The sequence below is a fragment of the Bufo gargarizans genome, chromosome 1 (genome assembly GCF_014858855.1).
Source record: "Bufo gargarizans isolate SCDJY-AF-19 chromosome 1, ASM1485885v1, whole genome shotgun sequence".
NCBI classification, from domain to species: domain Eukaryota; kingdom Metazoa; phylum Chordata; class Amphibia; order Anura; family Bufonidae; genus Bufo; species Bufo gargarizans.
This window is the reverse complement of record NC_058080.1, coordinates 350698954-350843132: the sequence shown is the minus strand read 5'-3', so window position 1 is coordinate 350843132 and position 144179 is coordinate 350698954. Positions and strand designations below refer to the sequence as shown.

General features: G+C 45.1%; 1 protein-coding gene across 1 annotated transcript; it reads left to right on the top strand.

Annotated features, from left to right (window-relative positions):
- The first annotated feature begins 23074 nt into the window (after window positions 1–23074).
- Window positions 23075–143620, top strand: ATCAY (ATCAY kinesin light chain interacting caytaxin). Its single transcript, XM_044282749.1, has 12 exons — window positions 23075–23378; window positions 25357–25491; window positions 70735–70796; window positions 70880–71101; window positions 71743–71928; window positions 72063–72165; window positions 80948–81079; window positions 94966–95052; window positions 106143–106241; window positions 126337–126372; window positions 142552–142587; window positions 142794–143620. Exons 2-12 carry the CDS (start codon window positions 25409–25411, stop codon window positions 142825–142827), a joined length of 1080 nt encoding a protein of 359 aa, XP_044138684.1. The 5' UTR covers window positions 23075–23378; window positions 25357–25408; the 3' UTR covers window positions 142828–143620.
- Window positions 143621–144179: the final 559 nt, after the last annotated feature.

The window sequence follows — 144179 nt, the reverse complement described above, 5'->3', positions numbered from 1 at the left end:
AGACATCCGCATGATTTTTTACGGATCCATGGATACATGTATCGGATCCACAGAACGCATGCAGGACGTCTGAATAGAGCCTTACAGGGGGGTTATCAATGACAGGGGGTGATCAGGGTAATCAGGGTGATCACCCCCCTGTAAGGCTCCATTCAGACATCCGCATGATTTTTTACGGATCCATGGATACATGTATCGGATCCACAAAACGCATGCGGACGTCTGAATGGAGCCTTACAGGGGGGTTATCAATGACAGGGGGTGGTCAGGGTAATCAGGGTGATCACCCCCCTGTCACTGATCACCCCCCCTGTAAGGCTCCATTCAGACATCCGCATGATTTTTTACGGATCCATGGATACATGTATCGGATCCACAAAACGCATGCGGACGTCTGAATGGAGCCTTACAGGGGGGTTATCAATGACAGGGGGTGATCAGGGTAATCAGGGTGATCACCCCCCTGTCACTGATCACCCCCCCTGTAAGGCTCCATTCAGACATCCGCATGATTTTTTACGGATCCATGGATACATGGATCGGATCCACAAAACGCATGTGGACGTCTGAATGGAGCCTTACAGGGGGGTTATCAATGACAGGGGGTGATCAGGGTAATCAGGGTGATCACCCCCCTGTCACTGATCACCCCCCCTGTAAGGCTCCATTCAGACATCCGCATGATTTTTTACGGATCCATGGATACATGGATCGGATCCACAAAACGCATGCGGACGTCTGAATGGAGCCTTACAGGGGGGTTATCAATGACAGGGGTGATCAGGGTAATCAGGGTGATCACCCCCCTGTCACTGATCACCCCCCCTGTAAGGCTCCATTCAGACATCCGCATGATTTTTTACGGATCCATGGATACATGGATCGGATCCACAAAACGCATGTGGACGTCTGAATGGAGCCTTACAGGGGGGTTATCAATGACAGGGGGTGATCAGGGTAATCAGGGTGATCACCCCCCTGTCACTGATCACCCCCCCTGTAAGTGTCATGGAACCATGAACCAGACGTACAACAAGAGATAAGTGGAAATAAGAAGGCTTTATTGAAAATCAAGCTGAAAGCATCAGTCCAAACGGATGGCTAAACCGAAGCAGGGTCTTGCGTAGCCAGAGGTCAGGAACCAGAAGGGTAGTCAGACGAAGCCTGGATCAGGAACCAGCAGGGTAGTCAGACGAAGCCAGGATCAGGAACCAGCAGGATAGTCAGACGAAGCCAGGATCAGGAACCAGCGGGGTAGTCAGACGAGGCCAGGATCAGGAACCAGAAGCAGCAGCAGTCTTAGAAGCATGTGAACACAGGAGGACCAAGCAAGGAACTGAAGCCACAGACCTCCTATATGTATGAGCTAGGCATCCAGCTCCTCCCAGTGGGAAGGAGAAGCCGCAGGGTGGGAGGCTACAAGAAACCCAGAAACCAAGATGGCCGCCAGCACATGTCAAACGAAGGAGAACGGCAAGAAGGTAAGACCATGACAGTACCTCCCCCTCAAGGGCCCCTCCTCCGCGGAGTAAGGAACGGTTTCTGGGGGAAGCGTGCGTGGAAGGCTCGGAGCAAAGCAGGAGCATGGACATCTGCGGAGGGAACCCAGGAACGCTCCTCTGGACCATAACCACGCCAATGGACCAAAAACTGCAACCGACCGCGGACCAGGCGTGAGTCCAGGATATTGCTCACCTCATACTCCTCACGATTGCCCACTTGGACCGGACGAGGCCGAGGAACCGAGGAAGTGAAACGATTACACACCAATGGCTTCAACAGGGAGACATGAAACACGTTGGAGATCCGCATGCCAGGAGGAAGCGCAAGGGCATAGGCTACCGGGTTTACCCTGCGAAGCACTCGGAAGGGACCAACAAAGCGAGGCGCCAGCTTGGGAGTGGGCACTCGAAGGTTGAGGTTGCGGGTGGACAACCATACACGGTCTCCGACCTGGTAGGAAGGAGCGGGCGCTCGTCTGCGATCAGCCTGGAGTCTCTGGCGCTGCGCAGAGACCTCAAGGGACCTCTGGATCTGTACCCAAGAAGCACGTAGGACGGAAAGGTGATCCTCCACAGCCGGAATATCCTGGGGAGAGAATACCTCCGGTAACACGGCAGGTTGGAACCCATAATTGGCCATGAAGGGAGACGTCTCAGAGGAAGAGTTCACCGCCGTGTTCCTGGCAAACTCAGCCCAAGGCAGGAGGTCAACCCAATTGTCTTGGTGATCGGAGACATAGCAACGAAGGAATTGCTCCAAGGCCTGATTGGATCGTTCTGCGGCCCCATTGGACTGAGGGTGGTAGGCCGAGGAGAAAGAGAGATGAATCCCCAACTGGGAACAAAAGGCGCGCCTGAACCTGGACACAAACTGACTCCCTCGATCCGACACAATCTCCTTGGGCAAACCGTGCAACCGGAAGACCTCCCTGGCGAAAATCGTGGCCAACTCTTGTGCAGAGGGTAACTTCTTGAGAGGAACACAGTGGCACATCGAATACCTTCCGAAGAGAAGCAACAAAACCGGAAAACTCGGCAACCACCGGATTGTTGTTCTCCCATAAAGGGCTGGCCCAGGCCAAGGCCTTGTCCGAGAGCAGCGAGATCAAGAAGCCCACCTTTGATCTCTCAGTAGGAAAGGCATGTGGCAGCAACTCGAAATAAATGCCCACCTGGTTAAGGAAACCTCGGCACTGAGTTGGCTCTCCCCCAAAGCGCTGTGGAAGGGGGGCAGAACCGGTCATACCCCGAGACACCGCAGGCGCAGCAACAGGTGTCAGGGTAGACTCTGGCGCAACAACCGGAGCGGCAGTAGGAGCGGGCCCAGGAGCAACAACCGACCCATCGGCAACGGAAGCGAAATGAGCCGTGCGTTCAAGCAGGGTTTGCAACGCCACAGCGAACCGACCCAACAGGTGATCCTGCTGATCAAGTCTGGCAACCAGCGTAGGTAGCGAGGATGGCCCTGTACCGTCAGAATTCATGGCTTGGTCCTAATGTCATGGAACCATGAACCAGACGTACAACAAGAGATAAGTGGAAATAAGAAGGCTTTATTGAAAATCAAGCTGAAAGCATCAGTCCAAACGGATGGCTAAACCGAAGCAGGGTCTTGCGTAGCCAGAGGTCAGGAACCAGAAGGGTAGTCAGACGAAGCCTGGATCAGGAACCAGCAGGGTAGTCAGACGAAGCCAGGATCAGGAACCAGCAGGGTAGTCAGACGAAGCCAGGATCAGGAACCAGCGGGGTAGTCAGACGAGGCCAGGATCAGGAACCAGAAGCAGCAGCAGTCTTAGAAGCATGTGAACACAGGAGGACCAAGCAAGGAACTGAAGCCACAGACCTCCTATATGTATGAGCTAGGCATCCAGCTCCTCCCAGTGGGAAGGAGAAGCCGCAGGGTGGGAGGCTACAAGAAACCCAGAAACCAAGATGGCCGCCAGCACATGTCAAACGAAGGAGAACGGCAAGAAGGTAAGACCATGACAGTAAGGCTCCATTCAGACATCCGCATGATTTTTTACGGATCCATGGATACATGTATCGGATCCACAAAACGCATGCGGACGTCTGAATGGAGCCTTACAGGGGGGTTATTAATGACAGGGGGTGATCAGGGTAATCAGGGTGATCACCCCCCTGTCACTGATCACCCCCCCTGTAAGGCTCCATTCAGACATCCGCATGATTTTTTACGGATCCATGGATCGGATCCACAAAACGCATGCGGATGTCTGAATGGAGCCTTACAGGGGGGTTATCAATGACAGGGGTGATCAGGGTAATCAGGGTGATCACCCCCCTGTCACTGATCACCCCCCCTGTAAGGCTCCATTCAGACATCCGCATGATTTTTTACGGATCCATGGATACATGGATCGGATCCACAAAACGCATGCGGACGTCTGAATGGAGCCTTACAGGGGGGTTATCAATGACAGGGGGGTGATCAGGGAGTGTATATGGGTGATCACCCGCCAGTCATTGATCACCCCCTGTAAGGCTCCATTCAGACGTCCGCATGTGTTTTGCGGATCCGATCCATGTATCCATGGATCCGTAAAAATCATGCGGACGTCTGAATGGAGCCTTACAGGGGAGTGATCAATGACAGGGGGGTGATCAATGACAGGGGGTGATCAGGGAGTGTATATGGGTGATCACCCGCCTGTCATTGATCACCCCCCTGTAAGGCTCCATTCAGACGTCCGTATGCTTTTTGCGGATCCGATCCATGTATCCGTGGATCCGTAAAAATCATACGGACGTCTGAACGGAGCCTGACAGGGGGGTGATCAATGACAGGGCGGTGATCAATGACAGGGGGGTGATCAGGGAGTTTATATGGGGTGATCATGGGTGATCAGGGGTTTATAAGGGGTTAATAAGTGACGGGGGGGGGGTGTAGTGTAGTGGAGTGTGGTGTTTGGTGCGACTGTACTGACCTACCTGAGTCCTCTGGTGGTCGATCCTAACAAAAGGGACCACCAGAGGACCAGGTAGGAGGTATATTAGACGCTGTTATGAATACAGCGTCTAATATACCTGTTAGGGGTTAAAAAATTCGGATCTCCAGCCTACCAGCGAACGATCGCCGCTGGCATGCTGGAGATCCACTCGCTTACCTTCCGTTCCTGTGAGCGCGCGCGCCTGTGTGCGCGCGTTCACAGGAAATCTCGCGTCTCGCGAGATGACGCATATATGCGTGACTGTGCGCCAGCCTGCCACCTCCGGAATGCACATGTGCGTTAGGCGGTCCGGAGGTGGTTAAATCCCAGGAGGGGACACGGGAGGCGATTGTTGGACGAAGTCTGGTAGCTGCTCTAATGAACCTTCTGACCCAACGATGACTAGCTATATCTTGGGTCGATAAAACAACTTAGGGCTGAGATTTGGACCTTCGGGGTAGAGGGTCTAAGCCCCCAGGTCGAGACCCTGTTGCAGGGAATCCAGGATTCTTTGAATGTTGGGTCTATGCAGGTGTGGAGATTTTTCGCCACTCCAGGAGGAGAAGCACTTCCAGATTTTAAGGTAGATTGTGGATGTTACTTTTTTCCTGGAGGCTTTCAAGGTAGTTATAACCTTATCTGATAAGCCCTGTTGTTTTAGAGTCTGGGTCTCAGGATCCATGCTGCTATTTTCAGAAGCTGTGGGTTTGGGTGTAGAACCGGACCCTGATGGAGTAGATCCCCAGTATAGGAAGGGGCTAGGGATCCTGGAGGGAGTATCTCTGGAGACATGCGAACCAGCTCCTCTTAGGCTATAGGGAAGCGATCACGATTACTATGGCCTTGTCCTGGCGAATTTTCTGGTCTACCTTCGGAATTAAAGGAAGCGGAGGGAAGGCATAGCATAGCTTCCAATGCCAACGGATGGTGAAGGCGTCCAAGGCGTGAGGTCTGTCCCTGGGGTTTAAGGAACAGAATGTCTCCACCTTTGAGTTTACCCTGGTGGCGAATAGGTCCATATCGGGCATCCCCCACTTGTCTACCACCAACCTGAATGTCTCTGAGCTTAGGGACCATTCCGTATGATGGATCCTGTGGCGGCTGAGGAAATCCAGGTTCAGCGTTCCCTTCAGATGAATTACAGAGATGGAGGCCACTTTCTGCTCTGCCCATGATTTTTTTTTTTTATTGTCAGCGTTTGAAAAGTAGCTGATCACGTTCCCCCTTGATGGGAGAGGTAAGCGATGGCAGTAGTGTTGTCTGATAGCACTCTTATATGGTGAAGACGTAGTATTCCCTCTGCTGCTTTCAATGCCTCCCAGACTGCTCTCAGTTCCCTGAAGTTTGACGACTGGGATTTGATCGATTGTGGCCAGGTGCCCTGAAAAAAATGATCCCCTACCTTTGCGCCCCAGCTGGACAGACTTGCGTCGGTTACTACTTGTATTAGGGGAGTTTTCTGACAGGGAGTCCCCTTGGATAAGTTCTTGTGGTTCTTCCACCAGTTTAGGGACTGAAGTACCCGAATTGGTAGGATTACTCGATGATCCAGGGAGGATTGACGCCTGTTCCAGATGCCCAGGATCCCCAGACTGAAGAGGTCTGAAGTGAATCTGGCATCAGGGAGCTGCCGGGGAAAAAGGATGTTAACAGCCCTAGCAGACTCATTGCTTCTCTGATTGAGCATGACCTTTTCTTCTGAAAGGATTTGATTTTTGCTGAAGAGTCGAGATCTTGTCTTGAGATAGGAATATCGCTTTTCTTCGGGAGTCCAGGGTCATGTCTAGAAAACTGACTTTTCTTGAGGGGGTGAGGACGGACTTGTTTTTGTTTATAATCCACCCGAGGTTGTTTAGGAAGGAGACAAAATATTTCAGATCCGAGTTGATCTGATAGAGATCTTTGCTGATCAAGAGAAAGTCGTCCAAGTAGGGTACCACCATAAGTCCCTTTCTCCTGACGAAAGCAACCATCTCTACCACCACTTTGGTAAAGATCCTCGGGGCCGATGAGATCCCAAAGGGGAGGGCTTTGAACTGATAATAATGAATTTTTCCCGTTACATCCTGGATTGCGAACCGGAGAAAACTCTGGGAGTGAATAGGAATATGGTAGTAGGCGTCTCGCAGGTCTATTGTACGCATGAAGACGTCTTTGTTTAGGAGTGGTATCCTGAATTTCCGGTAAAGAATAAATTTGTTTAAAGGTTTCAGGTTTATGATCATTCGAAATGTCAAATGTGCCTTCTTTTTTCCTGACTAGGAATAATGTTGAATAGTATCCCCGGACCCTTTCTGGAAGTGGAACTGGAGTGATTACATTAATCAGAAGAAGATTTTGGACTCCCTGCCAAAGGTTGGGTTGAAAACGTGTTAGTGAACATTTGTTTGGGGGTTTTGAAGACCACTCTATTTGATAACCTGTTCCGATTATTCTGGAGACCCAGGGATTTTGGGAAATAGATTCCCACTCCTCCAGGAAACTTGCGAGTCTCCCCCCCCACTCCGGCGTCATTGCTTGTCGGAAGGTTTCTGGTGGGAAGAGGATTGACCTTTCCCTCTTCCCCCTTTGGTGTAACTCCAGTGCCCCGACTTCCCTTTCCCCCTGTAACTTTTCTCTTGATCGGAGGAAGAGCGAAAGGGAAATCGGTGCCTGAAGGGACGATCCTCCGAAAACCCTTTCTTTTTGTCAGCGGCTTTTTCTAAAAAAAATTTCCAGGACTGGGCTGAAAACGTACTCCCCGGAAAAGGGTATTGAGCAAAGTTTTAATTTTAAAGTCTTGTCCCCGGACCAGCACTTCATCCAAAGTGCCCGTCTGGCCGAATTAGAAAGCGCCGCATCTCTTGCGGAGAATCGGACCGACTTAGCCAGGAAGGCAGTAGCAGATTTTCATTCCTGAGGAGGCTGTCGGCTTTACGATCCATGGAATCCTTGAGCTAGGAGGCATTCTCAAATGGGAGGGATGTCTTTTTGTTCACCTTAGCAACCTGAACATCTATTTTGGGAATCTCATTGAAGATCTTGGATTCTTCGGGATCAAATAGTAACCTGTAACCAATGTTCTCGTTTATGGGAAACACATGGCTTTTTAACTCTTAACCCTCCAAACATTTCTTCCTGTATGGAGTGGGTGCATTGTACTTCCTCCACACCTATTGTGGATCTGACCGATCTGAGAGAAATAGAATCTGCGGCCACTGTCCACAGAGTCCCACAACATTATATCCAGTGATAAGCAGTTAAAGACCAACAGTAAGTCTTATACAGGAGGATCAAATATTCTCCCCCCCCCCCTTTTGCCGCAGGAGAGGGGGACCAGCAGACTCCCTGACCATGCAAAAACACCCTGTGAGGGGACTCACGGATGGCGGCAGTGGTGGTTCGGTCTCCTTTGAGGAGCGGGCGTCCATCCCAGACATCGCGGCAGGATACTTTGCCCTCTCAGTTCCCCGATGGGTCAGCAGGAGAGGCAGGTGAGGGGCCCCAGACTACTCAGGCCAGGAGCATCCATTGAATGTCAGGGCCTCGGCTCTAAGCCAGGCCGGACGCCGCCTACGTCACTCCAGAGCGCCGGACGTGACATTACCACATATGCGCCACAGGCGCTGGGCGCGCAACCCTGCTGAAGCCTCGGTAGGCCAGGAGGGAGCCGTCGCCCTGGAAGCATTGCCCCAGATATGACCGGAGCGAGTATTCCCATAACATTTCTGCCCAGCGTTAGTACTGGGACCGTGGGAGGGCAGGGGGACGCCATGGCAGGATGCCAGGGATTTTGTCAGGTAATAAAGAAATCATTGTAGTTCCTAGCTTCATCTCCCTGCATACAGGGAGACCTTTCTCTGCCCTGTCCTCTGTAGGGACAGGAAACACTGGTGTTGGTGGTGGGAGGGGGGTATTTAACCTTTCTCTGTTCCTGTCCCTACAGAGGTCAATCTCCTTGTATGCCATCATGATGATGCTATGGAAATAATGTTTTAATGTGTCCATGTTCTGAGAGCTATAGTTTTTTATTTTTTAAATGATTTTCTTATGTAGGGGCTCATTTTTTGCGGGATGAGGTGACGGTTTTATTGGTACTATTTTGTGTTTTTTGGTGTTGCACTTTTTGTCATGTAAAGTGACAAAAATAGCTTTTTTTGGGCATAGTTTTAATTTTTTTATGGTGTTCACCCGAAGGGTTAGGTCATGTAATATTTGTATAGAGCTGGTTGTTACGGATGCGGCGATACCTAATATATATACTTTTTTATTTATTTATTTCACTTTAACACAATAATCGCATTTTTGAAACAAAAAAAATGATGTTTTAATGTGTCCATGTTTTTTTTTAGCGATTTTCTTATGTTAAGGGCTCATTTTTTGTGGAATATGGTGACGGTTTTATTGGTACCATTTTGTGGGACATACGCCTTTTTGATCACTTGGTGTTGCACTTTTTCTGATGTTAGTTCACAAAAATTGCTTAGTATTTTTTTATGGTGTTTATCGGACTGGGTGGATCATGTGATATATTTAGAGAGCTGACCGTTACGGACGCAGCAATACCAAATATGTCTAATTTTTTTTTTTTTATATTTAACATTTATTTTTTATTCCTTACTTACTTACTTCTTTTTTTTACATGTGAAAACTTTTTTTATTTTTTTATTTTAACACTTTATTTTTATTTATTTTTTTATTTACACTTTGCATCCCCCATAAGGTCATACAAGACCTTTGGGGGACATTTAACTTCACTTTTTTTTTTTTCACTATTGATTTTGCGATATGCCAGACCTTGTAGGTGAATTATGTGTGAGGTCGCGGTGTGAGCAATAGGTGGGCCGAGGTAAATACAGTTCTGGTTACTCACGGTTACGTCGTCCCTGGGCAGGCTCGCATAAGTGAAAAGGAGAATGGCACAAGGATTCTCTGGGGCACACTCTGGTGTAAGGGACACTGGCCAGATGGTGGTTTGAGGTGCCCTTGGTGGTCTGTATTAATGTGCCAGTGGCAAGGTCCCTTGTAGTCGTGACGCCAGTACCTTTTGTATGGAGGTACAACCATTTACTGTTGTATTAATAGAGGAACTGAGTCTGAGGCAAGCAGGATGGAACTCAAAATAGCACTTTACTGAAGATGACTCTTGGTATCAATACATCCAGTGCATTAAACAGTCTCAGTACAGAGATTTTACTGCTGAAAGTCCTCTGCTGACAGGTGTAACTGTCCCTCACTAGATATTAGATAAGGAGATTGTAGCCTTACTGGTAGTGGAGTTCAGGAATGGTCCAGGTTCATGTGAACGATGTACAGTGATGTCACTGGCCCATGAAAAGGCTGCGGAGCTCAAGGTGTCTTCTAACAGCTGATAGGCAGTGGTCCTGGGTGTCAAACCCCCACATATCTGATACTGATTACCTTGACACTGTACCACATAAAAGGTTAGTATATAAAATGAGAATGCTTGGACTGGAAAAAAATGTCTGTATGTGGGTAAGTAAGGCTACTTTCACACCTGCGTTAGGTACGGATCCGTCTGGTATCTGCACAGACGGATTCGCACCTATAATGCAAACGCTTGTATCCTTTTAGAACGGATCAGTTTGCATTATTCTTTTTAAAAAAAGTCTAAGTCAAAACGGATCTGTCCTGACTTACATTGAAAGTCAATGGGGGACAGATCCATTTTCAATTGCACCATATTGTGTCAGTGAAAACTGATCCGTCCCCATTGACATACATTGTAACTCAGGACGGATACGTTTGTCTCCGCATCGTCATGCGGACACCAAAACGCTGCAAGCAGCGTTTTGGTGTTCGCATCCAAAGCAGAATGGAGGCGGAATGGAGCCAAACTGATGCATTCTGAACGGATCCTTATCCATTCAGAATGCATTGGGGCTGAAGTGATTCGTTTTGAACCGTTTGTGAGATCCCTGAAACGGATCTCATAAACCGAATTCAAAACGCCAGTGTGAAAGTATCCTAACTGGCTCAGTAATAACCACCCTCTGTTTTCTATTAACGGTACACACTCAGATTGGGTCACTGTCACTAGCGGAGTACCTCAGGGGTCAGTATTCAGCTTCAATATATTTATTAATGATCTTGTAGAAGGCTTGCACAGAAAAATATACATTTTTGCAGATGACAGTAAAGTAATTAACACTGAAGAGGACAGTATACTGCTACAGATGGATCTGGATAGATTGGAGGCTTGGGCAGAAAAGTGGCAGATGAGGTTTAACACTGACAAATGTAAGGTTATGCACATGGGAAGGAACAATGCAAGTCACTAGTACATACCAAATAGTAAAATACTGGGTAGCATTGACATGGAAAAGGACCTAGGAATTTTAGTGAACAGCAAACTAAGCTTTAAAAAACAGCTGCTGCCAAGGCCAATAAGATAATGGGTTGCATCAAAAAGGGGCATAGATGCCCGTGATGAGAACAAGGCTCCTGTGAACGAGGCAGACATACCAGAACTAGAGAGGGTTCAGAGGGGGGCAACTAAAGTAATAACTGGAATGGGTGGCCTATGGTACTACCCAGAAACATTATGAATATTAGGTTTTTTTTGAGAAAAGACTGATGGTTGATCTAAAAACCATGTATAAATATAGCAGTAGGCAGTACAGAGATCTCTTCAATCATCTATTTATCCCCAGGACTGTGACTCTGACGAGGGCACATCTTCTGCGTCTGGAGGAAAGAAGCTTTGTACACAAACATAGAAGAGGATTCTTTACGGTAAGAGAAGTGAGACTATGGAACTCTCTGCCTGAGGAGGTGGTGATGGTGAGTACAATAAAGGAATTCAAGAGGGGCCTGGATGAATTTCTGGGGTGTAATAATAGGTTCTAAATACTAAGGGGGTCATTTACTAATCTGAAATACTCCTAAATGAACTAATCTGAAATTGGATGTAATTATAGAGCCTAATAATATTACACATTATAGTTACTAGATTTCTGGAGAGGTTGTTGCTCCAGAAAATTGTTCTGATTACTTGATTGGAGTCGGGAAATAATTTTTTCCCCCAAAAAATTTGGAAAATTTGCTTTTACCTCACTGGATCAACTTTCAGGATAACAGGCTGAACTGGATGGACAGATGTCTTTTTTTCAGCCTGACAAACTATGTTAATATGTTGCAAACTATCCATATGACAATAATAATAAATATATTTTCCTGGTTAACCCCTTTAATAGGAAAATCTTAGAAAACCCGGCGGCCCAGCCTAAGGCCCTTTAGTGACCGCCGTAAAAAGGCGTATGACTGGCCACTAAGGGGTTTTCTAAGATTTTCCTATTAAAGGGGTTATCCAGGAAAAGATATTTATGACTTTTCATATGGATAGTTGCAACATAGTAACATAGTTTGTCAGTCTAAGTGTTGCACGCGTCCCCTGTGCTGCAGGGAGTGGGGACCTGGGTCTCACATGAGAGCCGCGGTCCTGCTCTAACAGCCCCGAACGGCAGGATTAAAGCCGCAGGTAAAGCACTGAAAAAGGGAGCGGGGTTTCACATTGGCACCCCGCAATTGCGATCACGGGTTGTCGATGTGTGTAAAGGCAGGCTGGCGTCTTATTAAGGCCCCAAGCCTGCCTTGAATGTTTTCCAGCAGGCTGAATATTATCTGTTATAGTCCCCTTGTGGGACTATTAAGTGGTATAAAAAGTAAAAATAAAAAAAATGCGCTTTTTTCATAAAAAAAAAACATTTTGCAATGAAAAAAATTGATTAAAAAAAATCACCCCCACATGTTTGGTATTGTTGCTTCCGTAATGACCTGGACTACATAAATATCATGTAAATTATCCCCTACGATGAACACTGTAAAAAAAAAAAAAACACAATGACAGAATTGCTAATTTATTCTTAATTGCCAACAAATTTTTATTTACTCGAAAATGATACCAATGAAAAATACAAGTCGTCTCACAAAAATCAAGCCCTCACACAACTCTATAGAAAGAAAAATAAAAAAGTTATGGGTCTTAGGAAGCGGCAATGAAAAAAACTTTTTTTCCTTTTAAAAAAAAGGGGGTTTTATTGCAAAAAAGTTGTAAAACGTAAAAAAAAAAATATGTATGTATTTGGTATCACTGTAAAAGTACTGACCTAGAGAATAAAGATATTATGTTATTTTAACCAACAAAATGAACGCCGTGAAATGTATAACGTAAAAAATGCAGTGGCAGTATTGCTGTTTTTCTCCACCCAAGTTAAGCAGAAAGTTATGTGTACCCCAAAATAGCGCCATTAAAAATGACAACTTTTCCCATTAACCGCCTCCGGACCGCCTAACGCAGATGTGCGGTCCGGAGGCGGCAGCGCTGCGCACAACGACGCATATACGCGTCATCTCGCGAGACGCGAGATGACGCGATATGCGGCCCGCGCATGCGCAGTTCGCGCCGGCATTTTGAAGAGGACCATTTCGTCATCAGCTTGCCAGCCAATGATCGCGGCTGGCAAGCTGATGATTTTCAAAAAAGCCAATCACAGAGCCATATATCAGATCATATTTGTAAATATGATCTGTTATATGGCTGCCTGCTCCTCTGCTGGTTCTTTTCGTCGGTTGGATCCAGCAGAGGAGCAGGCTTCACAGTGAGTACACCAAACACTACACTTTAGCCCCAGATCACCCCCCTGAACCCCAATTAACCCTTTGATCACCCCTTTGTCAATCACTAGTGAAAGGAAAAAAGTGATCAGTTTAAACTGTCACTTTTTTTTTTCACTGGTATTGACCGTTAGGTTTTAGGTATAGTTTAGGTCCCTTGGTTAGGTAGTTAGCGATCAGTTAGCGCCCAGCCCACCGCACCGCAGTCCGTTATTCGCTGATTAGCGTATCGCTAATCAGCATTTGTACTTTTATAGTATCTGGAAGTGATCAAAACTGATCACGGTCAGATCTATAATAGTACTAGTGTCACTTTAGTTCGCCCTCCACCCAAAACGCAGTGTTTGCCCGATCAGGCCTGATCGGTCGCCCACACGTGCGTTCGCCCACACCTGCCCCACCACAGTGACAAAAAAAAATATTTTTTTGATCACTGCACAATCACTTTACACGCACTGCGGCGATAAAAAAATCAGTTTTGATATTTTTTATCAACCGCAGCGGCCTCCGGTACTTCGCTAGCCTCCCCTTTGTAAGACAGGCTTGCTTTTTTTTTCTTGGGTAATCTCAGGGAATACCCCTAAATTTAGTTGCCCAAAATGTCAAACAGGGGGTATTCCTCTGAAGAGGCCTACAGGCTTCTGACCCAGTCGGATGAGGAGTGGGAACCCTCATCTGATGAATCCAGCGGGTCAGAATACGAACCTGTAGAAAGCAGTGGCTCTCTGACCCAAAGTTCGGACGAGGAGGCTGAGGTCCCTGATACCACCAGGCGTACCCGGCCCCGTGTCGCTAGACCACAGGTTGCGCAGGATCCGCTTCAAGAGCAGCAGAGTGGGGCTGGTGCTGTCGGATTACGTGGTGAGGCATACACCAGCAGCCCAGCCCTCCCTGGACCTAGTACCAGCACTGCCGTACAACCTGGTGAAGTAGCGAGCACCAGAAGGGCAGTTGAAGCTGGTACGGTGGCACGTGCAGTAGTGACCCCGTCGCAGCCACCGCAAAGACGTGCCCGTAGAGCCCCTAGAATCCCAGAGGTGCTGGCAAACCCTGATTGGCAGTCCCCAACTTCAGCCGCACCTGTAGTTTTCCCTTTCACTGCCCAGTCTGGAGTTCGGGTTGAGACAGCTCAGATCGGTTCGGCCCTGGGATTTTGTGAGCTGTTCTTGACTGCGGAGCTTTTAGACATAGTTGTGGCCGAAACAAACAGGTATGCCACACAATTTATCACCGCTAACCCGGGAAGATTTTATGCCCAGCCTTTCCGGTGGAAACCAGTCCAAGTTTCCGAAATTAAAACTTTTCTCGGCCTCCTCCTCAACATGGGCCTGACAAAAAAGCATGAATTGCGGTCATATTGGTCCACGAACCCGATTCATCACATGCCCATGTTCTCTGCTGCTATGTCCAGGGCACGTTTTGAGGCCATCCTGCGTTTCCTGCACTTTAGTGACAACACCGCCTCCCGTCCCAGGGGCCACCCTGCTTTTGACCGGCTCCACAAAATTCGGCCCCTCATAGACCATTTCAACCAGAAATTTGCAGATATTTATACCCCAGAGCAAAACATCTGCGTAGACGAGTCCCTGATACATTTTACCGGGCGCCTTGGCTTCAAACAATACATCCCAAGCAAGCGCGCCCGGTATGGGGTCAAATTGTATAAGCTCTGTGAAAGGGCCACAGGCTATACCCACAAATTTCGGATCTATGAGGGAAAAGATCAGACCCTGGAGCCGGTCGGTTGCCCTGACTACCTGGGGAGCAGTGGGAAGACAGTTTGGGACTTGGTGTCACCCTTATTCGGCAAGGGGTACCATCTTTATGTGGACAATTTTTACACAAGAGTGGCCCTCTTTAGGCATTTGTTTCTAGAACGGATTGGCGCCTGTGGTACCACGCGAACTAGTCGCGCGGGCTTCCCCCAACGGCTCGTTACCACCCGTCTTGCAAGGGGGCAGAGGGCCGCACTGTGTAACGAAGAACTGCTCGCGGTGAAATGGAGAGACAAGCGTGACGTTTACATGCTCTCCTCCATTCACGCAGACACGACAATACAAATTGAGCGAGCAACCCGTGTCCACGACTATAATTTGCTCATGGGAGGGGTGGACTTCAATGACCAGATGTTGTCTCCGTATTTAGTTTCCCGCAGAACCAGACGCTGGTATAAGAAGGTGTCTGTATATTTAATTCAATTGGCTCTGTACAATAGTTTTGTTCTCTACAGTAAGGCTGGGAGAACTGGATCCTTCCTCAAATTTCAGGAAGAGATCATCGAGAACCTCCTGTACCCAGGAGGTTCCGTGGCCCCATCCACCAGTGTAGTTAGCCGTCTACACGAGCGACATTTCCCCAATGTCGTTCCTGGTACCTCAACCCAACCGTCACCCCGAAAAAGATGTCGTGTCTGTAGCAGGAGTGGAATAAGGCGTGACACCCGCTATTTCTGTCCTGACTGTCCTGACCACCCTGCCCTATGCTTTGGAGAGTGTTTCCGGAAGTACCACTCACAGGTACACTATTAGCATAGGGATCATCTCACCAGGACAGGCACACAGGGCTATTAGGGCCCATTCACTCACTGCTGCTGCAAACGTCTCCTTTCACATGGGACAAAGTGCATAACGCACTTCGCCGCCACATCTTTGGGCGATTTGCGCTTTGCACATTGACCCATGGGGAAGGAGAGGTTTGTTCTATAAAGGTAAAAAAAAAAAAAAAAAAAAAAAAAACACCAGTAACCAAAAGGTTAATGTTCAGTTAAAAAAGTTAAAGTTTATATGTTCTGTTGCAAAGTTAATAAAATTATTGCGTTGCGGCCTGGTTTTTTCTTTTTTTTGTTTTTTTACCTTCCAGGTGGACCAACCGATCGACCAGCTGCAGCACCGATGTGCATTCTGACAGAAGCATTGCGCTGCTGTCAAATTACACGCAAGTCGGTGTATGCGGCGCTGCAAGACGGGATTTTCTCCTCTGAAGTAACAGATATGTTTGCCGAGGCATACGAGCTGAGGAGGAGGCGGCGTTCCTATGCTTTGGCAAACACTTTGTATAAAAAAATAAAAAATAAATCCCGGCAATGATTTATTAATCCACATCGATTGATGTGAATGGAGAAATCTGGTTTGCCAGGGCATACGAGCTAAGTGGGTATGGATGTAGGGCGGAGCTCCTATGTCCTGGCAGACGCCTTTCCCCTCCATTTTTTTTTTTTGGCAGAGATTTTTTCATCTACATTGATCGATGCGAATGAAGAAATCTGTGCCGTTCATTTTTTTCTTTCAGCCCAGAGGCTGAACGGAAAAAAAAATCTCATTACCTGTATGCTCAATATAAGGAGAATAGCAGAAACTCCTAATGCTGGCCATACATGTAATGATTGCGGAGACCCTCAAATGCCAGGGCAGTACAAACACCCCACAACTGACCCCATTTTGGAAAGAAGACACCCCAAGGTATTTGCTGAGGGGCATATTGAGTCCATGAAAGATTTAAATTTTTGTCCTAAGTTAGCGGAAAGTGAGACTTTGTGAGAAAAAAAAAAAAAAAAAATCAATTTCCGCTAACTTATGCGAAAAAAATTTTTTTCTATGAACTTGCCAGGCCCCTCATTGGATACCTTGGGGTGTCTTCTTTCCAAAGTGGGGTCACATGTGGGGTATTTATACTGCCCTGGCTTTTTAGGGGCCCTAAAGCGTGAGAAGAAGCCTGGATCCAAATGTCTAAAAATGCCCTCCTAAAAGGAATTTGGGCACCTTTGCGCATCTAGGCTGCAAAAAAGTGTCACACATCTGGTATCGCCGTACTCAGGAGAAGTTGGGGAATGTGTTTTGGGGTGTCATTTTACATATACCCATGCTGGGTGAGATAAACATCTTGATCAAATGCCAACTTTGTATAAAAAAAATTGAAAAGTTGTCTTTTGCCAGGATATTTCTCTCACCCAGCATGGGTATATGTAAAATGACACCCCAAAACACATTCCTCAACTTCTCCTGAGTACGGCGATACCAGATGTGTGACACTTTTTTGCTGCCAAGGTGGGCAAAGGGGCACATATTCCAAAGTGCACCTTTCGGATGTCACCAGTCATTTTTTACACATTTTGATTGCAAAGTTCTTCTCACACATTTGGGCCCCTAAATTGCCAGGGCAGTATAACTACCCCACAAGTGACCCCATTTTGGAAAGAAGACACCCCAAGGTATTCTGTGAGGGGCATGGTGAGTTCCTAGAATTTTTTATTTTTTGTCGTAAGTTAGTGGAATATGAGACTTTGTAAGAAAAAATAAAAAATAAAAATCATCATCATTTTCCGCTAACTTGTGACAAAAAATAAAAAGTTCTATGAACTCACTATGCCCATCAGCGAATACCTTAGGGTGTCTACTTTCCGAAATGGGGTCATTTGTGGGGGTTTTCTACTGTTTGGGCATTGTAGAACCTCAGGAATCATGACAGGTGCTCAGAAAGTCAGAGCTGTTTCAAAAAGCGGAAATTCACATTTTTGTACCATAGTTTGTAAATGCTATAACTTTTACCCAAACCATTTTTTTTTTTTGCCCAAACATTTTTTTTTAATCAAAGACATGTAGAACAATAAATTTGGCGAAAAATTTATATATGGATGTCGTTTTTTTTGCAAAATTTTACAGCTGAAAGTGAAAAATGTCATTTTTTTGCAAAGAAATCATTACATTTTGATTAATAACAAAAAAAGTTAAAACGTCAGCAGCAATAAAATACCACCAAATGAAAGCTCCATTAGTGAGAAGAAAAGGAGGTAAAATTCATTTGGGTGGTAAGTTGCAAGACCGAGCGATAAACGGTGAAAGGAGTGTAGTGCCGAAGTGTAAAAAGTGCTCTGGTCATGAAGGGGGTTTTCAGCTAGCGGGGCTGAAGTGGTTAAAAAACAAGCCCTCATACAGCTATATAGATGGAGAAATAAAATGCTCTTGGAAGGCAAAAATAAAAAAAAGGAAGAAAAACTCTTGGTCAGTAAGGCCCACAGCAGGCTGGTCACTAAGGGGTTAAAATGACTGTTCACTCTATCTAGCTTTTCTTGCAGAATAAATATCATGCAAAAGTTTCTATCTGCCTTGTCCTTATTTGACTTTATACCCTCCTTTAAAAGCAGGTGCTGTGACCCTTGTGCAGATATTTTTCAGCAGGGTGTATTTCCTGCAGTGGAGTTTTGGGCAGCGGACTTGTCATGGATATTTCCTAAAGATTTGCTGCATATATCATCTTGTACATTGTAAAGGGGGAAATCCGCAGCATGAATCGACATGCTGCAGACTAAGGCCTCATGCACATGACCGTGTGCCAGCCGTCCCCGTATTGTGGCCTGCAAACAGCGGGTTCGTAATATACTGAAATCGGCCGCGTGCTGTTGTAAAACCACAACTCCCACCATGCCCTGCTATAGGCTAATAGCTGTAGGCAGACTGAGCATGCTGGGACTTGCAGTTTTGCAACAGCTGAAGAGCCGCAGTGGCCATGCCTGCACTACGGAGTATGCTATTAACTGTCTATGCATGGCCCTACACTCCCCACTCCACACGTGGCTCAGTTTCTAGAAAAGTGACGTGTGGGATGCAAAACCTCCACAAAGTCTCAAAAGTTTGTGCAAGGTTTATGCAAATGGCATTTTTCCTCATGCAAGATCACTCTGTGTGAACAAAAATGCTGCATGTTTTATATTTAATGTTTTTCCCATAGAAAGACACAATATAAATAAATGGGTCTGTATTAAAAACACAATGAAACATAGGGCATGAATTGTTACATTTTTCACACAGGACTTGCCTATTTATGTCAATGGATCGGTGAAAAAATAATATTATTATAATATTTATTTACATCACGCCAACATATTTCACAGCACTTTACAATCAGGGGGTTCAAGTACAAGCAGAGTCACAAATAACATAGCAGCAAACAATTCAACAATTAAAACAAGAGGAATGAGGGCCCTGCTCGCAAGAGCTTACAATCTGTGAGGAGAATACTGCAAGGGTGAGACAAAAGGTAAAAGTGCTTGCTTTGTACACTGGTCCAGCCATCTTAACACAATAGAGGAGTAGATATAAGGCCTTGTTCACATTTCTGTGTCAGGTCCGTAAAAAAAGCGTACGTGTTTCATCCGTGAAGATGTCAGTGAAGGATCCGTGGTTGGTCAGTGTGTCCGTTTTTACCATCCGTGTGTCATCCATAATTCACTGACATTGCTCAGCTGAAAATTAAAACTCCAAAAGACTCTCCTATTAGTCATCAGTGAAAAACGGATGCAACACGGACACATGAATGTGTGTCAGTGATTTTCATGGACCCATATGCAACACGCCAGACCTGCAGGGTATAGCGAAGTGAGGTCACGGTTATGGGCAATCGAGGGTTGCTCACTGTATTGGAGAACCCTGGGCAGGCATGTGGCAGTGAAGGAGAGGTAGACACGGTTCCTCTGGGGCACGATCTGTATATAGGGACCAGGCCTGATGGTGGATGAGGTGCCCAGGATGTTACGGGTATTTTGAGTGCCTGGGGCAAGGTCCCTTTAAGGTTTATGACACCAGTGCCTTTGACGGTGGCACACCGGTTGATAGTTGGAATAAGTGAGGTACACAGGTGGTATAGTGAACCAAACGTTTCTTTACTTAACAGTCCAACTTTGTACATACAGGTGGTAACACAGTCCTTTAGATCCCAAGCTTCACAAGCAGGCTTTTTCCACAAGATGGCAGGTATTGATTATGCAAGATACTCAGAGGGTAAATCCACAATGCACTCAGAATCAGGTTGTACCTTTCCTCAGAAATAGCGTACACTGTTCTTTCTAGAACTCCTGTCTGGCTTTCTATCCCAAGGCCCGGATGCCTCAATGGTGGCTTAAATCCTTGGTAAAATATATATCTTCCCCTGGTATTAGATCCTTGCTTTACTTTCTAATGCATCTGCCCATCAGGGTTACTTATCTTTGCCTGTGATATCCTTACTTGTCTGGAGTATGACTGTGGGTTTCTCCCAGGAGGTTCTGTCCTGCTACTGGGGTGACTTCAGAGCTAACTAAGGCTCTCTTGGCTTCAGGCAGGCTAGGTCTCCTCACTAGCCTCCTGGTCATAGCTAGCAGCCAGGGCTATCAAGCTGCATGTCAGGAGGAGGCCCTCAGCATATCCTGGGCTGGTGCCTTCTCACTTCTGTCTTCTCAGACTCCTGACTCTGCACTAACTCTCCCTGTCTAGGCCTGGACATTTATACTAGGTGCTCCCTATCTCCCTCTAGTGTCTGGGATGTCTAACTACACCCAACTAGGCCTGCTATTGCATCATACAGGGGTACATTGCATATAAAAACACATTAGAAAATACATTAAATGCACAATTAAATATAACATTTCTGTTCCTTGTGAGTAGGAGTAACGGGCACACCAATTGACACTTGTGTAGTGCCCACCCCTACCTAGTGGGACACTACACATAGACTTCAATAGGCATGCTTGGGCCGCATCACAGATCAAAGTAGTGCATGTCCGTGTGTTTTTTTTTACTGACCCACTGTCAGGAAAAAAATACTGAAATGTGAACAGACACATTTAAATCAATGGGCGAGTGAAAAACGGAAATGTGAACGAGGCCTACAGCCGAATGCACACGGCCGTGTTTCATGGCTGTGAGCTGTCCGTGGTAACCAGGCCTGGGTTCCTGCTGAGAGCAGGAGCGCACCCGCATCATTGGTTGCTATGACGCTGTGCGCTTTATGCCGCCGCTGCACTAATACACTCGAATAGATTATACAAGTGTATTACTGTAGTGCAGCGGCGGCATGAAGCGCACGGCGTCATAGCAACCAATGAGGCCGTGTGCTCCTGCTCTCAGCAGGAATCCAGGCCGGGTTACCACGGACCGCTCACAGCCGTGAAACATGCCCGTGTGCATTCGGCTTAAGGCTTCATGAGCCAGCCACCGGCCGATATCTGTAGTAGTTCTGAGTGCATGGGGTGTGGTAGATACTGGTGGATCAGGTTCAGAAGAATGATTCTGAAAGGTGTCGTTCAGGGACAGTTGGCTAACCTAAAAAGGTGTGTTTTTAGGGAGCACTTAAAACTGTGGATGTTATGAATTGACATAATTGCTTGGGGACAGGGTGGAATTCCAGAGAACTAGTGCAGCTCGAGAGAAGACTTGGAGACAGGAGTGAGAGGTATTGATTTGGGTGGATGAAACACTGAAGGCCTGTCCATTTTTCATTTGCTAGGATGTCGCCTCGTCATAAGATAGGCGCAGCCTCTGGTAGTCCATGCTCCCAAACAGAAAACGACGCCAGCCCCTAGCTGGCGTAAATTTCAGTCTTCTCAGAAAAATGGCCCTAACCCTTCCCTCATCTTGCCATTTTTCTGGAAAGTGGCAAGGGTGGTAGAGAAACACCACTTGCAACAAAATTTGTCACAAGTAGCATAAAAAAAATTTAAATATTGCAAACAGTGTTTGCGACTTTTTTACGCCAGAAACTAGTGTAGACAGAACAATACATTTCCCCCCAGTGAATTTATGTGTATAGGCACTGTCACTGACGCAAGGTCACTCTGCATGAAAAAAATGCAGAATGTACAATGTAAATGGGCCCGTGTGAAAACCAAATGCAGGACATACTGATTCAAGTCAATGGGTCAGTAATAGAAAACTGGACCACTGTGGGACACTCTGTTTTCACTGATAGTCGTTAGGACATGCTGTGTGTTATTCCTCTTTTTTTTTTTTTCATACGCATGAAAAACATCTAAAAACGAAATGCTTCGGTACAGAAAAAAACCAAGAACTTAAGGTTACTTTCGTACTAGCGTTTTTGTTGGATCCGGCAGGGTTCAGCAAAAATGCTTCAGTTACTGATAATACAACCGTCTGCATCTGTTATGAATGGATCCGGTTGTATTATCTTTAACATAGCCAAGATTAATCCGTCATGAACTCCATTGAAAGTCAATGGGGGACCGATCCGTTTTCTATTATGTCAGATTGTCCCCATTGACTTGCATTGTGGGTCATGACGGATCCGTCTTGCTCCGCATCCCAGGACGGAAAGCAAACCGCAGCATGCTGCGGCTTGTTCTCCGGTATGAGAACAGAACGGAATGCATTTTGGAGCATTCAGTCCTGTTCAGTCACGTTTTGTCCCCGTTGACAATGAATGGGGACAAAACGGAAGCGTTTTTTCCGGTATTGAGACCCTATGATGGATCTCAATACCGGAAAATATTAACGCTATTGTGAAGGTAGCCCAACTTTCACTGACCGAACTCACGCGAGTTTAATGCCACTCGTGTGCATGAGCCCTAAAACACAGACAGCACTGCGTGTGAAACCTGCCTGTGTGCATGAGCCCTAAACGCACCACACTTATTAAGAGCCATACTTCTTTTAATAAAATAGGAGGAATCCTCATGAACTACCCAGTCAAAATATGCCGTTAATATATGTGGGACATTGGTGCCAATTTTATTCTGTAAAGAAAGTCCTACATATCTAGCAAAAATAGAAGGAATATTTTTAAAGACTAAGACATAGATAGCCCGATCTTCATGGTGATGAAATACTGTACATGTAATGTAAGTGGTAAGAAACTCATATTATGACTATGTTGTACAGGCCACTCTCAGTGTATACAACATCTAAAGTCATTCAATAAAATGAAACGCTGATTATGTTCTGATCTAAAAATCCTATATGCTTGTCACTCAAGATATAGAAGATTTGTACCATCTAGACAGCAGTTATTCACTGCCCATCAGTACCTTCAGCAATGTAGGAGTTAAACCATCTGTATGCCACTAAAAGCTTGCCTTTGCTCTATCTGCCTGATAGGCGCTTTCTAGTTTACAAGGATGCTGGCCAGCATTATCCAATCAAGACCTGCCTTCCTTTCAAAAGGGAGGAGTGGTAGGCAGCTAATGGAGAATCAATCACCCTCCTCCTCCTCGTCTTCCTGTCTCCTCCATTGCACATTCACAATAGCTGGTGCATCAGCTGCTAAACCTGTACCAGCTGTGAGCTGATGACCCAGAGTCCTGCACGGAGATTCTCTAGGCATGACCACTGCGCCGAGGACTAATTCGCCTAACACATCCCAAAGATGAGGGATTGCAGCATCTTCAAGGGCCTTTCAGCACACAACAAAAGTGCTGTATTCTCTATGATGTAAATGAATCGTTTCAGAGATGTTCTCCTGGCAGATGAGGGCTAAGATGGAAGACGTTTCTACTAACAATTTTCCATGATTATTTACTTTGCAATCAACTGAATCTCTGGGAAGACAGGTAGGTCTCTAATAATCACAATGCTATAGCTGTAGCTGCCCTCATTTTTCTGAGGCATGCTCCCCATCGTATGAGTAAACTATAAGGCCCAGTGTATTACATGACAGTCCTACCAGGATATTGATGCTGAGGATACTTATGTTATGTTAAGTAAACCTGCCATGTGGAAAATTCGATACTGTATGCATTCAGTGCTAAGTTTCTAATTAGACCACAGATATGTGTAATGACTGACATGTTTAGATCATATTAGACAATATAAATTAAAAAAAGACTCTTCCCATAAATTGAGCAGTGGTAGTGTCAGTAGATGAGCACTGCTCAAGATAATACATAATGCAAATACAAGTCAGCCATGTGCATGGTGATGAGGGCCTTAGCAAGTTTAGTAGTATTGCAGGGCCTTGCGAGTTTATTGAGACCTGAAGTAACCAAAAGTGCATCCTTAGGCCTCATGTACACGACAGTGTTTTTTCACTGTCAGTGATTTGGCTTCAGTGGTCCGTGTCCGATTTTGCTTCAGTTGTGTTTCCTTGTGTCTTCCTTTTTTTTTTTTTTTTTTTTGTCTGACAGGGGAAAAAAAGGAAGGTTAATGAAAAGTGTAATTTTATTGCACCAAGGTCTTGTAGAAAAAAATGGACACGAATGACATACCAGTTGTGCATACTTTTTTCTTTTTTTACGGACCCATTGACTTGAATGGGTCCGTCCTACGTTTTCCACTGACAAGAATAGGACAGGTAATATTTTTTTGACGGACTGGAATCACGGATCACGGACGCAGAGAAAAAACGGAGGACTATCAGTTTTTTTTCACAGCTCCATAGAAATGAATGGGACCTCTGCTAAACTGTGAAAAGTGACGGAACGGACGCGGATGCACACAACGGTCGTGTGCATGAGGCCTTAAACTTGACCTAATGAATGGACAGTACAGAGATCTCTCCAATGATCTATTTGTAGCCAAGACTGTAGCTGTAACAAAGGGACATCCAGTATGTCTTCTACAAAGATTTCTACATGCACATAGAAAGGGATTCTTTATGATAAGAGCAGTGAAATTATGGAACTGTCTGCCAGAGGTGGTTGTGATGATGAACTGGTGAACTCACTAAAATAGTTTAATGGGGTCCTGGATATATAAGTACAAATTTTCAGGTACTAGATTTTTGGACATGGGGTACTGATTTATTTGGTGCTAGACTTATATATTAAGGAAAATCTATCAAAGATGGTGCAATTGAAAACTGCCTTAGTTTAGCAGCCACTCAGATTCCACCTTACATTTTTCAGAACTCATTTGGAAAATGAAAGGTGGAATCTGATTGGTTACTATGGGCAACTAAGCCAGTTTTCTGTCACCACCAGACATCTGAGAAGCTCTGACAGACGTTCTTCAGAACCTCCTCCTAAAGGTTCCTTTTGTTTTGCTTTCGTTTTCTCATCTCGTTAGCCTCTCTCAGCTGTCATGTACTTGCACTGATTGCATCCCTTTAAATCCCTTCCCATACTGCATCACTTTGCGGTTTATACAACTTCCTGGAGTGTGTGCATGCTGGATGCTACTACTGAGTCTTCTACAGATAAGTTTGTTCATTCATTTCTGTTTTCCTGTTTGCTGGATCCTAGGTGACCCTGACTCCCTCCGTATTAAGTGTAGGGAGCCGGTGGTCGTGTCCCCTCACTATTATAGGGTGTTCAGGTGTCATACAGTCGAGGAACGAGGATATGCAATCTTCTATCATAGAGATTTTTGCATAGGCTGAGCAGTAAGGGAGAGAGCCAGGTCTGTTACAGGGCTTACCCTCTGGTTCCTTAGTTTTGGATCCAGTCAGTCGGATCTTCATTTTGTATCTTCTAGTTTCTGTACACCTTCCGTGACATTTTCTTTACAACAGTTTTGATAAATCTACCCCATTGGTACTAATTTTACTTTTGACAAATGATATGAAAGCTGCCTTTGTTATCCTTTGTTTAGGGCTATAATCTGCTTTTATATTCCTGCAATACCCGCTGAACAGTACGAAGAGATGGGGACCACAGAGGCCACATTGCGTATGGAAAATGTTGATGTGGAAGTTAAAGAAGAATGGCAGGATGAGGACTTTCCAAAGTGAGTTCCTTACGTGTAAGCCTTTATGTGATGTTGTATAACAGAGGAGAAATGTATTGTGGGTTAATCTAAACAGAATATAAACTATAAATAAAATAAAGCTTAGCACAAACATAATACTCTAGATACAAAATTATTATAAGCATTATTATTTTTGGGTGGAATATCACTAAGAACCCCTGAAGACATTACTGAAGTCTTCAGAGACTCTGAAAGATCCCAGTGTATATCAAATACCAATAGACCATATGAAGGAATCTCAAGACTTTTAGGCCTCTTTCACACGGGCGTCAGTTTTTTTGCCCGGATAAGAGGCGGGTGCGTTGCGGGAAAATGCACGATTTTTCCGCGCGAGTGCAAAACATTGTCATGCGTTGCACTCGCGTGAGAAAAATTGCGCATGTTTGGTACCCAGAATTTGGTTCACAGAAGTTCGGGCTTGGGATTGATGTTCTGAAGATTGTATTATTTTCCCTTATAACATGGTTATAAGGGAAAATAATAGCATTCTGAATACAGAATGCATAGTAAAACAGCGCTAGAGGGGTTAAAAAAAAAAAAAAAAAAAAAAAAAAAAAAAATTTTTAAGTCACCTTAGTCCACTTGATCGCGAGGCCCGGCATCTGCTTGTGTCTCCTCTGCTGAACAGGACCTGGGGTGAGCTGCTGCATTAAATAGAGGTTAAGGACCTTTGATGACGTCACTCCGGTCATCACATGGTACGTCACATGATCTTTTACCATGGTGATTCACCATGGTAAAAGACCATGTGATGACCGGAGTGACGTCATCAAAGGTCCTTAACCTCTATTTAATGCAGAAGCTCACCGCAGGTCCTGTTCAGCAGAGGAGACACAAGGAGATGCCGGCTTCGCGATCAAGTGGACTAAGGAGAGTTAAATTTTTTTATTTTATATTTTTTTAACCCCTCTAGCGCTGTTTTACTATGCATTCTGTATTCAGAATGCTATTATTTTCCCTTATAACCATGTTATAAGGGAAAATAATAATGATCGGGTCTCCATCCCGATCGTCTCCTAGCAACCGTGCGTGCAAATCGCACCGCATGCGTACTTGCTTGCGGATGCTATGCGATTTTCACGCTTCCCATTCACTTCTATGAGGCCTGCGTTGCGTGAAAATTGGACAATATAGAGCATGCTGCGATTTTCACTCAACGCACAAGTGATTTGTGAAAATCACTGCTCATGTGCACAGCCCCATAGAAATGAATGGGTCAGGATTCAGTGCGGGTGTAATACGTTCACCGCACGCATCGCACCCGCACGGAAAACTCGCCCGTGTGAAAGGGGCCTTAGTCATACATTGGAAGTTCACTGCATCTTTTTATTGCTGGCTAAGTTAGAACATCCATTTGGTGAACAAAGAGCACTCTTCCTAGGGATAGGTTAACAAGCAACAGATTTGATGCAGAAATATTTGCAACTGTCCTGTTTATCTAAATGTGGCATGCATAAATCAATGCACATGCTCCAGAAACAATAATATTCACATATATAGAATAGATTTTCAGTAGCAAATGTTTCTGCAACAAAGTCAACATTCTTGTCCATGGACTCATTGGATGTTAACCTTAAACAGTCCCAACACTTTTTTTATTGAAGATTTTTAATGTGTCTGCAGTAAATCTTGTTCGTGAACAACTCAGGGGACATTGCATTTTTAACTAGTGTCGAGCAAACTTGTGTTTAAAGTTTGGCGTCTAAAGTTCGGGTTATCGAAGTATTCCGTTGTGGATTCCGCTACCACGGACCATAACGGAATTTATAATCCATAATGGGATACTTCGATAACCCGAACTTTAGACAACTTAAAACACAAGTTCGCTCAACACTATTTTTAATATCTTAGTGACATAATTTTTGCCTTCAGGACTAATAATATTTTTCCCCTTTGTGTTCTAGCAGTCATAACTTTTTAATTTTTTCTTTAATTTTTTTTTATTTTGTGGGATTAGTTGTAGGTTTTTTAGGAACTATTTTGGGGTATAAGATAAATGAACTTTCAGAAAAGCTACACCAGCATTCTACTGGAGCCCAGCCTGTCAGATACCAGCTTAACAAAAATGTAATCAAATACTCAATTAGGCTGGCTCAGGGTATCTTTGCATCCATATAAATTTATTAAACAGATAAAAGAATTAATTTAAAAACATTGATGCATAACTACGTACCTTATTAACATACAAAAATGCGGAGCTCACGCATATATCAAATAAAACTGGAGTACTCCTATTAAAATGACCACTTTGCGCTAAAAAAATTGTCTTATATGGCAATAACTTCTCTGGTATATGTAACATTCAGCCAGTTGGTTGAATCAGGCTGACTCTATTAATGTCACGTAACTTAAAAGTAACGTTACCAGATGTTGGAACCTTCCTGTTTTGGAGGTTTGTGTCTTTGTACGATCGCTGAAGTTTTCAGATGTTCAAAGTTGCGCGCTCAAACAGCGCTTCTTTCCTGCCTCGATTCCAAATGAACAAACTGCGAGTCACCGTGGAGTCCACGTGACCACCCGAGGGAGCGGGTACAGCGATCCGGATTGGTGCGGCACACTGCAGGCCGCAGTGATGTAAGATGTAGCCAGTATAGCAGAGTTCTGTTAGTATAACAAACTTCAGTAGATATAAATGTAGTAAAACCGGCACTCTTCACTTGATTGACCACACTGAGAGCGATATAGGTATATATAATTTATTTATTTGTTTGTTCAGACTATGGTTATTGAAGTATGTTGGTAAAATGTCCCTTTAAGAGGGGGGGGGGGAGGGGGAGGGAATAAGTGTTGCTCTCCAAGTACGAACTTAAGGTGTAAATAAAAAAGCATGAATTTGCAAAGATGATAAAAAATATATAAAGTATATAAAAAATATATACAGTCAGGTCCATAAATATTAGGACATCGACACAATTCTAACATTTATGGCTCTATACACCACCACAATGGATTTAAAATGAAACGAACAAGATGTGCATTAACTGCAGACTGTCAGCTTTAATTTGAGGATATTTACTTCCAAATCAGGTGAACGGTGTAGGAATTACAACAGTTTGCATATGTGCCTCCCACTTGTTAAGGAACCAAATGTAATAGGACAGTCGGCTTCTCAGCTATTCCATGGCCAGGTGTGTGTTATTCCCCCATTATACCAATTACAATGAGCAGATAAAAGGTCCAAAAGGTCTGCAGTTAAAGCACATCTTGTTCGTTTCATTTCAAATCCATTGTGGTGGTGTATAGAGCCCAAAATGTTAGAATTGTGTTGATGTCCCAATATTTATGGACCTGACTGTATATATTCCAGATTTTAAAAAAATCCATAAAAAAGGAGTAAATTAGTTAGTTAAGAAAAAGGTTAATTAAGAGTTAGAAAAAATATATATGCATGAGATGCATATCTTGTTTTCACCCTTTTAGGGGAAGGGGAGATTCCTTGTATTTGCAGTCCTGTGTCAGGAATCTAGATATCTTCACTGTTCGTCTGTAGTCAGGCGTATATTTAATATGGGTGGTTGCAGGTATGGGGATATATAGATGTATAGGTGGCAGATTGATCAACCAGTGACCACTTTTACCATATAATTCTATACACTAATCACCCAATGGGAAATATCATTCTGGGATCTCTAGTTCAAGAGTCTCTAAATATATCCATGCAGTGTTCAGTCCATATAATGTGCAGTAGGAGGATGACAGTTAGTAATATATTTAGCTTTTCTCCTTGTTCGTATGCCAATCACTGTGGACCATGGGATGTATAGAGGTGCAAAAAAATGGATGAAAAAATTGATGTATTAATCAGTTTGTTATGCCTAGTGCGTCGTCCCGCACGTTGTTAGGCTCACACCCTGACTGTAGGTACCTTTCGCCGTTAATGCCGCTCGTTACAGCCGCCGATGCTCCTTGCAGGATTGTCTCCTTCGGCGCCCCATGTGTCTGTGACGTCACTGGCGTCCCATGTGTCTCTGGTCTGTTCGGCGTTCACTGAGTTTGCGGTCTTTGGGGAAGGTCTTAGAATTGAAGCGCTTTCCAGGGTCTCCACGGAGTGTGTCCAGTTAGAACTTTTGTTGTGGGTCTGTCTGTTTCTCTACCATATGCGTTTCAGGGGTCTTAACTGCCTCCATTATCAGGTGCCCGCAGTTGAGCTAATGTCCCCATAATGTATGCCAGTATAAAATACCCCTATATAGTGCCCCAGTAAATGCCCTCATAGTGCTCCACTACCCCATAGTGCCCCCAAATAATGCCCCATAGTGCCGCTCTCCCCTATAGTTCCTCCCATAATGTGCCAGTAAAAAATGCCCCCTTAGTGCCATCAGATGCCATAGTGCCCCCCATCATGTGCAAATAAAAAAGGCCCCTTTAGAGCCCCCAGATTCCCCCATAGTACTCCTCTCCCCCATGGTGCCCCCACAATGTGTCAGTAAGAAATGCCCCCATAGTGCCCCCTCTCCAAAATGGGCAAGAAATAAATACCGTGAACTCAGCAAATTTATTTTAGATAGGAATTTTGGGGTTTCATGAGCTGTATGCCAAAATCATCAATATTAAAACAATAAAATGCTTGAACTACTTCAGTTGGTGTGTAATGAATCTAAAATATATGAAAGTCTAATGTTTATCAGCACATTACAGAAAATAATGAACTTTATCACAATATGCTAATTTTTTTAGAAGGACGTGTGTGTGTGTGTGTGTGTGTGTGTGTGTGTGTGTATATATATATATATATATATATATATATATATATTATACTTTATATATTTTTTTATCATCTTTGCAAATTCATGCATTTTTATTTACACCTTAAAGAGGACCTTTCACTAGTATACAAACTAAAAACTAACTCTATCTGTGGGCAGAGTAGTATGCCTGGGCGCCGCTCCGTTCGCCCGGTGTAAGCTCCGGTGTCTCAGCTCCGTCTGTTGTACTAGACTGATTTTTTTTTTTTGGTAGGAGGCGTGTCCCTTGCTGCAGTGCTGGCCAATCGCAGCGCACAGCTCATAGCCTGGCTGTGATTGGCCAGCACTGCAGCAAGGGACACGCCTCCTACAAAAAAAATCAGTCCAGTACAACAGACGGAGCTGAGACACCGGAGCCTATACCGGGCGAACGGAGCGGCGCCCAGGCATACTAGTAAGTGCAGGGGGACCCCTGGGCGCCGCTCTGCCCACAGATAGAGTTAGTTTTTAGTTTGTATACGAGTAAAAGGTCCTCTTTAAGTTCGAACTTGGAGGGCAACACTTATTCCCTCCCCCTCCCCCCCTCTTAAAGGGACATTTTTACAACATACTTCTATAACCATAGTCTAAACAAATAAACAAATAAATATATTATATATACAGTCGTGGCAAAAGTTTTGAGAATTACATAAATATTGGAAAAGTTGCTGCTTAAGTTTTTATAATATCAATTTGCATATACTCCAGAATTTTATGAAGAGTGATCAGATGAATTGCATAGTCCTTCTTTGCCATGAAAATTAACTTAATCCCCCCAAAAAACTTTCCACTGCATTTCATTGCTGTCATTAAAGGACCTGCTGAGATCATTTCAGTAATCGTCTTGTTAACTCAGGTGAGAATGTTGACGAGCACAAGGCTGGAGATCATTATGTCAGGCTGATTGGGTTAAAATGGCAGACTTGACCTGTTAAAAGGAGGGTGATGCTTGAAATCATTGTTCTTCCATTGTTAAACCGAGGTGACCTGCAAAGAAACGCATGCAGCCATCATTGCGTTGCATAAAAATGGCTTCACAGGCAAGAATATTGTGGCTACTAAGATTGCACCTCAATCAACAATTTATAGGATCATGAAGAACTTCAAGGAAAGAGGTTCAATTCTTGTTAAGAAGGCTTCAGGGCATCCAAGAAAGTCCAGCAAGCGCCAGGATCGTCTCCTAAAGAGGATTCAGCTGCGGGATCGGAGTGCCAGCAGTGCAGAGCTTGCTCAGGAATGGCAGCAGGCAGGTGTGAGCACACAGGGAGGCGAAGACTTTTGGAAGATGCCTGGTGTCAAGAAGGGCAGCAAAGAAGCCACTTCTCTCCAAAAAAAACATCAGGGACAGATTGATCTTCTGCAGAAAATATGGTGAATGGACTGCTGAGGACTGGGGCAAAGTCATATTCTCTGATGAAGCCTCTTTCCGATTGTTTGGGGCATCAGGAAAAAGGCTTGTCCGGAGAAGAAAAGGTGAGCGCTACCATCAGTCCTGTGTCATGCCAACAGTAAAGCATCCTGAGACCATTCATGTGTGGGGTTGCTTCTCATCCAAGGGAGTGGGCTCACTCACAATTTTGCCCAAAAACACAGCCATGAATAAAGAATGGTACCAAAACACCCTCCAACAGCAACTTCTTCCAACAATCCAACAACAGTTTGGTGAAGAACAATGCATTTTCCAGCACGATGGAGCACCATGTCATAAGGCAAAAGTGATAACTAAGTGGCTCGGGGACCAAAACGTTGACATTTTGGGTCCATGGCTTGGAAACTCCCCAGATCTTAATCCCATTGAGAACTTGTGGTCAATCCTCAAGAGGCGGGTGGACAAACAAAAACCCACTAATTCTGACAAACTCCAAGAAGTGATTATGAAAGAATGGGCTACTATCAGTCAGAAATTGGCTCAGAAGTTGATTGAGAGCATGCCCAGTCGAATTGCAGAGGTCCTGAAAAAGAAGGGCCAACACTGCAAATATTGACTCTCTGCATAAATGTCATGTAATTTTCGATAAAAGCCTTTGAAACGTATGAAGTGCGTGTAATTATATTTCACTACATCACAGAAACAACTGAAACAAAGATCTAAAAGCAGTTTAGCAGCAAACTTTGTGAAAACTAATATTTGTGTCATTCTCAAAACTTTTGGCCACGACTGTACCTATATCGCTCTGTGTGGGCAATCAAGTGAAGAGTGCTGGTTTTACTACATTTATTTCTATATTCCATTTTTTCTGATTGGGTGAATCAGCTAAACCTGAGCACCTACACAAGGTATTGGTTGGGTGAGCCACCCGTTATCCACAATTGTCTAAACTTCAGTAGATGTAGCAGAGTTGAATTGGTATAATAGATACACTGGTCCGTCTCAATGTCATTTGGCCGTGCTATGGACTCAATGCATACAGGTCCGAAACAGAGTGTCGGTGTGAATTCTCAGTAACAGCCAACAGGAAAACGTTCAGAGAGCTGGGTCGCATACAGGGGAGCACCCAGGAACTTTGTCTGGGGGGGGTGGTGTCTGAAAGGTAAAAAATGTGGCACGTGTAGCACGCTGTGCCAATTCTTTTGCCAGCCCATTTCTCAAAGCCCCCTTCATATTTAAAAATGCGGCGCGCGTAGTGTGCCACGCTGATTCTTTTTGCCTGGCCATTTCTAAAAGCCCTGTAGGAGTGAAAAAATGGGGCGTGCGCAGCGTGCCGCGCACATTTTTAGCCCTGCCCATTATTAAAAGCCCATCCTACATATAATAGGCCACCCCCAACAAACACTGTACAGCTGAAATTCTATTGCTGAGGCCTGTCTCTACACATCATACGGAGAGGGGAGGCCTGTCCTGGCTGCACTGCCTGCTTCACATTATACAATAAACAGCAGGCTACAGCCAGGAAGCTCCTCCGCTCTCCTCCCTCCCCAAATCCTGCTAAAGACCTGTGGTTCCGCCCACCATCTGCCACCCGCCCATGGCCTGCTGCCCATCTTGGCCGTCCTCACCCAGCTCTGAATCCTCCTTTTGCAAATGGCAGGGGGAGGAGCCAGAGCATCTCCTCTCCTACATAGCGCCCCATACCTCTTACATCCAGTGATGTCACATTTTGTTGTAGACGTTCTCTTTCCTCATCTTCTCCATTCAGACCAGACCGCCATGATGATTTTTCAGCCATCTCCTGTCACTGCAGAGATTAACAAACAGACATTAGTTTCCCACATTTCCATCATCTTCACATCTTCTTCTGAACACCCTTTCATGCCACCCCCAATACTATACTACAGAAACAGTCCCCCAGAAATACTACTACCACACAGATAGTTCCCCCTTCAACAATTATTGGCACACAGTGCTCTAAAAAACAACTGCACCCAGACACTAAAAGTATAAAGATAATGTCCCCCAAAAAATATTGTGCTAAGCTGATACTGTGCCAGGGTGCCCCCAATGTAACAGTCCTCCCCAAAATCCCACTAATAGAAATCATTCTCTGCCAGAGCACACTTAGTAGTAATAAAGCCCCTATAGTGCCCATACTAGTAATCATGTTCCTCGCTTCCCATAATACCCCCTAGTAGTAATAATTATTCTTATAATATGGCAATACATGAAATACCCCTGCTTAGTGCCAGCAGTTGAGCTAATGTCCCCATAATGTATGCCAGTATAAAATACCCCTATATAGTGCCCCAGTAAATGCCCTCATAGTGCTCCACTACCCCATAGTGCCCCCAAATAATGCCTCATAGTGCCACTCTCCCCTATAGTGCCTCCCAAAAAATGCCCCCTTAGTGCCATCAGTTGCCATAGTGCCCCCCCATCATGTGCGATTAAAAAAGGCCACTTTAGAGCCCCCAGAGTGCTCCTCTCCCCCATGGTGCCCCCCACAATGTGCCAGTAAGAAATGCCCCCATTGTCTCCCCCCCCCAAAATGGGCAAGAAATAAATACCCCCAGAGTGCCACCCCCAAAAATATGGGGCTGTAAGAAATGCCAGATGCCCCCATAGTGCCAGCTCTCCCCCCCCCCCCCCCCCCCAAAAGAAAAATAATTACCTTTATCAGCAGTGATGCGATGCAGGCCTCTTCCGGCTTGTATCCCCCGCTGTGTGCTGCCTGGCATGTCTACACTTTTTGGGGGGTGGAAGTGCTTCTTAGAAGGCGAAAAATACGGTAAATAGCATATTTATCCCAAACGCGTCTAGTGTGTATGCGACCCAGCTCTCTGAACATTTTCCTGTTGGCTGTTACTGAGAATTCACACCGACACTCTCTGTTTCAGGCCTGTATGCATTGAGTCCAGAGCATGGCCAAACAAACGGACCAGTGTATCTATTATACCGATTTAATTCTGCTACACCTACTGAAGTTTGTTATACTAACAGAACTCTATTATACCGGCATACGTCTTACATCACTGCGGCCAGAAGTGTGCCACACCAATCCTGATCGCTGTATCCGCTCCCTCGGGTGGTCACGTGGACTCCACGGTGAATCGCAGTTTGTTCATTGGGAAGCGAGGCAGGAAAGAAGCGCTGCTTGCGCGTGCAACTTTGAAGATCTGAAAACAGCGATCGTACAAAGACGCAAACCTCCGAACCAGGAAGGTTCCAACATCTGGTAACGTTACTTTTAAGTTACATGACATTAATAGAGTCAGCCTGATTCACCCAACTGGCTGAATGTTCCATATACCAGAGAAATTATTGTCATATAAGACAATTTTTTGAGAGCAAAGTGGTCATTTTAATAGGAGTACTCCAGTTTTATTTGATATATGCGTGAGCTCCGCATTTTTTCTATGTTCAGGCAGAACAGTTAAAGGGGTTATCCAATCCTAATAAAAGCGTTCCCCATATGCCAGGCCTCCCACACTGAATAAACTTAACCAGTCCCTGCTCCCTGCGCTGCTCCTGGTCCCTGCACCACTGCTGCTGCTTCTCCAGTGTCGGGGGTGAGAAGAAATGGCAGGTGGGGACGAGCCTCCCTAGTATCAAACACGATGCTAGGGAGGCTCGTCCTTGTCCCCGTCTGCCATTGGCTGCCCCCGTGCATGTTTTCATCTGTGCACAGCAAGAAGCAGCAGCGGAGGTGCAGGGACCAGGAGCAGTGCAGGGAGCGGGGACCTGGGTAAGTATATTCAGTGTGAGGGGCCCAGGATATGGGGGGGGGGTTAGGATTGGATAACCCCTTTAAGCACTTTTCCCGACTGCTCAAGCTGAGCTCGGGCAGAACAATTAGGTGGTTAAACAATGCTGTTCCAGTTGCTGTGGTGCCCAAGATCTGTTTTCATGGTTTGAATTACTGTATGGTGCCTTTCAATACTTTATAAAAACCTAAGTCATGGTGATGATTCTGTGTAAATGTTTGGCTAACCAGAATGTATGGGCAGTATACTGTATGTTGTATGCATCAAGAGAATTTTCCAGCATATAAACCCAAATGTGGTGTGAACCTAGTGCTCCAGAATGGTCTTCGTTAGGCCCTCTTTTGGGCAGCTGACAACATGCAGTTCTTGATGCAACTTGGTAATGATGGTGCTAATTTACCATCATTTTTCAGTGTTTCTATTTTGGAAACAAATGTCTATGGTTAGAACAGGGTGACTTGATTTGTTGCAGCTTATCTCGGGAAACAATGTAGTCGGACTGATTGAGTTTCAGCCTGTCCCATCTCTGTATCTCCCAATGGCTTCCCTAGTGAGGACACCCCCTCTATTAGTCAGAGTGGAGAGCCACTGCAACAAGAAGCTCTCACTCCGGAACAGCTTTACTGTGATTTCAATAACTGCCAAAACAGGATTCCCATTATAAACTAATGGCTTGGGGACCTAATAGAAGCAGAGGGGTTGTCCACACTAGACAATTCCTTTAATATGGTGGTGGTGTTTGTGGAAAGAGGAGGCTCTGTGTAAGTTCAAGCATCCCATAGAAAAGGACATAGGTGCCACCTACCAGTGGGCATCATAGACGTAGTAGTTGGTTCCTTTATGAGATGCATGTCCTCTAAACAATAAACAACTCATCCCGGCTTTTTTTTTTTTTTTTTTATATAAAGTATTTCCTACTAAAGCAGGAAGGAAGAAGTAAATAAATAACTCGCATGTACTATGCTGGCCAATAAAATAAGTAGTTTATCTACATATTTTAAAATGCACAACTCAAAGTTCAGTTTAATGGTCTTTTTGATCAGGTCCTGCTAGCTGCAGCTGCAATGTAAGCCGTGGTCTTTTAGCACATAATGGCTTAGTGTCTACAACAGGAAGCACTTTGTCTAATGTCCATTCATTCACGTCTAAGCAGATGCAGTCTTACAGATGCAAACTAGTGTAAATAAAATAACTATAGAATGATGAATTATCACCACTGGTCATCTGGTGAAATGAAAAAGAATGATATGCCTGGTTACTGTTAACCAATGTGTATGCAAGATCATTACATGGCACTTACTAGTATAGCCTTTGTTTAACTTGTGTGCCATTTCTATATTCCATAAGTTATACTCCCTTGCCAAGTCATTTGTGCTGTCCACACAGAGATCCTGTCCATAAAATGGCTGCTGATGAAGGGTCATGTGATCAGGCAAATCGCCTTCATTTCATGTCTCCTCTATTCAAATATACTCTACCTGCTTTTGAACTGGTGGGAGTTTAGTGTAGGTGCAGTGTAACCTTCCATCAGTGGCCATCTTATGGACAGGACCTTTGTGTGGAAGCACAGAAGATTTACCAAAAAAGGGGACAAGGTTTATGAAATATAGCAAATGGTAAGATTACCAACAAAGGCTATATGAGTAAGTGCCATAATTTTACATACACTTTGGTCACAAGTAGTCACAAAGTGGCCAACCCCTTTAATACTAGGGATGTTTGTTGTACATGGATTCTGTTCTGAGAAAAGTGTGCCAGGATTTTTTTTTCATAATGATGGCTGGCTGATTTTAGATGGCCATAAGGTGGCTGCAATACCCAGTTTTATGTGGTTCTGCTCAACAGGACTTAAAGGCAGGCTCATTATAATGACGTCATCACGCCACCTGAGCACGATGATAATGACGTCATCGCACCGCCTGAGCATTAGTGCCTGCGGCCTATCAGAAGAACAGGGAAGGGAGACGCCTCGCCCTCCCCTGCCCCGCTGCAGCACAGCCATCTGTATCACTGTCCTGAGGACGGCGATACAGATGACTATGGAGAGGAGCGCTTCCACAACGGAACCGCTCATCTCCTACTGCCTCCCACGGCCCCGGCAACTAGAACCAGGGCTGCGCTGCTTGTGGTGATCGGCGGTGCGGCCCTGAGGGATAAAAATAAATAAAAATATTTGCTGGTTGTTCTAGGGGGGTCCAGACCCGCTGGACCATCCCTGTCGGTGCGCCACTGGTCGCATTTCAGAGCAATGTAAATTGTGTAATGGTTAAATAAGGACCTATTGGTTATGCTATTTATACTCTCTTGTTCTAGATGTTACAGGGAGGGGGGGAAGGTGCAGGAAGGTGCCCCCCCCCCCTGTAACATCTAGAACAAGAGAATATAAATAGCATAACCAATAGGTCCTTATTTAACCATTACACAATTTACATTGCTATGTTTTTTTATATGGATATACATTTTTTATTGATTATATTTTTGTCTCCATAATGTGTCTACATTTTAACGTGTTGAATTTTCAGCAGACACACATTAAAAATCTACAATAAAAAAAGTGACATTTTTGGGAGAGTTTTTCCAATGTTAAAGGGACTGTTAGGAGGTTAAGGGACTGGTGGAAAGGGAAAGGAGACGTTAATGAAAGCTGTTGTTATAAAGTAATTAAAGATCTTTTGACAGACTAAGGGATGGTTCACACTAGCGTTAGGAATTCAGTTATGGCTTTCCGTTATAACATGGTTAATAAGGCATTCCGTCCTAATAGAGGTCTATGGGAAAGCATAACGGATCCATCTGGGTCTTGTTATTCAAGACGGAAAACAAAGTCCTGTTGACAGGACTTTGTTTTCTGTCTTGCATAACAGGACCCAGATGGATCCATTTTGATTCCCATAGACTTCTGATAGGACGGAAAGCAAACGGAATGCCTTTTAAAGACTTCCATTTTGCATTCCATCATAATGCAAGTCTATAGGCAGAGGATCGGATCCGTCCTTCCGACTTATGGGTTCCGTTATTATCCATTATATAACAGAAAGCCATAACAGAATCCCTAACACTAGTGTGAACCCACCCTAACTGGGGTATATATGCCTAGCTCTAATAAACTAGCAATAAAAAAATAAAAATTACAGTTACACTTTAAATGAATGCACTACATGTTTATTGTGACTTTTCCTATATCATTATATATCAATCTGCTTAGTTCCTTTTGCTCTATAATGTGCTTTCTGCAGATTGCACTACATTTCATGGTGACCCGGTAAAGGGTACCCAACCTTTCAACAAACTTTTCATTAATCAATAGTACAATCTGTGTACATGAGGACACTTGCTGGCCACTATATGACTTGTATCTGGATTGTTTTGTATCTTTTTTTTTTTTTTTTGCAGTTTTTCTTTGTGCACGCTGAATGTTTGTTTAGTTCTCAGTTCTCCTAGATCTGGTCGGTAGAGACTAGTTGCCATCCACTGCACACCAAAAGTAGTGGAAGACTTGCTTTCTAACCTTCTCACACTCACTTAGAAGTAGATTCGGGATCATGGAGGACATTAGAGTGGTACTGACCTGTATGGTTGTGAATAAACCACTTGGGCTGAGATATAAACTTCCTTTGTAGCTACAGCAGTCTCTTTTGAAATCCTGTCTCTCTCAGTACTTTCTCACTCCTCCTGCCTCCCCTCGTCATGGACGTCTATTGACACATCTGTAATATGATACTGCAATGGAGCAGATCTGTTGTGGATGGGTTTAGGACATTTTTCAAATAGAAAAGCCATTAGCAAGTGGGGAGAGTAAACAGCTGATAATAGGAGAACTAGATATTTTTTACTGGTAAGTCATATTACAAAGTTCCTTATGGTCGCTTGTACTATTGATTTATGCAAAGTTATGTGAAAAGTTGGTGACTGTTTAGGTCATATTATAACTAAACACGTTTTTCAATCTTCTACTCTGCTTACATCATGAAGTTTAACTGCAACTACTTGTATATTGGGCTTTATATGTAGAAAAGAAATGGTCTTCATACTCTGTACCAGGCCTCTTTTGGCTGTAATGCCAGTACAGCCTTGAAAAAAATGTATTTCTATTATTTATACTGCCTACATTTACACGTCCCAGTATTTCCATGATGGCACTTCTTAACCTCTGATAATTCATAAGGATCCATATATCTGTCCTGTTGACTGCAAAATCAAATAATCCTGTCATATGTAAAATCTGCATAAATGCTCAAGATTCAGATTCTGTTAAACTGTAGTATCTAATCCACAAAGAGGATTACATGGCAGTTCACAAACTGTGGTTATTGGCATAGGACAGGCAGCTGCCATACAGTGTTTCTGCTCCAGTGGAATATAAATACATCTGCTGCAATGTCTAGTCCAAAGAAACGTGAAAATAGGAGGGGTAGCTGCTGAGTATCTGCTGCTCGCCTACATGTTTTATATAATAACGTTTAAGGATGATAGAAGCACAGTTTGCATTCTTTTAGTAAATTAAAAAAGGACACTATAAGTGTGTGTGGGGGGGGGGTGAGGCAAAATCTCCTTATGGATAATGCCTAGTAGGCATAAGGAGACTTATAGGCCATACAATGCTCCTCCGGGAAAAAGATATGCAAATTAGCCATTTTCCTGTGTCAGGAAGCTACTCTATTAGTCAATGTCTAATGTTTAAATAGAATACAACTGTCCAGAAAGTGTAAAAAATAAAGTAAAAAAAATAAAAACAAAAGTAAAAGTAAAAAATTCCTATATCCACACATATAATTGGTTAAAAAAAAAATAATGTAATACACTACACATGGTTAGTATCACTGCGACCGTAACAATCTGATCTATAAAAAGATCATGTTACTTTTACCACACTGAGAACACCATTAAAAAAAAGACGGAATTGCAATTTTGCCCATCTCGCTTCCCCAAAAATGGTATAAAAAGTGATCAAAAAGTCATATGTGAATAAATTAATTTAGTGGCTCACCTGTCTATAGTTATGGATATGGCGTTCTGTCAAATGGATTGACCCCGTCAATACTTTGTAGGAAAACAGTTATGGCAGAGACAGGCTCTCCTCATCTGAAAAACATGCTTTCTATACAAACCTTTATTGTGCAAACATTGCATACATTTTCATATTCATTAAAAACTAAAACTAAACCTGACATGATTGTAAAATACAACAAATATTAAAATAAAATATAAAATGCAAATATATAAAAATATTTTGAATTGAAATATTGAAATTGAATTGGGTCCACAAATAAACCACTTATATATAAACCTTATGTGATACTCCAACTTTAATAGGTGAATTTGGGCTGTATATATATTGGATGTCCATATAGTACTGATGTTGATGCAAAAAACTGGATACTGATAATTTATGTATATATACAGCCCAAAATCACAACTATATTCAGTACGTTAGTTTCTCCAGGGATATTCAGTAACTGGGATAAAAAGCTGATTAGTTCAACAAGTCTTCTATTAGTAGTTCCACTCGTCATCCATACAGTTTGATGCGATTAGTAGGTGGATATGTCCTACTAGTTCTGGTATGGCATATATTCAACTTACAGTATCTACCTCTTGATGGTTGTCTTCATGAGAATGTCCACCATGTCTATATGCCACACTCTTTTGATGGATATATTATGTCCACTTTTGGGACATGAAATGGTTGGTGCATATATGATTTGTAGCATACAGTAGTGGGTATATGTCCCCAGATAATGATTATACATCACTTCCCATCAGGTAAATACATCCGCCGTTAGGTATCACTGCAGTCGTTTTGATGTTGATTATAGTGGTTAATACCACTTACTTACAGTTGGTAGATTCTTCCATAAAACGTGGCGTCCCAAGTAATTAAGTGTTCTTGCATAGCAAGACCACTTAATGTTATCTCACATATATATTATTCTTATTCTTATTATAGCCAAATTTGCCACCCTAACTCCTCCCACAGTTTTTACACTACATAGACAAAAATTTACCAAAATGTGCAGATTGTTCCCGATCGGATTGCTATTACTTTGTGGAACGTTTTGCCGAATGGTTCACGGAATATCGTGGTTCTTGTGGCGAAAGTTGTCCCATAGGAATGAATGGCAAAGCTAGGAGTGGGAGCTGGCAAAAGCTGAAAAATCAGGACATGATTTCTAAACTGCCACCACTCCCTCATTTTCAGGCCCACCTACACAAATCTTATATCAAAACGTTCAGCTATCCCTGCTGCCACTAAAAATGTCCACAGCTAAGCAATCCACGTTTTTCCCATTGAGTTTGACAGGGAAAATTTTCAAATCGCTCCCAGTCGCACAGATTTGAAACTAAAGTCACCAAACTTGGGTCACTTAGTCATGGGGTCAACGCGCAATTTGTGAGAACATTTCGGAGACCCTAAAATGTGGGCGGGGCCACACAGAACCAATCAAATTCTCCCCATTGACTACAATGAGACGTTCAAATTGCTACTCCTCCCACAGATTTAGGAGTATCAATACTGAACTTTGCACTCTTGGTCGGCACATACCCGAGGATCTTGCTTATGCTTTGTTAACCGATCCCACCCTCCGGGCCCCCGAAAACCTCTTTTTCTCCCATAGAGTTTTATTGGAAAAATGCAAACGTTTGTCACTCATACAGCTTCGGAGTGAAACTGACCAAACTTGGGTCACTTAGTCATGGGGTCAACCTGAAAATTTCTGTCACATTTTGGGGACATTAAAAAGTGGGCGGAGCTACAAACAACCAATCAGATTTTCCCCATTGACTTCAATGAGAAAATTTTAAATTGCTGCCATTTCAACATTGTTAATGGCAGCGTTGTTAAACTTAATATATTCGGTTAATAGGGGACTAGAATTCAAATGTTTAAAAGTGGGAGGAGTCTACATCGGCCAATCAAATTTCAGCTATATGTTTTAATGGGAAAATGTAAAACTGCCGCTGCTCTTAGACTGTTAATGGCAGGATCCCCAAACTTGGTACAGTTGGACAATTTAGGATTAGGATTAAAATTTAGAAAAGTGGGCGGGGCCAAAAACAACCAATCAGATTTCTTGGATTTCAATGGGAAAATTGAAAAATGCAGAAAATTGAAAAATGCTGCCATTATTGATGTCAGGGGCTTCAAATCTCAGAAATCAGGTCATAGATTACTTTGGCTTCAAAAAATTTAAAAGTGGGCGGAGCCAACAACGACAAATCAGATTTTTCCTATTGACTTCAATGAGAAACCTTTAAATTGCTGTCATTCTCACAATATTAAAGCCAGAATACCCAAACTTGGCACCGTAGGTCATTGGGTGACTGGGGTCAAAAATGTATAAAAAGTGGGCGGGGTCTACAACGACCAATCAAATTTCAGCCATTTGTTTAAATGGGAAAATCTCAAACTGCCGCTGCTCTTAGACTGTTAATGGCAGGGTTCTGAAACTTGGCACAGTTGGTCACTGGAGGACTGTGCCAATGTATATCTCATTTTGGGAGCGGAGCCACAAACAACCAATCAGATTTTCCCTATTGACTTCAATAAGAAACCTTTAAACAGCTGTCATTCTCACAGTATTTAAGCCACAGCACCCAAACTCAGCAGGGTGGGTCAGTGTGAGACAAAGGTTAAAATTTATAAAAATTGGGCGGAGTCTACAACGGCCAATCAATTTCAGCCATGTGTTTAAATGGGAAAAATTCAAACTGCCGCTGCTCGTAGAGTTTGATTGGCACAGTCTTCAAACTTGGCGCAGTTGGTCATTGGAGGAATGGGATTAAAATTCAAAAAAGTGGGTGGAGCCACCAACAGCCAATCAGATTTCAAGCCAACATCTTGTGGTTTCTTCAGAAACGACACATTCTAGTTCTTATTCTTATTCTTATTATAGCTAAATTTGCCACCCTAACTCCTCCCACAGATTTTACACTACATAGACAAAAATTTACCAAAACGTGCAGATTGTTCCCGATCGGATTGCTATTACTTTGTGGAACGTTTCGCCGAATGGTTCACAGAATATCGTGGTTCTTGTGGCGAAAGTTGTCCCATAGGAATGAATGGCAAAGCTAGAGTGGGAGCTGGCAAAAGCTGAAAAATCAGGACATGATTTCTAAACTGCCACCACTCCCTCATTTTCAGGCCCAACTACACAAATCTTATATAAAAACGTTCAGCTATCCCTGCTGCCACTAAAAATGTCCACAGCTAAGCAATCCACGTTTTTCCCATTGAGTTTGACAGGGAAAATTTTCAAATTGCTCCCAGTCGCACAGATTTGAAACTAAAGTCGCCAAACTTGGGTCACTTAGTCATGGGGTCCGACCCTTAGGTGCAACCACCCCGACTTTTAGGTTCAACCACCCCGACCCTTAGGTGCACCCACTCCAACCCTTAGGTGCACCCACCCCAACGATTAGGTGCACCCACACTGACCCTTAGGTGCAACCACCCCAACGATTAGGTGCACCCACCCCGACCCTTAGGTGCAACCACCCCAACTTTTAGGTGCAACCTTTCCACAGTTACTCCAGCCAATCCACCCAGTTACTCCGCCCACTCCAGTTGTAAGCTACTTGTGGAGGCAAGAACACTTTACACAATTTCCCCAGAAATTGTAGCTTTTCTAGTTAATATTGAAATAGAAGCGCTGCTCGTTGGTGATAGAGCGGGTACTGATACCGATCTGAGAGTCTCGTCCGCGCAGTTTGATCTCTGCGTCTCACATGTTTCTAGCGTGTCAAGTGGTGAGACGCACAGATTTTAATCCATCTGAGTCTTCATACAATGCAGGTGGGAGAAGGAATGCCCACAGAGAAAAGCTGATGTCTCCTCCGTGGTGTTCCGATGCTGTTACTTAGCATACAGCGCAGGAGCATGTAACGGCGGCCACAGCGGCGCCCAGAAATAATAGTAAGTGCAGGGACATCCCCCATGTATGCCCTACATGTCCTGCTACTTACTTAGTTAATTAATTATGGACCCATGAGAGGTCCTCCAGTGGCCAGCGGGGCTCGAGGCCCTTTTGCCTCGCGTTTAAGACAGCCCTGCCTATCGTCCGGGGACAAAAAAATACCAAAACTGATGCGTTATCCTGAAGTTTTCCTGGAGGGGGTGATGTGGTTGATCAGGTGCCGTTTTTACAAAAGGGGATGGTGGTCTCTGAGTTACACTCAGACCTGGAGGGGAGGGAGGACGTCCCGGTTTCCTTCCCCCCAGGAAAGTTGTTTGTGCCTTTGAACTTGCGCCTTGAAATATTAAGAGAACATCATATCTCTGCACTTGCGAGGTACCAGGGTAGTAGGGCAACCTCGGAGCTATTGTCTCGTCTTTTTTGGTGGCCGAGGTTGCATCAAGATGTCATTGATTTTGTGTCCACCTGTACTACCTGTGCACGCGCTAAAGTCTCTCATACTCGTCCGGCAGGGTCCCTGTTACCACTGGTCATTCCCAACCGGCCGTGGGCACACCTATCGATGGACTTTATCACTGACCTACCTGTATCTGCGGGTAAAACTATTATCCTGGTAGTTGTAGACAGGTTCAGTAAAATAGTGCATTTCTTTGCTAAGACCCTGGTTTTTATCTGTGAAATTGTGAAGCTTCACGGGGTCCCTTCTGATGTTGTTTCGGATCGAGAAACCCAGTTTATTTCTAAATAATAGAAAGCTTTTTGTTCTCGTCTAGGGGTACATTTGTCTTTTTCCTCAGCCTTCCATCGGCAGTCGAACGGCCAGACTGAATGCACCAAACAAAACCTAGAGACTTAACTTGTTCTGTGTCTGAAAATCAGAAGGAATGGTCATCTTACTTACCTTTTAGCAGAGTTTGCTATAAACAATCGCCGTCAAGGATCAACTGGTAAGTCACCATTTTTTGGTGCATATAATTTTCATCCTCAGTTTTGTACTTTCAGTGAGGGGGAGCCGTCTGGGATTCCTGAAAAAGAACGGTTTACGCCATCACTCTCCTTTGTCTGGCAGAAGGTTCAAAGCAATTTGAAAAATGTAGAAGGCAGATATAAACATATGGCTGATAAGAAATGTTCGCCAGGTCCGAACCTAGGGGTAAATGACTATGTGTGGTTATCGACTAGAAATATTAAGTTAAAAGTTCCCTCTTGGAAACTAGGTACTAGGTTTATTGGTCCTTATAAAATAGTCGCCTTCATTAACCCTGTGGCTTTTCACCTGGCACTACCTCAAACAGTGAAAATTCATAACGTATTTCATATATTATTGCTCAAAAAGTATGTCGCACCTCCGGAACCATCACCGTTACCGCTCCCTCCAGTTATTGTCAATGGCAATTTGGAGTTTCAGGTGGCAAAAATTGTTGATTCTCATTTTGTCCATCGCTCCCTTCAATATCTGGTGCATTGGAAGGGGTATGGTCCGGAAGAAAAAATGTGGGTGCGAGGGTCGAAAGTAAACGCCAGCAGATTAATCCGTTCTTTTCACATCTGTCATCCGGAAAAACCTGGTTCTGAGTGTCCAGTGGCCCCTCGTAGAAAGGGGGGTATTGTGACGAGGGTGTCACGACCTATCGCTGACCCTGTGGTGTCTGGGGTCAGAAGGTCGCAGCGGGTGGCTACTCGCCCGATTTCAAAGGAACGCTCCATGACCTAGTTGTGGTAATGGATTCCAGTCCAGGTTTTCCTGTTTTGGTTTGCTATTCTTTTTTTTTTTTATATCTAGGTATCAGTAGTTTTCCTTTCAGCTGTTCTTTGCCTGCCTCTCCCAGCCACTACACATTCTCTCTTCCTACTTACCTTGTAGCCAGATATAGACCTTCCTTTCAAGTCATCTATTCTTAGGTGGGTTGCTGTGGAGCCTGCTGATGCTGTTGCAACCAGTGCGGTTGGATCTCTGGTTCTCTCCAGTTTGTTTCCTACTGGTTGTCGTCTCCCTTCTGGATTATATGTGGCATTTGTATTGTTTGTCCACTCCCTGTTGTTACCCTAGTGAGGACTAGTGCTCCCACTGCCCTACTAACTACCTAGGGCTTATTTCAGGGTAAACCAGGGACGAGGCACGTGATCGGCTGTCATGGCTGAGGATGGGGAAAACCCTCAGCCGTGCGGTATCAGCAGATGGATGGTCAGAGCATGGCCAGGACAGGAATCGGGGAGCAGGTCACCTCCTAACAATCCCTAATTCTGACCCTGTCTCCTAGCCTGTATGAGCCGACCCTGATGGTAGGAGGGCTCATACTCCAGAACCTGATATTCCTGCTAGCCCTCAGGGTGGCCCTGGACTAGGAGCTGGGTAAGACTACCTGTTCCTTCTAGATACGGACGAACAGGAGTCTCACTGGCCAAGCTATAAAGACAGGGGAAACAGAAACAGACATATGGCAATGGCAGCTAAGTGAGACTAGTACCACACCTACCTGCCACCGACACAGAGCCTGGAACCCATGTATAAGTGCTGCTGTCCACAACAACACAAGAGACACAGCACACAACACGCATCACACGGGAAACCAGGAAACCATATGCTGCAATAAATAAAGACCAAAGAAACATCTACTTAACACCATACATAAAGCTTATGACCACAAGGGTGGCCCCCACTGGCAGATGCTGTAACAGGAGGATGTCTCCAGCAACCATGGCTGAAGAACCCCTCAGCTAACTGAAAACAGCAGAGGCTTTATAGCCCAAAGTAGCCTCACCCACACTCAGAAACACCAGGTGATCACACACACAGAAGGGAGTTAACCCTTCCAACACAAAGCAAGGGAAGACGGCCACTTAAAGGGGAAGTACACACATACCCACACTTCACTTGTTGCCGCGGGCAACGGCATGCGTGGCAACCATGTCCTGGGGATCAGCCATAGGGCCGAGACACTGCCACCACATGCACACAACACCACACGTTGCCACGGGCAACCAAGTGAAGGAAAGTGTCACAAAACACACCATAGGCCGTGACATCGGCGTACGGGTGAGCAACCCGTCTAGGGACGTCAGGGTAGCCAGGTGCCAGTGCTAGGTGAGTCAGGGGGTCACCACTCCTCCCTCTCCCTTGTGTTAGGGCACCCGGTCTCCCTTCCCTCTGCGCCACACGTCTGGTACCTGCCTTACCAGACATGATGATTTCAATATTCATTACATGGGACGCCACGTTTTATGGAAGAATCTACTAACTGTAAGTAAGTGGTATTAACCACTATAATCAACATCAAAACGACTGCAGTGATACCTAACGGCGGATGTATTTACCTGATGGGAAGTGATGTATAATCATTATATGGGGACATATACCCACTACTGTATGCTACAAAAAATATATGCACCAACCATTTAATGTCCCAAAAGCAGACATAATATATCCATCAAAAGAGTGTGGCATATAGACATGGTGGACATTCTCATGTAGACAGATAATCAACCTCTTGATAGTTATCACGAGGCAAACAAGGCATTTGCCTAGGAAGGCACTTGCCAATGGGGCTGCAAAATGCCTTGTTTGCTTAGTGATAGTTACACAATATGCTAAAAAAAATATTAGCCCCTTGTCCGATCCAATCCTTCACTATGCGAGCGGCATCGCGGGATCCAGTGCGTGATCCAGTGCGTCCAAGTAATGCGGTATCCAGTGCATCCAAGTAAATTCTTGCCCAGGGTCCAATCAATATTAAAGACTGCCCTGCCCCTCGCATTGCAGCTCTCTCTCTGCTCTGTCCCTGCTTCCTGATTAATGCCTGACTGTTGCCATGGAGAGCAGACAGCAAGCCGACTTCCCACGAGAATTAGCATGCTCCTTCAGAGCCTCCTTCCATTATAGCCGGGCAGCACGTGCTACGTCTGTTGATTTTTACTGACGCTATGCCTGTTGATTTTTCACTGACGCTATGCCTGTTGATTTTTCACTGACGCTATGCCTGTTGATTTTTCACTGACGCTATGCCTGTTGATTTTTCACTGACGCTATGCCTGTTGATTTTTCACTGACTCTATGCCTGTTGATTTTTCACTGACGCTATGCCTGTTGATTTTTCACTGACGCTATGTCTGTTGATTTTCACTGATGCTCTTTCGGTTGATTTTCACAGCATTGATACTATTCTTAGCAGCCATGAGTGACGGGCGAAAAAGGCTAAGTGGAGCAGGTTACCGAAAAAAATACAAAAATTAGGCGTGAAAAACAAGCCAGGGAGCTTGAACAGACAGGAAAAATTGAAGTATTTTTTTGCGAAACCTGTGGCTTCTTCTAATACTGAGCAGGGTGAGGAGGTAGTTGAAGATTTAACTGCTGACATCTGTGAAACTGATGTTACTACATGCAGTTATGATACTTCAATAGCTACTAGTAGTGCTAGTATTACCAGAGAAACTGAGACTTCTGAATCAGGTCCTTCGAGTTCAGTAGAATTTGATGATCCTGTTGTACAAATAGGAGTGAGCTCTGACCCTGCTGAATGGGTTTTAATGATTGCACCAGAGACCATGTGGCTAAACATGGAAACATTCAAAATGAGAATTTGGACTTTACACAGTCGACAAGGCTGTATGCTGACCATTCTAGGTTGCTAACTAAACACTTTTTTGAAAAAGAAAACTTTAATGGAGAGAAACAAAAAAGGAGCTATTTGGTTTACTCCAAAAGCAAAGGAGTAGTGTTTTGTTCTCCATGTCGTTTGTTTGGTGGCAAATCCCAGTTGGCAGAAAGTGGCTTCCATGACTGGAAAAATGGTGCGGCTTGATTAAATGAACACGAGCCTTCAGCTGAACACAAATCCTGCGTGCTATCTTTAAAATCGATATACACTGGGGAGAATTGATGAAAGTCTTACCAAGCAGCGTTCTGATGAAATTCAATATTGGAGAAATGTTTTAAAAACAGTTGTTGCTGCAGTTAAGGCACTTGGCACTCGAGGACTTGCTTTCAGGGGGAAAGATGACCGTTTTGGTTCCACGCACAATGGAAACTACATGATGATGTTCGAATTTCTGTCAGAATTTGACCCATTTATAGCAGAACACATTGCCCATTACGGCAATGCAGGAAAAGGAGTCACATCTTACCTCTCATTCACTACCTGTGAGCAGTTTATTCAGCTTATGGCAGATTCTGTTACAAAGCAGATAGTTAAGGTGGCAAAGGCTGCTAAATATTACTCTATCAGTGTTAATTCAACACCTGATAGCTCCCACACGGATCAGCTGGCCTTCATCTTAAGGTATGTCAAGGAAGATGGCTTACTGGTTGAGCGCTTTCTAAGTTTTTTTTTTTTTTTTAATCAATAATTTTTTTTATTGAAAGGTATATTGTAAATGGTACAATTTACAAATTATGCATATTGGACAAAAATAATAATACATACAAAATAAATAATAATACATACAAAATTAATAATAATAACACAAGTAGGTACCGACAATGTCTACATCAGAAAATACAGACAGAACATGCATCATGTGCGGTGAGGTTAAACACTGAGCACAACTCCCCCTACACAGCCTAGCAAGGATTTACGTCCCAATTACATATGCATATTATATTTTATACCACATATCTAGAGCAAGTGGTGAGGAAGTGGCACCGCATAAGCGCTGGATAACCAAAGTAACCATGTGTTATGTGTTGCAATTCTATTTTTCATAGAGGAGGCAAAGGTGAATTTGCACTGCACATGATGGTTAACCAGCCCAATGACTTCACTAGTTAATAGGGACTGTAGACCTTTCCATTGGCGAGCAATCACTGTTTTTGCAGCTGAAAGGATCTTAGCTACTATGTTCCTGCTATCGTTAGGTAAATCCCCTAGGCCGATGCTAAGAATCACCAACTCTGAGGTCAGAATTCCCTTGATCCCCGTGACCTCTTCTAGTATTTTTGAAAACTGAGTCCCAGAAATGAGTTAAGGCTGTCAGGAAGATCATTAAATGTCAGGAATTCCTGCATGGTGTCTGTAATCCCTTTCACCCTATCCGAACATTTGAGTAGGTAGGAATTCATTCTCCATTGCGGTCTGGGCAGGCCCCGAACACCGTCATCTATAACAATGCTGACTGGGGCATGGTCTGACCAGGTCGCTCCCCCAACGTCGGACCGTACGACCCTATGCAGGAGGTTTTTAGAGACTAGAATGTAATCAATGCGGGACTGAGATAAGTGCGCAGTAGATATATACGTATAATCACACTCATTATTGTGCTGGTAGCGCCAAACATCATGAAATGCAGACTCGTACAGTGTAGATTGGCGCTCCGCTCTACGACACCCTTGTGCTGATTTAAAATCCAGTGCTGCATTAACCGGAATGTTAAAGTCCCCTCCCATTATTACCTCTCCCTCCGCCATTTTCTCCACCTTATTGAACAACCTCCTACAGAAGGCCACCTGTCAGACATTGGGGGCATAAAGATGATATACCTCCCCGCCGAGTCTGTTATACATTTCTTAAAGGAGAAATTGATTGTAGCCTTCACCCCAATAAGTACCCCTGCTGCCTTCTTTTTCCTAGTATGCGAGTGGAATAGAACTGGAAAATTTTTGTGCTTACATCTAAATGCATCTTTAACCAACAAGTGCGTTTCTTGCAGCAGTATGACATCACTTTTAGTTTTAGATGCCTCTGACCAAAGTTGCGAGCGTCTGAACGGGGAGTTCAGGCCACGCACATTGAGGGATAATATTTTCAGCCCCATTGCTGGTATATTGGGACTCTTAGTGACTCACAACTCCATCTATTCATGTGAGGACCCACTGCGTTAAGCACAAACTTAGCACAGGTTGCATACATAATATACATCGGTACCGGTACAAAAACAAAACATAACAAATTAAAAATTTAATTAAACGTTAACTGTACCGTGGTCATTAAGGCCTAATTAGCCTGACCAGATAAATGTAGGTCAAGGGACCTATAGAACAAGTCCAGTAGGGGCAAAAAAGAAGACGAACTTCAGCTCCTTACTACGGACTAACATTGGAAAATATGATCAATCGACTACCCCTTGTCAGGGAAAACTCACGTATCAAGCAACGTCCCAATCTGGAGGAATCCTATCTGGACGCGAGGCGGTCTCCTTTGCTTCACGCCGATCATCGCACTGGATACCCCATTCGCTGAGCTGCTTAACCGCCCCTTGCGGTGAATTAAAGATCTGCAAGCCGCCATTGTAAGTGACCAGTAGCTTTACTGGGAAGCCCCAACGGTACTTTATTTGATGTTCCCGTAGAGTTGCTGTTATCAGGGCAAACTCCCTTCTTTTTGCGAGGGTGGCTGCAGAGAGGTCTGCATAGACCGCAATACCCTTAAAGTCCTCCGTTGGTGTTGCATTCTGCCTCAGGACTCTCAGGAACGCATCTTTAATGGTGTAGAAGTGGATCCTGGCAATGGTGTCACGCGGAAGGGAAGGATCGAGGCCCTTAGGTTTAGGCACTCTATGGATGCGGTCTATAATCAGGTCTCTTTCAGTAGTTTCTGGCAGTGTGGCTTTAATAAGTTGTTGCAGAAAGTGCTCTAACTCATTCGCTTCCACAGATTCTGGAATTCCACGGATTCTGACGTTATTCCGTCTGTGTCTGTCCTCCAAATCTTGAAGTTTAGCCGTTAATTTGGTTATATCTTCCTCCATAGCCTCATGGGCATCTATTAGAGAGTTGTGAGATGTGGCGAATCCAGCCATCTTGGCCTCCATGTGGGAGGTGCGCTCCCCTATACTCTGTATATCTGCTTTGAGGTCTTTTAGCAGCTCCAGCATGTCCTCCTTCATGGAAGCACGTAAGCTCTCCAGCATGGAGCGCATAATGTCTGCTGTTAGTAGCGGAGGATCCAGGGCTTCCCTCTCAGACCCGCGCTTATCCGCGGAGTAGCACGCAGGTGGTAATGGCGTTCCCGCCTGAGAGGCCGGTGTACAAACCGGAGATGGCGTCCCTCTCTGTCCAGGTTCTGCCGGCGCCACTTTACCAAAGAATTCCGTCAATTTGGCTGGGGCAGGACGCCTCCTAACTTTCCCCATGGCAGGAGCAGTAGTTTATGCTTCTAGGAGATGCGATATAGCACAGGAGTAGTAGCTGTGAGCCGCTTGAGGAATGTTAAGTCCGGAGCAGACGCGCTATGCGACTGGCGCCATCAGCGTGCAGGCCACGCCCCCCAGCGCTTTCTACGTTTTATTCCAAATCCTGGACATAAATCGGAACAACTGGCTGAAGTGGTCCTCACCCCTCTTAAGTCATATGATCTTGATATTGCCAACTGTCGTGGTCAATCATATGATAATGCAAGCAATATGTCTGGCCATTATAGAGGATTGCAAGCTAGAATTCTGGAAAGAAACCCACTTGCTGTGTATATTCCATGCTCTGCACACTCTTTAAATCTAGTAGTGAAGCATGCTGCTGAAAGTTGTCCTGAAGCCTGTTCATTCTTTGGTCTCCTACAATACCTTTCCATTTTTTTCACTGCTTCCACTCACAGATGGGAGATTTTACAAGAACATTTATCATCTGTGCCAAACACTCTAGCGGTAAAGAGATTATGTGACACACGGTGGTCAGCCAGGGAAGATGTCTGTCGAAGCTTAAATCGAAACTGGACTCAAGTAATCGAAGCCTTAACAAAAATGATGTTGATGTTGGAATTGTAGGGGAGCTGTATGAGTCACTGATGATCCAGTTTGTTCGAGAAACCAGAGGCATATTCCCGACTTTCGAAGCTGCTGCTGCTGTTACTGCTCATGTGGACTGACCACGTGCTAATTAAAACAATTTGAGTGTCTGTGCTCAATATAGTATAGTTGACCTGGATGACTGATCTTTGTAAAGTGGTTGAATTTACACTTTATATTATTATATGTAAAGATTCTCTTAAAATAATAGATGCAACATTTGGTACAGAAAACACAAAATATTGGGCTTCGTTATTCACTTTTAAATACAGAAAGGAAGATGTGAAGCTCTAACCGGAAAGGGTGGAGCCTAAAGAGGAAGGGGTGGGGTTTACAGAGGAAGGGGTTTGGCCTCGACAGGAAGGGGTGGGTCAAATATATATTAGGGGGGGTGCCCGAGTTTAGTCTCGCCTAGGGCAGCACAAAACCAAGATGCACCACTGGGTAGATACTGTAGGTTAGATATATACGCCATACCACAACTAGTAGTATATATCAACCTACTGATCGCATCATAAACTGTATGGATGACTAGTGGAACTACTAATATAAGACTTGTTAAACTAATCAGCTTTTTATTCCAGTTACTGATTATCCCTGCAGAAACTAACGTACTGAATATAGTTGTGATTTTGGGCTGTATATATACAGCCCAAATTCACCTACTGAAGTTGGAGTATCACATAAGGTTTATATATAAGTGGTTTATTTGTGGACCCAATTTGGTCCGTATTGGCATTGAAGGTATCCCCTTTTTCCGGCGTCATTAGGGGAAATTTCAATAAAAAATATTTTTATATATTTGTATTTTATTTTAATATTTTTTGTATTTTACAATTATGTCATGTTTAGTTTTTGTTTTTAATTAATATGAAAATGTATGCAATAGTTGCACAATAAATGTTTGTATGGAAAGCATGTTGGTTCTGAGTGTTTTCAGATGAGGAGTGCCTGTCTCTGCCATAATTGTTTTGCTAAAAAGTCATATGTACCCAAAATTAGTACCAGTCAAACAGTCAGCTCATACCACAAAAAATGAGCCCCTACATAAGGCAATCGCCCCAAAAAATAATATATATATATATATATATATATACACACACACACTCACCAAAAGAATTATTAGGAACACCTGTTCTATTTCTCATTAATGCGATTATCTAGTCAACCAATCACATGGCAGTTGCTTCAATGCATGTAGGGTTGTGGTCCTGGTCAAGACAATCTCCTGAACTCCAAACTGAATGTCAGAATAGGAAAGAAAGGTGATTTAAGAAATTTTGAGCGTGGCATGGTTGTTGGTGCCAGACGGGCCGGTCTGAGTATTTCACAATCTGCTCAGTTACTGAGATTTTCACGCACAACCATTTCTAGGGTTTACAAAGAATGGTGTGAAAAGGGAAAAACATCCAGTATGCAGCAGTCCTGTGGGCGAAAATGCCCTGTTGATTGCTAGAGGTCAGAGGAGAATGGGCCGACTAATTCAAGCTGATAGAAGAGCAACGTTGACTGAAATAAACACTCGTTACAACCGAGGTATGCAGCAAAGCATTTGTGAAGCCACAACACGTACAACCTTGAGGTGGATGGGCTACAACAGCAGAAGACCCCACCGGGTACCACTCATCTCCACTACAAATAGGAAAAAGAGGCTACAATTTGCACGAGCTCACCAAAATTGGACTGTTAAAGACTGGAAAAATGTTGCCTGGTGTGATGAGTCTCGGTTTCTGTTGAGACATTCAAATGGTAGAGTCCGAATTTGGCGTAAACAGAATGAGAACATGTATCCATCATGCCTTGTTACCACTGTGCAGGCTGGTGGTGGTGGTGTAATGGTGTGGGGGATGTTTTCTGGGCACACTTTAGGCCCCTTAGTGCCAATTGGCCATCGTTTAAATGCCACGGGCTACCTGAGCATTGTTTCTGACCATGTCCATCCCTTCATGACCACCATGTACCCATCCTCTGATGGCTACTTCCAGCAGGATAATGCACCATGTCACAAAGCTCGAATCATTTCAAATTGGTTTCTTGAACATGACAATGAGTTCACTGTACTAAAATGGCCCCCACAGTCACCAGATCTCAACCCAATAGAGCATCTTTTGGATGTGGTGGAACAGGAGCTTCGTGCCCTGGATTTGCATCCCTCAAATCTCCATCAACTGCAAGATGCTATGCTATCAATATGGGCCAACATTTCTAAAGAATGCTAACAGCACCTTTGTTGAATCAATGCCACGTAGAATTAAGGCAGTTCTGAAGGCAAAAGGGGGTCCAACACCGTATTAGTATGGTGTTCCTAATAATTCTTTAGGTGAGTGTGTGTGTGTGTGTGTGTGTGTGTGTGTGTGTATATATACCAAAGCATGGTACCGTTATGTGGTTTCTGTGGGGAAATATATATATCTCCCCTCCCTGGCATCCCACCGCCAGACTATGACCACGGGCCTTTTCATCGTGGCCACAGGGACACAAATATGTATCCGGTTTGTGTCTGTTATGGCCGGGTGATTAATAATTCCTTATGAATAGCCGATTCTGTTTGATAAATTTTGATTGAACTGGGGAATGGCCTAGACCCTTGCAGAGAGTTTTTTTCTGTTCCATTAGCTGGATTCCTGACTGGCTGAATGGAGGTGAGAAATTGTAAACAATGGTGGCCTGCTAGAGGTTCTCTGCCATATGGCTGGGGTTTGAAGCAGGGCCCTCCTGTAGAGTTCACAACCTCTGCTATCTGACAGCTGATGGCTGGTGTGGGAACATGGCTGACATAAAATAATAATCCATTTTCCTCATACCTTGCCTTTAAAAAAGTGTAATATTGAGCATAAAAAATCATATGTACTCCAAAATAGCACCAATAAAACCAGTCGTGTGTGGATAATTACATTCTTGGTGTCCAACTTAGGTTTCTTTAAAAAAAAAAAAAAAGAACTGTGCCTCTAGCACTACCAGTTGAATGGCAGTTATTCTATAAGGCTGTCAGCACAGTAGGCAGGGAAGCACACACACACAGCGAGCCCTAACTGAACCCAACCCACTTTCCCTTCCTACTTGTAGTACAAGCCCTAAGCAGCAAGACAAAAACTGGTCGACGTTCCCTGTACTGCTAAGTGCCAGATAGACAGACACAGAGATGCAACCACACAGAGACGGGTCGTACAGAAAAATGTCAAAACTAGGAGGACAATGCGGTACAAAATCAGAGGACAGAGGAATCAGAGCACAGAGATTTCTTCACATAAGATGGCATCCTGATTCGCTTCCCCAAGGAGGTCTGCTTCCTGTCCCAGTTTGACAGAAGAAAGGCCTGTAGGATCCATGTATGCGCCTGGGCCCAATTTACCGAGGGTATGGTGGATGTCAGGAGACCTAGTAGACTCATGGTGTCCCTTATTGACGCTGTCCTGTTTGTTCAAAAGGTTTTTACTCAGGATATCAGGTTGAGCACCTTTTCCTGTGTGCAAAAAGGATGTTAGACGATGAGTCTCTAGAAGGACTCCTAGAAAAACCTTTTGTTGGCATGGAAACAAGCTTGATTTTTCCAGATTTATGAACCAGCCTAGAGATGACAGTGTCTGTTTTACTTCTTCTAGGTGATCCAGAAGCCAGGAATAGGAATCTGCAGCAATTAACAGGTCGTCTAGATAAGGGACAATGATACCTTTCAGATGGAGGAATCCTACCACGTCGGCCATGATCTTTGTAAAAAGACGAGGGGGCGCTGGAAAGGCCAAAGGGGAGGGCATGATATTGGAAGTGACATAGGTTCCCTCTCATATAAACCGCAAACATGAGGAACTTTTGACTGTCGACAAGGATGCGAATATGGTAATGGGCATCGGCCAGATCGATTATAGCCATGTAATAATCCTGACACAGGAGATTTATTGTTGATTTTATGGACTTCATATTGAATCTTTTGCAAATCACTAGATGATTTAGGTATTTTAGGTTGAAAATGGTTCTGAATTTTCCACTTGTTTTCTTTTAAATTAGAAATAAGGGAGAGCAAACCCCCTGACCCCTTTCGGCGTCTGGGACCTGAATGACAACTTTTTTTTTTCCCTTTTTTTTTTGTTTCGAGACCTCCAATTCCAGAGCGTCCTGTTTCTTTACATCTGAATAAATTCGGTTTGCGAGAAATCCTGATAGGGAAAAGGAGGAAAATTCTATTTTGTGTCCTGCCTTTATCTGTTTTAGGACCCGGGGGGGGGGGGGGCACCTATTTTTTTCCCAGGCTAGGTTGAACTTTTAAAGTCTTCCCCCTACCGGACCTCTGGCGTCATTGTGATTTTTTTTTTTTTTTTTTTTTTTTTTTTTTGAGGCAGAGTCGGGGCTAAACAAGAACCCCCTACCCCTGCCTCTGGAGGACTGCCATTTCCCCAGGGACTCTTTTTTTGTTTTATATGCTGATTAGTCTGTTTTAAACTTGGTTTGGGAACAAAAATTCCTTCTTTGATGAAAAAAACGAGGTTCAGATGGAAAACCCTTCTTTTTATCGGAGGCATTTGCTAAGATGTCACCCAATGTCATCCAATGCGGACCCAAAGAGTCTGCATCCCCAGACCAAGAACGCAACCAAACTGCTCTATGAGAGGCAGCTGATAGGGCAGTAGACCTGGCTGCAAGTCTAACTAAGTCTGCGGAAGCATCCGCAAGAAAGCTAAAGGCCTGTTTTAGGACCAGGATGGAAAAGAGAATTTCTTCTCTGGATGTTCCGGCCGCCAAGTGGTTCTCCATCTGATTTATTCAAACAGAAAGGGATCTAGCGGTACAGCTTGCTGCTATCGCTGGTCTGAACATAGCTGCGCCTGACTCCCAGGACTTTAAGAGACCCTCAAATTTTTTATCCATGGGGTCTTTTAACAGCCCCATAGCTTTGAAGGGAAACAGAAGATTTTTTTGAAATTTTTGATATTGGGGCATGAACCTTGGGTGTATTGTCCCAAGTTTCACTGTCTGCTTCAGCAAAGGGGTATTTGCGTTTGAAAGTTCTAGAAACCACCGGCCTTCTCTCCGGATCTTTCCATTCCTTAGGAATGATGCTTTTTTTCCTGTCCATGAGAGTATAAAAAGTGTCTCTTCTTTTCCCCTAACCTCTGAAACATTTGATCTGGAATGGATAAGGGCTCCTTGACATTTTCTAATTTCGTAGCTGCACGAATGGTTTTTAACAATTTCCGTGTCTTCAGGAGAACAGAATGGGCAACCTGAAAAAAGTTCGCCCTCATCCAGATCAAACACATCAGGGGACATATCCACAGACTTTGAGGTAGAAGGATGGGGAGAGGATGGAGTCATGCGTTGCTCTATTGCGGAATTCACTTCGTCCCTAAATAAGGTCCTAAGGTTCTCCATAAAGGACAGGGATTCCTCTGCTACCACTTTCTCTGTACAATGTGGACATAGCGTTTTTTTTTTTTAAAGAGTGAGGTAGACTCTTTTTGCATAAAGCACACTTCCTCTTAGTGGATTCACCACCCGTGGGTTTCGGGCCAGTCTCTTTAACGTAGAGGGTATACAGACTTTATTAGTTTTCGAGTCTGGGAAGGGAGCTCCCCTGAGGCTAAAGTACTAGGGACAGGAACAATCAAACCCCACAGCATTCGGAGGAGGTCAATTACCGGGCTGAGGGCCTTACAGGGATCTGCAGACTTGCAAGAGGGGTTGTTCTCAGACATCCTGGCAGTTTCTTAGCTCCCAAGGAACAAGAACCATTTTCCCTTCTGGGAGCCACATTTTGAAATCTACTGCCATGGTTCCTCCCCCACGCCGAGAGCATGCTGCCCCAAGCCACGCCCCCCGCATACCGAGGGCGTCCCTACCGGAAGTGCGCCGCGCCGGCTGGGAAGCGCAGGGCTGCCGCTCTCAGGAATCTTCCTGCCCACAGAGGATTCCCGCCTGCCAGACACCAAATGCATCGATTCCCCTCCACTTACCAAGGTAGGTATCGCTCCAAGGGAGCCTCTGTCCCATACTCAGCCCTCTCTAATACCAGTGGTAAAGAGGAAAGTCCAAGGCTGAGCGCAATTTCAAAGGGCCAGCGTACTGGCCGGAGCTTCCAGTCTTCCAGAGGGACAGGAAACAACAACTGAAGCAGGTTGGAGGAGGTGTCTTTTTATTTGGGGCGTCTGCTGTTTCCTGTCCTTGAGAGACGGGATCAAGCTCCTCCTACCAGTGTCGGTGTGGAGGCGTTGGGGACATTTTCTTTTCATCGTCTTCATTTTTTGCAGGACGATCTGTAGTTTTTATTGGTACCATTTTGTAGTGTGTCCCCCCAGGAGGCTACAATATGCAACATTTTGATTTAATTCATCCGCGACTGTGGTTCAATGGAGTTGTAACAAGGGATTACAGTGTGACCTGTTGTTCAGTAGATGGTGCTAGAATACAAGAGAAGGGTTGATGCCAGAGAAGAAGGAATTTGGGTGGTGTAAGCAGGCAGTGCTGAAAGTAAGGAGGATGAGAGTCAGGACAGTAAGAGACTTAAGGAAGAGAGGAGTGTTGTGATGCTCCTATGCGAGTCTATGAGAACTCCAGAGTAAGGAGTACAAAGTCTTGGCTTCTGAGAGACACTGCCACTCTGAGAAGCTCTTTTTATATCCAATCATGTTGCCAATTGACCTAATTAGTGTTAATTGGTCTTCCAGCTCTTCGTTATGCTCAAATTTACTTTTTCCAGCCTCTTATTGCTACTTGTCCCAACTTTTTTGGCATTTGTGGACACCGTGAAAATTTTAAATCAACGTATTTTTCCTTTAAAATGATACATTTACTCGGATTAAACGTTTGATCTGTCATCTACGTTCTATTACAAATAAAATATTGACATTTGCCATCTCCACATCATTGCATTCAGTTTTTATTCACAATTTGTTTAGTGTCCCAACTTTTTTGGAATCCGGTTTGTAAATTAGAATATCATCCAAATAAACAATCATGAATTTTCCAATAAATTGTCTAAAAATGTAATTGACAAAATTTTTGAAAACCGCCGGAGCTTTCCTTAAACCAAACGACATCACCAAATATTCCTAATGACCCTCAGGGTCATCTCCCTCCTTCATTCGAATAAGATTATAGGCCCCCTTGAGATCAAGTTTAGTGAACCAGTGAGCTCCAAGAACTTGGTTAAACAGGTCTGGAATCAACGGCAAAGAGTACTGATTCTTAATAGTAATCTTATTTAACTCTATATAATCTCAATACACTGTCCTTTTTGGCAACAAAGAAAAATCCGGCTCCCATAGGAGACACCAAGGGTCTAATATGTCCTTTTTGTAGGCTCTCCTTCAAGTAGTCCCTCATAGACTTGCGTTCCGGACCAGACAAATTATAAATACGACCCCTAGGGTACTTGGATCCCGGAACAAGATTGATGGCACAGTCATATGGTCTATGAGGGGGAAGGAAATCCGCCTCGGACATGGAAAAAACATCAGCAAAGTCACTAATGTATGTGGGAAGAGAGTTTGACTCCGCAGTGACTCCACCCTGAATCACAAGTAGACAGCATGAATCACATTTCACCCCTCATTTCTCTAATTCACCCGTGGACCTAATGATGACTGGATTATGAACCCGGAGCCAAGGTATACCTAGAACTATCTCCACGGGTAAATTCTTCAGAATCAAAAAAGAAGTACACTCCGTATGACAGACCCCCACAGTCAAGGTTACCTCCGGAGTACAATATTCTACTGTCCCACCCACTAAAGGCGTGGAATCAATAGCAATAATATGACAACATGGGCACACCAAGGGAAAGAGCAAAATTATGGTCAATAAAATTAGAGGCGGACCCAGAATCAATAAATGCCTTCCCAGAACCTTTACTAGAGCCCAAAAAAATAACCACAGGTAACAATACTTTTTCATTAACCACCTTGGGGAGTATCTTATACTTCTGGGCGTCAGGACGTGGAGATCTCCTGGAAGGAGGAGCTTTCGGACATTGCCGTAACTAGTGATCCGATTCTCCGCAATAAAAGCAGGCACCCTTTTGACGTCTAGGATCCCTCCTGGTCATTCCAAGCTGCATGTGCTCTTCTGGAAGACTCTCAAATTGGACTCTCAAGGGAGAGGAGTCAGGTTTCACCACAACCCGTGGAGACGTCAGTTGTTCTTTGTCTTTCCCTAATTCGTCGGTCCGGTCTAAGGCCTCTTTCATACAGGCATCCCGGAAGCGTTGCACGTTCATTGTGGGAAACCCGCACGCAATTGCGTTGCGTTGTTCAGTTTATCGCGGGGGGGCAATGCGTTTTGCACGCGCATGATAAAAAACTGAATGTGGTACCCAGACCCGAACCTGGACTTCTTCACTGAAGTTCGGGTTTGGGTTAGGTGTTCTGTAGATTTTATTATTTTCCCTTTTATAACCTTGTTATAAGGGATAATAATAGCATTCTTAATACAGAATGCTTACTAAAATGTGGCTTGAGGGGTTAAAAAAAGAAATAAAATTAACTCACCTCATCCTCTTGTTCGCGCAGCCGGCATCGTCTTCTTCGAGAAGAAGATCCTATCTTCATTCAGCAGGACCTGCGCTGACATCACTGCGTTCACCACGCGATTACGCCATCAAAGGTCCTTTTGCAGGTCCTGAAAGAAGAAAGAAAGAAGACTATACCGGCTGCGCGAACAAGAGGATGAGGTTAATACATTTTTTTTTGTTTGTTTTTTAACCCCTCAAGCCACATTTTTTTAAAGCATTCTGTATTAAGAATGCTATTATTTTCCATTATAACCATGTCATAATGGAAAATAATACAGTGAATTTACTTTATTGGGGTCTGGGGTTGCTCATCCCTATCATCTCCTAGCAACCATGCGTGAAAATCGCACCGCATCCGCACTTGCTTTCTATGGGGCCTGGGTTGCGTGAAAAACTCAGAATATAGAACATGCTGTGATTTTCCTGCAACGCACAAGTGATGCGTGAAAATCACCGCTCATCTGCACAGCCCATTGAAGCGAATGGGTCCGGATTCAGTGCTGGTGCAATGCGTTCACCTCACGCATAGTACCCACGCGGAAAACTTGCCCGTGGGAAAGGGGCCAAACAGCTAAAATCATCGTCTGTTCTAAGGTGTCAGGGAGAGGGTAACTGACCAAAATATCCTTCAAGTCCTCAGACATGAACTGACATCTAAGCACTGGATCGTTCCTAACACAGGAAACACACCATTTCCGGAATTTGGTGCAATATTCCTCGTCTGTCTCCCTGACTAAGGGTACTTTCATACTAGCATTTTTCTTTTCCTGCGCTGAGTTCTGTCCTAGGGGCTCAAATCCGGAAAAGAACTGATCAGTTTTATCCTAATGCATTCTGAATGGAGAGTAATCCGTTCAGGATGCATCAGGATGTCTTCAGTTCAGTCTTTTTGACTGATCAGGCTTTTCAGAAAACCGTAGCATGTTGTATTTTTACCTCCGGCCCAAAATCCTGAACACTTTGACTGAACGCCGGATCCGGTCTTTTTCCCATTGACTTGCATTAACACCGGATACGGCGCTGTGTGTTCAGTCAAACCGGATCCGACTTTTGCATGTTAAACCCGAAAAATGTGAAAAAAAAAGTCAAAGTCCATAAATGGCGGATCCGTTTTTTCCAATTCCTTTTTTTTATTGTGATCAAAATCCTATTCAGGATTCAAATGTAATCCGTTTTCACACGTTTTTCCGGATCCGGCAGGCAGTTCCGGTGTCGGAATTGAACGTCGGATTTAAACAACGCTAGTGTGAAAATAGCCTTAGAGACTTTAATTGAGACTCTGCTACAGCTGCCTAATTGGGTTCATTGTAGAGTACACTTAAAAAACGCTTCAACAGTAGCTAGGCAAGGGGAATCCGTGGGGAGAGAGTAAGCCCATACTTGTGGGTCTCCCTGCAACAAAGAGATAATGCCTACTCTCTGTTGTTTGGAACCCAAAGAGTGTGGGGGTAGACTAAAATAAAGCTTACAGCTCTCTTTAAATGCAAAAAAAAATTATCTTATCCCCTGAAAACGGTCAGGCAGCTTTATCCCTACCTACTTGCACGGTCCGTCCTAACAGACGGCGTACAACTGGCCGGCAGTCCGTAGCTTATGTACGTGCAGGGGCCTAATGAAAGGAACAACATAGAAAGTACACAATAGAGAGACAGATCACACAGAAACAAGGCTTCCCAGGCTGGCATCAGAGAGTAATAATCCAAGGTCAAGGATAGGAGGGCACACAATAAACTGTAATGCCAAATGAGTACAAGCCGAGGTCAAAAACCAGAAGGTCGCATCAGTACCAGGGGTAACACCAGGTCAAGGTCTAATACAAACCGAGGTCAGGAGGTAGAACCAGATCAGAGTCAAATACAAGCCAAGGTCAAAAGGTAGAAGTCGGACACACAGGAATTAATAGATATGAAGTAAGACCAATCACAGGCAACCTGTGGCCAGCAGGTTACCTGTTTAAATTGGTCCTCTAAATGGGTCATGTGATGTGGCCAGCGTCACATGACCCATGTCCCGCATCTCAGTACAGCTGAGTGCCGATTCAGTAACATCAGCGCTCAGTTCCCCAGCTGCTCGTTGTCTAGGGGATGGAGGACGCCGGCCATGCTGAGGAATCGCGCGCGGCTGGGCCCCCCCCCCCCCCGTCACCATGGAGACGAGGGCGCCAGCCACGTCCTCGCTCCTCCTCACTAGCTGGCGGTGCTGCAGGGAAAGAGCGTGTTGCTAGCCCCCCGTTACACAATCATTTGTAACCTTTCCTTATGGCTGGCCTCTGCTCCCAAAGCTTGCAATATATTTACACACACATATATATATATATATATATATATATATATATATATATAATCTGCAGCACTTCCAATAGATGAAAAAATGTGAAGTCCTTTATTCACTCATGCAACGTTTCAGTCTGCATTCTGGGGCCATTCTCAAGCAATACATACCTGGTCTCTGTGCATATTGATAAGGTGTCAATACATTTACATAATTGATAATCACTTAATAGTAATAAACATAAAGTTCTCACATGATATACAGTAAAAAGACCAGCAATATACGTAATAATTCATTATATACATAGTAAAGTGCTCTGTGGTCTCATGTTGATATATATTTTTCTAAATTCATATGTAAAACCCAGCTTTATCCTTAACTAATAAATAGTGTACATGATCTTCAGGTGTAAGGGGTGTTAACTTATGGGGAACACAGACCTCTCACCTGAAGAACACAATCAGCCGGCATAAATGCATAGCGTACAAGATATTTCAGTGTGCATGTCCGCGCGTCATAGTCACGTGATGCATCACGTGATCGGACAAAACATTGCTTGACTTGTATGAGGTTCCCATGCGCATGTCTGCGCATCACTGTCACGTGATACTTCACATGATCAGCGAAAGTATAGCAGCGTATCCTAGTAACCAGGTAATAATATAGTAAATCGAGCTATGAAATGTCACCGTAGGGAAAATGCAGTGGGAAAGGGGTGGGAAGTGCTGCGATTAAGTGGACCTAACCCGATCCCGTGTCAAGAGGCACATGTGCTGGATAACTGGCCATTACCCAACACATATTGTCACGAGGGTGTCAAGAGCCACGTCTGACTCCGTTATACCCGGGGTCAGGAAGTCGCAGCGGGTGGCTGCGCGCTCTATGTCTAAAGATCACGTTGTTTCTTAGTGATTGTTTTCTGTGTTTGCCTTGCAATCCTTTTTGTCTCACTCAGGGATCCGTAGCTTCTCCTCCTCAGCTGTTTCTTGTCTGCCACTCCCAACCTCCTTATATTCTCCTCTCACACTTCTCTAGTTGCCAGTTATAGAGCTTCCTGCCTGGACTTCTATACTGACCCACTGGAGCTGTGAATCCTGGTTGTTGTTCCAGAGTGCTACCCTCCGGATCCCTGTTGGGCTTTTTGTTGTCTCCTGTTGTCGCCCACCTGGGATTATATGTTGAGTCTGTATTGTCTGTCCTCCCCTTGGTGTTTTCCTTTAGAGCTAGTGGTGCGGACTAGTGTTCCCACCGCCCTGTTCACTATCTAGGGCTCATCTTAGGGAAAGCCAGGGTTTTAGGCACGTGATCGGCGTACGGGTGAGGAACCAGTCTAGGGACGTCAGGGCAGCCAGGTGCCAGCCGCAAGGTGAGTCAGGGGTCACCACCTTCCCTCTCACTTGGGCAGGGCCTTCCTCTTTCCCTCCCTCTGTGTCACGTATGTGATAGTCACGCCGATCGTGATACATATACGCCAATCGACCCTACCTGCCTCCCACATAGAATGACAAATTGTTAAGTATGATGTCCTAGTCACAGACACCTTGTGTATACACTGAAAAGTACAAAAGGCACCGCAAAGTGTAATCCCACAAGACGGTGTCCCCTGGGTCTCTCAGCAAAATCTTAGATTATTAGGATCCAGCATACATGTCATGCCTAATAATATTTTAAAAAAAACATAATCAATCGAGAAGAAAAAAATTTGATAAAAAGAAAAATACATAAAAATCAATACAGCTGACTGTGTTTCTTTCTATTTGGCAAGACGGTCATATGTTGACCCTCCAGAACAACTCTAAAATAATAAGATATCGTGTTCTAAACCTAAAAACAACTATATACACAGACTGTATGAGACGGAAAAGAGACAAAAGGTTTAAAATGGACTATTCAGACAAATAATCAGGGTGAAATCAACACTGAGACCATTTGGTCTTAGCGTATTAAGTTTAAATATCCACTCTGCTTCCTGTTTTTTTTTTTATAATTTGACACTATTACCCCCCGTTCTTAGAGGGGGAACCTGATCAATAATCATGTATTTAAGATCACCTTCGGTATGTTTTTTATCAGCAAAGTGTTTAGGCACCGGTAAGTCTTTGCTTTCTGATCGAAATAGTGGTGCTGGTTAAATCTTGTTTTCAAATCACAGGTTGTCTCCCCGACATATAGCAATTGCACAGGCACCAGAGAACATAAATAACATAAGAAGAATCGCATGTCAAATAATGTCTAATAGCATATGCTACTTGCGTAGTCGGATGTGTGAATTGTGTACCCTTGATCATGTACAGTCCTGATCAAAAGTTTAAGACCACTTGAAAAATGGCAAAAAATCATATTTAGCATGGCTGGATCTTAACATGGTGCCAAGTAGAGCTTTAACATGCTATAAATAATAACGAATAAACTGAAACAGGCTGTTTTTCAGCTGATCAAAAGTTTAGGACCACACCTCCCAAAAAAAAAACTACCCCCCCCCCCCCCCCCAAAACAGAAATCCAACTTCCAAACATGAACTCAGTAATGAGTAGCTCCGCCGTTATTGTTTATCACTTAAAAAATTTGTTTCGGCATGCTTGATGCAAGCGTTTTCATGAGGTGAGTGGGAACATTTCTCCAAGTGGTGAAGATGGCCGCACGAAGGCCATCTACTGTCTGTAACTGTTGTCCATTTTTGTAAACTTCCCTTGCCATCCATCCCCAAAGGTTCTCAATTGGATTTAGATCAGGGGAACACGCAGGGTGGGCCAAAAGAGTGAGGTTATTCTCCTGGAAGAAGTTCCTTCTCCTACGGGCATTGTGTATTGTAGCGTTGTCCTGTTGAAAAACCCAGTTGTTACCACACAGGTGAGGGCCCTCAGTCATGAGGAATGCTCTCTGCAACATCTGAACATAGCCAGCGGCCGTTTGACGCCCCTGCACTTCCTGAAGCGCCATTGTTCCACTGAAGGAAAAAGCACCCCAGACCATTATGGCGCCCCCTCCACTGTGGCGCGTAAAAAACATCTCAGGTGGGATCTGCTTGTCATGCCAGTAACATTGGAAACCATCAGGACCATCAAGGTTACATTTTTTTCTCATCAAAGAATAAAACTTTCTTCCACCTTTGAATGTCCCATGTTTGGTGCTCTCTTGCAAAGTCCAAACGAGCAGTTCTGTGGTGTACAAGGAGACAAGGTCTTTGAAGACGTTTTTTGTTTTTGAAGCTCTTCAGTCTCAGATGCCATCTGATGGTTATGGAGCTGCAGTCAGCACCAGTAAGGGCCTTAATTTGGATCGAGGATCGTCCAGTGTCTTGACGGACAGCCAATTGGATCCTCCGGCTCAGTGCTGACGAATTTGTTTTGGGTCTTCCACTTGACTTTTTTGTTCTATAACCCTCAGGATCATTTAAGAAATTCCAAATGACTGTCTTACTGCGTCCCACCTCAGCAGCGATGGAACGCTGTGAGAGACCCTACTTATGCAGTTCAACAATCCAACCACGTTCAAAAAGGGAGAGTTTTTGCCTTTGCCATCACAACGTGTGACTACCTGACAGAAAATGACAATTAATCCACATCTTTGCACAGATTTGGCCTTTTAAAGGCATGTGGTCCTAAAGTTTTGATCAGCTGAAAAACAGCCTGTTTCAGTTTAATGGTTATTTTCAATTAATTGAATTCTCAAAAAATGTTTTCTCACTCTCATTTCTTCTTGTTGCATGTTGAAGCTCTACTTGGAACCTTGTTAAGATCCAACAATGTAAAATATGATTTTTTGGCATTTTTCAAGTGGTCTTAAACTTTTGATCATGACTGTATTTGCAGTTCACACAATGTAAGCATGGATAACAAACAACCTATTTTTTTTAAGTCAAAAATGTTTGTTGCAAAGTCTTACTGGATCCTATGCAATTTTTCACTAGCCTGTCTTTAAGATTACGGGATCTCCTATAGGACATTAAAAGGTTGAAATTTTTATTCTGTAACATCAGCATGGCTAAAAGAGACTAGTGTGTATGAATAATCTTGCTGATATGAGTACTAATGCCACTATAAGTCGATACAAAAGGTATACGCTGTCTATTATGATCCCTAGTGTTTCAGATCTGTCTTTCAATTGGAGACGTTTACGCTGCTCAGCATTGAGAAAGAGATAAAAAGACTCCCATTCTGCAATCGTCCCTGTCCAAATGACGAAAATATTGTCTGTTTTGCCACCACCTCAGCACATGGTTGAAGTAGTGGGACACATAGACGCAGTGTTCCTCCACATGCGCGACATGGGCATGTTGGCATAAGTAGGCACCACATTCGTCCCCATGGCCGCCCCCTAATTTGCATATAGTAGTCATCTCCAAATAAATAAATACATTTTAAGTATCAGATGCAGTAAAGATAAAACAAAATTTCTGCATTCGGGTGTAAAGTCAGAAGTGTTCAGGGCCTCCCTAACTGATGTCATGCCTAAGTAGTGTTGGATAGAGGTATACAGGCTGACAATATCGAAGGTTGCCAAAATGGCCCCCTCCGGTATGTCAACCATAGTTAATTTTTTAAGGAAGTCTGTGGTATCTTGTATATAAGATTTAGCTTCTTTTGCATATTGACATAATTTATCCAGAAAAATCGAGGCTTTGCTCAATAAAGACCCCCTGTTAGAAACAATGGGCCTGCCCAGTGGACATTGTGCGTTTTTATGAATTTTGGGCAATAAATAAAACAATGGAGTAGTGGGATGTTCGACTAACAAAAATTCATATAGTTTCTAAAATGTATAAAAGATAGATGCAAAGCAGACAGGTAGGCAACACCAGCAGGATCCAGTTAGTTCCTGACAAAATAGAGAGCCATTCACAAGTACGGTCCGTTCCTCCATGTGTGTAAGTATATTATACACTAGCAGAAGGATCTGGCTTTGCACGGGTATATTTAATCTATTTCAACAGTATCAACAGTATCCCCCATAACAGTGACCTCTACAGAACCCCGCCCCCTTAACAGTGAACTCCACAGCTCCTCATCCCTTAACACTGACTTCCCCACAGTGCCCAGCCTCCTTAAAATGGGACCTCCACAGCAGTCCATCCCCTTAACTTTGACCTTCACAGCAGCCCATCCCCTTAACTTTGACCTTCACAGCAGCCTGCCCCTTTAACAGTGAGTTTCACAGTACCCCACTCCCTTGATATTGACCTCCTCAGAGGCCCGCTCACTTAACAGTGACCTATACAACACCCTTTCCCTTAATACAGACCTCCATAGGGGACTGCCCCCTTATCTGTGACCTCCACTGTTCCCTGCCCCCTTAACAGAGACCTCCACAGTACCCCGTTCCCTCAACAGTGACCTCCACAGTACCCCACTCCCTTAACAGTGACCTCCACAGCAGCTGCCCCTTTAAGGCTAGGACTACATGACAACATGTGTTGAATGACATTTGTCTCGCAACAAATTTTATAAGGATAGGCTATGGTGTCGCACTGTGACTTATTGTCACATGACACATTTCGTGTAGCCCTATCCTAAAGCTAACCTACAGCAGTGAAGAAAAATGGCTCTGTTATGGAAACCTGGAGTAAAACTGTGTGTTTGTGGAGACTAAGGACTTGTGAACTTCTATTGGTTGATAAGGCACATGTGACCGTGTGTCCGGCAGTTGGGATATGAAGAGAAAGACTTGCAGGCTTCTATTGGCTAATGAAGGAAATTTTGGGGGAATATCTCAGAAACGGTACATCCTAGAGAGCTGAGACATGGTCTAAAACCTTCCCAGACACCTGATGTACCTGTGTGCCAAATTTGGCAAGAATCAGTCCAGTTGTTTGGTCGCACATAAAGAACAGACATCTCACGGGGTGTTTTACTGCCTTAAAGGGGTTGTGTCACTTCAGCAAGTGGCATTTATTATGTAGAGAAAGTTAATACGAAACACTTACTAATGTTTTATGATTATCCATATTGCTTCCTTCACTGATTGGATTCATTTTTCCAATCAGTAATTATCATATTATAAACTGCTCATTTCCATGGTTGCGACCACCCTGCAGTCCAGCAGGGGTGGACGTGCTTGCACACTATAGGAAAAAGCACCAGTCTATTTGAGCTCCCACTGTCTCAGCCACCAGAGAGGCTGGCGCGTTATCCTATAGCGTGCAAGCATGATCACCGCTGCTGGATTGCAGGGTGGTCGTAACCATGGAACGAGCAGTGTATAATGTGATGGAAAAAATGAATCCAATCAGCAAAGGAAGAAATATAGACAATCACAATACATTAGTAAGGCCCCTTTCACACGGGCGAGAATTCCGTGCCGGTGCAATGTGGGATGTGAACGCATTGCACCCACACTGAATCCGGATCCATTCACTTTAATGGGGCTGTTCATATGAGCAGTGATTTTCACGCATCACTTGTGCGTTGCGTGAAAATCTCAGCATGTTCTTTATTCTGCGTTTTTCACACAACACAGGCCACATAGAAATGATTGTTATAAGGGAAAATAATAGCATTCTGAATACAGGATGCCTACTAAAATGTGGCTTTAGGCTTTACTCACACGATTTTCCCCGTTTGCAGACGCAACGCATCCGGACCTAATCCGGACACGCTCGTCTGCAAGGGGCCTAAGTGTCTTGTATTAACTTTCTCTACACAATAAATGCCACTTGCTGAAGTGACGCAACCCCTTTAAGGTAGTAAACACCCCGAGGTGGCTTAGTAGTAAATAGATCTTTGGAAAATACAAGACAGTGAGGGGGAGATTTATCAAACTGGTATACAGTAGAACAGTCTTAGTTGCCCATAGCAACCAGATTCCACCTTTTCTTTTCCAAAGGAATCTGATTGGTTGCTATGGGCAACTAAGCCAGCTCTACTTTACACCAGTTTGATAAATCTCCCGCTTAATGTCTACAATTTGGAAGCATAATTATGTCCATGACTTTTATAAACCTATTGATATTTTACAGGCCACTTCCTGAAGACACAGGATTGGATACTCTTGGTTCTCCCACAGATGACATTACATCTTGTAGGTACTTTACTAAACCAAAACGTTTCTAAGATGAAAAACATTACACACATTTATATATTTATGCATTTCTTTTTATTTAGCTCCGCCGAGTACGCTAAACATCAGTGGATCTCATCGCAAGCGTAAAACCCTAGTAGCTCCAGAGATTAATATCTCATTAGACCAGAGTGAAGGCTCTGTACTTTCTGATGACTTTCTAGATACGCCAGATGATCTGGACATCAATGTGGATGATATTGAGACTCCAGATGAAACAGATTCATTAGAGTTCCTGGCCAATGGAAATGAGTTGGAATGGGAAGGTAGGATGATCACATTGGTGAAGTCTGTGATCACTGCGTTGTAGAACAAGTGATTTGAGTGGCTAATTGATCAATTAAGATATCCAGAAGTTGTCCAATTTCTTGTAAATAATGTAATCATAATTCTAATGCAAATATATAGCAATGGACATTGTGTTCCAGGTTAAACCTCTGGTGCTGCTTAATATGAACAAGCAATGTGGTCTGGTATCCAAGTTATATGTTGGTAGACAGGGAGGGCCAACTACATATTGCTTTATCTAGTCTCTTGTAGTGCTGTGTGTCTGCCAGCTTTGAGATAAGCATGCACAGCCATAAGCATTGTAAAACATAATTTACATACACTATATGCAGGGATTAAGAAACAAAGCATCTATGGTATAAAGGAACCTGAGGACAGAGCTGTGAAGAACACTATATCACTGTTGATTACTAGCAATACAATAGTTGTTTTTTTCTATACCATTTTTTTCCCCAAAAAAAATAAAAAATTAGAAAACAGTTTTTCATGTGTGTTAATCTCCTGACTTTAGGACATCTGTATGACATGCTGTGGCACGAGTGTAGAGTCCATATATTTTTTATTTCAGCAGGAATACATTCATATCAAATGTTCTCCAGGTAAATCATTTTATCCATAGATGACACACCTGTTGCAAGTGCCAAGAATATGCCTGGAGACAGCGCTGACTTGTTTGGTGATGGAGCTGTGGAAGAAGGCGGTACTACAAATGGACGCCTGTGGAGGACTGTGATCATAGGCGAGCAGGAACATCGCATTGATCTGCAAATGATCAAACCATACATGAAGGTGGTTACACATGGAGGTGAGGGGTTACCACTATTATATTTATCTAATACTGTCACATCTTGATATCAGTAGGAAAACTATTTTTCACCTTATACAAGCCTCAATAGCATCTGTGCTTACTTTAAGCTAATCTCTTTCCATTTGTTTCAGGGTACTATGGTGAGGGTCTGAACGCCATCATTGTATTTGCTGCTTGTTGTCTACCTGACAGCACCTGTCCAGATTACCATTACATCATGGAGAATCTTTTCCTGTACGTTAAGATGATGAATATAATCAACTGCCACGAGCACTAGGCTTATCTTCCACTTGCACAAACATTGGCATCATGGATCCCACTTGTAAAAACTGCAAACCATTAACATCAGAGTCAGTTGCAAGAAAAAGTATGTGAACCCTTTGGAATGATATGGATTTCTGCACAAATTGGTCATAAAATGTCATCTGATCTTCATCTAAGTCACAACAATAGACAATCACAGTCTGCTTAAACTAATAACACACAAAGAATTAAATGTTACCATGTTTTTATTGAACACACCATGTACACATTCACAGTGCAGGTGGAAAAAGAATGTGAACCCTTGGATTTAATAACTGGTTGAACCTCCTTTGACAGCAATAACTTCAACCAAACGTTTCCTGTAGTTGCAGATCAGACATGCACAACGGTCAGGAGTAATTCTTGACCATTCCTCTTTACAGAACTGTTTCAGTTCAGCAATATTCTTGGGATGTTTGGTGTGAATCGCTTTCTTGAGGTCATGCCACAGCATCTCAATCGGGTTGAGGTCAGGACTCTGACTGGGCCACTCCAGAAGGCATATTTTCTTCTGTTTAAGCCATGCTGCTGTTGATTTACTTCTATGCTTTGGGTCGTTGTCCTGTTGCAACACCCATCTTCTGTTGAGCTTCAGCTGGTGGACAGATGGCCTTAAGTTCTCCTGTAAAATGTCTTGATATACTTGGGAATTCATTTTTCCTTTGATGATAGCAATCCGTCCAGGCCCTGACGCAGCAAAGCCGCCCCAAACCATGATGCCCCCACCACCATACTTCACAGTTGGGATGAGCTTTTGATGTTGGTGTGCTGTGCCTCTTTTTCTCCACACATAGTGTTCTGTGTTTCTTTCAAACAATTAAACTTTGGTTTCATCTGTCCACAGAATATTTTGCCAGTACTGCTGTGGAACAGCCAGGTGCTCTTCTGCAAACTGTAAACGTGCAGCAATGTTTTTTTTGGACAGCAGTGGCTACCTCTGTGGTATCCTCCCATGAAATCCATTCTTGTTTAGTGTTTTACGTATCGTAGATTCGCTAACAGGGATGTTAGCATATGCCAGAGACTTTTGGAAGTCTTTAGCTGACACTAGGATTCTTCTTCACCTTATTGAGCAGTCTGCACTGTGCTCTTACAGTCATCTTTACAGGACGGCCACTCCTAGGGAGAGTAGCAGCAGTGCTGAACTTTCTCCATTTATAGACAATTTGTCTTATCGTGGACTGATAAACAGCAAGGCTTTTGGAGATACTTTTATAACCCTTTCCAGCTTTATGCAAGTCAACAATTCTTAATCGTAGGTCTTCTGAAAGCTCTTTTGTGTGAGGCATCATTCACATCAGGCAATGCTTCTTGTTAAAAGCAAACCCAGAACTGGTGTGTTTTTTTTATAGGCCAGGGCAGCTGTAATCAACACCTCCAATCTCATCTTATTGATTGGACTCTAGTTGGCTGACACCTCACTCCAATTAGCTCTTGTAGATGTCATTATTCTAGGGGTTCATACTTTTTCCACCTGCACTGAATGTTTGTCATGGAACCATGAACCAGACGTACAACAGAGATGAGTGGAAATAAGAAGGCTTTATTGGAAATCAAGCCGTAGCAAAAGTCCAAACGGATGGCTAAACCGAAGCAGGGTCTTGCGTAGACAGAGGTCAGGAACCAGGAGGGTGGTCAGACGAAGCCAGGATCAGGAACCAACGGGGTAGTCAGACGAAGCCAGGATCAGGAACCAACGGGGTAGTCAGACGAAGCCAGGATCAGGAACCAACGGGGTAGTCAGACGAGGCCAGGATCAGGAACCAGAAGCAGCAGCAGTCTTAGAAGCATGTGAACACAGGAGGACCAAGCAAGGAACTGAAGCCACAGACCTTCTATATATATGAGCTAGGCATCCAGCTCCTCCCAGTGGGAAGGAGGAGCCGCAGGGTGGGAGGCTACAAGAAACCCAGAAACCAAGATGGCCGCCAGCACATGTCAAACGAAGGAGAACAGTGAGAAGGTAAGACCATGACAGTACCTCCCCCTCAAGGGCCCCTCCTCCGCGGAGTAAGGAACGGTTTCAGAGGGAAGCGTGCGTGGAAGGCTCGGAGCAACGCAGGAGCATGGACATCTGCGGAGGGAACCCAGGAACGCTCCTCTGGACCATAACCACGCCAATGGACCAAAAACTGCAACCGACCGCGGACCAGGCGTGAGTCCAGGATATTGCTCACCTCATATTCCTCACGATTGCCCACTTGGACCGGACGGGGCCGAGGAACCGAGGAAGTGAAACGATTACACACCAATGGCTTCAACAGGGAGACATGAAACACGTTGGAGATCCGCATGCCAGGAGGAAGCGCAAGGGCATAGGCTACCGGGTTTACCCTGTGAAGCACTCGGAAGGGACCAACAAAGCGAGGCGCCAGCTTGGGAGTGGGCACTCGAAGGTTGAGGTTGCGGGTGGACAACCATACACGGTCTCCGACCTGGTAGGAAGGAGCGGGCGCTCGTCTGCGATTAGCCTGGAGTCTCTGGCGTTGCGCAGAGACCTCAAGGGACCTCTGGATCTGTACCCAAGAAGTACGTAGGACGGAAAGGTGATCCTCCACAGCCGGAGTATCCTGGGGAGAGAATACCTCCGGTAACACGGCAGGTTGGAACCCATAATTGGCCATGAAGGGAGACGTCCCAGAGGAAGAGTTCACCGCCGTGTTCCTGGCAAACTCAGCCCAAGGCAGGAGGTCAACCCAATTGTCTTGGTGATCGGAGACATAGCAACGAAGGAATTGCTCCAAGGCCTGATTGGATCGTTCTGCGGCCCCATTGGACTGAGGGTGGTAGGCCGAGGAGAAAGAGAGATGAATCCCCAACTGGGAGCAAAAGGCGCGCCAGAACCTGGACACAAACTGACTCCCCCGATCCGACACAATCTCCTTGGGCAAACCGTGCAACCGGAAGACCTCCCTGGCAAAAATCGAGGCCAACTCTTGTGCAGAGGGTAACTTCTTGAGAGGAACACAGTGGCACATTTTGGAAAACCGATCCACAATCATGAGAATGACCGTATGGCCTCGGGATGCAGGGAGGTCCACAATGAAATCCATCCCCAGGTGTGACCATGGACGCTCCCCGGTGGCTATGGGTTGCAAAAGGCCCAAGGGAAGGTGCCGAGGGGACTTACTCTGGGCACAAACGGAGCATGCCGCTACATATGCGGCGATGTCGGAACGTAGAGAAGGCCACCAGAACAGACGTGAAACCGCCCAGGACAGCTGATTCTTTCCAGGGTGCCCCGCGGCCTTGGAGTTATGGTAGGTTCGCAACAACCGAGTGCGCAACTCCTCAGGCACAAAACATCTGCCGTTGGGTCTCCCAGAGGGAGCACCAGATTGAGCCGCCAGAATCTGCTCACCCAGAGGAGAGGTCAGGCTGGTGCGAATAGCGGCCAGGATCTGATTCGGGGGTATGACCGTAGTCGGAATCGACTCCTCCCCGGACAGCTCGGAGTACTGCCGTGATAAGGCATCCGCTCTGATGTTCTTGGAGCCGGGTAGGTAGGAGACCACGTAATTAAAACGTGACAAGAACAGAGCCCATCTGGCCTGACGTGGTGTCAATCTCTTGGCCTCAGAGAGGTAGGTCAGATTCTTGTGGTCCGTCAGGATGAGAACCGGAACCACCGAGCCCTCGAGCAAGTGCCTCCATTCTTTAAGGGCCTGCACGATGGCCAATAACTCCCTGTCACCAATCTGATAGTTGCACTCCGCGGAAGACAGTTTCCGGGAGTAAAACCCACAAGGAAGCAGAGGACCCTCTGGTGTTCTACGCTGAGACAGGAGGGCGCCTACTCCCGTCTCAGACGCGTCCACCTCGAGGACAAAAGGCAACCCAGGGTTGGGATGCGACAGAATCGGAGCCGACACAAAGGCGGACTTTAGAGCCTCAAAAGCTCGGATGGCCTCGAGAGGCCAGACCTGAGGATTACTGCCCTTCCTGGTCAGATCCGTGAGAGGCTTGGCTAGCATGGAAAAGTCCCTGATGAACTTCCGATAATAATTGGCGAAGCCCAAAAAGCGCTGCAGGGCACGAAGCCCACTGGGCTGGGGCCACTGTAAGACAGCCGAAACCTTCTCAGGATCCATGGAGAACCCCTCAGCGGAAATGATGTAACCTAAGAAGGTTACCTGGGATCGGTGAAATTCGCATTTCTCAAGCTTACCGAACAGCTTGTTCTCTCGTAAGCGTTGCAACACTCGTCTGACATCCAGAATGTGGGCCTCCATGGATGCAGAATATACCAAGATGTCATCCAAATAGACCACCACACACTGCTGCAACAGGTCACGGAAAACATCAATGATGAATTCCTGGAAGACTGCGGGCGCATTGCACAACCCAAAGGGCATAACCAAGGATTCATAATGACCGGTCCTGGTGTTAAACGCGGTCTTCCACTCATCGCCCGCCTTGATCCTTACCAGGTTATATGCCGCCCTCAGGTCGAGTTTGGTAAAGACCGTGGCCCCTTTGAGGCGATCGAACAGCTCGGAAATCAAGGGTATCGGGTAAGCGTTCTTGATCGTGATGCGATTGAGACCCCTATAATCGATGCAAGGCCTCAACTCGCCGCCCTTCTTTTTCACAAAGAAAAATCCAGCCCCTGCCGGGGACGAGGATTTGCGAATGTGTCCGCGTGAAAGCGCCTCCCTCACGTACTCCTCCATGGCCTCATTCTCCGCTACCGACAGTGGATAGACTTTGCCACGAGGAGGAACGGCACCGGATTGTAACTCTATGGCACAATCGTATGGGCGGTGCGGAGGTAGGGCAACCGCGCGCACCTTATCGAATACATCCCGGTACTCTTCGTATTCAGGAGGCAACAGAGAGTCCGAGGAAGTACACAGTAACTTGACAGGCCCATGGATGCAACTAGCCCCACACTGCGGTGACCACGAGAGGATCTCGACCGATCTCCAATCGAAAGTCGGATTATGCTTCTGGAGCCAGGGGTACCCCAAGACCACCGAGTAGTGTGGAGACGAAATAACCTGGAGACAGACCGACTCTCTGTGAACGGCACCAATGGCTATCCCCACTGGAAGGGTCTCATGAGTCACGTGTGGCGGCAGAAGTGGTCTGCCGTCTATCGCCTCAAGAGCCAGTGGGGAACCTCGAGGCTGCAGAGGAATGGAATTGGCGGCAACGAACACTCTATCAATGAACAAACCACCAGCACCAGAGTCCACCAACGCCTGGGTCGTCACCGAGCCCCCGACCCAGGAGAGGACAACCGTGATCAGTGGTTTGTCAACACGGGAAACCGGGGACGAGGAGACTCCACCCAAGATCTGCCCCCGACAGGACCTCAGGTGCGAGCGTTCTCCCGGACGGTTCGGACATGCCAACCGAAAATGCCCACCGAGACCACAGTACATGCATCGGCCCTCGTGTCTCCGGAGTACCCTCTCCCCCTCAGACAGGCGAGCAAACCCCCGCTGCATGGGTTCACCCCCAGACAAGTCATCCCCAGGAGGCGTGGGAGGAGAGGGAGGCACGGGTGGGACAGCAAACGTAGGCGCCAATCTGTTAGGAGACCTCCGCAGGCTCTCCTTAAAGGAAGGTCTCTCCCTGAGTCTGGTGTCAATCAAAATCAGGAAAGAAATAAGAGACTCGAGCTCCACTGGTAGGTCCTTAGCTGCAACCTCATCCTTCAAGGCATCCGAGAGACCATGAGAGAAAGCAGCGACCAGAGCCTCATTATTCCAGCCCACCTCTGCTGCCAGGGTACGAAACTCAATGGCGTATTCAGCTACGGATCGTAAACCCTGTCTGATGGACATAAGGAGCTTCGCAGCAGAGGCAGCACGAGCCGGCACATCGAATACCTTCCGAAGAGAAGCAACAAAACCGGAAAACTCGGCAACCACCGGATTGTTGTTCTCCCATAAAGGGCTGGCCCAGGCCAAGGCCTTGTCCGAGAGCAGCGAGATCAAGAAGCCCACCTTTGATCTTTCAGTAGGAAAGGCATGTGGCAGCAACTCGAAATAAATGCCCACCTGGTTAAGGAAACCTCGGCACTGAGTTGGCTCTCCCCCAAAGCGCTGTGGAAGGGGGGCAGAACCGGTCATACCCCGAGACACCGCAGGCGCAGCAACAGGTGTCGGGGTAGACTCTGGCGCAACAACCGGAGTGGCAGTAGGAGCGGGCCCAGGAGCGACAACCGACCCATCGGCAACGGAAGCGAAATGAGCCGTGCGTTCAAGCAGGGTTTGCAACGCCACAGCGAACCGACCCAACAGGTGATCCTGCTGATCAAGTCTGGCAACCAGCGTAGGTAGCGAGGATGGCCCTGTACCGTCAGAATTCATGGCTTGGTCCTAATGTCATGGAACCATGAACCAGACGTACAACAGAGATGAGTGGAAATAAGAAGGCTTTATTGGAAATCAAGCCGTAGCAAAAGTCCAAACGGATGGCTAAACCGAAGCAGGGTCTTGCGTAGACAGAGGTCAGGAACCAGGAGGGTGGTCAGACGAAGCCAGGATCAGGAACCAACGGGGTAGTCAGACGAAGCCAGGATCAGGAACCAACGGGGTAGTCAGACGAAGCCAGGATCAGGAACCAACGGGGTAGTCAGACGAGGCCAGGATCAGGAACCAACGGGGTAGTCAGACGAGGCCAGGATCAGGAACCAGAAGCAGCAGCAGTCTTAGAAGCATGTGAACACAGGAGGACCAAGCAAGGAACTGAAGCCACAGACCTTCTATATATATGAGCTAGGCATCCAGCTCCTCCCAGTGGGAAGGAGGAGCCGCAGGGTGGGAGGCTACAAGAAACCCAGAAACCAAGATGGCCGCCAGCACATGTCAAACGAAGGAGAACAGTGAGAAGGTAAGACCATGACAATGTTTACATGGTGTGTTCAATAAAAACATGGTAACATTTAATTCTTTTGTGTGTTATTAGTTTAAGCAGACTGTGATTGTCTATTGTTGTGACTTAGATGAAGATCAGATCACATTTTATGACCAATTTGTGCAGAGATCCATATCATTCCAAAGGGTTCACATACTTTTTCTTGCAACTGAGAGTACATTATGGGTCTTTTAAAACTGAAAGTATTTGCCACCCTCCCCCATAAGCAATGAATGCTTTCTTGAAGAGGACCTGTGCCCTCTCTCAACATGTCTGTTTTAGTAATTACTTGCATTCCCCACATACTAACAGTTCTACAGCACCTATTGTTTTGACTCTGATTCCTGCTGGAAGTTATGAATGAATTGCTAGCCGTTTGAAATGAAGGTCCAGATGGGTATTACCAGTTAGGGATGTGTCCCTGCACAGTCTGACGCTATCCAATTAGTGCTGCCAGTGTCAGACTGTGCAGGAGTACACCTCCAAATGGTAATGCCCAGCTGGACCTTCATTGCAAACTGCTAGCATTTCATTGATAACCTCTAGCAGAAATAATAAAGAGTCATAAGAACAGATGGTCCAGAATTATTATTACAAGGACAATGTAGATACTAAAACAGAGACTTCAGGAGAAGTTATAGGTCCTCTTTCAAGATTATTTTATACTGATGACCTGTCCTCTGGATACATCATCAGTATCTAAAAGGTGGAAGTTCAACACCCGGGACACTTGCCGCTCAGCTGTTTGAGAAGGCGTCGGCTCTCCTGTGAGTGCCGTAGTCTTTTGTGAGCTCACCGAGCTCCGCGTCATACCTTGTATAACGGTTGTGCTTGGTATCGCTCTCAGCCCCATTCACTTGAATAGGGCTGAGCTGCATCTAGGCCACATTAACGTGTTGTCACTCATTCTAGAAAAAGCTGTGATAAGGTTGTAGTGCCACAGGATAGGTTATCAGTATAAAAATCTTGGAAATCCCCTTTAAGTTCTGGTACAGTGCCGTATGATTAATAGGAGATGCCAAATATGCCATAAATGCCCGACTGGTGACCCCTGACAATCACTAGAACTAAGTGGTAGAAAGGGCTGTGCCACTATGTCTCCTATTGGCTTCATGTGGCTTTTTTTCTGAGTGGGCCTTTGACTATAAAGGGCTAGCCAGATCTCATATCTTTGTCTATAGTTAAATTGTATAAGATTATGGGGGAGATTTATCAAGCTTCTTGAACCTGAATTGTGCAGTAAAAAAGTCAGATGGTTCAGATTTTAGATTGTGCTCTACTGACCTGCTGAGATGCGTCAAATTGTTAGGGATCATGCGCCTCTCATGCCTTGTTAAAACTCCCTATATGTGTGATCACGTTTAAACACTATGGATATCTTTTCAATGTATTTTTCTTTGTCCAGTGCAGAAAAAATACAATAATCAACTCTTTGAATAGTCTAGGCCTGTGATGGCTAACCTTCGGCACTCCAGCTGTGGTAAAACTACGCCTCCCAAAATGCAAACTTGTTTCACTGTTCTTAAAATTCCATAGAAATGAATGGAGCATGCTGGGAGTCGTAGTTTCACCACAGCTGGAGTGCCTGAAAAATACACACAGTATTTATAAAAAGAAGCAAAAAAAAAAAAAAAACAGGAGTAAAATAACACTTGCATGTCCTGTGTTTCATATTTCCCATAGACCTTCTGCTAGCATCTGGAGCTAGTGCTTTTTCCACAAAAATGCTGTAAAAGTAAAAAAAAAAAATACGTGTGACAGCATGCTAAAGGAGTAAACGCCCTTTATATATCTCCAACATCACAAAATAACCCATATATTTACTACTTGTGTTTGATGTTGGCAGGTATGTAATAAGTAGTTTGGAGTTGCTAGTGGCTGAGGATTACATGATTGTTTACCTGAATGGTGCCACACCTCGACGTAGAATGCCGGGGCTAGGATGGCTCAAGAAGTGCTATCAGATGATAGATAGGAGGTGAGTTTATATTGGGATCTAGTGATGTGCCCATTCTAATATATTTACATTTCTGTCTTTATCATTGACTTGCAATAATAACCAAGAATGCCTAATCACAAATAATGTTAATAATGTTAGAATGTTAATCACAAATAATAAACCATCCTATAATTTGCATATTCAGGTTGGGCAATGGGATAACCCAAGTTTTGGTTGAGTAGACATCAGCTTTAGTTTAAATGACTGAAGTGGAAAATATTTGGACATTTTACTACCAACAGAACATAAAGATTCTAACTTCTGCCTATGAATCCTCTATGGCTACAGTCACATCTGTGGGACACAGTGGCGTACATAAAGTAGTAAGGGCCCCATAGCAGGATCAAACCCCCCACACAGGACAACAAGGGTTTCTGCCTAAACCCTTTTCAATGACCCTTGGACAATTTTTCCACTGCTTCGTTTGCTAAAAGTTGTTCCTTTAGAGGGTAGAGTCCTGACCAAGTTTTCACCTCCAGTAGAAGAGGAGATAATCCCAACTAAGACTGGGCCCCTTCTTGCCCTGGGGGCCATTGCAGTCGCATGGTCTCCCGCTATGGTCCCCTTGTGGGACTCTTTGTTTATGTTCCAATGTAGGAAAAAACTAGCAAAAACAAAAAAATTGAAGCAATGGATCTGTTAAATGACTAATAGCAAAGGCACCTGATGGACCTCAAGTTTTGAGACTGACACCAATTTAGGTTTTAACACAGTCTGTTAATTCAGTGTTTTTAGATCTTTTTGTCAGATGTTTCTATAGTATACTGAAGTACAATTAGAAATTGCATTTCATATATTTTTTTATACTTTCACACTTGCGTTCGGAGCGGATCCGTCTGGTATTTGTACAGACGGATCCGCTCCTATAATGCAAACGATGGTATCCGTTCAGACAGATCCGTCCAGACTTTACATTGAAAGTCAATGGGGGCGGATCCATTTGAAAAATGCACCATATTGTGTAACCTTCAAACGGATCCGCCCCCATTGACTTCCATTGTAACTCTGGACGGATCCGTTTGCCTCCGCACGGCCAGGCGGACGCGAACAGACGGTGCCAGACTGATGCATTCTGAGCGGATCCGCATCCACTCAGAATGCATTAGGGCTGGACGGATCCGTTCGGGGCCACTTGTGAGAGCCTTCAAACGGAACTCGCAAGCGGAGCCCCGAACGCTAGTGTGAAATTAACTTTGGGCGTATTTCAGGTGCAGATGGTGGCGCAACGGTTAGTTGCGCAGCTATCTGTGACTTCTCCCAGATCTAAAATTGTGGACATGGCGTGGGCGGGGAAGGGGATGAGCCGACAGGTGCAACTCATTTACCATTTTCTATGCCTGTTTTAGGCATAGAAAGCGGTCTAAATGTAAGACCGCTCGGAAGATGTTTTACATTTAGAAGTGATACTAGAAGCGCCAAAGTTATGGAGAGGCCCAAAATGTCATCATGCTAAAAAATGCATTGTTCATAACCAAATTGCTCCTGAATGGCTTGGAGAATTTGCTCTTGGAGGAGGTTTTGATGCCATTCTTTATTTATGGCAGTGTTCTTAGGCAAAATTATGAGAGATACCACGCCCTTGGATGAGATAGCCTTTTCTTCTCTTAACAATCATTTTTCAAAATGTCCCAAACAGTCTGAAGGGGGCTTCAACAGAGAAAATAACTTTACCCCAGCCCTCTGCAGTCCAATCCCTGTACTTCCTGCAGAACGTCAGCCTGTTCTTAATGTTTTTCTTGGAGAGACGCGGCTTCTTTGCTACCCTTCTTGACACCAGGCTATTCTCAAAAAACCTTTGTCTGACTGTGCAAAGTGGCGTAGCGTGGGTTGCCAGCACCCGGGGCAAGCCAAGTATTGCACCCTCCCACCTGTGGTCACGCCCCTTTTTTACATATAATGCAGTAGATATAACTTGCAGTCATACGTAACACTACAGATAACACAGTGATAACTCTCTGAGTACAGATAATGTCGTAGATGGGTGTGAGCCCCCATAATTCAGAGCACACACAGTGTGACCTGAAGTCTGGGGCCAGGCTGCTACAATGTGGGCCAAATTCTATATCCATCCTCCCATCACTACAGAACATACAGGGTAATACAGCGTCCCATATCACTTACATCCAGTGATGTCTCCTTTTGATGTAGATGTTCGTTCATCATCTTCTCCTTTCAGACCTTCAGACCAGACCACCATTTTTCAGCCATTTCTCGTCTCTGCAGTTTGACAAACAAAGTTAGTTTACTACTTTTCCATCATCCTCCCATCTTCTGGACAAATCATCCTACCACCCTCAATACCGTGCCGATGTGCTCCCCAATATTATACTGCAGAAACCGATAAACCCCCTGACAATACTAGTACTACACAAATAATGCTCCCTTCAATAATTATTGGCACACACTGCCCTAAAATAACTATGCCCTGCAAATAGTGCCCCTGACACTAATAGTGTAAACCTAATGTCCCCCCTAAAAAAAATTGGTAAGCTGATACTGGGCCAGGGTGCCACCACAGTAATAGTGCTCCCAAATGTCCCACCAATAGTAATAATGGTAGTAATAGTGCTCCTACAGTGCCCCCAACATATCCCTACTGTGCCCCAGAAGTAATAATGCTCCCATAGTGCCATACTAGTATACTAGTAATCATGTTCCCCATAGACCCCCAGTAGTAATAAAGCCCATCATAATGCCCCCAGTAGTAATAATTCTCCTTATAATGTGTGCCAGTGAAAAAAATACCCCCTTTTAATGCCCCCAGTTAAGCTAATGCCCCCATGGTGCCCCATAATGTGCCAGTATAAAATACCCCTATATAGTGCCCCCAGTAAATGTCTCCATAGTGCTTCTTTCCCCCTTCCTCCTAGTGCCCCCCATAATGTAACAGTATAAAATGCCCCATATATATAGTGCCCCAGTAGATGCCCTCAGTGTCCCCCATAATTTGCAAGCATAAAATACACCTTCTTAGTTCCCCGCCATAGATGAGCCCATAGTACTCCTCTCTCCCCTTCCCCATAGTACCCACCATAATGTGTCCCAGTATAAAATTCCCCTATATGGAGCCCATCATATAAAATACCCCTTCTATGTGGCCTCAGTAGAAGCCCCCATAGTGTTCCTCTCCCCCTTCCCCCATATAAAATACCCCTTCTTTGTGGCCTCATTCGATGTCCCCATAGTCCCCCCAGTAATGTGCCAGTAAAAAGTGCGCCCATAGATGCCCCCACAGTGGCAACCCAATAATGTGCCAGTAAAAAGTGCCACCAATAATGTGCCTTTAAGAAGTGCCCCCAAATAATGTGCCAGTAAGAAGTGCCCCCACAGTACCCCCCAATAATGTGCCAGTAAGATGTGCCCCATAGATGCCCCCAATAATGTGCCAGTAAGAAGTGCCCCCATAGATGCCCCCTAATCATGTGCCTTAACAAGTGCCCTCATAGATGCCCCCCAATCATGCCAGTAAGTAGTACCATATAAAAAAATAAACACTTATACTTACCTCCATCAGACTGGCAGCGATGCGATGCAGGCCTCTTCCGCGCTTTACGGCTCAGGCGGCGCGATGACGTCAGCGCCGCCTCCACCGGCCTCTGATACCACCAGCCTATCAGAGGAACAGGGAAGGGAGACGCCTCTCCCCTGCCCCACCACAGCACATCTATGTGTATACAGATGACTACGGAGATGAGAACTTCCTCAATGGAAGCGCTCATCTCCCTGTGCACTGCCACCGCCCCCCCCCCCCTCCCCACTTGTCACCAGGGCCGCGCCACCTGGGGAAATCGCCTTACTTTGCCTAATTGGCGGTGCTGCTAGCGCCTCCTGGAATCTTGCGCCCGGGGCAACAGCCCCCCAGCTCCCCCCCCACACACACACACACACGCTACGTCACTGACTATGCATGCAGGTTCACATGTCAGTGTTTTGGTCAGTGGTTTCAATCAGTGATTGTGAGCCAAAACGAGGATTGGCGCCTACACAGACAAGATATAACCCTTTTGCTACCAGCGCAGTACATGTACAGCGCTGGAGCGATAAGCATGGCGCCTGCTCGCGCGTGCAGCGGGAGTCATGGTTGGCAGAGAAGAAGCTGACAGCATTTAAACTGCAATTCTAATTTTGGGCACCAGGTGGCAGGCCAACATAAGAAATGAGCAATAGACAGTAATAAATTAATTTCAAAAATACGATTGTTCAAAATAAAAAATTTGATTTTGTATGCTCAAATAGGAGCTTCAAAATCATTACAAAAAAGTAAGAAAAAAAACTTAAAAAATAAAAAATTGTTAAAGGGGTTGGCCACTATATAAAGTACTTTCCACTATATAGTGGGAGGTAGGGTAAAAAAAGAGTTTCCTAATATACTTTATAACTGGCTGTGTGCAGCCAGTTTGTCCATGGCTGCACGCGACATGGAGGAGTGTCAAGATACTAGCGGAATACTGCTGGAATCCAATGGCAGGAACAAGGCCTGTACACAGAAAGCATCGGAGTCTTGAATAGGAGGTTGCAGGACTGAAGGATGAAGCAGAGCCAAGCAGGCAGAGCCGTTACCGGTAGCAATAGTGCAGAACCGAAGGATGCAGCAGAGCCAGGCAGGCAAAGCCGTTACCAGTAGCAATGGTGCAGGACCGAAGGATGCAGTAGAGCCGAGGTCAGACAAGCAATGGATCAGGACAGGCGGCACAGGAACGTAGTCAAGCAATCTGGTTCGGCAACAGGAGGCAGCAGGATGTAACAGAGTAGCAGGGTAAACCGCAAGGAAGAGGAACGAACCAGAGAGCTAGTTCAAAGCAAGAGGACTGCACAAGCAGAAGCTAAACACAATACTAAAGCGATTAGTAACAGGCTTGAGAGGTTTAAATGTGAAACAGGAAGTAAGATGGCACCCAGCTGAGACACAATCAACTTGAGCGCAAGACAATCTGAACTAAGCATAGCAGGATGATTACCGACATTACTCCCACCTCAACAGCGGCCTCTGGACGATGAAACAGTTTGATCAGTCGGGGAGCATTAATATTATTCACCGGTTCCCAAGAATTCTCTTCAGACCCATAACCCTGCCACTTAATGAGATATTGTAGATGGTTCCTGAAAATTCTGGAGTCCAAGATTTTGTCTATAACATGTTCTTGCCCATCTATCTCCACCGCATCGGGAGGAGGACTGATACATTCTGTAAAAGGATCGGGTATGGCAGGCTTAAGTAGGGACACATGAAAAGCAGGATGAATCTTCATAGATCGTGGGAGCTTAAGCCGAACAGCTACTGTACTAATTATCCAAATGATCTTATAAGGCCCAATAAATTTCTGTCCAACTTTTGGTGAAGGAACCTTAAGTTTAAAATTCCTAGTGGAAAGCCATACTTTATCCCCTATTTTAAAGGGGTTGTCTGAGTTATATATTTTTTTTGTTTGTTTCTAACTGGGCAAATATAACAGCTTTCCAATTAACTCACTTTATTCCCGGTGGCTGGTTTCACTGAGCTGTGATGTCAGCTTCTCTCCCTGCTCTGATAAAGGTCGTTTACAAGCTTGTAAACAGACGTCACTGTGCTGGCCACACCCCCTTCACTGCCGTCTGCTCTCTCTCTCCTAGGATTCTTAACCCCTTCAGCTGCACACACTGGGTATCTGCAGCAGTGACAATTCTGGGCACAGGAGCTGAAGGACTAGAGAGCATTGCACAAGAAGGTAGGGGGAAGATTCTGTGTGTATTAGCAGTGTCATTGTACAGCTGGGACTTGTAGTCCTACACATACAACATGCTGCAGAGTCTCACAGCAGGCAGACATGTCACTCAGGGCAGCTCTTGTATTCACTCCCTTAGCAGTGTCATTGTGCAGCTGGGACTTGTAGTCCTACACATACAACATGTTGCAGAGTCTCCCAGCAGGCAGACATGTCACTCAGGGCAGCTCTTGTATTCATTCCCTTAGCAGTGTCATTGTACAGTTGGGACTTGTAGTCCTACACATACAACATGCTGCGGAGTCTCCCAGCAGGCAGACATGTCACTCAGGGCAGCTGTTGTATCCACTCTCTTAGCAGAGCAGGGGGAGGGGCAGAGATTGTTTTTATTGCATGTAAACAAAGGGCCAGAAAAAAAAAAAAGGGAAATTAGGAAATGTCTATATTTTGTTTGCATAAAACTTGCTTAGCTTAGTTATATATTGCTGCCCATCAGATTTTCATTGCTATATATTTTTTTTTCATAACTCGGACAACCCCTTTAAACATTGGTGCTGGTCTACAAAATGTATCTGCCGCCTTCTTGTAATTTTCTTGAGCCCTCTCTAATGCTCCTTTTTATAGCTCTAAATTTTGCTGTAATGCAAAGATCCTTTCCGCGACTGCTGGAATAGGTGAAACAGCAGGGAATTTGGGAAGAATATTTGGATGATACCCTAAATTTGCAAAGAAAGGAGTTCACTTGGTGGATGCATTTTGGGAGTTATTGTAAGAGAACTCAGCCACAGAAAGCAGATCGACCCAATCATCTTGTAAATGGCAGATATAGCATCGAAGATACTGTTCCAGAGTCTGATTTGTGCGTTCAGTTTGTCCATTAGATTGTGGGTGAAAGGCGGTTGATAGATTAAAATCAATCTCAAGTGCTGTGCAAAAACTACGCCAAAATTTTGATTTAAACTGCCCCCCACGATCCGAGATTACTTCATCAGGGACTCCATGACAACTAAACACATTCTGAACTACGAGGACAGCAGTATCTTTAGCAGAGGGTAGGTCGGAACATTGAATGAAATGTGCAGCCTTGGTGAGCCAGTCAACTACTACCAAAATTGCATTTTTTCCTTTAGAGGTAGGTAGATCTACGATAAAGTCCATGGAAATAAACCCCAGGGACGAGAGGGGGCCGACAAAGGCTGTAATAAACCCATGGGTGAAGAATGTGCAGTCTTGCATCTAGCACAAATGTCACATGACATTACTTTTTTTTTACATCCTGTTGATAACTGGGCCACCAAAAGAAACTGGATAAAAACCTTGTTCTTAAGCACCAAATGCACATCATCAGGTGGTCGAGACAGCAAGGAGTCTGTCATAGGCCTCTTTTATCTCTTCAAGCAAGTCTTTATTATGGATTACGCCCACAAAATTAGACTTGGGAACAATGGTCTTGGGCAGAATCGTAGAAGTGGAATAATTGGAAAAGATTCTAGATAGAGCATCTACCTTGCCTTTACGGGAACCAGGCCTGTACGAGATTAGGAAGTTGAATTGATTGAGGAAGAGACTCCAAAGAGCTTGGTGATCCATCTACGGTCTCCATTACCAGAGGAGAGTTTTTTCTGAACTTTAACTCCATGCCTTTGCGCAATTGATTCTCCATCTGAAAAGCCAAGATCTGTAATAGCTGCCACCAACCTCCCCGGACGCTAGGGCAGTTGATAAGGAAGTGGTCAGACTTTCCACAGTAATAGCATAGACTTTCCCGGAGTCTGTGCTCCCTTCGATCAACGTTTTCACGTCTTAGTATGGAATATACTTGCATAGGCTCACTTCCTGATTATCTGTAAATCTTTCCTTGGGGTTCATTAGAAGTGGAGACAGGAAAAGAGGGAGACTGCTTAGTATCCTAATTCAATGTAGCCCATTTGTCTTGTCAATCGTTCAGACAGTCGGATATCGATTCGAATTACAATGGTTAATAAAAGCATCCAAACCTAAAGGGGCCTCTGCACAAGCAAGTTCATCTTTTAATGCCCTGCACAGTCCTTTCCTAAAAAAACAAATTTTTGCTGCGTCGTTCCAATATGTGTCGACAGCCCACCTCTTGAACTCCATTGCATACTCTGTGACAGTTTTCCCTGGTGCAATGCTAGTAATGCTGCTTCAGCTGTAGCACCTCGTTCGGGATCATCAAACATTTGACTCATTGCATCGATAAAGTCCTCTAAGTGATTTAGCCGGGTATCTTTAATTTCAATCAATGGACTAGCTCAGGCAATGGCTTTATGTGTCAGCAGCATAATAATACATAAGACTTTAGATCTATCAGTAGGAAACTGAGTTGAATTCGCATCAAAGTATAGCCTACATTGATTAAGAAACCCCGGAACTTGTCATGGTCTCCGCCAAATATAAATGATGGTAACTTAGGGGTCATTGCAGGCACTATAGCGGGTGGTACAGAAACTTGATTCTCCAAGTGGACTATCTGGTCGGATAATGTCTGCACTGTACCAAGTAGCTCATGAATAATTTGTCCAAAAATTTGGATGTTGTGGGAAGTCTGTCCTTCAAAGGCGTCATATTTATTTTTTTAAGTCTGCATATTAGCCATAGCAGTCTGCAGTTGCTTAATGCGAACCTCTCAACTCCTGGCGGACTCCATTTTTGGCTTGAGTATTCTGTCACAATACTAGTGGAATACTGCTGGAATCAAATGGCAGGGACAAGGCCTGTACACAGGCAGCACCAGAGTCTTGAATAGGAGGTTGCAGGACTGAAGGATGAAGCAGAGCCAAGCAGGCAGAGCAGTTACCGCAGACAGGACTCAGGACGGACAGACAGACATAGAGTGACCCTCAGAACCACAGCTTACAGGACTATATAGCTCAGTAATGAGGCACCTGGTAAGCCACACCCAGGCACAGCAGACAGGGGAAGTTAACCCCAACAGAACTGGATTAAAGATACACAGGAACAACACACAGGCAATTACAGGGACGGGCCTAGTCCCTGGCAACCAGGATTCATGGATACAGAACTACAGATACAGTCAAAGAGGTACACACGTACACAGGCAGGTTCACACAAGATACGGCAGCCAGAAGCAACCAGCCTGCACGGAATCACCCGCAGCCAGTACGCAAAAGGCATGCAGCCAGCCGGCAACACAGTCACGGTGAACCGCGCCGTGACAACCTGTTTTAAAATGGTTTTCCAGTTTAACCAGCTCAGGACCGCCGCACGCAGGATTGCGTCTTTGCGGCGGCCCTGTTATTCCTCCTGGACGCGCCGGGGCGTCATCTCGCGAGACACAAGATTTCCTGTGAACGTGCACACACAGGCGCGCACGTTCACAGGAAGTGCAGGCAAACTAGCTGATCTACAGCCTTCCAGCGGCGATCGTTCGATCAATGACAGGGGGTGATCAGGGAGTCTATATAGGGTGATCACCCCCCTGTCATTGATTACCCCCCTAAAAGGCTCCATTCAGATGTCCGTATGTGTTTTGCGGATCCGCTGTGTCAGTGTTTTGCGGATCCACTGACCAGCGGATCCGCAAAACGCATACGGATGTCTGAATGGAGCCTTACAGAGGGGTGATCAATGACAGGGGGGTGATCACCCCATATAGACTCCCTGATCACCCCCCTGTCATTGATCACCCCCCTGTAAGGCTCTATTCAGATGTCCGTATGTGTTTTACGGATCCACGGATCCATGGATCGGAACCGCAAAACACATACGGACGTCTGAATGGAGCCTTACAGGGGGGTGATCACCCCATATAGACTCCCTGATCACCCCCCTGTCATTGATCACCCCCCTATAAGGCTCCATTAAGACATTTTTTTTGGCACAAGTTAGCGGAATTTATTTATTTATTTATTTATTTTTCTTACAAAGTCTCATATTCCACTAACTTGTGACAAAAAATAAAATCTCACATGAACTCACCATACCCCTCACGGAATCCAAATGCGTAAAATTTTTTAGACATTTATTTTCCAGACTTCTTCTCACGCTTTAGGGCCCCTAAAATGCCAGGGCAGTATAAATACCCCACATGTGACCCCATTTCAGAAAGGAGACACCCCAAGGTATTCACTGATGGGCATATGGAGTCCATGAAAGATTGAACTTTTTGTCCCAAGTTAGCGGAAAGGGAGACTTTGTGAGAAAAAATTAATAAAACATTTCCGCTAACTTGTGACAAAAAAATCTTCTATGAACTCGCCATGCCCCTCATTGAATACCTTGGGGTGTCTTCTTTCCAAAATGGAGTCACATGTGGGGTTTTTATACTGCCCTGGCATTTTAGGGGCCCTAAAGCTTGAGAAGAAGTCTGGGATCCAAATGTCTAAAAATGCCCTCCTAAAAGGAATTTGGGCCCCTTTGCGCATCTAGGCTGCAAAAAAGTGTCACACATGTGGTATTGCCGTACTCAGGAGAAGTTGGGCAATGTGTTTTGGGGTGTCTCTTTACATATACCCATGCTGGGTGAGAGAAATATCTCTCTATAATGACAACTTTGTATAAAAAAAAATGGGAAAAGTTGACTTTTAGAGAGATATTTCTCTCACCCAGCATGGGTATATGTAAAAATACACCTCAAAACACATTGCCCTACTTCTTCCGAGTACGGCGATACCACATGTGTGACACTTTTTTGCAGCCTAGGTGGGCAAAGGGACCCACATTCTAAAGAGCACCTTTAGGATTTCACAGGGCATTTTTAACTTCTCACGCATTAGGGCCCCTAAAATGCCAGGGCAGTATAACTACCCCACAAGTGACCCCATTTTGGAAAGAAGACACCCCAAGGTTTTCCGTCAGGGGCATGGCGAGTTCCTAGAATTTTTCATTTTTCGTCACAAGTTAGCGGAAAAAGATTATTATATTTTTTTTTTCTTACAAAGTCTCATATTCCACTAACTTGGGACCAGGGGCGTAGCTAGAAATGACTGGGCCCCATAGCAACATTTTTTTATGGGCCCCCCCCCCTCCCGGATCTCCCACCCCCACATACCTCTTAGACCCCCACCCCTTCCAGAGCTCCCACCCAAACACCCTTCCAGGACCTCCCACCCCAACATCCCCACACCCCTCCTAGACCTCCCACCCCCACCCTAAATCTCCCACCGCCAGACCCCAGATATAATGGTCCAGACATCAAGTGTCCTGCTCCCCCCTCCTGCATATATAATAGTCCAGACCGCCGGGTTCATGCTTCCCCCTACTCCCCATATATAATGTTCCAGACCTCCAGGATCCTGCTTCCCCCTACTCCCAATATATAATGGTCCAGACCTCCAAGGTCCTGCTCCTCCCTATATAATGGTCCAGACCTCCAGGGTCCTGCTCCCCCTAAATAGAATGGTCCAGACCTCCAGTGTCCTGTTCCCCCCTATATAATGGTCCAGACCTTCAGGATCCTGCTCCCCCTTTCTCCTTAAATATAATGGTCCAGACCTCCAGGGTCCTGCTCCCCCCTTCTTAAATATAATGGTCCAGACCTCCAGGGTCCTGATCCCCCCTTCTCCTTAAATATAATGGTCCAGACCTCCAGGGTCCTGCTCCCCCTCCTCCCCAGATATAATGGTCCAGACCTCCAGTGTCCTGTTCCCCCCTATATAATGGTCCAGACCAGACCTCCAGGGTTCTGCTCTCCCCTTCTCCTTAAATGTACTGGTCCAGACCTCCAGGGTCCTGCTCCCTCCTTCTCCTTAAATGTACTGGTCCAGACCTCCAGGGTGCTGCTCCCCCCTCCTCCCCAGATATAATGGTCCAGGACTCCAGAGTAAGTTTTACCAGTCCCAGAGTCAGCCAGCCCTCACCTCACAGCCACTTGAACGTCTGCGCGCCCACACTCCAGCAGCGCTGCCAGGCCCAGCAGCACGCAGCTCCGCTGTACGCTCCGCTGTATGCTCCGCATCCTCCACTTTCAGCCAGTTTGACTGCTGCCCAGACTGGGAGCGGGACTACTCCATCTCCTTATTGCAGGTATGCCTCTCTGCCTCCGGCCGCGCCCTATCGCACCGCCTGCAGGCCCTGCAGATAGTGCTTTCTCTGTCTGTCCTGGAGGGGCCTGCGACCCCTGTAGCTATGCCACATGAATTAAAAAATATATATAATCCTCAGCCGGCAGCCCGGGCCCCCAGTGGCGTAGGGCCCCATAGCCATTGCTACGCCCATACTTGGGACAAAAAATAAAAACTTCCATGAACTCACTATGCCCATCACGAAATACCTTGGGGTGTCTTCTTTCCAAAATGGGGTCACTTGTAGGGAATTTATACTGCTCTGGCATTTTAGGGGCCCTAATGCGTGAGAAGTAGTTTGAAATCAAAATGTGTAAAAAATGCCCTGTGAAATCCTTCAGGGGCTCTTTGGAATGTGGGCCCCTTTGCCCACCTAGGCTGCAAAAAAGTGTCACACATGTGGTATCGCTGTACTCAGGAGAAGTTGGGCAATGTGTTTTGGGGTGTCTTTTTACATATACCCATGCTGGGTGAGAGAAATATCTCTCTAAAAGACAACTTTTCCAATTTTTTTATACAAAGTTGTCATTTGACAGAGATATTTATCTCACCCAGCATGAGCATGTGTAAAAAGACACCCCAAAACACATTGCCCGACTTCTCCTGAGTACGGCGATACCACATGTGACACTTTTTTGCAGCCTAGGTGGGCAAAGGGGCCCACATTCCAAAGAGCACCTTTAGGATTTCACAGGGCATTTTTTACACATTTTGATTTCAAACTACTTCTCACGCATTAGGGCCCCTAAAATGCCAGGGCAGTATAACTACCCCACAAGTGACCCCATTTTGGAAAGAAGACACCCCAAGGTATTTTGTGATGGGCATAGTGAGTTCATGGAAGTTTTTATTTTTTGTCACAAGTTAGTGGAATATGAGACTTTTGTAAGGAAAAAAAAATAAAAATAAAAAAAATCATCATTTTCCGCTAACTTGTGACAAAAAATAAAAAAGTTCTATGAACTCACTATGCCCATCAGCGAATACCTTAGGGTGTCTACTTTCCGGAATTGGTCATTTGTGGGGGTTTTCTACTGTCTGGGCATTGTAGAACTTCAGGAAACATGACAGGTTTGCTCAGAAAGTCAGAGCTGCTTCAAAAAGCAGAAATTCACATTTTTGTACCATAGTTTGTAAACGCTATAACTTTTACCCCAATCATATTTTTTTTTACCCAAACATTTTTTTTATCATAGACATGTAGAACAATAAATTTAGAGAAAAATTTATATAGAAATTTCATTTTTTTTTTTAAAAATTACAACTGAAAGTGAAAAATTTCATTTTTTTGCAAAAATTTTGGTAAATTTTGATTAATAACAAAAAAGTAAAAATGTCAGCAGCAATGAAATACCACTAAATTAAAGCTCTATTAGTGAGAAGAAAAGGAGGTAAAATTCATTTGGGTGGTAAGTTGCATGACCGAGCAATAAACTGTGAAAGTAGTGTAGTGCAGAATTGTAAAAAGTGGTCTGGTCATTAAGGGTGTTTAAGCTAGGGGAGCTGAGGTGGTTAATAATCAAATGCCGAAGTTATAGTCTTGCGAGACTTCAGTGATAACTCATTTTGCCTCGCAGGAGCACATACTTTTTAAAGCCAAGTTTGGAGCGAAGCAATTTTGGATCTAGGATCTGAAGCCCGCCTCGCTCATTCCTACCTATAAGTCTCCATACCATGAAGCACTTTCAATAAGTATGTCTCCACACACAGCTGATCTCTTTAAGGAGAACCAGCATCTTGTCTAAGCTGCATCCAATGTATTGCACTCAGCCAGCCAGAATTCTACTACGTACTACGTACTAACAAGGGGCAAGCACCCCAAAACAGCTGTCTATGGATGTATTTGGCTTGGCTATTTCTCTTGTCATATCCCAAGGCTCATAGGCAGCATCTTCTACAAGAAGGCGCTAGTGAGATGGTTGGGACATATATTGATGTATGTAAGAATTAATGACACAGCATTATAAGCAATGTCCTGGCAATTTAGTCATATGAATGTACAATATCAGGTTGTTTCTAAAACTGCCATACATGACTGAAAAATGCAGCACTATATTCACAAAACATTCTGTTCACTGTTTGATTTTTTGGAATTGAATATTTTTGTTTTCTCATACAGACTGAGAAAAAATTTGAAATCTTTAATAATTGTTCACCCTTCCTGGTTCATCAGGACTGTATTGGCAATCTCCAGACCATTCATAAGGTAGGATTTATTTATTTATTTTTCAGCAGTATTCACAAAGCTGTCTGATACTGTAGTTGTAAATACTGATGGGTGTAATACTGAAACGGACAGTGGTCCTCAGTCTTAGGCTTAGTTCACACGAACGTGTGTGATCTGTGGCCGTATCGCGGCCCGCAAATCGCGGGCCGCAATACACGGCCACAGTTCCGTGTGCATTCCGCATCACGGATGCGGATCCATTCACTTCAATGGGTCTGCAAATCCGGAATTGCGGAACGGCCGCACGGGACGGGACCCCTCGGAAGCACTACGGAGTGCTTCCGTGGGGTTACGTCCCATACCTCCGTTCCGCAAAAAGATAGAACATGTCCTATCTTTTAGCGGAACGGGCGGATCGCGGACCCATTAAAGTAAATGTGTCTGCGATCCGATGCGGCTGACCTACAGCCGGCGATCGTGCATTGCAGCCCACTATTTGTGGGCCGCAGCACGAGCACGGGTCACACACGTTCGTGTGAACTCAGCCTTAGGGCTCATGCACACAAACGTATTTTCTTTTCGCTTACGTTCCTTTTGTTTTTTTTGCGGACCGTATGCGGAACCATTCATTTTAACGGGTCCACAGAAACAACGGAAGGTAATCTGTGTGCATTCTGTTTCCGCATTTCCATTCTGCAAAAAAGTAGTGCATGTCCTATTATTGTCTGCAAATCACGGTCCGAGGCCCCATTCAAGTCAATGGGTCCGCAAAAAATACGGAATGCACACGGAAAACATCCGTATGTCATCCGTATTTTGCAGATCGATACTGTAGAAATGCTATGCCTAGCCCATATTGCTCATGTGTTTGGTGATTTAATAAGTTACTGTTTCCGTTTCCAATCTGCAAAAAAAGGATCGCATACGGAAACCATACGCATATGTTTTGTAGAATAACGAAACAAAAGAGGACTTAAATCGGAGAAGGAAAAAAAAACTCAGATACAGAACAACGGATCCGTGAAAAACGGACTGCAAAACAACAAGGTCGTGTGCATGAGACCTTAGGCCTATTTCACATGAGCATATTCAGTCTGGGAAACACACTCTGTGAGCTTATCAAGTGAGTGGGACTGGGCTGCAATACCAGAGACAACATGTGTGATTTTTGTATGACCAATATGCTGAATTTTAATATTTTTTTTTTTTTTTTTACTTGAGATTCCTTGCAAACAATTTGCCAACCATAGCAGAGATACATTTGATTTTTTTAGTCGTCTTGCTATTCTAGCAGAAAGAGTTGACTGGCGAAACATGTACAGTCAGGTCCATAAATATTGGGACAGTGACATAATTCTAACAATTTTGGCTCTATACACCAACCACAATGGATTTGAAATGAAACAAATAAGATGTGATTTAACTGCAGACTGTCAGCTTTAATTTGAGGGTTTTTACATCCAAATCAGGTGAACGGTGTAGGAATTACAACAGTTTGCATATGTGCCTCCCACTTGTTAAGGGACCAGAAGTAATGGGACAGAATAATAATCATAAATCAAACTTTCACTTTTTAATACTCGGTTGCAAATCCTTTGCAGTCAATTACAGCCTGAAGTCTGGAACGCATAGACATCACCAGAAGCGGGGTTTCATCCGTGGTGATGCTCTGCCAGGCCTCTACTGCAACTGTCTTCAGTTCCTGCTTGTTCTTGGGGCATTTTCCCTTCAGCAAGTGAAATGCATGCTCAATCAGATTTAGGTCTGGTGATTGACTTGGCCATTGCATAACATTTCACTTATTTCCCTTAAAAAAACTATTTGCTTGCTTTTGCAGTATGCTTTGGGTGAATGTCCATCTGCACTGTGAAGCGCCATCCAATGAGTTCTGAAGCATTTGGCTGAATATGAGCAGATGATATTGGCCGAAACACTCCAGAATTCATCATGCTGCTTTTGTCAGCAGTCACATCATCAATAAATACAAGAGAACCAGTTCCATTGGCAGCCATACATGCCCACGCCATGACACTACCACCACCATGCTTCACTGATGAGATGGTATACTTAGGATCATGAGCAGTTCCTTTCCTTCTCCATACTCTTCTCTTTCCATCACTCTGGTACAAGTTAATCTTGGTCTCATCTCTCCATAGAATGTTGTTCCAGAAAATGTGAAGGCATTTTTAGATGTCGTTTGGCAAACTCTAATCTGGCCTTCCTGTTTTTGAGGCTCACCAATGGTTTACATCTTGTGGTGAACCCTCTATATTCACTCTGGTGAAGTCTTCTCTTGATTGTTGACTTTGACAGACATACACCTACCTCCTGGACAGTGTTCTTGATCTGGCCAATTGTTGTGAAGGGTGTTTTCTTCACCAGAGAAAGAATTATTCGGTCATCCACTATAGTTGTTTTCTGTGGTCTTCCGGGTCTTTTGGTGTTGCTGAGCTCACCGATGCGTTCCGTCTTTTTAAGAATTTTCCAAACAGTTGTTTTGGCCACACCTAATGTTTTTAGAATCTCTCTGATGGGTTTGTTTTGTTTTTCAGCCTAATGATGTCTTGCTTCACTAATAAAGACAGCTCTTTGGATCTCATCTTGAGAGTTGACAGCAACAGACTCCAAATGCAAATAGCACACTTGAAATGAACTCTGGACCTTTTATCTGCTCATTGTAATTGGGATAATGAGGGAATAACACACACCTGGCCATGGAACAGCTGAGAAGCCAATTGTCCCATTACTTTTGGTCCCTTAACAAGTGGGAGGCACATATGCAAACGGTTGTATTTCCTACACCGTTTACCTGATTTGGATGTAAATACCCTCAAATTAAAATTTATTCAATATGGGAGAGAGAATCTGGATCGCACATCCTCATTACTATGCTTTTGATATAACAACAGTTAAAAATTTAAGCACGATAAAACATGGCTATACAGCACTATTATCAATATATTGCTTTGCACCATTAGGAGGCATTAGTATACAGTTTGATCAAAGAGCATAGGCCCACTTACCACGACAAGGTTGCCTCTATCACGTGGGGAACTACTCTAAATTTGGCGCGGCACTGTGCGGCGACCATCGTGCCCCCCGCACCGCTCCAGCAGGCAACGGGACCCAGCAGCCACAAAGCAACCTCACTGTGCAGCAAAGCCACCTAGGCCCTGGGCCCCATCACTCCACCAGCACAGCACAAAAGCAGCGATCAGCACTCCTCCCTATTCGGCTCAGGTGCTTTTAATTAGCAGAAGTCTGCATAGGGTTTATAAATTCCTACCACCTCTCAGTTGGTGTCCCTGAGGGGTGAACAGGTGATCTCTTTGCACCTGTTCACATTATGCGGTACTGGACGGTGGCCGTCGCTGCTTTTGTGCTGTGCTGATGGAGTGATGGGGCCCAGGGCCTAGATGGCTTTGCTGCACAGTGAGGTTGCTTTGTGGCTACTGGGTCCTGTTGCCTGCTGGAGCGGTGCGGGGGCACGATGGTCGGTGCACAGTGCCGCGCCAAAGTTAGAGTAGGTCCCCACTTGATAGAGGCAACCTTGTCGCGATAAGTGGGCCTATGCTCTTTGATCAAACTGTAGATTAATGCCTCCTAATAGTGCATAGCAATATATTGATAACAGTGCTGTATAGCCATGTTTTATCATGCTTAAATTTGTTGTTATATCAAAAGCATAGTAATGAGGATGTGTGATCCAGATTCTCTCTCCCATATTGAAAACCCTTAAATTAAAACTTAGTCTGCAGTTAAAGCACATCTTGTTTGTTTCATTTCAAATCCATTGTGGTGGTGTATAGAGCCCAAAATTTTAGATTTGTGTTGATGTCCTAATATTTTTGGACCTGACTGTATGTACAGTGTTTTTGGTCTTCTTTCATGGGGACTAGGATCTATTATGTCCTGATCATGTGATGGACACACATGCGTCCAGCTCGTTGTAGACACTGCTCTAAGTTACTGTTATGAGCCACTTGATTTTTAACTACTGGTTATAAATAGTGAAGGTTCTTAAGGATCTTAAACACTTGATGAATTGGTACAAAACAAGAAGTAAATAACTGAATTAAAGAATAAGTGCACAACTGAGGTACAAGGTTCTGCACCAAGAACATTATATGAAAAATTAAAGGGGTTTTCCCCTCTGAAAGGGAGACCTGCAGCTCCCTCACAGCATAGCAAACACACCGCCGTACATTGTATAGTGACTGCGCTTGGTGCCAGGCATATTTACTTGAATGGGACTGAGCTAAACAAAGGAAATGTGACCAATGAATGTGTTGTCATTTGCCTAGGAATGTGGGGATGCAGGGAGTCAGACCCCAAATGATGAGATATTGATGACCTATCCTAAGAATAGCTTATCAATATTTTACTACCAGAAAAACTGTTTAACCTTGCCAGTTGCCGATGCTAATGTGAACTTTAACTCTTTTCAAACCCCATTTTCTTATTTAATCTAAGTCTAAAGACAATTACCTTAAAGGGAACCTGTCATCAACTTTATGCTGACCCGACTGAGTGTTGCATAAATTAGTGACAAATTACTCAGGAGCTAAAAGTGGTTGCCGAGAATCAGCATCATAACAATCGCAGCCCGGGCCTGGAAAAGAGTCAAATCTACTTGAGAAGAGTAATGGTTATTCAAAATCTCCTGCATGACTTAATAGGATGTAAGATTACTTCAGTCAGCTGCCCAACCAACCCAACTACCCTCTCCTCCCAAGAAACACTCAAAAGCCAACGTCTTGGTATAAATGGCTGTAGCAGCCCGTTTATTAGACAAATAAATAACTTTTTCAACTTTTCTTTTAGTGATCACAATCATAAACACATAAACACATAAATCAAATTACAATAAATTCCAACACATTGAGAAAGGATCCTAGAAGGCAACCCAAGCAAGCTGCGCTCTTCACTCCACATCTCCACTTGATTTCCACCTTACCCTTGGCCGCAGTCACCGACCCAAAGGTACCAAATCCTCCAAATTATATCTCCATCCACCCCTGTAGGCATTTTAGCCCAAACAGGAGCCCCAGCCATCAGCTTACCTAACCTGATGAGATGCACGCTCCAACGTGTCATGCACCTCTTAAACATTGTATTGCCTTCCAGGACCCTCTATTAACCGGCCACAGACGAACACATGTGACACCTCACCTGTGGACGTCCCGCCACACTCTCAAAGCTGTCTCAAGACCATCCTGCAGCCCAGAAGCCCTCAAATCCATACCCACATCATTAAGGTGCACACCATCAGCCATCAAGAATTGAGACGAAGCAGCCTCCAACTCCCGATGTCGCACCACAAATCCATCCTGGCGCCGAACGAAACGACCCACCTCTTTATTGAGCTTCGCCCGCGCCTTATTAATCCGTTCCACAGACCTCGCAAACTGCCACGACCTTCTAGCAACCACTTCGGACCAAACCACCAACAAATCCGGAAACTCTCCCAACAAACGCAACAGATCCAACTTGATGTCCCGTATCACATCCTGTGAGCGACGAACACCTAAGTCGTTACCCCCGACATGCAAAACTAAAATATTGGGAGGCCTATCCAACAACGCGAAGGCATGGAATTCAGGCAACACCCGACCCCACAACATCCCCCTTACACCAATCCACCGCACTTGCAACTCCTCCGGCCGAAAACCCAACTGCCTTCCATTTCTCCGCACATCAGCTCTCAATGCTCCCCAGTGGACGTACGAATGGCCTAGAATCCACGCCAAGCACGAAGAGGACCCGAAAAAACAAAACACACACAATGAGCCTCGCCCCCCAACATGCAATCACAAACCACACTTTCCACTACATATGAGGGCGAATATAACCCCTAAAGCAGTCCGATTCCCACCGGCCAATACGCTTAATAACCACGTCACTTAGACCCCACCTAGCCGCCTCAGTCGCCGCTCCTATCCTGAACGAATGAGAAGCAAATTCCTTGGCCGGATGGCCAGCAGCCGTCAGACACCGCCTGAATATCGCCACGAACTGAAAACGGGACAACGCCATGCCATTCAGGTGCACCAAAAAGGAACCCGCTACATCCGGTCGTAATGCCAAAAACTCCGCCACACACCGCACAGGGCACAGCACGGACCCAACCAATGGGCGCAACACCACGCAAACCCCTCTACCGATCTGATCAGTTTTCGACCTTCGCAAAACACAACGCACACCTCCCTCATCCAAACAAACGTCATCCCACAACAGTCCGCCTCCACGCACGCTACTCGCCACCAGCTCAGAAACTCTAAAGTCCCCGAAGAAAGCCAGAGAAAAAGCGGCCCGAAACAAACACACCTCATACGAAGACTCACAAACCGTACCCACCTGCTCCCACAACTGCTGCAACACCGAAAAAGACACCGGACGTCTAGTATCCTTCCTAACAGCGCTGCGCCGATAACCCTTCAGCGCCTGCCGCACTAAGAAGCTCCTGGACACATCCGCCAGACCACGCAAACGCAACCAAAAAGCAACAGCCGCCACCCTTTTGGACGCTACCGAGAAAGACGCTCCAGAGCTATAAGATAAACCCACAAAATACACCAACAACACCTGAAAATCCTCCGCAACTACGCAACCGCCAACCTGATCCACCAACCGTTCCCAATGCGACCACACAGAAGAATAAGCCGCCCACGTACTCCTACTCACGGACCGCCTAATCAGATCTGATGAGACCCCAAGGCCACGCTCCAGAGCCACTGAGGACAGGACAGACCCTCCGCGTCCGCGCCCGGCACCAAACTGCGAAAACGGTCCCACTGGAAACGAGAAAGAGAATCAGCAATGGAATTACTAACACCAGGAACATGCACTGCCACAAAACACGCATTCAATCTTAACCCTCTGAGAACCAAATGCCGAAGCAACTGCACAACAGGAGGTGAACTAGCCGACTGACTGTTGACCGCCTGCACCACACCCAAATTATCACAACAAAAGCGCACACGCTTATTTCGTAACAGCTCTCCCCACAATTCAGTTGCCAACACAATGGGGAACAATTCCAACAGCGCCAGATTACCCAACAGTCCGGCCCCCCTCCACTCCTCAGGCCACGGACCCGCACACCATTGCCCTTGACAAAAAGCACCGTACCCGCACGAACCCGACGCATCCGTAAACAATTCCAGATCCGCGCTAGCCACCGATGCCTCCATCCACATCGAACGACCATTAAACTCCACCAAAAAACGCTCCCAAACTTCAAGATCCGCACGAACCTCCGCAGACAACCGCAAGAAATGAAAAGGCACCCTCACACCCGCTGTCGCCATCGCCAAGCGCCGACAGAACACACGACCCATGGGCAAAATTCTGCAAGCAAAATTCAATTTCCCCAAAACCGACTGCACACGACGCAACTGTACTTTCTTCGCCCTACGCAGGAAAGCCACCTCACTGCGCAAATCAATCAACCTTATCCTCTGGCAACCTGCACTCCATTGCCACGCTGTCAATCACAATACCGAAAAACTTGACCGACGTGGCAGGCCCCACCGTCTTCTCCGCCGCCAACGGCACACCAAAGCGAGCCGCCACCCGCTCCATTGTGCGTAGCAAAACTGAACAAACCCGCGACCCAGCCGGACCCAAAAATAAAAAATCGTCCAGATAGTGTAACACAGAATTCCAACCTGCCTCCTGCTTCACAACCCATTCTAAAAATGAACTAAACATCTCAAACAATGAACAAGAAATTGCGCAACCCATCGGTAAACAACAATCAACATAAAACTGCCCCTCCCATTTAAAACCAAGCAAATGAAAACTGTCCGGATGAATAGGCAACAAACGGAAAGCCGCCTCAATGTCAGTTTTCGCTAACAACGCCCCATACCCAAAACGTTGCACCCACCGCACAGCTTCATCAAATGATGTATACGACACAGAACACAACTCGTCATCAATACCGTCGTTAACCGAACCCCCTGCAGGAAATGACAGATCGTGAATAAGCCGAAACTTGTTAGGCTCCTTTTTAGGCACCAACCCCAACGGAGACACCCACAAACCCGGCAACGGACAACCTACAAACGGGCCCGCTATTCTACCAGCAAACACTTCCTTTGCAATCTTCTCAGAAACTACCGCCGGGTTAGACAATGCCGAAGCCAAGTTGCGATCCGCAACCGCCACCCCCTCCGAAACACACGGGATCCTAAAACCAGCTAACAACAACTCCGCCGCCCCCCTATTTGGATACCTCTCTAGAAAAGGCTCCATCTCGACCACCTTCACCGGGGTCACCCCTTTTCTGCACAGCCTCAAATCCCTTACCTTTTTCCCGCTTAAAACACCGTGACAAGCTGTGTGCCCTGCCGCAACCGGAGCATTCATGCTTAAACCTGCAATCAGCCAAGTACTTGCAGTACCCCTCATTAAACTGCCAACAGCACCCTTTTTTATGTCCACCACTAAATTCTGCTGCCGAGGAACCCCCGGCCGCACCCCGAAAGGGCTGGCTGCCCCCTTTAGGAGCGGACATCAGCCGCATCCATAAGCTGATGTCCTTGTGGTCCCACCTAATACTAGGCCGGACCGCCTTCCGCTAACGAAACTGCTAGTCGTACCTAAGCCAGGCCACCCCCCCATATGTCCTATACGCCTCCCCAACTGCGTCCATGTAGCAGAAAAGCGCCGAACAGTGCTCAGGCGCCTTCTCCCCTACCACACTCGCCAAGATAGCAAAAGCCTGCAGCCAATTCAGAAAAGTGCACGGAATAAGCCTGAACCGCCGCTTCTCCTCCTCCTCCCTTTTGCTCTCATCCAACCGCACCCTATCCAACTGAAACTTCTCCAACGGAAGCAACGAAAATATCTCCACATACTCGTCCTTCCAAATCTTCTCCCTAACCTCCGGCTTCAAGTGCGCTCCCAACGGCCCCTCAAAGCACACGTACACTTCCCCTCTCGCAGCATCCCCCAACCTAACGTCTTCCCCAATTCTTCCCTTACTACTCACGTCTGCCACCACGGCACCCACCGAAGTACTCACCGCCGTAGCAGGCGCAACACCAGGCCCTATCACACTAGATTGTCCGCCACTCCCAACCTCAGGCCCAGACGCCCACACCGCCGTAGGGGAAGCAGCAGCCTCAGTACCCAAACGCGAAATAAGAGACAACATACCCGCCAGCAATTCCTGCGCCAAACTCTCTGACCCTACCTTACCTAACTGCCCCCCCGCAACCCCCGACCCGCCACCACCCGGAGCCTGACACGAAGATCTCTCACCTGGCTGACCATGGGGTAACCTCCCAGTCGCCGCAGACCGCTCCGGAACATCACTTGGCGCCACCACGAACGTAGATAAAGAAGACGATGGACCGACACCCGACGCGACCACCGACCTGTCGTCCGCTCCAGTCCTCCACGGAGAGCTCCCCTTATTCCAACATCGAAGCAGAATGGAGACCCCTACCACCGTCCACGTGGCCGGGTCGCAAATCCAATGACGCGTCGCTCCCAAGCCCACCCGACGGCGGCCGCAATCCCATCTCCGCACTGGTCACTGCGTCCACTCCGCCACCCCTTGACCCACTGGCCCGATGGCCAGTGGCCGCATTACGTCCCATTGCAGCTGTAACGCCTGCCTGCTGCACTGGGGGCGGGGCCAGACCAGAACCCCCAGCCAGCGATCCGTCACTCATCCATCTGCCTGCAATACCCAGGCCAGCCACTGGTGTTGCTGTGTCCGCCGAACGCTCCTCCAGCTGCGACAGTACAGAATGCTGCCGGCTTCCAGGACCAGGCCGCAGCGCTCCCACCTCCACAGACGCCTCCACAGCCGGAAAGCCCTCACCGCAGGAGCGTGAGGCCGCAGCACCCGACGTCCTCCCCTCCGATCGCCTGCCCACCGCTGATGCAGGTAAGCCGCCAGGACCATCGCTCACAACGCCAGGGACATCTTGCGCCGGACAGGCCTCCTCCCTCTGCGACCCCCCCCCCTGCCGGGCAAGGGACGAACGGCGGGAACTAACCCGCCCCTCTCCCGCAGGCGCCCGACGAGGTGTTGCATTACGACCGCTACGCCTACCAGCCGCCACCGGATCAGCCCTAACCTGCCTCCCAGGGACAGCTCTCATGGGGCTCAGCACACGCCGCCGTACCCGGGGGGTCGCCTCAGGACTCGCCGCCGCCGGGCCCTAACCCTCCCCACTACCGCAGCCGGAGGCGCCGCAGGCGCCGCCATAGCTGCCTGCAAACTCTGCTGAATCAACTCAGGCCCATGCCGCTCCGCCGCGGCCCTGACCGCAGCCATCATTTGTTCTAAGGCAGACATGATACCGCAGCCCCTAACTCACCGCAATGCCCCGGACACTGGTATAGATCCCACCCCCACTCCAGATAATATACAGCCCGTGAATTACAAACTCCACCTACTAATTTTAACCCTGCGGACACCTCAACCTGTAATTCACCACTAACCCTTTACTGCCTGAATACTTCCCCCTAAGTCAAGCTTCACTTCGCTACTGTCTGCGCCCCGCTCCGTTGCTCTACCTCTCATCCATCCGCTCAGTTCTAGGAGAGAACTGAGATGGCAGTTCTCTCCTAGACAGAAAGAGAGAAAACTAGGTAGAAGACTGTCAGTTATCAGCAGGTGCACAGGGGGAGCAGGGATTTATGAATAACCATGACTCTTCTCAGGTAGTGGTGACTCTTTTCCAGGCCTAGTCTGCAATGGTTGTGATGTTGGTTCTCAGCAACCACTTACTTTTAGCTTATAAAAGAGATCACTGAAATCAACTCGCCTGTCTCTACTTTACACTGCCGTTAGTATGGGCAGCATAAAGATGATGACAGGTACCCTTTAAACTAAAAGCATGGGTAGTAGGACAGACTGTTTGCTAGGGATGTGTTGCCTGCCAAAGTAACTCAAATCTGTATTGGCACTGTGTTAATGCACAGATGTTGAAAGCAGCTTGGCAGAAATCACACCATGCATCTCAGACTGCTGGATTAATCCAATTTTTATTTTTAAAAAAATAGAACACTCATAACCAAAACAAAAGAAGTGATGTCCTGATACAAACTGAAGATGGTACAAATACAGACATGTTACATTGACTGTTTACTATGGTCTTTGACAGTGTGAAGTTTATCAGTAAGATACAGTATGTGCATAGTCTGGAGGAACTGGAGCAAATAATTCCTATGGAGAATGTACATATCCCTGAATGCGTCTTACAGTAAGTTAAGAATATATTGTAAATTAAATGTTATATATGGACTTAATTTCCTTCTGTATTTAAAGTAGTATCCTTTTATTTCTCTGTTTTTCTCTGTTTTACTAAACTAAAGGATTGGTTTGGTAAAAGAAAATCAAACATCAAATATTTTAAAACTATACTTTGAAATGTAATATTATTGCCAAGTTGTAGTTCTCCGTTGTCATAGTAACATAGGGGGTCATTAACAAACAGATATACCCCCCTTTCTGGCATATATCTGTCACAAATTGCAGCACAAAGGTTATTTGCACCACAATCTTCCCCTTTTCGGCCACACGCCAAGTCTAAAAAAGGGGTCGTGGTGTAGGTGGGCCCATCTCGTGTATCATTTTCTGCAGCATTTATCATTTTCGTCTGCGCCTCTACATAATTTGGGTGGATGAACCGCCAGCACAGAAGGGACGAAGACCAGCGTCGCCAGTCTCATAAATGCCCTCCATAGTATGATAGGCTGAAAAAAGACATCCATCCATCCAGTTCAGTCTGTTATCCTGCAAGTTGATCAAGAGGAAGACAAAAATCCACTGTAAGGTAAAAGCCAATTTTTCTCATTTAAAGGGAACCTGTCACCGGGATTTTGTGTATAGAGCTGAGGACATGGGCTGCTAGATGGCCACTAGCACATCCGTAATACCCAGTCCCCATAGCTCTGTGTGCTTTTATTGTGTAAAAAAAAAAATATATATATTTGATACATATGCAAATTAACCTGAGATGAGTCCTGTCCCTGAGAGGAGTCCAGCGTGAAGGAGCCCAACACCGCCCCGCATCCTCAGAATCTGCTCCTTGCTCCCCGAGGTCAGAAAGCTAGAGCGCCGTAATCTCGCAATGCGCGAGCTAGCGCATGCGCAGGGTCATCCTAGTGTTCCTTCCCTGTGCTGGCATCAGCCTCAGGGAATGAACTGCGCATGCGCTAGCTCGCGCATCACGAGATTTCGGAGCTCTAGCTTTCTGACGTCGGGGAGCAAGGAAGAGATTCTAAAGATGCGGGGCAGTGCTGGGCTCCTTCACGCTGGACTCATCTCAGGGACAGGACTCATCTCAGGTTAATTTGCATATGTATCAAATATTATTTTTTTTACACAATAAAAGCACACCGAGCTATGGGGACTGGGTATTGCAGATGTGCTAGCGGCCATCTAGCAACCAATGGCCTCAGCTCTATAGACAAAATCCCACTGACAGGTTCCCTTTAGGCTCCATTCACACGTCCGCAAAATGGGTCCGCATCCTTTCCGCAATTTTGCGGAAAGGGTGCGAACCCATTCATTCTCTATGGGGACGGAATGTGCTGTCCGCATCCACATTTGCGGATCCGCACTTCCGCATCCGTGCTTCAGTTTCCGCAAAAAAATAGAACATGTCCTATTCTTGTCCGCAATTGCGGACAAGAACAGGCATATTCTATTATGTCGGCAATGTGCGGTCCGCAAAATGCGGAAAGCACATTGCAGCTTTCCGTGTTTTGCGGATCCGTGTCTCCGTGTATCCGCAAAACACATTGCGGACGTGTGAATACAGCCTTAAGGGGAAAAAATTCCTTCCCGACTCCAATCAGATATAAGGCTACTTTCCCATCTGCGCTTTGTATTCCAGTTTTAAAATCCTGCAGAGGACCTCAAAACCGGAGTAAAACACTTCCATTTTGTCTCCATTCATTGTCAATAGAGACAAAGTAGATCAGAATGCATTCCGTTCTGGTTTGTTCATTTGTGTGACCAGCCACAAAACCACTGCAAGCTATGGTTTTGTGTCCGGTCTGTGAAACGGAACAAATCAGATCTGGCTCTGAAAACAATGTAAGTCAATGGTGCTGTTTTTGGATCCTAAAAAAAAAACATATCTATCACCCATTGACTTACATTATTTTTAGTGAGGGATCTAGTATGTTTCAACTGCATACTAATGGAATGTATGAATACTAATGGTATGTATGCATCTGGATGTATTAAATCGAACAGAATCGTTTTGTTCCGGGTTTTGAGATCCTCTGCCGGATCTCAAAACCAGAATACAAAGCGCAGATGTTGAAGTTGCCTAACACCCTGGATCAACAACCCTTCTTCAGAAATGTAATAACTAATGCTGGGTGAAGCCATCCCCTGTGATGTCACACCCTTATAAAACCCTCATCCCGCCTGGTCTCCACAATTGTCCTGTGAGCTGAGCATAGGGAGAGATGTGGCACGCGCTCATGTGCTAAAGACAGGGTGGCTGACAACAAGAGAAGAATATTGGGGACGGAGATTTCAGGGAGACTTATCCTGCGTCAGTTTTTTTTATTTATTTATTCCTACATCAGCCGTAAGATATGTAATTCAATAACAATCAAATGGAATCCTTTATTATTCCAGTGCCAGTGTGCCAACCAGTACCATCCAGTCTGCACCCCCTTGGGGGAGGGGCAGGTTTTAATGGTGACCATCCTCATCTTTTGCTGGCTTTACTACTTCTAAATAATTCTTCAAAGTCTCCATGTCCTAGAAAAGTCAGTATGAGACAGAGAGAGGAGGAACTGGATGTTCCTGATGACCTATTTTTATTGATATTAAATGATGTGGAAAAGGAGGAAAAGCAGATGGCAGAAGAAGGGCTCCCACCTGTAGAGCAGGAGAGCTGGGGTTGGTGAAGTGGGTATGCCAGAGCTGATTAATATTCTGTGTTTACTATCAACCGGCAGGCCAGAAGAGCAATGATATGCATATTGTGATCCCAACCTAACCAGCCAAACCACATACCAGCAACAGCTCCTGTTTAAAGGATAACTGTCGTATATTTTTTGGGGGGAGTATTGGATTGTGGTGATTAATATCACCTTGGTGGCCCTATTTCAACTTTTCACTGTGCATTCAATTACCCCTTAATTCCACATTTTTGTTCCCTGTACTGCCTACTTTTACCTCTGCTTAAAATAGGGTTGCTAGGGATGGTCCTCTCTGTTGAAGGACGGAGGACGCAGCGTGCAAGGTCACATTCCGGACAGCCAGGGACTGTAAGTAAATAATTAAAGCCAGGTCCTCCCCAGCAGCTGATAACAGTGCCTGGGCTGTGTGCACTTCTCCCTGTCCCTGCGCTTGGCAGACGCTCCCTCACTCAGCAGAGCTGGACAATGCAGCGCAGACCAGGGAAGGGAGATCTGCCGTCTGCTCAGTGTATAAATGAAAGCAACATGTGGTAAGAGGACCCCTTTGTGCTGCAGGAGATTAACCCTTTAGGGGGGAGGGCTCTGGTTACTGACACTTTTGGGGGGCTATTGTTACTGGCTAGTGAGGGCAGGCGGGATTAGCCTCAGGGTGAGGGCAGTGGCGGCCATCTTAACTGAATAGTGAGATTGCAGTTTTATGCAGACTGGTTGCTAAGGGCTGAATCTTATTAAATATGGGGTAAGTCAGTCTAATAGTAACTGATTCTGGAATATCATGTTATTAGTAACTACATATATGAAAATTGAAATTAGGGTCTAAACAGTTATCCTTTAAAGATGCATTAAAGGTGCCATGCAGCCATTAATAATCAAGACTGACTACACACTGTGGTCTTCATTATTACATGAAAGGCAGCTGGCGGGCTATTTGGCCACGTGGTTCCTCACTGCAGCATGGCCGCTCTGTATATCCTCTAGGCAGAGTGACCTGGAGGATATACATGATTTATAGCAATTTATGACCAATTTGAAACAAATCGAATTTCTTGACTAACTTCAGCAAAGTTGCCACATCAAAACTTTGCTCATCTCTAACTATAACCTATAATATTATTACGCTCCAGAAATACATACAAGCCCCTCTTAAACTCTTTTAGTGAACTCACCATCACCACCTCCTCAGGCAGAGAGTTCTATTGTCTCACTTTTCTTACTGTAAAGAATCCTCTTCTATGTTTGTGTAGAAACCTTCTTTTCTCTAGGCGCAGAGGATGTCCCCGCGTCAGTCAGTCCTGGAGATAAATAGATTATGGGAGAGATCTCTATACTGACCCCTGAGATATTTATATATAGTTATTAGATCTCCCCTCAGTTATCTTTTTTCCAAACTGAATAACCCTAATTTTGATCATCTTTCAGGGTGCTGTAGTCCACCCATTCCAGTTATTACTTTAGTTATCCTCCTCTGAACCCTCTCCAGCTCTGCTATGTCTGCCTTGTTCATAGGAGACCAGAACTGTACACAGTACTCCATGTGTGGTCTGACTAGTGATTTGTAAAGTGGCAGGAATACGTTCTCATCACGTGCATAATCTTATTAGCAGGACCGTCTTTAATATTGGTTGGACCCTGGGCAAGAATTTACTTGGGCCCCCTGGATCCCGCCCTCCCGACCCGCCCGCACTTTGCTGTACTTGCTATACAGCAGCACTTACCTGTCACGTCCAGGGCCTCCAGGTGATGTCTCCTCTCTGTCATCATCTTCTCTGTAGATCTTCTCCACTCGGTCTGGACAACTTCTCTCAGCCGCCTCGTCTCTGCAGAGTGTGACACACATACATCTTAGCTTCCTCACATTCTATCATTATCCCCCAACTGGAGTCCCCACAGTCTTATCCTGCTGCTTGCTGTGCCCCCCCCCCTCCCCCCAGGAGTGTAGCTATAGGGGGTGCAGAGGTAGCAGTCGCTACTGGGCCCAGGAGCATGAAGGGGCCCAAGGACACTTGTGCCGCATAAGAAGACACACAAAGCACTGAGAGAAGGGGGGTCCAAGCTGAACTCTTGCACTGGAGCCCATGAGCCTTTAGTTACGCCCCCCCCCCCCCCCCAATACTATCCTGAAGAAACATTACTGCCCCCATAGTAATAGTGCTCCTCATAGTCCCACCAATAGTAATTCCCTTCTAGAATGCCCTCATTAGTAACACTGCCCCAACCGTGATAATGCTCCTCAACAATGCCCCCATTATTAGAAGAGCCTTCCCATATTATTAATACCCTCACAGAGTCCCTAGTAGAAACAAGGCCCCCTATTGTTCCCCCAGTGGTGATAAAGCTCCCTACAGACCCCTCTAGTAATAAGACCCCCATAGTGCACTTAGTAGAAATGAGGCGGATCTATAAGAGCCTCCTATAGAGCCCCCAGTAGTAATAAGACCGCCTATAATGTCCCCTGGATCTGCAGTGCCCCCTGCAGTTATAATACCCCCTCCACCATACAGTCCCATGTAAATAACATCACCTCCTCCCCAGCCGCCTCCAACGCACAATCCAATGTAAACATCACCCCCTATGGCTACTTTCACACTTGCGTTCGTGCGGATCTGTCCTGTACTCGGATCTGCACCGATAATACAAACGAATGCATCCGTTCAGGACCGATCCGTTTGTATTAGATTTGAATTTTTAAGGCTACTTTCACACTTGCGTTCAGAGCGGATCCGTCTGGTGTCTGCACAGATGGATCCGCTCCTATAATGCAGATGATGGGATCCGTTCAGAACGGATCTGTCTGCATTATAGTTTAGAAAAAATTCTAAGTGTGAAAGTTGCTCAGACGGATCCGTCCAGACTTTACATTGAATACATTGAAAGTCAATGGGGGACGGATCCGTTTGAAAATTGAGCCATATTGTGTCAACTTCAAACGGATCCGTCCCCATTGACTTGCATTGTAAGTCTGGACGGATCCGTTTGCCTCCGCACGGCCAGGCGGACACCCGAGCGCTGCAAGCATCATTCAGGTGTCCGCCTGCTGAGCGAAGCGGAGGCTGAACGGTGCAAGACTGATGCATTCTGAGCGGATCCGCATCCACTCAGAATGCATTAGGGCTGGACGGATCCGTTCGGGGCCACTTGTGAGAGCCTTCAAACCGAACTCACAAACGGAGCCCCGAACGCTAGTGTGAAAGTAGCCTAAGTCCCAATACGGATCCGTCCTGATTTACATTGAAAGTCAATGGGGGACGGATCCGCTTACAATTGCACCATTTTGTGTCAATGCAAAGGGATCCGTCCCCATTTACTTACATTGTAAGTCAGGACGGATCCGTTTGGCTCCGCAAGGCCATACGGACACAAAAACGCTGCTTGCAGCATTTTGGGGTCCGTCTCCAAAATGGAACGGAGGGCCATACGGAGCTGAACAAATGCATTCTGAATGGATCCGCATCCATTCAGAATGCATTGGGGTTAAACCGATGCATTTGGGGCTGCTTGTGAGAGCCTTGAAATGGATCTCACAAGCGGATCCCCAAACGCAAGTGTGAGCGTAGCCAAAACATTAAGTCCCATGTACATAAACATCATTCCCCCCCCCCCATCCACTTTCCACATACAGTCCCATGTCAATAACATCCCTCCCTTCAGCCCTAACATACATCCCAGTTAAATAACTACAACTCCCAGCATTGCTCTGCCTCTCCCTTCACTTACCTCTCCAGTCCTGATATACAGACATCAGCATTAGGCTCCTAGTACTCCTCTTCACTCCAGTCGAAGCCTGCACTGGTCACATGATGGTGACATCATCCAGGTCATCCTATCACAGCCTGTTTTGCTGATCACATGACCTGTGATGTCACCAAAGGTCCTTCGCCTCTTCACAGTGTATTAGATTCAATTGTATTGCCGTTCTGTGTACGGCAATACAGTTGTATCTAGCAGGCAGGCAGGACATTCGGGGCCTGGGACAAAACATCCGGGGCCCAGGCCCCGAATGTTTTAACCTTGCGATGCCCACTAGTGAATGGGAGTCGGGAAACGGAGCTCTCATGGGCCCCCAGGAGCAACTGGGCCCGGGGCAGCTGCCCCTTTTGCCCTGCGGCAAAGACGGCCCTGCTTATTAGCCTTGGCAGCAGCTGCCTGACAATGGATTCTACATTTAAGTTTGCTGTCCACTAAAATTACTAAGGTTTGGTACACATTTGCGGTAAACACATTTACACATTTGCCGGGAACAGCCTGCTGGATCCGTGGATACTGGGCGCAACCATGCACTTCCAGGATACAATCCGGCCCCATTCACTATAATATGGCGAGGAGCAGATGGACAAATACCGCTGCACCTAGCATTTTTTGTCCACCCGCTTCTTTGCATACTTGCCGGGTAGCGGCCGAATCTCTGACAGTCCCCGAAAGAACCTGCTGGATCTGTTTACCACAAATGTGAAACAGGCCTAAGTGCTTTTCCATGTCGGTGTTTCCCAGTGTTTTACCATTTAGTGTATACAGATGACTTGCATTATTCCGTCCCATGTGCATAACCTTACATTTATTAGTGTTAAATCTCATCTGCCAATTCTCAAGTGATGGTGACCCAATCTGAGTGTGTACTGTTAATAACCACCCTCTGTTTTCTATCACCGAGCCAGTTACTTACCCACATACACACATTTTCTCCCAGTCCAACAATCTCATTTTATATACTAGCCTTTTATGTGGCACAGTAACAAATGCTTTGGAGAAGTCAAGATGTTCTATACTTGTCCACAAAACAAACAAGATTGAAATGTTCTAGTCCACAGACTTGTGGATGTGTACAGCAAACGGGTGTGCTGCCCACATCTTTTGCAGCCTCATTGAGATGAATAGGTCCACATCAGATCCACAAAAAATGCAGATGGACTGTGGACACGGGTCCTAAGACTGACAAAATAACAAGCCTGGTTTGCTGGTTGGAGAAATCTAGACTTGTTGTTTGTAGTTGTAACGGACCGTTTCAGCAGACAAGGGGTTAAAATCCGTTCAGGCGATATGCCCCTTTCCGAGATGCAGGCACAGCTACTGCAGAACACCAACCTCCCGAACTGGATACAAAATAGCACTCCAAACTGGAACCTCGCAAATAGCTGTCAGCAGACGAACAGGAAAAGCATCTAATCGGCTTACACTCCTGGCAATCAGTCTCTAACAGCATACAGGGAATTCCCCAATAACGAGACAAGGCTCCGTCTTGAGGGTCAAACAGTGGTCTGATGTGCTGGCACACCCAGCCTGGTTTTTATTACAGTTTGTTGCAGATACAGGACAGATACAACACATCCCCACAATGCATCATGGTTTCCTCCCCTCTGTCTCGGAGACGACCGAAGACAATCCAATTATCTCTCAGGACAAAAGGGAGGTCGCCAATACACATGTGGAGACAACAGGACAGACATCACTATTTAAACACACAATGGGACAATAGAAACACACCCACACAAAATCCTCCCCTCTGCCGATGATGATCATTGAACACAAGGGCGAATATAATTATCAAAGGCAGAGAAATACAGTTTTATAAAACATATCACAGGAACCCCAAAACATGCAATAACCCCATAACCAATATATCCTCGGAACCGGGGGATCTGGGTGAACCACATATCCAAAATTCACCCACATCCGTTCAGTAGTTTGGAAGATACAGTTTTATGCCAGTTACACTGAAAATATAAGAACAGTGTCTGTGAGCTAAAATGGCCGCTATCTATTGTTCTCACCATGTGCTTCATCCAAGCAAGTAAGGCAAATGATGCAATCCAGGGACAGAGGGCTCAGTCCCAAGTGCCTTAAGACCCAATAACTTAAGGGACTATAATCCCAGGGCAGGAGGCTAGCAAACAGCCCCCTCCAAAATACCGTGGCGAGGTTGGTTTCGCCACAGTAGTCATTTCTGTTTTATTATAATTAGCCGAGAAGGTAGCATACATAGAGTAATGTCATATTTTACGGCATAGAGTATAAAATGTTATTTTAGTATTTCTGGGTAAAAATATATTTCTATTTGTTATGGCAGTGGATGTGAAACCACTGATGGGTGTCAACCAACAGATTTGGCTTTGGGCTAATCTTAAGGGCATCATCCTGAATGTCCCCTGGTATTCACCCTTTAACCCTTGTACAGGGATCTGGACTTCACTGTAGGGGAAACACCAGGTTGCTACCTCCTGGAATAGTCTCTGTGTGATTGGCAGCTGACCAATGCTAGTTAGAGACACCATTGGGGGGCACCCTAGGGATCAAGCAAAACTGTAGTCAGAGACGGGCTGAGATCACAGCAGGCAAATTTGAAGCAATCTGATAAACAGACTGAGGTCCAGGCAGGCAGTGAATGATCAATAAGGTCAAGCACAAGTCAAGTCAACAGCAGAAGGTCAGAATCTGGGAAAGGAATCAAAAGGAAGACAGGTCTGGGCAAATGCCTCCAATGTAACACTATTGTTTCCAATTAATGCAATAAAATATAAATTTTAAAGAAAACATAAAGGGGTGTTCCATTGTCTAGATATTGATCAATAACAAATTGGTTGGGGTACAACCTCCTAAATCCCTACCGATCAGCTGTTTTCTGTAGCCACAGTGTCACGGGGCACCAAAGGCGCACTCTGTCTCCCATCAGTCGCAGACCTCCTGCTTAGCTTCGGGAGGGAGGATCTGTGTTTTGCCTCGTTCCCAGGGCGGCTTTGCTAGCTGGGAGGCTCCCTGCTCCTAGGTCTGCCTTCAGCGCCAAGCTGATCACTCGGTGCTCGACTTGTCTGTCTGTCGGTCATGGGACGCTGGCCACGTCACATGACCCTTAGATCCCACTATAAATACAGGCAGCCTGCTGGCCACAGGTTGCCTGTTAATGGTAGGTTCCTGGCTATTTGTTGGACTACTGAATACTCACCTGATCCTGTTCCCTGACGATCCTTTGCCTGCACATCCCTCCTGGTATTGTGACCTCGGTTCCCACCTAACTACTCTTTGCGGACTCCTGGTATTTCTCTACTCTCCTGGTATTTGACCCTGGCTTCTCCTGACCATTCTTTACTTAACCCTTTGTACTGCGTAGCTCTCGGTTCTGACCCGGTCCGTTCACGTTCTGTATTTTGTCTTGTCTGTCTTCCCTGCACATATCCTAAGTAAGGGACTGTCGTCCAGTTGTCCCCTGTCATCAGGACTCGTGAGGCAAGTAGGCAGTGCCATAGGTGAGTGTGGAGCGCAGTGGTCACTATCCTTCCCCCTGTGTGTGTGTGTGGACGTGACCGTTACAGATTAACAGGCCCAATAACCACTGTATCATGAATCCTCTTGTGACTCTGACTGACCATGTCTCTAACCTGACACAGATGGTGCAGGAGCTAGGAGAGAAACTCTGTTCTTTTGAGTTAGGGCAAGGTTCTTCCACTCCTCAGCCCTCCAGTCCACATTTTGAGCCCCAGATCAAGCTCCCAGAGCCCTTTTCTGGAGACCGGAAGAGGTTTCTCTCCTTTAAGGAGAGTTGCAAACTCTACTTCTGTTTGCGCCCCGTGTCCTCCGGTCCCGAGAGCCAACGCGTTGGTATTCTCGTTACCTCCTGGGGCCAGTTGTCTAACTTCTGTGGAGTTTTTTTTTTCAGGCCCTGTGTACCCTCTATGATGAACCAGACAGGGCCCTGGTAGCCGAGATGGCTCTTAGGGCACTGGTTCAGGGCGATCTCCCTGCGGCGGAGTATTGCACCCAATTCAGACGGTGGTGTGTCCCCTCAAGATGGAATGAACCAGCCCTGAAGAGTCAGTTTAGGTTTGGTCTGTCAGATAATTTAAAAGAACAATTAGTTATCAAATTCCAGAGACCTTAGAGGAGATGATGACCCTAGTTGTCCGACGAGTTAGAGAGAGACGACAAGAACGACAGTTCTGTTCTCAGATGGTGGTCTAGCCAGAGTCCTTTTCCAGGGACAACACTGAGGTCTCCACCAAGGAACCCACGCAGGTTGGCATGACCCGGGGTAATCTTCGTTGCAGACGTGGAGAGTGCTTCTACTGTGGAGATCCTGGCCATTGGATCAACAAGTGTCCTAAGAGGGTCCTCTCTGACAAGTCTCCTAAGGAAAGACAACCTAAAGACCAGGTACACCCTTATTTTTCTAAATGTAAGCTTTTGGTATCCATAACAATTTCTCTGGGGGTTAATAAGTGGCCGGGTAAGGACTTTATTGATTCCGGTTCAGCGGCCAGCTTTATTGACTTTGAATATGCTAGTAAATTGGGTATTCCAATGTTTCCTTTACCTACACCTATCCATGTCATGGCTATTGATGCTACTCCCCTGATTGGTGGTATGGTGAGGTCATGTACCTCTGAAATTTCTCTAACCGTGGGTGTGTGCCACTCTGAGAGATGTTCTCTTTTAGTCCTGGAGAACCTACCGGTTGAGGTGGTACTAGGGTTGCCTTGGCTCCGTTTACATAACCCCACAATAGATTGGTCCAAAGGAGAGTTGGTGAAATGGGGACCTAAGTCTGACTCATGCTTATCCATGGTCCAGGCTGGGGTTTCTAATACATTACCCTCAGTTTCAGTATTCTCATCCCCTACTCTAGAGGTTCTACCCTCCATAGACCTTATGATTGCGCCATAGAGCTAATAGAGGGTGCAAAATTTCCTAAAGGGCAAATTTATAATCTTTCCATCTCCGAACGCAAGGCTATGGAAGATTATATTAAGGAGAGCCTTGCTAAAGGGCATATTAGACCTTCAGTCTCTCCAATGGGAGCAGGGTTTTTCTTTGTTAAGAAGGATGGTGGTCTTAGGCCTTGTATTGATTACCGGAGATTAAATAAAATCACTGTCCAAAATAGATACTCTCTCCCATTGATTCCGGATTTATTTAACCAGGTTCTGGGGGCAACCTGGTTTTCCAAGATTGACCTGAAAGGGGCATACAATCTAATCCGAATCAAGGAGGGAGACGAATGGAAGACAGCGTTCAATACTCCGATAAGACACTTTGAATATCAGGTGATGCCTTTTGGACTCAGTAATGCCCCAGCTGTGTTCCAAAACTTAATGAATGATATTCTGAGGGAGTTCTTAGGTAAATTTATTTATTGTCTATCTTGACGACATTTTGATATTCTCCCCTGATTTCGAATCTCATGTGTCTCATGTCAAACAAATATTAGAGGTGTTGAGGGAGAACCAGCTATCCGCTAAGCAAGAGAAATGTGTCTGGTGTACAGGAGATACTGTTTCTAGGGCATGTTCTGACTCCTCATGCCTTTAAGATGGATCTTGGTAAGGTTTTGGCAATTAAGGAGTGGGTAAGGCCTTCATCCTTAAAGGCCTTACAAAGTTTTTTGGGTTTTGCTAATTACTATCGTAAATTTATCATGAATTTTTCTGTAATTGCTAAACCATTGACTGACCTTACTAAGAAAGGGGCGGATTTGGAGAATTGGTCTACCAAGGCCATTTCTTCATTTGAAACATTAAAAAAACATTTAGTAGCGCTCCCATTCTGATCAGGAGAGACCCTTTATTGTGGAGGTGGATGCGTCCGAGGACAGCACAGGAGCAGTCCTTTCACAAGGTCCTGCTAGCCTCACTAACCTGAGACCGTGTGCCGCCTTCTCCAGGAAATTCTCTCCCATGGAGAGAAACTACAACATTGGGAATAGGGAGCTCCTGGCTATTAAATGGGCATTTGAGGAGTGGAGGCATTTTTTGGAGGGGGCAAGGCATCGGGTAACTGTTGTCACATAAAAACCTAATGTTTCTCGAGTCTGCTAAGAGGTTGAATCCCCGGCAAGCCCGATGGGCTCTGTTTTTTACCCGTTTTGATTTCTCCATTACGTTCAGGCTGGGAGGTAAAAATGTGAAGGCAGGTGCATTATCTCGGAGCTTCCATGCTTTTCAACCCACTGAGGCACCGCCTGAATCCATCCTACCAGCAAACATCTTCTTAGCGGCTCTAACCCAGGATATCTCGGCTCGCATTAAGGCTGAACATCTGGCCCCGGCATCCACCCCAAAAGATAAGTTGTTTGTTCTCGTACAATTTCGTCTCCAGCTGTTGGGGGAGTGTCACGATTCTGCCTTTTGTGGACATCCGGGTATTGAGGGCACTAAGGATCTGGTTTCTAGATCTTATTGGTGGCCCACTCTGACCAGGGATGTCAAGTCCTACGTGTAAGCCTGTGAGGTTTGTGCCAGGTCTAAGACACCTAGGACTCGCCCTGCTGGTAACCTACGACCCCTACCCATTCCCAGTAGACCCTGGTCCCATATCTCGCTGGCGGAGGGTAAGACTGTGGTTTGGGTAGTGGTCGATAGGCTTAGCAAGATGGTTCATTTCATTCCCCTGTCTAAACTTCCAAATGCAAAAACCCTGGCGTCTATTTTTGTGAGAGAGATTGTTCGTTTACATGGTTTCTGACAGGGGTGTGCAGTTTGTGTCCAAATTCTGGAGGGCCTTCTGTCAAAGATGTAAAATGTCATTCTTTTTCTTCCGCCTACCATCCTGAGAGTAATGGGCAGACTGAACGCTTTAATCAGTCTGTGGAACAATTCTTGAGGTTGTATGTTGCTGATGACCAGCAATTATGGGTCAAATTCCTTCCGTTGGCTGAATTTGCTTTGAATAACCGTGTCAATTCTTCTGCTGGGGTCTCCCCTTTCTTTTGTAACCATGGTTTTCATCCCCGTTTTCATTCTGGGTCGTCCATCTCCTTGTCTAACCCTGAAGCGGATAAACTGTGCACGGTTTGGGTCCGGGTTCAATTGAACCTAAGGCCGATAGGAGACGTTCCAAGGGGGTGAACTTTCAGGTTGTGGATAAAGTATGGTTGTCCTCCAAGAATCTATCTCTTAAGATAGCTTCTAGAAAATTTGCTCCTAGTTTTATTGGACCGTATAAGATCACGGAGGTGATTAATCGGTATAGTTTAAGTTGGAGCTGCCCGAGTCGTTCCACATTCATAATTTATTTAATAAATCTCTACTTAAAAAGTATTTTGAACCTGTTTTACCGTTGAAAGCCTCCGCCGGTTCTTGTTAGTGATGCTGTTGAGTATGTGGTGTCTAAGATAGTGGATGTCAGGAGAGTGCGTAATTCCTTACAGTACCTGATTCACTGAAAAGGGGTATGGACCCGAAGAGAGATCTTAGGTACCCGCCAGGGAGGTTCATGCTCCTAGACTTGTTAGAAAATTTCATTTAGAACACCCTGAAGGCCATCGCCTGAAGTCTTGGGTCCGGTGGCCCCTCGTAAAAGGGGGGTACTGTCACAAGGCGCCAAAGGCGCACTCTGTCTCCCATCAGCCGCAGACCTGCTGCTTAGCTACGGGAGCGAGGATCTGTGTTTGGCCTCGTTCCCAGGGCGGCTTTGCTAGCTGGGAGGCTCCCTGCTCCTAGTTCTGCCTTGAGCGCCGAGCTGATCACTCTGTGCTCGACTTGTCTGTCAGTCATGTGACACTGGCCACGTCACATGACCCTCAGACCCCACTATAAATACAGGCAGCCTGATGGCCACAGGTTGCCTGTTAATTCTAGGTTCCTGGCTAGTTGTTGGACTACTGAATACTCACCTGATCCTGTTCCCTGACGATCCTTTGCCTGCTCCTCCTGTACTGCGCATCCCTCCTGGTATTGTGACCTCGGCTCCCACCTGACTACTCTTTGTTGACTCCTTTGGTACTTCTCCCACTATCCTGGTATCTGACCCCGGCTTCTCCTGACCATTCTTTGCTTAACCCTTTGTACTGCGTAGCTCTCTTGGTTCTGACTCGGTCTGTTCACGTTCCGTATTTTGTCTTGTCTGTCTTCCCTGCACATATCCTATATAAGGGACTGTCGTCCAGTTGTCCCCTGTAATCAGAACTCATGAGGCAAGTAGGCAGGGCCAGGGGTGAGGGTGGAGCGCAGTGGTCACTATCCTTCCCCCTGTGTGTGTGTGGACGTGACCGTTACACACAGATGCTGGAACCAACACAGTTGAAAGCACAGTTGTGTAGTGGCAGTACTGTGACCTCAAAGTCGCAAACAAATCCAGCACTGCTGGATTTTTTTCAATTCTGGCATCATGGTCGTAAAAACCTTGAGCTATCTTTTCATGGGACAACACTAAAGATATGGCACTTTGATACAATGTAAAGTAGTCAGTGTACAGCTTGCATAAGGGTACTTTCACATTAGCGTTAAAGTTTTCCAGTATTGAGTTCCGTCATAGGGGGCTCAATACTGGAAAAAAACGCTTCAGTTTTGTCCCCATTCATCATCAATGGGGACAAAACTGAAATGAACAGAACGGTATGCTCCAAAATGCATTCCGTTCCATTTAATTGCATTCCCAGACCGGAGAGCAAACCGCAATATGTTGCATTTTCCTTTCCGTCCACTGGATGCGGAGCAAAATGGATCTGTCATGACCCCAATGCAAGTCAATGGGGATGGATCCGTTTTCTCTACCACAATAGAAAACGGATCTGTAGTGTGAAAGTAACCTAACAGTGTAAATTTGGTGTTCCCTCAAAATAGCTCAACACACAGCCATCATAGTGGCAGACCAGGCGACTGCTATTGGGCCCAGGGCAAGAAGGGCCCAGTTGTAGTTGGGATCCTCTCCTCTTCTACTGGAGGTGAAAACTTGTTCAGAACTCTATCCTCCAAAAGGAACAACTTTTAGCAAACAAGGCAGTGGAAAAATGGCCCATGGGTCATTAAAAAGGGTTTAGGCAGAAACCTTTCTGTCCTGTGGGGGGAGGGGGGGGGGGCCTAGTTTGATCCTTGCTATGGTGCCCTTACTTCTCTATGGTGAAAAAAGACAATGCAACAGCACCCTGCATACCAGATAAAGTACAATAATGCCATAGTCACAAAAATTATTATAGTACTAATGCTACGCTTATTTATAAAGTGAGATGCTTGGCCAATGCATTTTGTACAAAACCATCTGAGCCTGTCTGCCGAACGTCATGGCGATCTCTGTAAGACGGGTCCTAACACCATCTGTTATGCGCCATAATGGCCGCAATAAAGTTCAGGAAGTGTTGGATCCAAATGCATTCTGGGTCCACTCTGCCTTTTACCATTTTTGGTGCCATAATGGCCTCCATTACTTACAAGGGATGCAGGTACCAACTTGCATGCCAAGCCCACTCCATACCTTTCCTTGTGGCAGATAGCTTGCAATGAATGTAGTGAGAGCAGGACATTGGCATTTGCATTAGCACTATAATAATTTTTGTGACTATGACATTATTGTACTTTATCTGGTAAGCAGGGTGCTGTTGTATTGTCTTTTTTCCACTATGTTTTTAGCACCTGCGCATTGGGATGTGCTGACTAACCCCCTTGTATTGGCAGACTTACTTCTCTATGTACGCCACTGGCAGCCATTAATGTCTAAATTGCTGGCAACTAAAATGAGTACACCCCTAAGTAAAAATGGCCAAATTGTGCCATTTTGTGTGACTTGTTAGTGTTACAAGGTTTTAGGTGTGAATGGGGAGGTGTGTTAAATGTGGTGTTATCGCTCTCACACTCACTCATACTGGTCACTGGAAGTTTAACATGGCACCTCATGGCATAGAACTCGCTGAGGATCTGAGAAAATAATTGTTGCTCTACATAAAGATGGCCGAGGCTATAAGAAGATTGCCAACAATCTGAAACTGAGCTGCAGCATGGTGGCCAAGACCATACAGAGGTTTATAAAGACAGGTTCCACTCAGAACAGTCCTCCCCATGGTCGACCAAAGAAGTTGAGTGCACATGCTCAGTGTCATATAAGTGCTGCCAGCATTGCTGCAGAGATTAAAGGGGTCCCTGTCAGTGTTCAGACCATACGCCTCACACTGCATCAAATTGGTCTGCATGTTATCCCAGGAGGAAGCCTATTCTAAGGGCTTATGCACACAACAGTATTTTGCATTCAGTATACTGGCTGTCTTTTTAGTTCAGTATGCGGTACATATACTGAACCAATCATTTCAATGGTTCAGCCAAAAAAACTGTTTGTCTCCGTGTGCATTGCGTTTCAGTATTTCCGCACCGTGAAAAGATAGAACATGTCCTATTCTTGTACGCAAATCACAGTGCTTGGCTCAATTCAAGTCAATAGTTCCGCAAAAAAAAAGGAACACATACGGAAATGCTTTCGTATATCTTCCGTATCCGTTCTGCTTTTGCAGAACCATCTATTGAAAATCTTATGCCCAGCCCAATTTTTTCTATGTAATTACTGTAAACTGTATATGGCATACGGAAAAATGGAACGGAAAAACGGAAAGGAAACTGAAAAACAACAGAAACAAAAAACTGAACAACGGACCACAAAGCACTGAAAAAGCCATACTGTCGTGTGCATGAGCCCTAAAGGTGATGCACAAGAAAGCCTGCAAACAGTTTGCTGAAGACAAGCAGACTAAGGACATGGAATACTGGAATCATGTCCTGTGGTCTGATGAGATCAAAATCAACTTATTTGGTTCAGATGGTGTCAAGCGTGTGTGGCAGAAACCAGGTGAGGAGTACAAAGACAAGTTTGTCTTGCCTACAGTCAAGCATGGTGTTGGGAGTGTCATGGTTTGGGGCTGCATGAGAACTGCCGGCTGTAGGGAGCTACAGGTCATTGAGGGAACCATGAATGCCAACATGTACTGTGACATACTGAAGCACAGCATGATCCCCTCCCTTCAGAAACTGGGCCGCTGGGCAGTATTCCAACATGATAACAACCCCAAACACACCTCCAAGACGACCACTGCCTTGCTAAAGAAACTGAGGGTAAAGGTGCTGGATTGGCCAAGCGTGTCTCCGTGCCTAAACCCTTTTGAGCATCTGTGGGGCATCCTGAAACGAAAGTTGGAGGAGTGTCAGGTCTCTAATATCCACCAGCTCCGTGGTGTCCTCATGGAGGAGTCGAAGAGGAATCCAGTGGCAACCTGTGAAGCTCTAGTGAACTCCATGCCCAGGAGAGTTAAGGCAGTGCTGGAAAATAATGGTGGCCACATAAAATATTGACACTTTGAGAACAATTTGGGCATTTTCACTTAGCGGTGTACTCACTTTTGTTGCCAGTGGTTTAGACATTAATGGCTGTGTGTTGTTATTTTGAGGGCACACCAAATTTACAGTGTTATACAAGCTGCACACTGACTACTTTACATTGTATCAAAGTGTCAGATCTTCAGTGTTGTGCCATGAAAAGATAGGATAAAATATTTACAAAAATGTGAGGGGCGAACTCACTTATGTGAGATATGCTGTGACCCCATTAAAGGGGTTACCTAGGAATGGATAATAATGACCTTTTCTCAGGATACATCATCATCAGGGCCGTCTTTACCAAGGGGCAGTTGCACCGGGCCCAGTAGCTCCTGGGGGGCCCAAGGCAGCTGCCTCTTGAGCCCTGCTAGCTACTGCCCCGGGTTTCAAGCTGTCAGCTACACAGGGGGTGCTGCCATGCCATGCCTGCCTGCACTGAGTCCAGGCATCGTACTGTGTTAAAGTTGTGATCTAGGACCTTAGATGACATCATCACGATGTGACCAGTAACCTAGCAATTACTGGTCACATGGCTATGAGGTCATCATAGGTCCTACCAGGAGTGTTGCAGAAGTTAACTGTGGAGCTTTTTTGTGTGAAGATTACATCAGAAAAAGGTGATAGGGGCTGTTATGTTAATATACTGTAAACTACTGTATAGTGGGGGGCTGTATACTGTGGGGGGGGCCGTATACTGTGTGGGGGGGCGTATACTGTGTGGGGGGTCTGTATACTGTGTGGGGGGCCTGTATATCGTGGAGTGCTATACTGCTGTACTGTATACTGTGGGAGTTTGTATACTGTGGGTGCGGTATAGTGTGGAGTGCTATACTGCTGTACTGTATAGTGTGGGGGGCTGTATTGTGTATAGTTTAGGGTGCTGTATACAGTGAGGTGTATACTATGGGCTGCTATACTGCTCTACTATATACTGTGGGGTACTGTATAGTGTGGGGTGCTATACTGCATACTGTGTGGTGCTGTATACTATAGGGTGCTATACTGCATACTGTGGGTTGCTGTATACTATAGGGTGCTATACTGTGGGGTGCACTGTAAAACTAGGGTGAGCCGAACCCCTGGTCTCCTTCCTGCAGAGCGGTGCCCACTTCCAGCTGCCCAGAGCACTGATCCTGAGCCGCTGGAGTCTTCAGAACTGGAAGTATTTACAGTGGATTTTTTATGTGTGTGTTGTGGTGGAGAGCGTGATTGCCTGCTAAGGTGTGGGAAGGCCAGATCCAGGGGGCCCAAGTAAATTTTTGCCCAGGGTCCAATCAATATTAAAAATGGCCCTGATCATCATTATCACATCAGCAGGGGTCAGAGTTCCGCCACCCATGCCAATCAGCTGTTACAAGAAGCTACTACGCTTACTGGAGCTCAACAGGCTCTAGGCATCTCTCCAAGCACAGCGCCATACATAGTACAGTGCCTGTGCTTATTATTGCAGCCCAGCCCCAATCTTCTCTATGGGACTTAGCTGCAACCAATGTATGGTGAAGTCACATGACCTAGGAAGGTGCTGCAGTGCTCACAGAGCGCCAGCCTCTTCTAACAGCTGAACGGTGGGGGTCCTGAGTGTTGGACTCCTGATGATCTGATATTGATGACCTATCCTGAGGATAGGTTATTAGTATTAATTAACAGATAAGCTCTTTAAGTTCAATGAATTAACTGCTATACACAATTTTTGGTCAGGTAACTGGTGTCACTGCCAAGATTGCCGCACAGCCCCATCCTAAAATCAAACACACCATCTTACAGCATTTTTTATGGTGTTTTCTGCTTGTTTAACTGCTTTTCTGGTTGAAAGATTGTGAGTCTATAGCTTTTGAGCCTATAGCAAATGATTAATGCTTGGTGCACATCATGTTTTTGTCTCATGTTTAACATATACAAAAAAAAAACACATATCTTAAACGGTTCCCTCTGATGGATGCCATACAACGGCATCTGTAACCATAGAGTTCCATTGAGGAAATAAAATGAAGTATACGTATTTTTACTGGACTCTGCAGGATGGAAAAGCATAGTGAATTACGCTTTTGTATCTTTTTTTAGGGCACATCCATAATGGCAATATAATAGGATGCTGCAGGCATCCTCCACTGTATGCATTTTTGCTGGGGATCGCCATTAGCAGCGGGCTACAAGTGCAGGATTAGCTCCCCTGTATATACTGTATATGCACAACTGCATATGGGTTTGAGCACTTCCTGCCTGTTTAACACCACGCCATTTTTTTCAAAAACATGATGGACACTAAAACAACTGTGTGTGTGAAATACACCCATCATGTACATTTGATGTTATAGTACATGAACATTTGCTATTTGTTATATTTTTGTTGTAGGTATGATGAAGAAAGAATGAAAGCTAGGAGAGAAAGGTAAGTAGTAACATTCCCATGAATAGATGAGCCTTAGGCCTCTTGCACACGACCGTATGGCTTTTTCAGTATTTTGCAGTCTGCAAAAAACGGATTCACAAAAAATACGGATGACATCCGTGTGCATTATGTTTTTTAACGGAACGTAAACGGAAAAAAAATTAAACGTTTGTGTGCAAGAGGCCTTAAAGGCGTTGTGCGAGTTCAGAACTGAACCCGGACATACCCATAATTTCACCCAGGCAGCACCCCTGATGCGCTCCCTTGCCCTGCGCTAGATTGCGCAGGGCCAGGGCTCTTTTGTTTACAATAACACACTGTCGGGCGGAAGCTTCCGCCCGGCCGTGTGTTTGGTGATGTCAAGGGCTCTGATGGGCGTGCTTTAGCGCTGCCATAGCCATTTTACAGGCTAGCGCAGCACTAAAGGCTGCCCATCAATGCCGGTGACATCACCGGGCTTCCTGGCAGCCCCATGGAGAGCCCGGTACGTCACCGGAACTCCGGAAAATGCCTTTGCCCTGCGCGATTTAGCGTAGGGAAAAGGAGAGCACCGGAGCATGAACTGCTCCGATGCTCAAGTCAGGGGGCTGCCTGGGTGAAAATGGAGGTATGTCCAGGTTCAGCTCTGAATCCGGACAACCCCTTTAATGGGCAAACTGACCATTTTTTATGTCCTTTTAGAGGCTCTGTACCCCTTACAGCAAAATGATGGAACTGTATGTTATTTGTGTGTAAGGGAAGTATAGTAATATATCTATCACCTAGCTGCAATGATAAGGATCAGAGGGACGCTGATCCTGGTCATTTAATCCCTCAGATACTGTGGCCAATAGCGGCTGTGGCATCTGAAAGCTTAGAGGGAGAATTCTCCCTCTCTCTCTGTCAACCTCCCCTACCCCCCCACTAGCGATGAGCGGGAGGTGCCATATTCGATTTCGCAATATTTCGCGAATATTCGATTGAATATTAATCTTATATTAGTCGAAATCGAATATTCGTCATTATTCGATTTATCGCGAATAATATGCGATTTAATTATTTGCGTATTGCGATTTTCTTTTAAAGAGGACCTTGGAAAAACATTGTGAACTAAGTATCATGACATATACAGCGGCACCCAGGGATCTCACTGCACTTACTATTATCCCTGGTCGCCGCTCCGTTCTCCCGTTATGTCCTCCGGTATCTTCGCCCTGTGGCAGGGCGAAATAGAAAGCATGTAAAAATCTCATAGACTGCAATGCGATCAAAGGATCACACAGTCAAGGGGACTAAAAACTTAAATAAAGGTTTTTTTAAATATTTGAAAAAAAATCCACAAAATATTAAAAATGAAAATCACATAATTTCCCGATTTTATGTATGCAAATAAACTATTAAAAAATAAGCATAATTGTATACTATTAAAATATAAAAATATTTATCATGCACGGTGAAAAAAAATTGCCGATTTGTTTAGCTCTACAAAAAACAAGCCTTCACACTACTCTGTAGACAGGAATATAAAATAGTTACAGCTGTCATATGCCAACCTGACAGGAACAGGAAGTAGGATCACATCCCTCCTCTCTGTTCCTGTCAGGCTGCTCAGCTATGACAGAGGATCGCATCTATTGTACAGAGCGAGCATACATGAGATGTGCTTTAATGCTGAGCAGGCTGACAGCACATCTAATTAAGGCTACTTTCACACTGGTGTTTTGGTTTCCATCTGTGAGATCCGTTCAGGCCTCTCATTCCGCTCAGAATGCATCAGTTTGGCTCCGTTCCGCCTCCATTCCGCTTTGGAGGCAGACACCAAAACGCTGCTTACGGCGTTTTGGTGTCCGTCTGATGAAACTGAGCCAACGGATCCGTCCTGACACACAATGTAAGTCAATGGGGATGGATCCGTTTTCACTGACACAATCTGGCACAATAGAAAACGGATCCGTCCTCCATTTACTTTCAATGGTGTTCAAAACTGATCCGTCTTGGCTATGTTAAAGATAATACAAACTTATCTGTTCTGAACGGATGCAGGCGGTTGTATTATCTGAACAGATTCATTTGTGCAGATCCATGACGGATCCACACGAAACACGAACGTGAAAGTAGCCTAATGTGAAGTGACTGCAGCACTGAAGCACAGTATAGAGAGTTCCTGTACCCTAACCAGTTGCAGAAGTAGCGGCAACCTGACATGTCACATTCTAGGACAAGTTGATGGAGGCCATCAAGAATCCTTTTAACCAGTTAGTGACCAGCCTGTTTTGGGCCTTACTGACCAAGCAATCTTTCATGTTTCCATTGTTGCATTCCAAGAGCTATAACTTCTTTTTTTCCTTCTGTCGATGTAGTTGTACGAGGGCTTGTGTTTTGCAGGACACATTGTAGTTTTTAATGGCACCATTTTGGGGTACACATAACTTACTGATTAACTTTTATTAACTTTTCTAAGGGCTCTTTCACACTTGCGCTTTTCTTTTCCGGCATAGAGTTCCGTCGTCGGAATGGAGAGAAATCCGTTCAGGATGCATCAGGATGTCTTCAGTTTAGGACCGGAATGTTTTTTGGCCTGAGAAAATACTGCAGCATGCTGCGCTTTTTGCTCAGGTCAAAAATCCTGAACACTTGCCGCATCGATTGATGCTCCTTTGATATGTATTATTCCAGATCCGTCCTAACATCTTGAGTTGTTACGACGCAACGACGGATCCGGAAGTTGCGTCTGCGCCTGCACCAGGAAGTAGGAAGGGCTTGGCTGGTGCGAAAAGAGACTGATCCGGAAATCCTGAAGCCAACATCCAAGTTTTTTTCCCAGATCCGTCGTACGGATGCGGCCCCATACCGCATCCGTACAACTGATCCGGAAAAAAAACGTGGATGTTGGCTTCAGGATTTCTGGATCAGTATCTTACCAAAAAAGCCAGAAAGACGCATCCGGAAAGAAAACATTATGCATTCTTATGCATTTTTCCGGATCCGGCGTGCAATTCCGGCAAATCCGAACAACGACGAATCCGGACAACGCAAGTGTGAAAGAGCCCTTAGGGTGAGTTGTTGCGTTCAAAATTTTGCGGCATTCACAATAACTTTATTCTCTGGGTCAGAATGATTACCGCTACTGCAACATTTTTGTGACATTTCATGATCCTCACCACTTTTTACAATGGTCCAAGTTTAAGAGATAAAAGGGGGCTGGCGTAGTTTTCTCACCAGGCGCAGGGACTGTTCATAATTTATGACAAGGCAAAAGTTAGATAAGTCTAATGATAGTGCAAGGGTAAAAAGCAGTGTTAGTAAATGTGCCCCTGTGTGTAGCCCCCAGCTTAACGGAAGTGTCACATGGTCAGTATTTGGTCAATATTTTTAATCAGTATTTGTAAGTCAAAACCAGAAGGGGATCCAAAATACAGCTGAAGCACAAATCTTTCCATTATCCCATTTCTCTAAGTTCCACTCCTGGTTTGCCTTACTAAATATTGATGCAAAATACAGACCACGTGACAATGCCTTATATACAGACACTAATTACAATCAAACAAGGCACAGGTACATACCTTTTACTGTCATCTTAACCAGTGTGTGTATTATCAGCTCAAACATTCAGGCTGTGTTTACATGCTTCATTTTGGCCATGATGTGGTTTCTTCAGTGATTTTACAAATTCGCTGAAAAAAAATAAACAAAATGTTTTGCAGATTTCAGAAAACGGAGTCAAAAACTGCACCACTGTTGCAACAATTACAGTACGGGCTCATGCACATGAACGTGTGCTGGCCAGGCTCGTATTGTGGCCTCCAAACAGCGGGTCCACAATATATGGGCCCTGGCCATTTGTGCCCATTCACTTGAATGGAGTGCTTCCAGGGTTTCTAAAAAATAGAACATCACGGGCCCCTTCATGTTGAATGGGTCTGCATCCGTCTGTGAAAACCGTGCAAATCTTGTCCGTGCATTGGAAACCAGAATTGTGGCCCCCAATGCATGAAACGGCCAGCACACGTTTATGTGCATGAGCCCTTAGATATAACATCCACCAAAAAGTATAGCATTGCACATGTATATCTACAAATTCATATGATTATTTAGCTATCTCACAGAAAACTATTCATATGTAGAAGTCTGGCTTTCAGAATATTTTTTGCCATAAAGGCATGGTATTAAAAAAATCCCATGAATTTCTCAATGTCCTTTGTGAGACTAATAAAGCAGATAAATAACCATAAAAATAATTTTAGAAAAGGCAGAAAAAAAGCACCAAATGGGAGTCATTTTACATAATTTTACATAATGCCAACCTAGGTTACCATAAAGTTAACCTGCCAACCCAACATACACTGCTCCACTAGCTTTCTCAAGAGGTAAATGTGTGACCACAGCCTCAATTTATGTAAACTTGATGAGGAAAATCTGTGTTATATCAGATATCAATATGATTACTAAGGCTACTTTCACACCTGCGTTTAGGTGCGGATCCGTCTGGTATCTGCACAGACGGATCCGCACCTATAATGCAAACACTTAGATCCGTTCAGAACGGATCAGTTTGCATTACCATGAACAAAAAAACAAAAAAAATATATATTTTTTTTTATTTTTTATTCATGATAGTGCAAACGGATCCGTTTTGACTTTACATTGAAAGTCAATGGGGGACGGATCCGTTTGAAGATTGAGCCATATTGTGTCATCTTCAAACGGATCCGTCCCCATTGACTTACATTGTAAGTCTGGACGGATCCGCACGGTCAGGCGGACACCCGAACGCTGCAAGCAGCGTTCAGGTGTCCGCCTGCTGAGCGGAGAGGAGGTTGAACGCTGCCAGACTGATGCATTCTGAGCGGATCCGCGTCCACTCAGAATGCATTAGTGCTGGACGGATGCGTTCGGGGCCGCTTGTGAGCCCCTTCAAACGGAGCTCACAAGCGGACACCCGAACGCTAGTGTGAAAGTAGCCTTACATTGTAAGTCTGGACGGATCCGTTTGCCTCCACACGGCCAGGCGGACATCCGAACGCTGCAAGCTGCGTTCAGGTGTCCGCCTGCTGAGCGGAGCGGAGGACAAACGGTGACAGACTGATGCATTCTGAGCGGATCCGCATCCACTCAGAATGCATTAGGGCTGGACGGATCCGTTCGGGGCCGCTTGTGAGAGCCTTCAAACGGAACTCGCAAGCGGAGCCCCGAACGCAAGTGTGAAAGTAGCCTAAGGCCCCTTTCACACGGGCGAGTTTTCCGTGCGGGTGCGATCCGTGCGGCGAACGTATGGCACCCGCACTGAATCCTGACCCATTCATTTCTATGGGGCTGTGCACATGAGCGATGTTTTTAACGCATCACTTGTGCGTTCAGTTGAAATCGCAGCATGCTCTATATTTTCCGATTTTGACGTGACGCAGGCCCCATAGAAGTGAATGGGGTGTGTGAAAATCGGATGGCATCCGCAAGCAAGTACGGATGCCGTGCGATTTGCACGCATGGTTGCTAGGAGACCATCGGGATGGAGACCCGATCATTATTATTTTCCCTTATAACATGGTTATAAGGGAAAATAATAGCATTCTGAATACAGAATGCATAGTAAACCAGAGCTAGAGGGGTTAAAAAAAAATAAAAAAATAATTTAACTCACCTTAGTCCACTTGCTCGCGAAGCCCGGCATCTCCTTCTGTCTCCGCTGCTGATGAACAGGACCTGGGGTGAGCTACTCCATTAAATAGAGCTTAACCCCTTAGGGACACAGCCTTTTTACACCTTAGGACCAGGCCATTTTTTGCAAATCTGACCAGTGTCACTTTAAGTGCTCATAACTTTAAAACGCTTTGACTTATCCAGGCCGTTCTGAGATTGTTTTTTCGTCACATATTGTACTTCATGACACTGGTGAAATGAAGTCAAAAAAATATTTTTTTTTGCACCAAAAAATACCTAATTTAACAAATTTTTGGAAAAATTAGCAAATTTCAAAGTTTCAGTTTCTCTACTTCTGTAATACATAGTAATACCCCCAAAAATTGTGATGACTTTACATTCCCCATATGTCTACTTTATGTTTGAATTGTTTTGGGAATGATATTTTATTTTTTGGGGATGTTATAAGGCTTAGAAGTTTAGAAGCAAATCTTGAAATTTTTCAGCAATTTACAAAAACGACATTTTTAGGGACCAGTTCAGGTCTGAAGTCACTTTGCGAGGCTTACATAATAGAAACCACCCAAAAATGACCCCATCTAAGAAACTACACCCCTCAAGGTATTCAAAACTGATTTTACATACGTTGTTAACCCTTTAGGTGTTGCACAAGAGTTATTGGCAAATGGGGATGAAATTTGAGAATTTCTTTTTTTTGTCAAATTTTTTATTTTAACCCATTTTTTCCACTAACAAAGCAAGGGTTAACAGCCAAACAAGACTGTATCTTTATTACCCTGACTCTGCCGTTTACAGAAATACCCAATATGTGGCCGTACACTACTGTACGGCCACACAGCGGGGCATAGAGTGAAAGGTGCGCCGTTTGGTTTTTGGAGGGCTGATTTTTATGGACCGGTTTATTTACACCGTGTCCTGTTTCAACCCCCCTGATGCACCCCTGGAGTCGAAACTCCCTAAAAGTGACCCCATCTAAGAAACTACACCCCTCAAGGTATTCAAAACTGATTTTACATACGTCGTTAACCCTTTAGGTGTTGCACAAGAGTTATTGGCAAATGGGGATGAAATTGGAAAATTTCATTTTTTTGCCTTATTTTCCATTTTAACCCATGTTTTCTACTAACAAAGCAAGGGTTAACAGCCAAACAAGACTGTATCTTTATTACCCTGACTCTGCCGTTTACAGAAACACCCAATATGTGGCCGTACACTACTGTACGGCCACACAGCGGGGCGTAGATTGAAAGGTGCGCCGTTTGGTTTTTGGAGGGCTGATTTTTATGGACCAGTTTATTTACACCGTGTCCTGTTTCAACCCCCCTGATGCACCCCTGGAGTCGAAACTCCCTAAAAGTGACCCCATTTTGGAAACTACGGGATAAGGTGGCATTTTTTGGGGGAGTATTTTTAGGGTAAATATAATTTTTGGTTGCTCTATATTACATTTTTGTGAGGTAAGGTTACCAAAAATTGAAATTCTGATATTTCATCTCCATTTGCCATTAACTGTTGAGGAACACCTAAAGGGTTAATAAAGTTTGTATAATCATTTTTGAATACCTTGAGGGGTGTAGTTTCTTAGATGGGGTCAATTTTAGGGAGTTTTTACTCTAGGGGGGCATCAGGGGGGCTTCAAAAGGGATATGGTGTCAATAAAAAAGGCCATCAAAATCGGCCTTCCAGAAACCATGTCGGTCCTTTCCTTTTGCAGCCTCCCTTTTACGGATACAGCAGTTTACGACCACAAATGTGGCGTTTCTGTAAACTGCAGTATCAGGGTAATAAATTTTAACTTTTGTTTGGTTGTTAACCCTTGTTTTGTTACCGGAAAAAACGGACTGAAATGGAAAAGTGCCAAAAATAGCGGTTTTGGCACCGTTTTTTTGTTTTTTTTTTAACCGTGTTAATCTGGGTAGTTAGGTCATGGGATATTGTTATAGAGGAGATTCTTACGGACGCGGCAATATCTAATAAGTCTATTTTTTTACAATTATTTAGGTTTTTGACTATATTATCTTTTTTGATACAACTTTTTTTTTGGGTATCTCTAAAGTCTAAGTGTCATTTTTTTTATTTTCTTTTAGCCAATTATCTTATGTGGGGGCTCATTTTTTGCGGGATGAGCGGACGGTTTTATTGGCACTATTTTGGGGGCTATATGACTTTTTGATCGCTTGCTATTAAACTTTTTGTTATGTAAGGTGACAAAAAAAAAAAATTTTTGCACCTATTTTTTTTTTTTTTTTTACTGTGTTAATCTGGGGGGTTGGGTCATGGGGTATTTTTATAGAGGAGATTCTTACGGACGTGGCGATACCTAATAAGTCAACTTTTTTTTTACAATTATTTAGGTTTTAGACTATATTATCCTTTTTGATACCCTAAAAAAAATTTTGTATCTCTAAAGTCTAAGTCATTTTCTATTTTTTTTTTATCTGATTATCTTATGTGGGGGCTCATTTTTTGCTGGATGAGATGACGGTTTTATTGGCACTAATTTGGGGGCTATATGACTTTTTGATCGCTTGCTATTAAACTTTTTATTATGTAAGGTGACAAAAAAAAACCTTTTTTTGCACCTTTTTTTTTTTTTTTCTGGACCGTGTTAATCTGGGGGGTTAGGTCATGGGGCATTTTTATAGAGGAGATTATTACAGACGCGGCAATACCTATGTCTACTTTTAATAAATTATTTTAGTTTTTTTGGGTGTCTCAAGTCTGAGAACCATTTTTTTTTATCCGATGTCAGTGCTAAATTGGGATATAAATTTAGTACTCCATGGAAGTGTGATACTCCCTGAAGCAACCGTCAATGCAGAGGCCCGGATGATCGGGGCATGTGTCGCACTGAGTAGTCGTGTCCTTCCGTATCCCCCTCCTGCGACACACTCTGCACTTTTTTTGGGTTCGTCCCTTCTTTCCAGTATGGGGGACCACACCTGGAAAGTGTTGGCCAGGGACGATCCGGGCGCCTACAGTTCCCGAGGTACTCCGGCCTGCTCTTTCCCGGTCCGAAAAGATCAGGGCCTTGAGGACTGCCTCATAGAACTGGAGGAATGTCCCTGTGCTGCCAGCGCTTCGGGATAGTACAAAAGAGTTGTACATGGCAACCTGTACCAAGTAGACCGCAACTTTTTTGTACCATGCCCGGGTTTTGCGCATGGCGTTATATGGCTTGAGGACTTGATCCGAGAGATCAACTCCTCCCATATACCGATTGTAGGCGACGATACAATCGGGCTTGAGGACCGTTGCCGCGGTACCTCGCACAGGGACAGGGGTGATGCCGTTACCATGAATTGTGGACACCATAAGGACATCCCTCTTGTCCTTATACCTGACCAGCAACAGGTTTCCAGTGGTAAGGGCATGGGTCTCACCCCTGGGGATAGGTACCTGGAGGGGGTGGGCAGGGAGGCCGCGTTGATTTTTCCGCACGGTCCCACAAGCGGACGTGGATCTGGCGGCAAGGGACTGGAACAAGGGGATACTGGTATAAAAGTTATCCACGTACAAGTGGTAACCCTTATCCAGCAGTGGGTGCATAAGGTCCCACACAAGTTTCCCGGTAACACCCAGAGTGGGGGGACATTCTGGGGGTTGAATCCGGGAATCTCGCCCCTCGTATACACGAAATTTGTAAGTGTACCCTGAGGTACTGTCACAAATTTTGTATAGCTTCACGCCATATCTCGCCCGCTTGGAAGGCACATACTGGCGGAAAATGAGTCTCCCCTTGAACGCAATGAGAGACTCCTCAACCACGACCTCCCTTCCAGGTACATAGGCCTCCATGAATTTGGCCCCAAAGTGATCGATGACCGGCCGTATCTTGTACAGACGGTCATGGGCAGGATCACCTCGGGGTGGACATGCTGCATTATCGGAATAATGCAGACATTTCCTGATGGCCTCAAACCGGGAGCGTGTCATAACCGTACTGTAAAGTGGGGTCTGATATAGGACGTCCCCACTCCAGTACAGCCTGGCACTGGGTTTCTTGACCAGGCCCATATGCAGCACGAGTGCCCAAAATGTCCTCATTTCGGCTGCACTGACCGGCGTCCAGCCACTGGGCCTGGCCAAAAAGGAGCCCGGGTGTTGAGCGACGAACTGTTGGGCGTACAGATTCGTCTGCTCCACCATCAGATTTACCAGTGGGTCACTGAAAAAATGACAAAAAAAGTCATATTCAGTGTAGCCCACTGTGGAAATCTGGATTCCTGATTGGCCTACGAAATCAGGAATCACGGGCTCGTATCGCTCTGGGCTACACCAGACAAGTTCACCGGCAGGGTGCTCCGGTGGATTTAACTGGTGGGCCGGGAAACCAGTACGAGCCCCAGAGCTGCTCGTACTAGTGTGGGCCACAGGGTCCCTAACATGGCGGTCCCCTTGCTCCGCCTGGCGGCGTCTCCGCCGCCTTGGGGGCTCATCATCATCGCTAGATGATGAGGAGGATGCGGATGACAACAGGAATGTGGGGTCATCCTCATCCTCACTGGGACTCTCGGACTCGGAGGCAAGCTGGGCGTATGCCTCCTCGGCCGAGAACGTCCGGCGGGCCATAGGGGAGTGTGTGTCTGCGTGTATATGTGCGTGTGTGTAACTCTTTATTTGGTGTGCGTGTGTGAGGGGGCACGGGTGTTCACGAACTCACCCTAAAACTAACAGAAAAAAATAAATAAAACTAACTAAAAAAAGGGCAAAAAAGTGAGGAAAAAAAATTCAAAACTGCTGATCAACCGTCCGAAGTTGATCAGCGGTGGGGTGTGCGATGCGCTAACAGTGGCCGGACGCTAAGTGCCGGTCACAGTCAGTGAACTCAGAAAAAAAAAAAAAAAGCACCCCAAAAAAGGGGGGGGGGGGGGCAAGTGGCAGGGGGAGGGGGGCAAGTGGCAGCACCCCTGGGGGGTCTAGGGTCACACAGCTGTGCTGTGGACCCCAGACACCCTAACTGGGGTGATGCAATAAAAAGTCAAAAAAACTACCTTTCCCTTTTTTTTCCCTGCCTATCCCAAACTTTCCCTAGCTGTCCCTATGTACCTGATGGGGTGCTGGGGGCAGAGATCGGGTCCTGGGGGGCACAGATCGGGGTGCAGGCAGCGGTGGCAGACACGTGCAGGCAGCTCCTCTCTCCTCCGGCGCTGGAACACAAAAGGAGGAGGAGAGGGGCGCCTGCCTCTTTTGAATCTGCCGCCGGACCGCCCCCTGACCAATCAGAAAGCGATCCTGAGTGGTGATGTCACCATCACCACTCAGGATCGCTGGATGGTGATTGGTGGAGTGAAATCACACCACCATCACCATCCTGTTCCGGGTTATCGGGTCTTCAGAGACCCGAATAACCCGGAAACGCAGAAAACCGCAGGTCTGAATTGACCTGCGGTTTTCTGCGATCGCATACATGGGGGGTCACCGGACCCCCCCGACGCATTTGCCCCAAGTGCCTGCTCAATGATTTGAGCAGGCACGGGGTTCCGATCGCCGCCGGCCGCGCGGCGGTGATTGAAAATGCACAGGGCGTACATGTACGCCCTGTGTCCTTAAGTACCAGGGCACAAGGGCGTACCTGTACGCCCTGTGTCCTTAAGGGGTTAAGGACCTTCGATGACGTCACTCCGGTCATCACATGATCTTTTACCATGGTGAATCACCATGCTAAAAGATCATGTGACGTACCATGTGATGACCGGAGTGACGTCATCGAAGGTCCTTAACCTGTATTTAATGGAGCAGCTCACCCCAGGTCCTGTTCATCAGCAGCGGAGACAGAAGGAGATGCCGGGCTTCGCAAGCAAGTGGACTAAGGTGAGTTCAATTATTTTTTATTTTTTTAACCCCTCTAGCGCTGGTTTACTATGCATTCTGTATTCAGAATGCTATTATTTTCGCTTATAACCATGTTATAAGGGAAAATAATACAATCTTCAGAACATCAATCCCAAGCCCGAACTTCTATGAAGAAGTTCGGGTTTGGGTACCAAACATGCGCGATTTTTCTCACGCGAGTGCAACGCATGACAATGTTTTGCACTTGCGCAGAAAAAATCGCGCATTTTCCCGCAACGCACCCGGCTCTTATCCGGGCAAAAAAAATGACGCCCGTGTGAAAGAGGCCTAAAGGATATGCGCAATTATGTCATAATAAATAACATTACCTGACCAAAAATACACATCTTACACATTCTGTCTGGGGTATGTAAACCTATGAACACAACTATACAGTCAGTTCTCTGAAAGTCTCCTAAACATACTGATGAATGAAATGTATCACAAAGTGGATAGGTTTTATTTATCTTAATTATATGGCGGCAGCATATTCCACAGCACTGTACAGACATTATCATTACTCACTGTCCCCAGTAGAGCTCACAATCTAAACCAGAATTTTTTATTTGGTGGGAGAAAATCATAGCACTCAAAGTAAACCTACGCAAACACGGAGAACATACATGTTCAAACCTATAACCCCAGAGCTGCAAGGCACCAGTGCTAACCACTGAGCCACCCTGCTGCCCATACTGTAGGTCCTTGCAAAGTTCATACCTGGTTAGCACAGAGGTGAAATTAAACTCTGAATTTAACCCACAGGATACCAGTGCTGTATATATACGGTGCTGGGAAGTGTGTCTGTGCCCGCCCGATCAGCGGCAGGGGTCCGACCACTGCTGTATGTGCCAACATCGGTGAAAACAATAGATGCCAACGCATTAACCCTCGCAATGCTGCGGTCAACGCTGACCGCGGCATGTGGGGTATCCTGACGGGTCCTGGGTGTCCATCGGGTACCTGCACTGCTGTGACGGGGACCCAATGGCTGGGAAGGCAGCTCAATGCCTTCCTTAGGCATTGTGGCTGCCTTCCCTGTTAGCCTGTGACATCCAGCCCCCTTGATCTCACAGGAAGCAGGCTGGAAGTGTATTACATTGAGTAATACACTTACAGCCAATGCATTACAATACAGATGTATTGTAATGCATTGTAAAGGGGATCAGACCCCCAAAAGATGATGTCCCAGAGTGGGACAAAAAAATAAAAAATAAAAAGTAAAAAGATAAAGTTTTACACAATAAAAAATGAAAAGTTTCAAGTAAAAAAAAAAAAAGCTTCCTTTTCTCAAAATAAAGTAAAAAAAAAATATTGGGAAAAAGTAGACATATTGGGTATCACTGCGTCCGTATCGACCGGCTCATATGATCCACCCCCATCAAGTGAATGCCGTAAAAAAAAAAAAGAATAAAAACTGTTACAAAACGGACATTTTTTGGTCACCTTGCCCCACAAAAAAATGTAATATCAAGCGATCAAAAAAACGCATGTAGTCCAAAATGATACCAACCAAACCGTCATCTCATCCTGCCAAAAATGAGCCCCTACCTAAGACAGTAACCCAAAAAATAAAAAAATATGGCTCTCAGAAAATGGCAACACAAAAACATGATTTTATGCTATTCAAAAATGCTTTCACTGTGTAAAACTTACCAAAAATAAAAATGATAGACATATTAAGTATCGCTGCATCCATAACAACGTGCTCTATAAAAATATCACATGACATGCTCCCTCAGTTGAATGCTGTAAAAAAAAAAACTATGCCAAAAAAGCCTCACAAAAAGTCTTATGCACCAATAAAAACATCACCTCATCCCGCAAAAAATTAACCCCCACATAAGACAATTACTCAAAAAATAAAAACCAATTGCACCCGTAAACCAGTCCATCAAAATCTGCACTGCAAAAGCCTATGGCACTCCTTCAGTTCTAAATCCTGCCATGTGCGCCCCACAGCAGTTTACCACTACATATGGGGTGTTGCCGTATTCAGGAGAAAATGGGTAACAAATTATGGGGTGCTTTTTCTCCTGTTACCCCTTCTGAAAATGAAAAATTTGGAGATAAAGCAACATTTTATTGGAAGAAACGAAACTTTTCATTTTCACAGCCATTTCCAAATTCCGTAAAACCGTTAGGGGGCCAAAGTATAAAAAGTATATGTGTTATATCTCTGGGATTGCGTAGACATATAGCAGGATCTGTAGAGAAGAAGGGTCAGATCCGCCTTTTCTATACAAAGTCCACAAACAGTTTTTCATGCATCACTTGTGCGTTGTGTAAAAATCGCAGCATGGTCTATATTCTGCATTTTTCAACGCAGGCCCCATAGAAATTAATCGGAATGCGTGAAAATCACATAGCATCCGCAAGCAAGTGTGGCTGCAATGCGATTTTCATGCATGGTTGCTAGGAGATGATGTTAGTAAATTGATAAAGGTCTAATTACTGTATTATTTTCCCTTATAACATGGTTCTAAGGGAAAATAATAGCATTCTTAATACACAATGCTTACTAACATGTGGCTTGACGGGTTAAAAAAATAAAATTAACTCACCTCATCCTCTTGTTCGCGCAGCCGGCCTGTCTTTGTTCTTCTTTCGGGACCTGCAAAAGGACCTTTGATTATGTAATCGTGCGCACCATGTGGAGAGAGCGGTGATGTCAGCGCAGGTCCTGCTGAATGAAGATAGAAGAGCGCATAGTGAGCGCAATTACGTCAAAGGTCCTATTTTCCTTTATAACCATGTTATAAGGGGAAATAATAAAATGAATAGAACACCTAACCCAAACCCAAACTTCAGTAAAGAAGTCCGGGTTTGGATACCACATTTAGTTTTTTCTCACGCGCATGCAAAATGCATTGCACTTGCGTGGAAAAAAACTGAACATCGGAACGCAATCGCAGTCAAAACTGACTGCAATTGCGTGCCTACTCGCACAGGTTTCCCGCAATGTATACACGACGCATCCGGAGCAAATCCAGGACGCCAGTGTGAAGGAGGCCTTATTCTACTTACAGGATCATGCATATGTTATAGCGTGTAAAACAAACTCCTGCCCAACCTAGGTTTTGCTCTACTTCATCAGGGGCGTCTGATTATGTACATTATACAGTTTTGAATCATTTGAGGGGTGTAGTTTCTAAAATGGGGTAATTTATGGGTGGTTTCCATTACATAAAGCCCTCAAAATAACTTTATAACTGAATTGGTGCTTAAGAAAATGGTTTTGGAAATTTTGTTGACAATTAAAAAAATTGCTTCAAAGCCTTCTAATGTCCTAAAAAAAAAAATGCCATTTACAAAATTATGCCAACATAAAGCAGACATATGGGGAATGTTGACTCTTAGAAGTGGAGAAAATTGTGAATTTTTCCACATTTTTGGTAAATTTGGGATTATTTTATAAATATAATATATCGACTCAAATTTACCACTGTCATTAAGTACAATGTGTCACGGAAAAACAGTCTCAGAATGGCTTGGATAAGAATTCCAAAGTTATTACCACATAAAGTGACACTGTCAGATTTTCTAAAATCGGCCTCGGATTTAAGGTGAAAAGTGCCTCAGTACTGAAAGGGTCAAAGGGGTTCTCTGGGCTTTTACTATGGACGATCTTTCCTCAGAATAGGTCATCAACATCAGATCACCACCCCGCCAATCAGCTGTTTGAGTAGATGGTGCGCACAGTGTACATTGCGTGCACCATCTCCTCATGCAGCTGATTTTGATGACCTATCCCATTGGTGGCAAACCTATGGAACGGGTGCCAGAGGAGGCACTCAGAGCCTTCACTGTGGGCACCCACACCCTGGAAAAAGTCTATGGTGTACTAATATGCCTTAGACATATCCTGCCATTCATCAGCGCATTGTGCACTATGAACAGCATAGCCAGCGCATTGATTGTAGGCAGGCTATTATAGCTAAATGATAAAGTACATGAAAGATATACTATATTACTTGTAAAGGGCTCATGCCCACAAACATAAGGGCTCCATGCCTGTTCTGTGGACCGCATATTGTACTCTGTAAAGTACAATATACAGCAAACAGTCTACGTAAGGGTACTTTCTTTTCCAGCATTGAGTTCCGTCAAAAGGGCTCAATGCCGGAAAAGAACTGATCCGGTATATCCCCATGCATTCTGAATGGAGAGCAATCCGTTCAGGATGCATCAGGATGTCTTCCATTCAGTCATTTTGACTCCGGCCCAAAAAACTGAAGACTTGCCTGAATGCCGTAAGAATGTATTAGTGCCGAAAAAAATAAATGCCGGATCCGTTTTGCCAGATGACACCGGAAAGACGGATCCGGCATTTCAATGCATTTTTCTGACTGATCAGGCATTTTTAAGACTGATCAGGATCCTGATCAGTCTTACAAATGCCATCAGTTGGCATACATTTTGCCGGATCCAGCAGGCAGTTCCGGCGACAGAACTGGTTGCCGGATCACTCTGCCGCAAGTGTGAAAGTAGCCTAAGACTTCAATCACATCAGGTATGCAAGCTAAAGACAAATCCATCACGTGGACATAGACAAATGCCACCCAATCGACCACATTAACTATAATAAGGTCCACCAGTTTCCCGGATAAAAAAGTGCATACAGTATGCAGATGTACCGTATATAATGCTTACTATGTACATCAATGCAAGTGAATCATTGAAGTAACTGGCTATTTCTTCCTATTTCAGGGCAGAAGAAAAAGAGGATAATGTTATAACAACAAGGTAGATTGTATTTCACATTATTTTAATATATTAATGAAATAATAATTATAACAATAAATATATCAAGAGTAATATTTAACAATAAATATACTAGATAATATGCTATTAATATAGTAATTTTATAATAAATATTGTACTGGTAGTTTATTGGCCTGATTAAATATAGACTACTACAATTAAATCATTGTTGAACTCCTTTATTCTAGCATTCCACAGGCTGAAAATCCCGCTTGTAAATGAAGTTTTGGAAAAAAGATGGCTTTGGTGCACCTCTTTACCATGAAACTATCCTTAATTTGCCATTGATGCTCCCTGTCTGGATTTTCACCTTCAAAACTGTTTGGTCCGCTCAGAAATGCTTTCCAACTCTCAAGTTTATTGTATTGGTAACTTATTTCTGTGAATTATGTATCCTCCTTACCAATGAAGTCTTGGATTTCCATCACTGGACAGCAAATGAACATGTTAACGTTTTTCAGCTATTGTATACATTTTTCTCATGCATGGATGCAAGTTTGACGATTCCAGCACATACTGTTACAATGGAAAAAGAATAGGTTTCAGGTATACTAGGAGATTGAAGAAAACAGTTTCACAAGAAAAATTCTTGACAGAATTTTGGAAACAGACACGGTGGAGCGGCAGGGTCAAGATTTGCAACAAATGAGGCTTGTTCATATCTTGAGGAATCAGTAAAGAAAATAATTTTAACTCATTCATCTTTGGTAAAATTCTGATGACTTTTAAAGCATTGCAAATGAAAATATAGGAATTAAGGGGAAATTGAAGTGTTTGTGGCCACTCAATATTTGGAACTACACAAGTGTTATATTTAATATACGAAAAAAATAAATAAATCAAGGACTGTCATCCTTGTAGGGGTATTCCAGGATTTTGTTACTGATGGCCTGTCCTCAGGATAGGCCATTAATATCTGATCAGCAAGGGTCTGAAGCCCCACTGAACAGATGTTTCAGTGTAAGGGTACTTTCGCACTAGCGTTATTCTATTCCGGTACTGAAATCCGGTAAAGGGTCTCAATACTGGAAAAAACTAATCAGTTTTGTCCTAATGCATTCTGAATGGAAAACAATCCATTCAGTATGCATCAGGATGTCTTCTGTTCCGTCTCTTGTACGGTATTTGACTGGACAAAATACCGCAGCATGCTGCATTATTTGTTCTGGCCAAAATCCCAGAACAATACCGCACTTGCCGGATCTGGCATTAATTTCCATAGAGATGTATTAATGCCGGATCCGGTATCAAGTGTTCCAGAAATTGCTGCATCACCGGATCCGGTCTTCAGGTCTGCGCATGCTCGGACATAGGAAGAGCAGGTTTCTCTTTTAATCTTTGAAAAAAAATGTAAATACCAGATCCGTTATTTCAAATGATACTGGATGAGACGGATCTATAAAAAATTGCTTACCGTTTGTATACGATTGACGGATCCGGCAGGCAGTTCCGTTGCCGGAACTACCTGCCGGATTCTAACAACGCTACTGTGAAAGTACCCTAACTCACTAACTGGAAATACACAGTAGTGGATGGAGCTGGTTACTGCATCACTGCTCCCATTAAAGGGGTTT

Bases quoted from the DNA above. Each gene is read 5' to 3' on its own strand.
- ATCAY (XM_044282749.1), top strand. From the start codon at position 25,409: ATGGGGACCACAGAGGCCACATTGCGTATGGAAAATGTTGATGTGGAA. The intron at 95,053-106,142 runs GTAGGATTTATT...GGTCTTTGACAG, and splicing joins ATCTCCAGACCATTCATAAG to TGTGAAGTTTATCAGTAAGA. The intron at 106,242-126,336 runs GTAAGTTAAGAA...TTTTTGTTGTAG, and splicing joins ATCCCTGAATGCGTCTTACA to GTATGATGAAGAAAGAATGA.